At 46.9% G+C, this 140,809-nt stretch overlaps 5 protein-coding genes, 1 long non-coding RNA gene and 1 pseudogene across 17 annotated transcripts; 3 read left to right on the plus strand and 4 right to left on the minus strand.

Annotated features, from left to right (window-relative positions):
• Positions 1-7,768: 7,768 nt before the first annotated feature.
• Positions 7,769-11,731, plus strand: CDC20 (cell division cycle 20). Its single transcript, XM_081088290.1, has 11 exons — positions 7,769-7,912; positions 8,010-8,230; positions 8,343-8,494; positions 8,588-8,684; positions 8,834-8,962; positions 9,058-9,254; positions 9,347-9,441; positions 9,590-9,818; positions 9,961-10,086; positions 10,973-11,090; positions 11,478-11,731. Exons 2-11 carry the CDS (start codon positions 8,050-8,052, stop codon positions 11,654-11,656), a joined length of 1,503 nt encoding a protein of 500 aa, XP_080944416.1. The 5' UTR covers positions 7,769-7,912; positions 8,010-8,049; the 3' UTR covers positions 11,657-11,731.
• ELOVL1 (ELOVL fatty acid elongase 1) lies at positions 11,129-16,775 on the minus strand. Of its 6 annotated transcripts, none has more exons than XM_081088295.1 (8): positions 16,652-16,772; positions 14,020-14,079; positions 13,604-13,836; positions 13,388-13,468; positions 13,171-13,227; positions 12,978-13,083; positions 12,751-12,887; positions 11,129-12,578 (listed from the first exon to the last, which is right to left on the minus strand). In XM_081088295.1, exons 4-8 carry the CDS (start codon positions 13,460-13,462, stop codon positions 12,357-12,359), a joined length of 597 nt encoding a protein of 198 aa, XP_080944421.1. In that variant the 5' UTR covers positions 13,463-13,468; positions 13,604-13,836; positions 14,020-14,079; positions 16,652-16,772; the 3' UTR covers positions 11,129-12,356. The 6 variants fall into 6 exon arrangements, with proteins under 6 accessions (XP_080944421.1, XP_080944420.1, XP_080944422.1 ...); XM_081088291.1 differs by having other exon boundaries at positions 11,703-12,578; positions 13,646-13,836; positions 16,652-16,775; XM_081088292.1 differs by lacking the exon at positions 16,652-16,772 and adding an exon at positions 14,786-15,599 and having other exon boundaries at positions 11,703-12,578; positions 13,646-13,836.
• A 715-nt stretch (positions 16,776-17,490) lies between these two features.
• MED8 (mediator complex subunit 8) lies at positions 17,491-33,952 on the minus strand. 6 transcript variants are annotated; one of them, XM_081088299.1, is made up of 10 exons: positions 33,888-33,952; positions 31,938-32,056; positions 31,125-31,269; positions 30,484-30,624; positions 30,211-30,292; positions 29,200-29,448; positions 28,315-28,375; positions 19,771-19,895; positions 17,782-17,934; positions 17,491-17,691 (listed from the first exon to the last, which is right to left on the minus strand). In XM_081088299.1, the coding sequence occupies exons 1-8, from the start codon at positions 33,891-33,893 to the stop codon at positions 19,889-19,891; spliced, it is 810 nt and encodes a 269-aa protein (XP_080944425.1). In that variant the 5' UTR covers positions 33,894-33,952; the 3' UTR covers positions 17,491-17,691; positions 17,782-17,934; positions 19,771-19,888. The 6 variants fall into 6 exon arrangements, with proteins under 6 accessions (XP_080944425.1, XP_080944424.1, XP_080944423.1 ...); XM_081088300.1 differs by having other exon boundaries at positions 17,493-17,691; positions 17,786-17,934; XM_081088298.1 differs by lacking the exon at positions 19,771-19,895.
• Positions 33,953-34,098: 146 nt separating this feature from the next.
• SZT2 (SZT2 subunit of KICSTOR complex) lies at positions 34,099-91,208 on the plus strand (the record flags this gene model as incomplete). Its single annotated transcript, XM_081087261.1, has 72 exons — positions 34,099-34,125; positions 47,168-47,293; positions 47,592-47,765; positions 48,059-48,229; positions 52,537-52,668; positions 53,433-53,574; positions 53,984-54,090; positions 57,710-57,920; positions 58,138-58,308; positions 58,751-58,985; positions 59,170-59,299; positions 60,035-60,177; positions 60,408-60,560; positions 60,703-60,817; positions 60,997-61,214; positions 61,315-61,530; positions 61,921-61,999; positions 62,215-62,309; positions 62,583-62,751; positions 62,949-63,063; positions 63,167-63,280; positions 63,493-63,663; positions 63,829-63,923; positions 64,152-64,275; positions 64,380-64,544; positions 64,634-64,838; positions 65,118-65,233; positions 65,347-65,593; positions 66,067-66,208; positions 66,350-66,442; positions 66,806-66,884; positions 66,988-67,281; positions 67,450-67,591; positions 67,747-67,854; positions 67,940-68,003; positions 68,233-68,418; positions 68,726-68,893; positions 68,980-69,067; positions 69,207-69,278; positions 69,458-69,659; positions 70,546-70,645; positions 72,080-72,209; positions 74,225-74,377; positions 74,461-74,563; positions 74,653-74,758; positions 74,844-74,955; positions 75,590-75,708; positions 75,817-75,981; positions 76,236-76,320; positions 76,472-76,636; positions 76,723-76,890; positions 77,249-77,382; positions 77,803-77,969; positions 78,088-78,185; positions 78,295-78,427; positions 78,547-78,677; positions 78,805-78,905; positions 78,979-79,155; positions 79,348-79,615; positions 79,718-79,797; positions 79,884-80,009; positions 80,137-80,336; positions 84,150-84,240; positions 84,481-84,561; positions 84,642-84,716; positions 87,415-87,628; positions 88,019-88,172; positions 88,322-88,444; positions 88,548-88,953; positions 89,073-89,189; positions 90,177-90,245; positions 90,379-91,208. The coding sequence occupies 72 exons, from the start codon at positions 34,099-34,101 to the stop codon at positions 90,520-90,522; spliced, it is 10,299 nt and encodes a 3,432-aa protein (XP_080943387.1). The 3' UTR covers positions 90,523-91,208.
• Positions 42,489-45,568, minus strand: LOC308516937 (DNA replication complex GINS protein PSF1-like; annotated as a pseudogene). Its single transcript has 2 exons — positions 45,563-45,568; positions 42,489-43,004 (listed from the first exon to the last, which is right to left on the minus strand). The product of its transcript is annotated as a DNA replication complex GINS protein PSF1-like (transcript).
• Positions 90,538-93,895, minus strand: HYI (hydroxypyruvate isomerase (putative)). The gene is made up of 8 exons (XM_081087260.1): positions 93,689-93,895; positions 93,495-93,606; positions 92,355-92,469; positions 92,075-92,153; positions 91,930-91,979; positions 91,762-91,831; positions 91,484-91,618; positions 90,538-91,361 (listed from the first exon to the last, which is right to left on the minus strand). The coding sequence occupies exons 1-8, from the start codon at positions 93,885-93,887 to the stop codon at positions 91,288-91,290; spliced, it is 834 nt and encodes a 277-aa protein (XP_080943386.1). The 5' UTR covers positions 93,888-93,895; the 3' UTR covers positions 90,538-91,287.
• On the plus strand, positions 92,999-96,145 carry LOC308516329. The gene is made up of 3 exons (XR_013995738.1): positions 92,999-93,153; positions 93,253-94,053; positions 95,077-96,145. It is a non-coding gene; the product is annotated as an uncharacterized lncRNA (long non-coding RNA).
• The last annotated feature ends 44,664 nt before the right edge of the window (positions 96,146-140,809 follow it).

Raw genomic sequence — 140,809 nt, forward strand, 5'->3', positions numbered from 1 at the left:
ACGGTCTCCCCTGGTTTTGTTCCTCTAGTTAAGAGCACAGACTCTGGAGTCAGCACTGAGTTCAATTCCTGTCATTCCATTTACTAGCTGTGGCCAAATAAAGTCTTTGAGCCTTAGTTTCTCATCTATAAAACAGGGGTAATGGAACTCTACAGAGTTGTGAAGAGGATTAAGTGAGATAATCTAAGCACAGTGCCTAGGATATAGTGTTTAATATATCTGAATGGTCATAATTATTCTTTCTTGTTCTCTTAGCCTGGCATCTCTTCCACTCCTTAATTATAGCAGTCTCTCAAGAGTCCATTCTTTTTATTTATTTTTTGTTTGTTTGTTTTTTGTTTTAGTTAATCCTCACCCAAGGATATTTTTCCATTGACCTTTTAGAGAGAGTGGATGAGAGAGGGAAAGACAGAGAGAAACACATTGATTGGTTGCCTCCTGCAAGTGCCCCAACCAGGGCCTGAGCCAGGGAGGAGTCTGCAACCAAGGTACGTGCCCTTGACCAGAATCGAACCCAGTCCGCAGGCTGACACTCTATCCACTGGGCCAAACTGGCTAGGGCTCAAGAGTCCATTCTTAACAGTCTCCAATTCCATCCATTTTCATCGCCTTTACTCTATGCTAACACAAGTTCTTGTTTCCAGCCAGATTTCTACTACAGCACCTGTGATGACTAGGCAACAACTATTTACTCGTCTGTCTCCTGCTACTAGATTGTGAGCTCCTTGAGGGCAAAGGCTCTGATTTGTCTTCCTCCCCCCTCACCCCCCCCACCCCCATCCCCCGCCGCAGAGTAGTGCTTGGTGCATGGGAGTAAGCCTTCAATAAATGTTTTCTAAATGAATTAAATCTTTCTGGACACCATCACCTTAACCCCATGCCAACCTCCCTCATCCTCTAAGCCAGCGGTTCTCAACCTGTGGGTCGCAACCCCTTTGGGGATCGAACGACCCTTTCACGGAGGTCACCTAAGACCATCGGAAAACACATATATAATTACATATTGTTTTTGTGATTAATCACTATGCTTTAATTATGTTCAATTTATAACAATGAAAATACATTCTGCATATCAGATATTTACATGACGATTCATAACAGTAGCAAAATTACAGTTATGAAGTAGCAACGAAAATAATTTTATGGTTGGGGGTCACCACAACATGAGGAACTGTATTAAAGGGTCACGGCATTAGGAAGGTTGAGAACCACTGCTCTAAGCCATTCATATACAGCAGTAAAATGTGCTTCAGCCATTCTGGCTATGGATTCTCCTGATCCATTCAAATTCTCAAACAAGGGTGTTCTTGATTTAGTTTTGTTTGTTTGTTTGTTTGTTTGTTTGTTTTTTCTGGCTCCAAACATACCCATTGTATCAGTCAGAGTCTTGGCAGAAATATATGGCACACTCAAACTGGGTATCTTGATGAGAGTTTAATAAAGGGAATATTTATAAAGATGAGGCAGGATTTATGAAAACCATCAAGGAACAGTGCAATAATCCAGGACTAACAGCAATTGGGAGCTGATTCCACCCCTAGGCATCAAAGGATAAGGGAAGAGAGTAGTTACTAGACCTGGGGAGAGTAGCTGTGAAAGAGGGCTGCTTGGCTCTCCATTTAGGTAGAGATATACAGCCAACCCATGGAGACATGGCAGGGAGGGAGCCAGGGGAATAAATAGCTCAAGGTCACTCTTCTCCCACCCTCTGATTTCTGTATTGGTTTGCTAGGGTTGCTGTAACAAAGTACCACAAACTTGGTGGCTTAAATAACAAAAATTTATTGTCTCACAGTTCTGGAGGCTAGGAGTTCAAGCTGTCAGCAGGGTTGGTTCCTTCTGAGGCTATGAGAAACAATCTGTCCCATGCCTCTCCCCTAGCTTCTGGTGGTTTCCTGGCAGTCTTTGGCGGACCTTGACTTGGGAGAAACATCACCCTTATCTCTGTCTTCATTTTCACATGGCATTCTCCTTGTGTGTGTCTGTGCCTAAATTTCCCCATTTCATAAGGACACCAGACATACTGGATTAGGGCCCTCCCAAATGACCTCATCTTAACTAATTACATCTGCAATGACCCTATTTCCAAATAAGGTCACACTCTGAAGTACTGGGACTTAGGAATTCAACATATGAATTTGGGGGACATGATTCAACCCATAATATCCCCCCATTGGTGGAACCCAAACAAAAACTAGAGCCCAAGGAAATCCATTGACACAGGCCATATGAATCATCTTCATAGGGCACGGGCAGGGTGAAGGATGAATAGTGGGTCTGCATGGGACAAATGGATGACATCCAGTACACTCATTTTCCATCATTCCTTCCCCTAGTCATCTTCAAGGCTCCGACTTTATTCCTAGGGACTCAAGACAGGGATGAGGCCCAAACAGTGAACCTCTCACCTTTACACCCACTCAGCCATCATGTCCTGATCACTTTTACTTCTATATATATTTTTTATTGATTTTTTACAGAGAGGAAGGGAGAGGAATAGAGAGTCAGAAACATCGATGAGAGAGAAACATCGATCAGCTGCCTCCTGCACACCCCCCACTGGGTATATGCCCACAATCAAGGTACATGCCCTTGACCAGAATTGAACCCGGGACCCTCAGTCCGCAGGCCGATGCTCTATCCACTGAGCCAAACCGGTTAGGGTCACTTTTACTTCTTAAATTCCATTTCCTCTATCTCCACTGAACTACATACAGCCTTTTAACTAATATCTTTGCCTCTTTTAAAATATATATTTTTATTGATTTCAGAGAGGAAGGGAGAGGGAGAGAGAGAAACATCAATGATGAAAGAGAATCATTGATTAGCTGCCTCCTGCACTCCCCCCACTGGGAATCGAGCCCACAGCCTGGGCAAGTGCCCTGATCTGGAATTGACTTGTGACCTCCTGATTCATAGGTCGATGCTCAACCAGTGAGCCACACGGTAGTCTCTCTTTATATCTCTCCAGTTTCAACCTGTATGTTGCCTCCAGATTGATCTTCCTACTAATCTCACTCCTTACCTTTGACTCTTCAGAACCTGATTTCTTTCTCTTCCACTATTTGCTAATGTAAGGATTAAAAATGTTAACACAATGCCATGCATATAGTTAATACTCAGTGTTTATTGAGCTATTTTTAATATCCCAACTAAGTTGTTCCACCCCCTGAATATCACCTATATTTTATTCCTTCCATATCCTCTGCTTCCCTAGATTCAAGTCCTTCAGGTGTGAGTTCCTCCCCATCTAACCAGCTCCTCAGCCTCTAATTATCCATCTCAAAAGCCTTGTTCTCCTTGCCTCTAGCCCAAGAGGAAGTGATGTTTCTTTCCTAGACTGGAAAAGCTCCCTGAGTTTTCTACCCCATTTCTTCCTAGGGAAGGTACCCAGTTTCCTTTGTTCTGTCAGCTGGCCCTTGCCTGGCCCCTTTCACCTCCCCTGACTCTTGCCTTCACCTTCCAAAAGACATAGGCCTCGCCCTAGCCAGTTTGGCTCAGTGAATAACGCACCAGCCTGTGGACTGAAGGGTCTCGGGTTCAATTCAGGTCAAGGGCATTTACCTCTGTTGCTGGCTTGATCCTCAGCCCTAGTTGGGGCATGTGTGGGAGGCAATCAATCAATGTGTCTCTCTCTCATCTATGGTTTTTTCTTTCTCTGTCCCTCTCCTCTCTTCTATTCTCTCTAAAAATCCATGGAAAAATATCCTTGGGTGAGGATTAACAACAACAAAAAAAGACATAGGACTCTTGGTGCTATTATTCCCTCAAACTCCCATTGCACTGCCCCTTTTCCACGCCCAGATTTCTCACACAAGTAGGCCGTGCTGCTGCCTTCGTATTCTCCCCACCCTTCTTTCTTCGACCTTTCCAATTGGAACCGGAGCACCCACTCTCCTGATCCCTTTCTCTCCAAGGTCACCGATGATTTGTGTCTCAATAGCTCTATCTGACCTCTTCTGTCATCATTCTGCTTAACTGTTTTGCATCATATTAGAATTCTTCCCATTTCAAGGTCCATGTCAGTATAATCTGGCTTCTTTCATTCCTTTATTTTAAAATTATGAATTCCTTGAGGTTGTACCCTTATTTACCCTATCCTTATTCTCTGCAGTTAACTCTACTCCAGAAGCTGCAAACTGCTGGCCATGTCCCACCCTCAGATATGTTTTGTTTGGCCCTTCCCTACACAGAAAACTCTCACTGATAAAACAGATCAAGTCCAAACTCCTTAGCTTAACATTTAAGGCCCTGACCAGCCTGATTCTAGACTACATTTCCTATATATATGGGACTCCCCATTTAAAACCCCAGGACATGCAACTCCTTGTTTTCCAAGGTAATTGGAAATAGAGAACATAAACACTTCAAAATCAAAGGTAACAATATTAAATTTGGGCTAAGAGCACCAGATTTTTCTCTGTCAGCATCACAGTTCACTCCACTACTTATTTTTGTTTGTTTGTTCGTTGGATGCTACCCATTGTCTTCACTATCAGAGACATGTAAACAAGGATCCTGGAACGCTGGTGAACCTTGAGCCCTGGCAAGGGCCAGAGCTATGCACCAATTGTTTAGTCGAGACAATAGTGGCTCAAGTAATTTCCTGACAAAATAGTCTCAGAGTAAATCTTTACTGACCTTTAAGATAGTCTGTCTGTTACCGGAATTGCCTGCCTAAGGGCTATATGTGTATCCAAAATTGAATAAAAGGTTGGCAAGGCGTGGGCACCAGTGGAAGTCCTTCCCCTTGCGCTGGGCTTCCCGCCTGGCCCCGAATATTGCCAAATTATTATTTCTTGTCTCGTCTCTGTCATTTGTGTGTGGTCCTTCTCCAGATCCTGAACCTTGAACCATGCAGGATGTGGCTCGCACATTTGTTTTGTTAATTCTCACCAGAGGATTTTTTTTTCATTGATTTTTAGTGCGTGAAAGGAAGGGAGGGAACGGAAATAAGAGAGAGAGAGAGAGAGAGAGAGAGAGAGAGAGAGAGAGAGAAACATCCACATGAGACACATTGGTTGGATGCCTCCCACATGCACCCCAATCACCCATGGTCAGGATCGAACCTGAACCTGCAACCCAGGTGTGCCCTTGTCCAAGACCCTTCAGTGCTCAGGCAGATGATCTAACCACTGAGTAACACTGGCCAGGGCACTCCACTACTTATTATTATTGGCTGTGTGCCTTTGGGCAAGTTTCTAACCTTTTTCTGACCCAGTTTCTTTTTCTATAAAAGGGGCAAGATTATGTCTTATAGGAATAAGGATTAAAGTCAATAATGTATGCAAGCCCTTTAAACACAATAGTTAGCAGATGGCCAATAAATGGTACCTATAATTATTTTTATTATTGCTGTTTCACCTCTAAGCACATTCACACAATTCATCCAAGTCATTATTAGAGCATTATTAGAACACTGGATTAAATGGGTTTTGAACCTGGATTTCCACCAATTTGTGTGAACTCTGGCACATCCCTTCCCTGGGCCTCTGTTTCTTCACCTATAAAATATGGGTGTTTCCAAGATGGGGAGGGTGCACCTCCGCAGTGGATCTCTAAAATTCCTGACACCTCTAAAGCCCCATAAGAGTAAGCCACAATGTCTTCCTCACGGCAAGTCCAACCTTACCTTCCAGTGCCGGAAGCCGGTCCATCCTTGCTGCTTAACACAGTTGCTGCAGGGAAGAAATATCTGCACAGCATATGTTTCAAGGGATCTGGTGTATATGGCATACTGTTCTTAATATGCTTGCTCCCCTACTTAGCACTATATGTTTTAACCAAGGTCACCTCTCCGAGAAAGGTTGTTTCCCCAGGTGAGGATTTTTCCCTGGAGTTAGGGATTAAGAGGACTAAGGAAGGGAATAAATCAGTAAAACCCCTAACTAAGTGCCAGACAGGTAGTTAATCACTTTAACTACGAACAATCACACTTATACTACATAATCTTTACTTAGGATAATCTCCTTCAGTTACTTCCTTGTAGCATAACAGAACAATAGAGTAGCGACCTTGGAATGGAGATAACAAATGCCCGAACCTTTGGAATAGAATGGATAGGATTAAAATCAACTGGTATAAATACAGATGTAACAGGAGAATAAAACAGAACCTGGCTGGAGAACCTGACTAGAGAACCTGGCTATGCAGACCATCTGAACGCTGTCTCCGTGTCATTCCTTTAATCTTCGCCAATTCTGTTCACACCTTTGGGAATCCCTGGACCTGTTGGGGTTGGACCCCAACATTCCAGACAGGTAGGTCTGAATCCTGATTCTTTTTCTTGACTATAAGGAATTCACCCCTTTCTGCTTCATTTCCCCTGATTGTAAAACAGCAAACAAAACAATTTTAAAAACAAACACATGTACTACTTCTTTCCTAGCAGTGTTCCTGTTGTAGGCGGCAGGAATAGTACCAGGTGTATGACCAGTGGGGTCAGACCACATCTGGGTTCAGCAACCTCAGTACTTGGGTTCTGGCTAGGAAAGAATTAACTCCAGGCCCAAACTGCAAGCGAACATTTATTGGGTCAATTACAGAAGTAGAAAAGTAATTCCTAGAAGAAATGGGCTTCAGAAACAAGTTATAGATGTAAAGGAAGGGCTCTTGGAGCTTGGGAGTGAGGAAGCTAATGGTAAGGTGCCAGGGGCAGGGAGATGGCAGGGAAGGAGAAGGGAGAGGGAAGAGCATGAGTGTGCTCCTAAGAAGGAGAACATACTGGGGTCCTCCATCCTGAGGGTTTTAAGGGCGGAGAGTGTAGGTGACATCCCAGGGGAAGATCTCAATAGAATATTCAGCAGTTTTACAGGTGTGTCCTCTCAGAGTCGTGGTCTCCACTGATTGGCCGGCACCAGGGCAGAGGGTCATTATTCAATGCAGCCAGCTCTGAGGTCAGCCTTGGCTTTGCTTATCTGGTGTTGTTGCTTTTCTGGGCCTGGAGTTGAAATACAACTGAGGCCTAGATGCTATCTCTAGGGAGGAAAGGTCGGGGGCTCCATCCATATGCTAGGGGAGGAAAGGTCACCCCGGGGGCGGCTTCCCACCCAACAACTGTCTAGCCCAGTGATGGCGAACCTATGACATGTGTGTCAGAGGTGACACGCGAACTCATTTTTTTGGTTGATTTTTCTTTGATAAATGGCATTTAAATATATAAAATAAATATCAAAAATATGTCTTTGTTTTACTATGGTTGCAAATATCAAAAAATTTCTATATGTGACAAGGCACCAGAGTTAAGTTAGGGTTTTTCAAAGTGCTGACACGCCGAGCTCAAAAGGTTGGCCATCACTGGCTATTGTTAGGCACCTGGCTATTGTTACACCCCATGACTTCCTGAACCTGGCCCAACGTGCTTGCTCTGCTCACGTCTGCCTACAGCATCCCTACTGTCACCGGGCCAACAGGGGGCGAACCCTAACTCCTCCGGCCTCCCTCCGTGAAGCCTCTCAGCCCTTTCAGACCCCATCCCGCCCTCTCCCTCCACCCTCCCCCTTCCGTTCTCTAAAGGGGTCAGTGCTTCAGGTCCTCCCACAGCGCTCGGAACTCGGGAATCATAAATAAACCCCGCAGGGAGGGTTTAAATGTGCAGGGCGGGTGAGGGGAACCCGAGGAATGAATGGAAGCGAACCTGCCAGACGGAGGCAGCGCGAGCCCCGCCCCCGGACGCTCCCCGCCCCTTCCCTCTCGCTTTCCGACACAAATCACGTGCCCCGGCTGAACTCTCGTGAGATCTGCGACTTGCCCCGGAAGACCCGCCCCCAGGGCCGTGGAGGCCAATGGGAAAAAGTGACGGTTACGACCGTTGGGTTTCGAAGAAGCCAATGACTGCCGGGAGCGGAGAGTTTAAGACGCTCAGGTCTGCGCTTCTCGGTCGGTCGGGGATCGCACCGGCTTGGAGCTGACGGTGAGTGGCGGCGGGGCCCTGCCGTGGGGGGCCCGCGGCCAGGCGGCCCTGGCGGTGGGGCCGGCCTTTCCGAGCACGGACGCCTGTCTTCTTCCAGGGCTCGGCGGGCACCTTTCCCCTGCGGACGCTTCGCCCCCATGGCGCAGTTCGTGTTCGACAGCGACCTGCATTCTCTGCTGCAGCTGGACACCCCCATCCCCAATGCGCCCCCCGCGCGCTGGCAGCGCAAAGCTAAGGAAGCCTCGGGGCCCGCGCCCTCACCCATGCGGGCGGCCAATCGGTCCCACACCGCCGGCCGGACCCCGGGCCGCACTCCGGGTCAGTGGGTGCGGCGGGGCGCGGGGAGGGAGGGCGCCCGGCTGACCGCGGCCTGCGGGTCCCCGCCCTCGGGAGCCGAGTGGGACTGTCTGCGTCCCTCTCTCCACCCCAGGCAAATCCGGCTCCAAGATTCAGACCACCCCCAGCAAGCCTGGTGGGGACCGCTATATCCCCCATCGCAGTGCGACCCAGATGGAGGTGGCCAGCTTCCTCCTGAGTAAGGAGAACAACCATTCGGAAAACAGCCAGACGCCCACCAAGAAGGTATGCGCCCCCGAGGGACTTGGGGCCAGGGGCCCGTCTGTGCACTTCGCCCCACGCCATCCCGCCTCACCCACCGCCACCCTTCTGTGCCAGGAACATCAGAAAGCCTGGGCTTTGAACCTGAACGGTTTTGACGTGGAGGAAGCCAAGATCCTTCGGCTAAGCGGGAAACCACAGAAAGTTCCAGAGGGTAAGACCTGAGGTTCACGGTGTTTGGAGGGAGATGTCTGCCCTTCCCACCTAAGACGGGGTGGGGGTCGGGGGGAGTGCTTATCGGCCTGCCAGGGGATGGCCAGGGGAGGTTTCGGGTCTCCAGGTCGAGCCTCCCTCCGCGGACAGGTTACGAGAACAGACTGAAAGTCCTCTACAGCCAGAAGGCCACGCCGGGCTCCAGCAAGAGGTCCTGCCGTTACATCCCCTCCCTGCCGGACCGGATCCTGGATGCCCCTGAAATCCGCAACGACTATTGTAAGCGCCCCTGCGCCTGGCTGGGTGGGTGGGAAAAGGGCCTGGGCACCAGGCACACAGGGCAGCGGACGTCCTTGCCTCTGCCCCTCTGGCAGACCTGAACCTGGTGGACTGGAGCGCGGGGAACGTGCTGGCCGTGGCTTTGGACAACAGTGTGTACTTGTGGAGCGCCAGCACCGGCGACATCCTGCAGCTGCTGCAGATGGAGCAGCCTGGAGACTACGTTTCCTCTGTGTCCTGGATCAAGGAGGGCAACTACCTGGCTGTGGGCACCAGCAGCGCGGAGGTCCAGGTGCGACTTGTCCCCGGACCCCGGGAGCTTGCCCAGGAGGAGGATGCTGTGCCAGGGCCCAGCCTCTGATGGTCGTGGTCCCCTCTCTCTAGCTATGGGATGTGCAGCAGCAGAAGCGGCTTCGGAACATGACCAGTCATTCTGCCCGAGTGGGCGCCCTGTGTTGGAATAGCTACATACTGTCCAGGTCAGTGGTGTTTGCTAGTCTGTTGCAAGGTCAGGCTGTGATTTTTTTTTGCCCTCCCCCCACTGTACACCCCTGAAGGGAAGCAGCTCTGCCCTACGGTGGCATTTGGCACTGCCACAGGACCTGATTCCCATCTTCCTTCTTGCAGTGGCTCACGCTCTGGTCACATCCATCACCATGATGTTCGGGTAGCAGAACACCATGTGGCCACACTGAGTGGTCACAGCCAGGAAGTGTGTGGGCTGCGCTGGTCCCCAGATGGACGACATTTGGCCAGTGGTGGCAATGATAACTTGGTCAATGTGTGGCCTAGTGCTGCTTTAGAGGCGGGCTGGGTTCCCCTGCAGACATTCACCCAGCATCAAGGGGCGGTCAAGGTAAGAGGGGCTCAGCTGGGGCCTCTGCAGACCCTCACCCAGAACCTGGGGAATATTACAGGGAGATGGGATGCTGGGATTGGACTAGGTTAGTCTAGGACCCTCTGTAACTCCCTGCTGACTCCACTTTTGTCCCATCTAGGCTGTAGCTTGGTGTCCCTGGCAGTCCAATATACTGGCAACTGGAGGGGGCACCAGTGATCGGCACATTCGCATCTGGAACGTCTGCTCTGGGGCCTGTCTGAATGCCGTGGATGCCCACTCCCAGGTAGTCTTTTACCTATTCTAGTCCCTCACTCCTAGATACATTCTTACTCTTTACTTCTCCCTGGGCAACCATGTCCCCTTCAATGGCTCCACTAAGTCTGTACCCTGATGATTTCCAAACTTCTAAATCAGCTCTCACTCAGGCTCCAGATCCATATTTCCAACACCCTATGGCCCATCTTGTCCCAAGTCCCATAGGTGGCACCAGCCTAATAGGTTCCTAATTAAACTTGTTGCTTCCCTTTGCCTCCCTAAAATGTGTCCCTATGCCTCCTCCTCTTATATTCTTCAAGAGGACAGAACCTACTTAGAAATCTGAAAAAACCTAGAATCTTTCATCCTCCTCACCTAGTCACCAAGATAGCAGTTTTACCTCAGAATGTCATTCACAAGTGTTTCCTCCCCTCAGTGCACTGGTCTCAGTATTCTTAGCTCCTCTAGTCTGTCCTCTACTGTGGTCTGGGTGGTATGTTGCTGTCCTTAAATCCTGCAATGGTCCCCCATCACCTACAGCATATAACCCAAATCCATTAGAATTTGATGACTTGCTGGCGAGTCTCCCTGCAATGACTCCAGCTTCTCCTTCCATTCAATACCCATTCTGCCCACCTTCATTCTAGATTTGGGCTTTTGAGCCGGAGTTCAAATTCTGGCTCTGTCACCTACTAACTTAACTTGCTTGTAATCTTGGGCAACTTGCTGAACTTCCTTCTGCTCGATTCCTCATCTGTAAATGGATAACAGTTATAATTCTCAAAAGGCTTTTTTGTTAGGATCATCGCCACTCAAGTCTCAATGACCTGGCAGTGTTCCTAACTCTAGAATGGACTTACTTCTGATTTGAGTAGTCGGCTCTATGCTGTATCTACACCATCCCCTCTCCACAGGTGTGCTCCATCCTCTGGTCTTCCCACTACAAGGAACTTATCTCAGGTCATGGCTTTGCCCAGAACCAGCTGGTTATTTGGAAGTACCCAACCATGGTCAAGGTGGCTGAGCTCAAAGGTATGTGCTAAATGACAGAAGCCAGACACAAAAGACTACATATTGTATGATTATTTATATGGACTATCCAGAAGAGGCAAATGCAGAAAGATAAAACAGACTAATGGTTACCAGGGGCTGGAGGGAAAGGGTAATGTATGCTTTTCTTTATGGAGTGATGAAAATGGTCTGGAATTATAGTTGTGATGATTACACAACTTTGTGACTATACTAAAAAGCAATGAATTGTACAATTTAAAAGAATAAATTTTATGGCATGTAAATTATTATCTCAAAGCTGTTACAAAACACAAAACCCCAAAAAAGGTAGGTTTGCTCTTAAAATTGGAGAGTTGTAGTATGTCTCCATTCATGTGCTGCTCTTACTTTTTCCTTTCTCATGCCCAGGTCACACAGCCCGGGTCCTAAGTTTGGCCATGAGTCCAGATGGAGCCACGGTGGCATCAGCAGCAGCAGATGAGACCCTACGCATGTGGCGCTGCTTTGAGTTGGACCCTGCACGGCGGCGGGAGCGGGAAAAGGCTAGTGCAACCAAGAGCAGCCTTATCCATCAAGGCATCCGTTGAGGACCAACTCATCACTTCAGTTTTTATGTTTGCTTTTTTTATTTTTCTAATAAAGTCATGTCTCTCTTCTCCTTGCATGACCTCTGTCTCTGGCTTTCTCAAGGGGCTCCTCTCCTGTGTTTGAGAGCTAGAAATGTCCGTCCTGTGGGAGCCTTGACAGGGATAGCAGGCTTTGTCCCCCACCTCCTCCACCTACATAGACGTACACACACAACCTCAGTAGTTTCCTCTGTCACTTTTAATGAAGACATGAGTGAGCAGCCTCCACAGGCTGCATTCCCAGGCCGCCCACCCACTCGGACGTATGGGTGGGAAGGAGGGAGCCTGGGTCCGTAGTGACAGATTATTGCTGACCTCTTCAGTGTGAGGAAAAAGGCCACAAGACCCTGGTGGGGGCCAGTCCTGAGTGCTTCTCCCACGTTTAAGGCAGGGAGGGGGAGTAAGCGTCCAGCCCTTTCAGCCCCCAGCTCGCGCGGCAGAGGGCCACGAGGCCACGTCCCTGGGGCTGGCTGGGACAAGTGGGTGAGGAACGGAAGCTGTGGTCCCTGTGTACCAGCTGCGGGGAGGGGAAGGCCTGTCCCCTGCTCAGTCCTGGCCACATAATCCCTGGTCACAGGTGTAGTTGGGGAGGACAATGGTGGATGCTGCCCAAGGTGCAGTCCTGAGGCACTTAGGTGGGCGCCTAGCAAGAGCATGGTTCTCAGTTGGCCTTGACTTTGGCAGTACCTGGAGCTCCATTTTGCTGAACTACACGGGGCAGCCGTTTGCCTTTGGTGTAAGAATGATACCAGAAATTGGAGAAGAGCACGAAGAAGATGGTGCCGTACATCCAGATGAGGTGGATGATGACTGGGTACTGGTAGTTGCAGCTGGGCATGAAGTAGTACTGGGAGATGTGCAGCGAGACCAGGACAAACTGGATCTAGGATAGAGAAAGGCAAGGGTCAGAGGGAATACTGAGAGGGCTGGAGGGAAGGGGTAGAGAAAGACTGACACTGAGTGGGGGGATAGTGTCAAAGGTGAGACAGGTTGGATAAAGGAAGGATCCAGACTAGTAGTATTGGGATGGTATAGACCAGGCCCAGGCCCCTCACCAGCTGGATGGCTGTCATGTGCTTTTTCCACCAAAGGTAGGGCTGAGCCACAGGGCCGAGGGCAGATAGTCCATAGTACAGGTACATGATGACATGCACAGAGGAGTTTATCATGGCATGGAAAGAGCCCATTCCTCCTGTGGACGGACAATGCACAGGGTCAGGAGAGTCGAGCCTCTAATCCCCAGTGCCTGCCCCTTTCCCCCCCAACGGCGTCCACCACTCACCTGGGGCAATTTTCACTCCCCACCACCAGCTCCAGGGAAGCACTGAGTGATGGAAGACATGTAGGAAGGTCACCTGTCCATCTTTTTTCCGGAGAATAAAGATCACCTGAGCAGAGTAGGGAAAGGAGTTTCAGAGTCAGGGCCTCTCACTCCTTTCTCCCCCACCTCAAGTTCTCATTTCATATACTCTCACCGTGTCCATGAGTTCAATGAACTTGGAGAAGAGGAAGAGCCAGGCCACTCGAACCATCTGCAAGAAGTCAGGGCAGCCTTAGGACCCCGCCCCTCACTACTAACTAGAGCCTCCCTAAACTGGCCCATGAACACAGGTCACACCCAAATTGCTATCCCCAGGTTGTTTACGATGTAGGCACCCCCCCACCCCCACCCCCCAACTCCCTCCTACTTACCCTCAGTGCCTCCGGGTTGTTGGAAAAGTCCACAGGGTCACAGCGCCAGGTGTAGCTACTCAGCCAGCCAGACATCAGGAACTAGAAATGGGATGTGGATTAGACCACCAGAATGCCCTCCCTCCCCCGATTCCCTCCCGTTTTCTAGTTGAAGAGATGGATCTGAGCCTTTCTGGAAAGGAGATGCATGCTCTGGCTCTAAGGCCTGCCCCTTACCCTGCCAGCAGAAATTAAGGCCTAGGCATCCCAGGGTCCCACCTCATAGACAATGTAGAGGGAGAGTGCCACCAGTGAGAAGTTGTAGACAACCATGAAACCACGCAGTTGGAAGGGCTTCCGATTGGCCATGATTCGAGGCCCAAGTGAGAGAACGAAGTACACATAAGTCAGGAGAATGGAGGTCATTAGCAAGGGGGACCCCATCAAAGGGTAGCCCTGTATCCGGGGATCTGCAAATAAGGATCAAAGGAGTCAGGAAGTGCCACAGGGTTCAAAGGGTCCCAATCAGGTGTACAGATATGAGGTCAGGTCACAAGGGTCAAAGGGGTTGGGAGGGCTTTCCATTAGGTGACAGCCCTAGACCCAGAGATCTCAGGACAGGAGGGAGGTAGGGCAGGTGGACAGCATCTTACCCCCATGCTTCATCATGCTCTGGTACACGTTCACAAGAGCTTCCATCCTAGTTAACGACTCTGGGGAGGTATGGAAGGCGGGTGTCAGCCAGCGCTGTGTTCTCCCATCTTACCCCTGACCCACAGACAGGACAGAGACCAGACAACCCCCGATACTCATTGCAAAAGGATATAACAGAGAGAGGAAGGAATTGCTGGGGACTAGGGGTAGGAGGAGACAGTCTGGCGGGGGCATCTGCTTCCCACACATCCTGCCTGCCTGGGAAGGGCTGTTCCACCCTTCCTCTCCACACCTTCCTCTCTTCCCTTCACTCTCTGCTCTTCTCTGGTGGTTTTTACTTCATGACCTCCCCTCCCCTCTTCCTCCACAAGAAAACTCTCAATTTTGATCTCTTTCTAGAAAGTCTTACCTCTCACAGAAAATTCATCTCCCGAATGAACTGCCTCTCCCTTCCTCACCAAAGTCTCTGGCCTTTCCAGCTCTGGGTCGTTCTTCTCTCCAGGGATCCTCCCCTTCAACCTCTCCTGGCCCATTTCGGGATGCCCTTCTCCTGGGATTGTCCTTTCCAGGACTCTCCTCTCCCGAGGGTCCCTCCTTTGCCCTGCCGGGACTCTCACTTCCCAGCCCTTCCTGCCCATCCTGTCCCTTCTTGGTTGGTCCCTCCTGTCCCTTCCGGGACTCTCACCTCCCAATCCCCGCCTGCCCCTTCCTCCTCTCCCCTGCTGAGACATTCCCAGGCTCTTCTGGGCCCTCCACAGCTCTCACCTCCAGCCTCTCGGCTCCTCTCCGGTGCTCTCCTCTTGCCCTTCCTCTCTGGGAGCCTGGCTCTTTGAGACTCCTGCCCTGGCAGCTCCACCTGTCTGACTAGATCTGGCGGCAGCCCCGCCCTCCACCCACCCCCGCTGCACTGCACATGGGGTGGAGGGTGGGTCCAGGCCACAGGTCAGTGCCTGGAGGAGCAGGACCCACGAGGATTGAGAAAGCCAAGTAAAGCTGGGACTCACCGTCTACCCACCCTCTCTAGATCAGCCAGATGGTCTAAGGTTTTAGGTTTTGAATCACAAACCTGCTGAGGCTCCAGTCCCAGCCCAAACCTTGGAGCAAAGAGAACTGCAGAAAACCCACACCCAGCATCTGCTAAACTAGCCATAAATTCTCAGTTTGTCCTACTTTAAATGGGTACTATCACCCTTCTCTCCCAGGGAGGGGCAGGGAAGCCAGTGGCATGTGAGGAGGTGGGGACGTGGGGGAGGTCTCAGGAATCTTCCCCTCCCTCAGGGAGGAGTCTAATGATCTAGGCCCTCTCCCCCTCAGGACCTCAAGGAATGACGGAGGAGGGCTCACTGGGACACAAAAGTCAGACCCAGGGGAGCCTGGGGCTCTGAAGAAATCCCAGAGGGATAATGCAGTCCCTGAACAGCCCGGGCAGCAGATGCTCTGAGAGCAACCTGCGCAGGTACTGAGTAAAGAACACACCTGACACATCCACCGAGGCTGCACATGCACCCCTCACACACACATACTGGGCCCCCATCCCACAGACGCTCCCCCAACCTCCATGTCAACCCCCAACTGCCCCACCATCGTCAGGCCCAAGTCCTTCCATACACACATGGTCTCACACACACCTGCCTCTCACACAGCTCTCCCCTCACCCACCCAATGACCATATCACCAAGGGCTAGCACACATATGCACACATGGAGCCTACACAACGCCTGCCGGCAACAACTGCCCTCCTCTGACACACCACCCAAACAAGCCCCCGTGGACGCTGACATGCATAGTTTCTAATACTCAGACCTGCTCCAAAAATACATTCACTCTAGTGAACACACCCTAAACACTCACACATCCTCCTAGGTCCTGCATTACCATGTGCAAATGCTTATGCTCACACATACATGAGTCACAGATAAATGTGGTCACATACATAAGCTCATACAGCCCACTTAGCAGGGAATGCATATAAAATCCCCCATACCACATGCTGACACACACCTGTCCTCGGTCAAGCATACAGATCTCTTTTCACAGATGACCATCATTCATTCATTCATTCATTCACAATCATATTTTTGCTGTTTGCCTATTCTGTGGGAGGGCCGACCAGGAGAGGGTAACATGTGCTCTAACACACAGTTCCTTCCTGACCCATGAGTTTGCCAGCTTGTTATCTCTCTCAACCACCACACTCGCATGCACCCTGGAGGTCAGGAGTGGCTCAAGGTTCTGGAAAGGACCTCTCTCCAAGCTAGAGAGGAATCTGGGTGTGTCCCCGCAGGGGAACTCGGTCCTTCCTTTTAAGATGGATGGAAGGGAAAAGGAAACAGGCAGAGGAAGGGGGAGGGGAAAAGAGGAGGGAAGAGAAGGGAGGAGGGAGGGAGGGGACAAGAGGGAAGAGGGATCAGACCTAGAGGTGGTGGAGGAAGGCCTAGGTTTGAGTAAATGGGGTCCACGCACGGGAGGGCGGTTGCTGGAGAGGCCCAGCCCCAGAGAGCTGGGACCTCCCACTCACTCTCCCCAGGAACAGCCTCGCCCACAGCCAGGGCAGGGCAGGGCTGGGCCGGGCGAGCCAGGCAGGGGGCCCCGGGCACGTGGAGCGCCCGCCCAGGAAAGGTCCAGACTCACCCGTGGGGGGCCAGGCAGGCAGCAGTGGAGGGCTCGGAGGGAGCAGGGCCAGAGAGAAGTCCCCAGGGCCAGCCTGCCTGCCACTTCCTCATCTGCTGGGCCGACTTTCTGTCACCAGAGGGGGAGGGGGCGGGCCGGGTGGGGGGCGCTTGCTGATTGGGTCTTCGGCTGAGGCAGGAGGGGCAGTCCAGCCTCAACTGGGCTCGGCCCGCAGGGCGGGAGCAGGGGCGGGCCGCCCGGTCCCGGGCAGGAAGCACGCCCAGCCCCGACTCCCCACCCCTTCCCTCGGCATCACTCAGCCCGCCGCTGTCAGCTCGCGCGGCCTGGGTAGGGCCGCCAGAGTCGTAACCTGCTGCTTCCTGACATTCAGCCCATGAATGGCCTTATTCTGGGCCTTCGGGTGATTAATCCGCCAACATGACCAACACATCTGCGTGGGCAGGCAGGCCCACCCAGCTTAGGACCCTGGGAAAAGTTCCAGGGCTCAGCCCTTCCTCAAAGCGCCCCCTCTAGAAAGGGGGAGACCTGGGCGGCCATGAGCCACAGTAGCAGGGAGGTCTCTGTAGGAGGGAGCAGCTGGGCATGCAAGCCTTCCCTCCGAGCCCATACGTCTGGATGAGCCCTAGCATTAGGAGTCGCTGAGGATGTCGTGTCATGGAGGTGGGAAAATACAAGTGGCTGGGGTACAGCCCCTCTGCCCTGTACAGGCCCGGCGGCAGGTGGTGTGGTCTGAAATGCATCGAGTGCAACCCTTGTTACATGCTATGCACATGTGTGTTTTGTGTCTCACTGTGTTTGATATTATATGATATTTATTTAAGAAAGCACTAAACTGTAATAAAGCATTTAATTTGCTTTTTATTTAAACACACACACACACATACACACACACAAGTGGCCTGGGGCAGGAACAGGGAGTGAGTCACTGGCTGGCTACACTGGCCTTCCAGGCAGTGAAAGGGAAGGGAAAGTGAAGCTGGCTGTGGCTGTGGCTGAATGTAGTAGATCTTGAAGGTCGAACCGGGCACTTTGACTTTATTCTGGAAGCAGTGGAGAAACAGTGAAGATTTTTGAGGAGGCTATAATCAGGCTTGTATTATCAACTAATTCATCAAATATTTATAGACAACCTGCCATCTGCAAGGTGCTGGTGATACATCCGAGAATAAGGCAGAGCTGTCCCTGCAGGGGTTTACCATCCAGTTGAATCACTTCACTCTGGCAGCCAGTATGAAGAGGGCATTGGAGAGACCAGTGAGAGATACAGCCTGACCTAAGAAGATCTGGAAATTGATGGGAATGGAGAGGCAGACACTGTGAGATTTCCCCGAGTCAACTGTCTATCCAGCTTTCCCTCTTCCACACTCAACTGGACTGAATTCTTGGGGGTGACTAGGTTTTAGTGAAATGAAATCTTTATTTTCAGTAGCTCCTGGAATAGTGCTTTGCATATAATGATCTAATAACTGCTTACAGGACTGGATGGTGCAAATGCAGATAGAATAAGGAATTCAGAGGAGACAGTGGTTTGGAAGAAATAATATGTTCCTAAATGGTTGGATGTAGCTATACAGTGGGGCCTTGACTTACGAGTTTAATTCGTTCCGAGACCGAGCTCGTTAAGGAGCTCATTAACTCAAATTACTATATCAATTCAATGCAAAAAATCAGCCGAGAGACAGCTGGTATCTCAAAAAACTCGTTAGTCGGGACACTCGTAAGTCAAGGCCCCACTGTATAGAAGTTCAGTCTTAGAGGGAAGAGGTCAGAACCAAAGTATACCTATGACCCAGCCCATTAGTACCTGCCCTTAACAGGAAATGGCTGAAGAATTCAACTATTCAAAAGGCTCAAACTTCAAATTGTACACTAAGGCATACCTGATCTGGCTCTCAGTCTCCCGTTCCACCTATGCCATTCTCCTGGGCCACATCCTATGCTTTAACCATTCCCCAGAGATGTCAGCATCTTTCATACTCCCCACTTCTCCAAGCCTTGTTGCCTGGCTCAACACAAGATACAAGGAGTCTCCTAGGCAATAAATCGTCCCTCTCCCCTTTCTCATAACCTTACTACAATGTAATTATTTGTATCACCCTTCCCCCACCCCAAGTTCTTCTCAGCAGGGGCTGTTTTAGTTGTCTCTGTCTCCAGCATCCAGTCTAGCACGTGGCTCATTTGACCCTCCATGTTTGTTGAGTGAATATTAGAGTGAATGAAACAATGTGAGAAAGGGAAGGAGGTCGAGGGACCAAGAGTCAAGGAGGGGAGGATAGTAAGAATTCGAAAGCCTTTCTACTTCCTTGGAGTAGCGGTATTCATTGAGTCAATAAATGTTTATTGAAAGCCTAATGTGTTCCAGGCATACTTCAGTGGCTTCAGGATCAGAACTGTCTCCAAAGGCTTGAGTTAAAATCTTCCAGTTAGTACCTGTGTGACTTTCTGTAAGCTGCTGACCTTCTAGAAAATGGGAACAACAGTACCTATCTCATTGGATTGTTATGAAGATTAAAGAGCCCAGCCAGTGTGGCTCAGTGGTTGAGCATCGACCTATGAACCAGAAGATTATGGTTTGATTCCCAGTCCGGGCATATGCTCGAGTTGCAGGCTCAATCCCTAGCTGGGGGCATGCAGGAGGCAGCTGGTCAATGATTATCTCTAATCATTGATGTTTCTCTCTCTCCTTCTCCCTCTCTGAAATAAAAAATATAAATTAAAAAAAATAAGATTAAAGGAGATAACCCACGTGAAGTGCTTAGCATTGTTTCTATCTCAACATTTAGTAGACAAGGTGGGGGGTAACCAGTATATCAAGAAGGTATACATGTGTATGTAGATTCATGAGCATTCATTTAACAAATATTTCCTAAATGCTTACTGTACAAAGCACTTTTCTGAGAGTGCTATTGAGAGGTTTTGGATTCAGTGTCCATCTAGAGATGAACTAGAGAAGAATAAAGCAGACCATTATTGACAACGAAACTATCCCAGAGGCCAATCATAGTAATAGGGAACTTCAACTACCCATGTATTCACCTGGACCACATTGGCAAAAAGACCATGGTAAGCCCTCAGTAAATGCTGATTTATTACATGAATGAACATGCTGAAAGACTCACTTCATTTGATTTTTGTCCTCGTCCTGGGAGAAAGTATCTTCAAATATCTGATATGGACCACTTAACCCCAAGTTCTACCAAATGGCATCCCCATGGCTGTGGGGTTCCTGTAAAATACTCACAGTCTAGTGGGGAAGAAAGACACATAAATGAATAATTTGAGTAGCAAGTGTTACGTATTCCCACAGAGATAAATCCAGAGATTATGAAAGCACACAGGTAGGGGTGGGGGACACTGTACTCTAAGGTGGGAGTTAGTTCTTGAAGGTTTCACAGAAATGACACCTTTGCTGAGCATTAAAGGACACTTTATAGAAGGCAGGGAAAGATATTACAGGCAGAGGGAAGCATGTGTTTAAAGGCAGAGAAGCTAGACATGTGGCAGGTCTGGGGAGCTCGAGGTAGTTTGGTGTGGCTCTAGCTCAGAGGGCATATGGGTAAGGGCAGGAAATCTAGGCTGGAGTCAGTTTATGAAGAGCCCTGTATTCCATGGTTTGAATTTTATTGTTTATCTTTTTCAGTCCTAGAATCACCTAGGGAGCTTTTAAAATATCAATGCCTGGCTCTCGCCTCCAGATTGATTCTGATGATTTTTTCATGGCAAGAGGCTTGAGTGTGTTTATGTACTGCGTGGAAGGAAACAATGGGCTCCAGCATACACCTCACAGACTGAGATGTGTGAAAAAGAAGAGTAAGTCTGTCAATGGACCGGGAGGAAATGGAAGAGTTTGGGACCTGTGGGGAGGCTAGGTGGAAGGCCTTGGAGGTCAGAGGGTTCAGTGAAGGTTCCCACACCAGGGTAGGCTGATAAACTGGAGGGGTCTAGGAACTCACAGTTTTGTTTTGCTTTTTTTAATTAAAAAAATTTATTTATTGATTTGAGAGAGAGAGGGAGAAAAAGAAAGGCAGAAACATCAATCTATTGTTCCACTTATTTATGCATCCATTGACTGATTCTTGTATATGCCCTAACCAAAGATAGAACCTGCCACCTTGGCATATCAGGACAACACTAACCAACTGAGTGACCCAGCCAAGGCCAGGAACTCACAATATTGATAAGGATGACAGGAAATCAGGTGACAATTTCCCCTGGGTCCCATCCTGTCTGACTGCCTCCTCACTCACTGCTCTCTAAGGGGCCCTTCTCCATCCTCTTTCCCCAGAAGGCATGGATTTACTTTCTCCATGGGTTTAGTCTGAAAACTGTCACCTGTATAAACTCTAACAACTCTATCATTATTTTAGGCTTTATATTTCAGCAGAAAAATTAAAGGAAAGTGGAATCAAACAAACAGGAATGGCAATAAGTAAAAAATAAGGTATATCTATATGGGAGTGAGTGAGTGAGCAGGTGGAGCAGTGGAATAGAGTTTGGGAGAGGCGGGAGGGGGGGGGCGGGGGGCGGGGTAGTGGTGGTGGTGGCGATGGGGCTGTTGTCATCTAAGAACAATAGAAACTAAGGGTCACTCTAGGCTGAGGGACAACAGGAGTGTCAGGTAGCCTCCTAGGGGCTATGTCAAGCTTCCCCATGCCCATCTTGTAAAGGACAAAGGGCACTTTCTACACAGCAGTCACACGGGGGAGTTGAGGGGAGTGCTGAGTCTGTGAGGACAAGGGAGCCAAGATGAGGGTGAAGGGTTTGTCAGTTAATCATTCTACATGTCCCTGGGCCTTAGCCAGATAGAAGGTATACACTGCCTAAGGCTGGGACCTTGGCTGAGGAAAATGGAAAGACATCTGGCTGGCAGAAGGGAGAGTCTGTTTACAAACACTCATATCATCTGGAATTTGGGGGTTTGCCTGGACTCTTGAGAGGTCAGGGACAAGAGTAGGTAGCCAATGCCATGGGTATCAAAGAGTGTTCCCTGAACTGATCATTGAAAAAGAAACTCAGAAGGAAGAGGGCTGTGATAAAACCTGCAGGATGAGCTCTGGAGAGAGAAAAGGGGAAGCTTTGGGGTAGAAGACAAACTCGAGAAGATTCTTAAAATGGAAGAGTTAGCAAGATCTGGAAGATGTGTGAGAAGAGCCAAGAGGGTAAAAGAGAAAATGTAGCTTACTATTCAGTACTTTCTCTGGCAAGCATGGGGCCAGTTGCTTTCCAGGTGTTCTTATGGTTCAGTCTTGTAAGGTACTGTTATCACTGCTTACCAGATGAAAAGAATGGGATCAGAAAGGGTGAAGGATCTTTTCAAGGTCACATAGCAAGGTGGAAGCAAATAGGTATTCTAGGCTGAGGAAAAGTGTGGATGAAGGGATGGGTGGAGGAAAGCACAGTGAGTCTGTTTGGTTAAAGAATAAGGTGAATGAAAGGCCTACTTATGATAGAAGGTTAAAAAGTCAGGTGGCCCCCTATCATGAAGTGTTTTGAATGAAAGAATGAGGACTTTTTCCTGGCCAGTGTGGCTCAGTGGTTGAGTATCGACCTATGAAACAGGAAGTCACGGTTCAATTACTGGTTGGAGGAGGCAGCCAATCGATGATTCTCTCTCATCATTGATGTTTCTATCTCTCTCTCCCTCTTCCTTTTTCTCTGAAATCAATAACAATAAAAAAAAAATTTTTTTTAAAGAATGGGGAGTTTCATTTGTATTGGGTGTGTCCCTGATTTTTAAGAAAGGGGGTTGGCCCTAACCGGTGTGGCTCAGTGGATAGAGCATCGGCCTGCGGACTGAGGGGTCCCAGGTTCGACTCCGGCCAAGGGCATGTACCTTGGTTGCGGGCACATCCCCAGTGGGGGGTGTGCAGGAGGCAGCTGATCGGTGTTTCTCTCTCATCGATGTTTCTCTCTATCCCTCTCCCTTCCTCTCTGTAAAAAGTCAATAAAATATATTAAAAAAAAAGAAAGGGGGTTGGTATGATCCCCACTGCTCTTTACGAAGATAAACCTGATAACAGTAAGCTATATTATCAAGAGAAAAATGAGGAATGGAGACCATCTGAGAGAACAGCTGAGAGGCACAGATGTGACACAATGAAGGCCTGAACCAGAGCAATCAGAGTGAGAAGGAAGAAGAGAGAGGAACCAGAGCTGACAGCAATGCTAAGCTGATAACCCAGGTGAAGCAGGACGGAGGCCAGGGCAAATAAGTAAGGACAATCAAGGAGAGAACTGATCATAGCTGCAGAGAGATCGCTGAGTGACGCAGGCCCTGTTTAAAAACAGAATGTAGGCAGACAATGGAACTAAGTCTTTACCTGGTTTGGACAGGGAAGAGACATAGTGTAGGAGGGATGAAACAGAACATTTCAGGTGAAGGAGTTTGTCATTTGGTCTCAAATAAAAATGATGCAATTTAAGAGACCAAACTGGGCTCATTAGGAAGAGTATAGATGACAACTAAGAAGGAGAAAAAAAATTCACAAAACTAGATTTGAAAATGTCTTATCACATCAGATAAGTCAGTGATTTGTCTGCATGAGATGCTAAAGAGACACCATGGGAAATGAAATGAGCATAAAGGGTGTCTCTGAGGCCAAACTCCTGAGATGTGAGCACAGACAAGCTGCAGTGGAAAGAAAAGGTTACTTCCTCAGAAATATTGGTCAATCATTGATTTAAGCAACAATTACTGAGAGCAGAGTTCTAGACACTACCTTGAGGATAGGTAATATTTATTGAACTTCTACTATTGTCAGGCACTATTCTAAGCACTCTCTCTATATTAACCTATTTAAACTTCATAGCAAACCAATAAAATAGCCACTATTATTATCATCCCCATGAATTTAAAAAAAACTGAGGCAGAGAAGTAAATTAACTTGCCCAAAACCACACAGTCAGTGTCACAGCTAGGATTCAAACCCAAGCAGACTGGCACTAGAACCCGCTCTTAACCCAAATGCTACATTACAGATGCTGTAATACAAGACACATTGTCTTGCCAAAGATCACACAATTCCTAGGTGGAAAAACTGGGATTCAAACCCTGAAAGTTTAATGTGCTTGAACATGTGGGACAGTAAAGGGCAGCAAGAGCTAGACTTAGTATGTACAAGGTACAAATGTGGAGCATAAAAGAGGAGGTAATTGACCTTACCAGTGGGAGTGGCAAGGAATTGAGGACAGATTGGGTTGTTGGAAAGGTTCACAGAGGAATGACTCATGAGCTGAATTTTGAAGGATCATTGGGTATTCATCAGACAGAATGATGGGGCAAAGTGTTCCATGCAGAGGGACCAGTGGGAATAAAGAAATGAAGGCTGGACCGGCTGGTGTCACTCAGTGGTTGAGCATTGACCCGTGAACCAGGAGGTCAAAATACGATTGACAGTCAGGGCACGTGCTAGGGTTGCAGGCTTGATCCTCAGTAGGGGGTGTGCAGGAAGCAGCTGATGGATGATTCTCTCTCATTACTGATGTTTCTTCTCTCTCCCTTCCTCTCTCTGATATCAATAAAGACATTTTAATTTTAAAGAAATGGAGGCTGAAAAAAGTCTGTATACCTGGGGAATAGAGTGAGTGATAGGATAATATAGAAAATAAGTCAGGGGCTAGATCACACAGAATCTTATTTGCCTTTCCAAGAAATTTGAGCTGTTTTCCAAACTTTTCCAGTGAAGTAAATGTAATGGCAAAAAAATAAAATAAAGATCCCTAGGGGATCCGGTGGCTTACTCCGAAGCCCTTCAGATTACAGTCATGCGCCACACATTTAGGTAAACAGACTGCATATACGACGATGGTCCCATAAGATTAATAGCGCTGAAAACCTCCCTTTGCCTAGTGATGTCACAGCCATCATGTCGTGGTGCAATGCATTACTCGTGTGCTTGTGGTGATGCTGGTGTCCACTGTTGGTAAAGTCTACAGTAGTGCAGTCATGTCCTAGGCCTTCACATTCACTCGCCACTCACTCACTGACTCACTCAGCAAATCCAAGCTCCATTCATGGTAAGTGCCCTATACAATTTTATACTATTTTTACTGTGCCTTTTCTATGTTTAGATACAAGTGCCTACCATATTTAGTATAGTAACATGCTGTACAGGCTTGTAGCCATACAGGGTGGCAAATCCCTTCCAAATGTTAGCCCCTATGTGTTCAAGGCTGTAAGGCCATAGTCATATCAAGCCTCCCCAGTTAGGCACAATGAACTGTCAGGACTGATTAAAAAAAAGGGGGGAGGGGGACCAAAGCCCCTGGCCCTACTTTTGGCCTGTTGCTAAAATTCAGTAAGTTATCCCCCCCAAATCTGAAGCAGATGAAAGAAAATGTACATCCCTCAGTAGTTTCTCTGGACAATAATCAGGAGTTGACCCAGGGTGGGCGCTGGAAGGATTCAGCCTCCGTCCTGCCTGGTGCTGGGATCAGCTCATACGGCTCCTGTGTCCACAGGGCACAGAGAACACATTGTCCATAGGATTATTCCGGACAAGAAGCTCAGACAAAGGGAGAAGTTGTTCCCAGCTGCCTGGGGGAGGTGAGATGGGGGTGGGAAAAGGGACCAGCCTTGCACTAGGGCATTCCTACAGAGTTCAGCTTCTTTCCCCAGCAGCAGGATGGGAGGTGGGCACTACACAACCTCTCCATCTCAGTTCCAATGCCAGGACCCCTTATGGAGTTGGAAGGAGCACCTAGCTACAACCTACCTATCTTGGCTGTTTCCCAAGAAAGTACAAGGTTAACTAAAGTAAGCTAGCTAGGTAAGACAACAATAAACATCAGAAGGGGAAGAAAATGGGGTGACTGGGGCAAAGATCAAAAGGGAGGCTCAACAATGACCCAATCCCAACCTTAGGACAGAGCTGCAGAAGGAGAGGTCCTAGGCAATGGGTGTCAGACAGTGATTCAGTGAGCTCCCACCTTCAGGATGAACTCAGTGCTGAGTAAGATCTTGAGATTTCACAGCTGCTGTTTTCTCCATGCTAGATATAAACCTGGAAGACAATCTCATTCGCCAGGGGCCCCAAAGAGGAGAAAGCAGAGCAGTCAGAACCTGAGGAATATTACCAGAGTAGGGCAAGAGAGCCATCTTTTGCAAATCCCAAATTTGAGCACATCATGTGCAGATGTTTCTTTCCTGCAGCGACTGTGTCAAGCAGCAAGGATGGACCGGCTTCCGGCATTTTTTTTTTTTTAAATATATATTTTATTTATTTCAGAGAGGAAGGGAGAGGGAGAGATAGAATGATCAATGATGAGAATCATTGATTGGCTACCTCTGCCCCCCCCCCCGCCCCACACACACACACACTGGGTATTGAGCCCACAACCTAGGCATGTGCCCTTGACTAGAATCAAACCTGGAACCCTTCAGTTCACAGGCAGTTGCTCTACTCACTGACCAAACCAGCTAGGATCATCATGGCCTCTTCTTCAAAGGAAGCTCCATATATATTATCCCCTGAGGGAATGAGTATGTTAGGAGTGGGAGATACATACTCTCCACTGAGGTGGTTACTGGGTTATATGGGCCCCATAGTTGGCGATGCTACATAGGTTGTTTACTCCAGAGGATTTGGAGGTGGGAGCGAGCTTGGAAATGAGAGCATGTGCTTTCAAAGTTTAGAAGTTGGAGATGTGAATGCCTCCAGAATAAGGAGTATTTGTTTATGGGCACAAGATACATGTCAGGTTACTGCATATGTTCCTGTTGGGGTAGAATATTTCCATTCTTGGAGGACAAGGAATCCATTTCAAATAGGTAGAGTGGGAATAAAGTCAGTATTAACCATAGACAATGAAGAAACATGGCTTTGGTGCCTTTCAGCAGGAAGGAATCTTTTGGTGGAATGAAGAATAGCAGTTACGAAAAGTTTGCTTCAGGGATTTTACAGAAGCACAGCATAAACCCTAGGCCAGTGATGGCGAACCTTTTGAGCTCGGCGTGTAGGCATTTTGAAAAACCCTAACTTAACTCTGGTGCCGTGTCACATATAGAAAATTTTTGATATTTGCAACCATAGTAAAACAAAGACTTATATTTTTGATATTTATTTTATATATTTAAATGCCATTTAACAAAGAAAAATCAACCAAAAAATGAGTTTGCGTGTCAGCTCTGACACGCGTGTCATAGGTTTGCCATCACTGCCCTAGGCAATATGAGAGTTAGCTTTGACAACACCAGTAGGAAGGGAAGGGATAAGAAGATAAAGAACACCTGAGTGAGCTGACAGAGTAGTAAGCGGGAGAAAGGTCTGGCTTTGCCTCAGAGCCAATGACATGACTCCCTGTGCTGCTGTGTGATATGGTCAGTGTACTTTGTGGATACCATTTCTTGTCTTGATGGAACAGAAATGAATGTGACATCTGGGACCACTTTTCCAGTCCTCTGCTGCCACAGCCTGGCAGAATCCTGCCTGGCACCGAACAAATGCCAAAGTACTAGACGTGACGAAAGAGAACAGAAAAAAGGCAGCTAGAAGGCTGTCCTCATAACTCAGGACTTTTAGATCAAAGCTAATCAAAGATAAAACTTTTTAGGGAGAACAAATTACAATTACCTTGAAGCAACCTTGAAAGTCTCATAAATTGCTGTCAGATATGCCTGACATATGACCATCAAAATTTAAGTAACTTTATTCAGAGAAACCCTTTGGTCCACTTCTACTGACCCAACCCTTGCCCTTGCCCAAAAGGAGTGAGAAAGGCAACTTAGGACTAGAGACTCAAAATCACTCTGCTCTCCAACTTAAAAACGCAGGCAAAGGTACTGGTGGCTACCCATTCCCATGATTGATCCGGCTCTTTCTTGAAGCACAGGCTCATGGAGAGCAGAGCAGGCCCAAGCTTTACCAAAGCTTTAGGTAGATCGTTCACCCCAGCCCAGAAGCCTCATCGCCTAGCTTGAAGACATGGCCAGGATGGAGCCGGGCAGAGACAGTGTGCCTCTAAGAACATAGAGGCTGCCACAGTTTCTAGCAGCACAAAATAAGCAGACTTTCCAACAGAACAGAGTGGTCCATGATCCTGTGTTCACCAGCTCACCACTGACATGAAGCAGTATCAGATCAGGGTCAGTTCTGGATCAAGGACTGAGGAGCGCAGTAGGGAGAAGTGGCTGTAGAAACTACCATTTATTAAATACCAATTATTTCATACTAGAGGCCCGGTGCACAAAATTCAGGCATAGATAGGGTCCCTAGGCCTGGCTGGCAATCAGGGCCAATCGGGGCCTTCTGGCTGCCAGCGGGGGGGCCTTCCTTCGTTCCCTGCCACCCCCTGGTGGTCAGCGCATTTCATAGCGAGTGACTGAACTCCCAGTCTCTCGGTCGAACTCCCAAGGGGACATTTTATATATTACCTTTTATATATACAGACACTGTGCTAAGTGTTTTACATTCATTTTCTCATTTAATCCTCACAACAGTCTTATGATGTAGAGAGATTACTATCATTTACAAATAAGAAAACAGGCTCAGAAAAATTAGGTCACTTGCCCAAGGTCACACAGTTAGTGGCAAAGCTGGGATTTGTCTGTTGCTGAAAGCCATGTCCTTTTATTGTACCCATCTAGGTCAGTTTGGGAAAAAGGCAATTTCACTGCCTAGCTCTACAAAGAGCATCTGGGAGTCGAGGTCGCTGGCCACACTCACCGCTGGTAGGGATGCATTGAAGCTGACTTGATGTTGGTTTTTATTCCACTTGGCATTTTCCCTAAAAGGAACATAAAGAAAGACACTTGATGCATGGTAAGACTTTTATGATAATTCAGAAATGTGGCCTCTTAGGTTTTCTCTGCCACCCTCTCTATCAACTCAAAACCTCTGTAGCATCTGAACCTGGACACCAAAGCTCAGAGGCGTGGTTGCACACCAGCTCTCTCCCTAACGGTATCAAGGAGGAAAGGGCTGTTTGTGGGGAGATGACGTGGTGGGAGGGATCAGACTCCTGCTCACCTATTCCTAGAAAAGATAGCTAAATCCGTGTGATCCCCATTCACAGGTAAAAGAATATACTTTTATTTTAATTGTCCCTTTTCTCAGACAGTGTAGAAGAAAATATCTCTTCTAGTTACTTGCATTTGAACTCCTCCAGACTGTCTTCATCATCACTAAAAGTGAGCAGGAGATAGAATATGGAGAAAAGAATACATGTAGCACTGGGAAACTTACTGCTTATCAATTCTCAACCCACCTACCAAATGGTCTTAATTAAGGTCTGACCATCGGTTTCTCTAAGAAAAAACCCCTAACATATCTGATATCCAGAGTAAATGGAACAGAAGGGTAGCTGAGAGACAGATTTGAGATAGGGGTTGGAGGTGAGAGCAGTTTCTGCTATTCAAAGTTATTCTTCATTCTCTGGAGTTTGTTAGCGTCTCAAATGAGATTTTTACTCTCAAAAATTGTTTTCTGGATCACAATCCAGGAGAATGGGAGAAAATCTCCAGCTCTGGGGAGGCTGAAGGCTCAGACAATTCAGCTTATTCCCATTTCCTTGCTCAAGGTCTGTCACCATGTCAATCCCTGCCACCTTACCTGGTTGACCTGCCTGGGCCATTTGTACCCCACTGAGAATTGACTGCTGCTGGCTTGGAGCACCTGTCATCTGCACCTGCTGCAATCCTGAGGCTCCTGCAAGGATTGTTCCAGTTCCTGGCTGGCCTGGCTGGCCAGATCCACTGGTGCCTGAAGGTCTCCAATTGGACAGCCCTTTTCCAAAGGCAACAGCTGCCACCAAGGCATTGGTGTCTGTAGGGTTAAAGGTCTGCTTGTTTGGCCGGAGACCTGAAGAAAAAGGTGAGTGAGGACCCTGAAGTATTCCTCTGACCCTGGATGGAACCTAGCAGTAGGACGACCAGTATGAGTACCAGGGTTTAGCGTTCTGACTTTAGCAGCATCTAGACTCCCTGGTAGCCCAGAGGAAGAGTCAAAGAACCTCCACAACTATCTCAGAATTCTCCCTTTTCACTTTGCCCATTTCCTCCATCTGTTCTAGGGCTGTACTTAAACACAAAAAGCTAACAAAATGGATGTATACCCTTTCCTAAGCAGCTCATTCTTATGTGTCCTCACTTTGCTACTAACCACCATTCCTATAAAAGTGGTCTTATCCCTCTTTCCTTCTCCATTTTTAAAAAATTTATTTTTATTTTAAATCCTCACCTGAGGATATTTTTTCCATTGATTTTTAGAGAGAGTGGAAGGGAAGGAGGGGGAGAAAAGAGGAAAAAGTGAGAAAACCGTCGATGTGAAAGAGACATCAATTGGTTGCCTCCCACATGTGCCCCGGTAGGGGCTGGTGATGAACCTGAAACCCAGGCACATGCCCTTGACTGGGAGTCGAACCTTTGACCCTTCAGTGATAGGGACTGATGTGCTAACCACTTAGCAACACCAGCTAGGGCACTCCACTACTTATTACTATGGCTGGTGCCTTTGGGCAAGTTTCTAACCGTTTTCTATAAAAGAGGAAAGAGATCTGACTTATGGAAGTAAGGATTAAACTCAGGGCTTTCCTTCTCCATTTTGTCACCGATCCCTCCATACCTCCACTCTCTGATTCTCGTTCCTCTTTGCTGATTTTCTCCAAAAGGTTTGAGCACATTTTATTTAAACTCTGGATCTGCTTCTGTAACACACAAATTGGTAGAGAGATTAGGGCAAGCAAGAAATGATTGTGGGGAAGCTGCTTTCTTGTGCTCTTCCAGGGGATATTTATATGCAATCAACTGTGCATCCTATGAGACAGCAAAAGTAAAGCCTAGCTTCTCACGTGGGACTTGGGGGATGGGGGGCAGCAGGGCAGTGAATCAGTCCAACCTGAGCTACATCAGCACCGATGCGGGCAGCATCTGTTGTCAGTTGCTTCTCTTGCTCTTCAACCTCAGGGTCAGGCTTGGTTCTCAGATGGTCAGGGACTACCTCATGGCTGAAAACAGGTACTCGTCCTTCCGTCTGCCGCTGTTAAACACAGCTTTTATTAATCATCCTAGGCATTCCAAGAAGATTCAATCTGGACCGATATATAGGTCCTGTCACAGGCAAACAGTGCATTTTCAGGAAAAATACAGCCTAAGATGTATGATACTTTGCTTCCTAGGACATCATACCCCTCACTCTATCATTCATCTCTGTTTCCTCACACTCCTATCTGTACTAGACACAGGGGCAAATCTCTCTGCTACAGTTTAATCAAAGACTAAAATATACAAAGTTACAATAGAAAATGCATTTTGCTCGAGACAGGTGTTGGATGAGAAAGGCCTTTGCCTTGGTGGCAAGTCCTCAGGTTTATTTGGGAGCAGCTCCCCAACTCCAGGACAAAAAGCAAGGCCTCCAAAATGCAGCCTCGTTTTTATTGCTCCACATTCAGAACCTCTACAATAACCAGCCAACGACTGTGCTCTAGGTCCTTACCAAAGAACTTAATTTCCCAAGTTGTACCCTTCTCCTCCTCTTACCATAAGATCTTCATCACGGTCTGGGGACAACACCAGAGGGATGATGACCTGGTTACGGAACAGTGGTGTCTTTTCATGCTTCAAGACCTTGTTCAGAGTGTTCAACTGTCCAGAGAGCAAGGCAAAGCTGTCCAGGACAGAGGGCCTGGTGGTAGTAAGAAGGTGTCAGAATATTCCCAGTAAAGTAGCCTCAAAGGGGTCCTTCAGATTAGGAATACTCAGACTCACCCCCAAAAGACTCCTAGCCCTAGAGCTGGACTAGGTAGGAACCAGCGTGTCTTATAGGGATTGTGGGGTTAGAAAAGAGGGACACACCTTCAGTTTCTGACACAGATGGAGAAAAAAGTTCATTTCTTGAATGGGGTGAGGAACAGTGGCAAAATAGGAACCATGCCTACGCTGTTATCACCAAAAGCCCAGAAACGGAGTAAAAGCCTCTTTCCTGGCCTGGAAATAAGATCTCTATTTCCAGAGTAGGCTGGATTTAAAAGGCTCACCGATACCTGTGGCAAGAGATCCAGTATGACCTCTGTGTTCCTACTGTAGTGGGAGGATTTCTTTTCAAAGAAGTCAAAGGGTGAGAATCAAAAGCTAGAAAGAGCCTAGATTGGGAAACTGGGCATTCCTCTACTTCCTTGTCATGGAGGCCCTATAGTATACTTCATTCGTTAAATGTTGGGAAACCTAGCTCTTACCAAATCATAAGATGTTTGCAAACTGATAAATGGTTCTATCACTGGAGGTGCCCTATTCATCAGGAGGCTTGGCCCCCCACCCATGCAGCCCTCCCCAGACTACCCTGGCCATCCTTACCAGGTCAACCGGTCATACTCGTTCTCTAGTTTGTAAATGAAACTCCCCAGTGAGTTCTTCAGATCAGCCACTTGACTCAGCAGTGCATCTAATGACGCTTCAAGCTGCTTCTCCTCCCTCTGCACCAATAGGAACAGGTTGGTTACCCAGATGAGGGTGAGTATGACACATACAAAGGAAGGCTGAAAAGCCAGGATGACAGTATGCAACACTATTAAGTAACACAGGATCTCACTGGCATAGGAGAGCCAGGCTGTTTTCTATCTTTGGTATTTGGGTTACAGACAGCATCAACTCTTAGACCTTTCAACTCATGCACCTGACCTCGATTCTTTCTACCAACTGATTCCTTTCTCCATCATTTCCTAATTCATGCCTGGTTTTTCTCTGTACTAAGTATACTCTATTCCAGTGATGGCGAACCTTTTGAGCTCGGCGTGTCAGCATTTTGAAAAACCCTAACTTAACTCTGGTGCCGTGTCACATATAGAAATTTTTTGATATTTGCAACCATGGTAAAACAAAGATTTATATTTATTTTATATATTTAAATGCCATTTAACAAAGAAAAATCAACCCAAAAAATGAGTTCGCGTGTCAGAGGTTCGCCATCACTGCTCTATTCTCTCACTGAGAACTTTTCTCGAGACCTAATGTCTGGGTTTATTCACTTTTGTGTACCTCTGCAGCATCGGTACGACTCTGTTCTAGAGCTTGCCTTGTGAGCCAGGCTGTTCTTGCCAATGGCACACAATCTCTGAGAAATTTACCTATACAGGAAGGTTTCTCTGACCACTGGCTGGCCTTGGACCGCCACCACAGCCCCTGCCCCAACTCTTCATTTGCCCTCAGCATTTGATGTTTCAACCTTCTCCTTGCTGAATTAATCTGCACTCATTTTATCTCTGTGCCAACATTCCTGTGCCCCTTTCACAGGCTTATAAACATTTACTGACAGACGTCCAGGTGCAAGAAACTATGACAAATGAACAACAAAACAACATAATGAATGGGGAAGGCTTGGGGTGGGGGTTGGGCAAAAAGGGAGAAAATGGGAGACATCTGTACTACTGTCAGCAATAAAATAAAAATACATTTTAAAAATGCAAATGTCGCCCCAGCTGGTTTGGTTCAGTGGACAGAACATCGGCCTTCGGACTGAAGGGTCTCCGGATGATTCCAGTCAAGGGCACATGCCTGGGTTGCAAGCTTGATCCTCAGTAGGGGGCGTGCAGGAGGCAGCAGATCAATGATTCTCTCATCACTGATGTTTCTATCTCTCTCCCTCTCCCTTCCTCTCTGAAATCAATAAAAATATTTTTTTAAAAAATGCACACGTCCTAAGCACCAGACAAAAAACTGTAAATGCTGGGGGGTGGGAGGGAGTCCTGCAAAATAATTTTTTTCTATCTATAGCCTCCGGTTTTACCTTGGGCACAGGTTGGGAAATCGTCTTGCAAACTCGCCAATGTGCAGGGCAGGAGCCACCCACGGCCTCAGATTATAATTAGTTTAGCTTTTGGCCACAGGGGTTCCACAATTTCTTCATCCCTCCGGCTTCTCTCCGATTGCAAATTCCCTGTTATTTCGGCATTCAACAGCCGGCCACTCCGGCACTTTCTTGAGTCGTCTTCCTTAGAATGCAGCTCAACCTTCCCAAATTACAACCTGGTCCTTTCCCATAACCTAGCAAATCAGTGCTGCTTCCTCCCTCCCGATTTAGCTGTGGTTTCTCTCTGGTCAGCCGGGCTCCCAACCCATGTCATCTCCGCCTCTCTCCCCCGTAGGCCTCCACCCTCCACCCTCCACCCCACGTTCCCTTAAGTGTCAGCCTCGGGCTCTGCCCCCTACTCTCAGCTTCAACTCCTCATTCTCTCCTCGGTCAGCCTACTCTCGGGCCGGTTAACCGAAACTAAGCGGCTATACCGATAGCCCCAACCAACCACTCACCTGCATAGCGGGGGCAGTGTCTGCGGCAACCACCTCCTCTTCCGGTTTTCAAGTCAACGAGTCACGCGGAAAGGGTTGCTTCCACCAATCAGAGAGCTCATAAGTTGTCCCGCCTACTCACTTCCTGTTCCTGCCAGGTGCGCGGCAGCCGGGTCAGGGGTCACAAGCGGAACATCTTCCCTGGCCCGGGCCGGCGCGGGAGCGCTGTGTGATGGCTTCGGAACGCCCGGAGCCGGAGGTGAGGGGCGGGCGGGCGCAGCTCTGGTCCCCGAGATCCGAGGGCCCGGCGGCCTGGTCCGGCCGTGGCCTCCTCCGGGTCTTGGGGCGACCGGGCTAGCCCCGAAAGCCTGTCAGTTGAGCCTCCTCCCCGAGGTCCGCAATTTCCTCGAGGGGAAACTCGCTGCTTTGTGTTGTTTACTGAAATTTCATCCACGTCGCCGACTCTAAGGCTCTTGGGTGCTTTGACCTAATAATAGTATTAAACCCTTTATTTTGATTTTCTGTTGCAGTTTCAGGGGGCAACAGGGCGATGGACTTACTTTTCCGATTTCTGCATTTCTTCAAACATTGGAATCCCATAAACAGCATGAAATAATTTATTTCTAGCGTTCATGCTTAGGGAAAGCAGTTTTGGTTTCGTGAAAATATTTTTGACTCGGAGTGAAACCTCGTTCCACTATTGAGCTAACTTGGGGCAAGTTTTGACATCCTAGATGTTGTCTCCTTCATAAAATACCTCTCTCACGGTGTGTTGTGAGGATCACAAGTATTGAACCAGAAAAATGCATTTGAGGTGTCAATTAGGTGGTAAGGACCTCGAAAGGAACGTCATATACCTTGTGTTAATCAAACTCCTGCAAGGAAGGTGGCAACACCCATTCTCGTTTACAGATAAAGAAAATTGGGACGTGAGGGAGGTTAAGTACCTTACTCAAGTGCCACTCAGCTGGCAGGTAGCAGAATTCTGCAGTTAGAAGCTCCGAGCATAAAATTGCTCAGATTTGGAAGGAACAACATCACTAGGGGAGGTGTCCAATATTACAAGAGAATATGAGTAGGTGGGAAGGGTGAGGGGTGTGTATGATGACACAAATAGTAGTCATTACTAAATGATTACTGCGTACCAGGGATCATCCTAAGCACTTTACCAATACCAATGAATGCTCTCAACCCTGTGAAGTCGGCACTATTACCATCCCCATTTTTCAGTTGTGGAAACAGGCACAGAGAAATTCAGAGAAACAAAGTTGCACAGCTAGTAAGTAGTAGAGCCAGGACTCCAAAAACGGGGGGCCTGGCTCCAGATCTTACGTTCTTAACCATAATGTTTAATAATAATAAATATTTATAAATAATAAAGTAGCCATGGGATGGTAAATCTCCAGTTCACTGGGATTTGATGTGATGAGACTCAGGATTAAGTAGGAAATTATGCCTTATTTAAAATAATCAGACATATTCACAGGAAGAGCCATGCATCAGAAATACCAGTATTGAGAAAAACCATGAAATAATTTATAGTCTATTTGTTGTGGATTAAAACAAGGAAATAAAATGGGGAAATACAACATACTTTCTAGGCAGATAGTCTTAAACAGCATTGTCCAGTAGAAACCTAATGCAAACCATCTATGTAAATTTCCTAGTAGCCACATTTAAAAAGGTAAAAAGAAATGGAGAAAAATTAGTCATATTTATTTAATCCTATATTTCCAAAATATTACTTTAACTTATAATAAATATTTTTAAATTATGAGATATTAACATTCTTTTTTTTGTACCAAATCTTATATATATGTATATATATATATATATATATATATATATATATATATATTTTATTTATTTTTTACAGAGAGGAAGGGAGAGGGATAGAGAGTTAGAAACATCGATGAGAGAGAAACATCTATCAGCTGCCTCCTGCACACCCTCCCACTGGGGATGTGCCTGCAACCAAGGTACATGCCCTTGACTGGAATCGAACTGAGACCCTTCAGTCCGAAGGCCGATGCTCTATCCACTGAGCCAAACCAGTTAGGGCTGTACCAAATCTTTAAAGTCTAGCATGTATTTTACACTTCAGCACATATCATTTTATACTAGCAATAATACTTCAAGTGCTTAGTAGCCCCATGCAGTAGCAGCTACCATATTGAACAGTGCAGATCTAAAGTAACAGAGTCAAAACACACTCCTGGGAATCTCATTCAGTCAAAGATTAAGCATTTGTTAAGTTCTCGATTTGCATTTCTGAAAATGTTATCTCAGGAAGTAAAGGGGTAAAGAATTCTTCCACCCCTGGGCAGAAAAGTGACTGACCTTTAGGGTTGCTACCACCCCTAGAGAGAGCGTTTGGGCATAGTCAGATTTAAGAAATCATTCGTTCATCAAATACTTAAAATATTTTGAGTGCTGTTATGGATCCAGAATTGTACTAATTATCAGGGTGGATATGGGGCAGTGTAAGACATGTTCCTTATTTTAATGGCGTAAGCAAACATTGAATTATGATAATAAGTGCTGCAAAGGAAAAATACAGAGCGAATGAGTATTTAACAGCAGTTTTTTGTTGTTGTTGTTTTTGGAGGGACTGGTTCTTTATTTTAAAAAGATACTTGTTCAATTTTCAGTATCAAAACGTTGCACTATTGGTTTCTCTTTCTCCCAATTGGCCCCCAAAGGGACCACACCAAAGGAGAGTACATTTAAGCCAATAAGCTTTAACAACAGTTCTTAACCTACTTTGTTAAGAAATGGTGGGAGCTGAGGTGGATCAGGAAGTTGCTTCAGAGGAATAACATTTAAGCCTTAAGAATGAGAAGACTAAAGGAATAGTGAGAATTCTGAAGTGAGAAGGTTGAGCCTTTGGAGAACTGAGAGGAAGCAGCTGCTAGTGGCTACAGTGTGACAATGAGAATAGCTAACACAGGTGCTTGCTAAAGTCATATAATACTTCTCACCCCCCCACCCCCACCCCAGAAATAGGTACTTTTATTAGTCCCCTTTCACAGATAAGGAAACTAAGGCACAGAGAGTTTACATACCTTCACCAAGACCTTCCACCGATAAGCAGCAGAACAAGCATTTGATCCTAGGGACTCTAACTCGGGGAGACGGGTGAGAGATGAGGCTGGAGAAGATTCAGGTTGAGGCCATACTAGAGTTTCAGGACTATGTCATATGTATAGTGGTAAGGAGGCTTCAGACAGTTCAAGGCTGGGATGTGGGGGGAAAGTCTACATTTTTCATGGGACTCTTAAGAGAAAACAGCACAAAGCTTGAATTATATCTCAACTACAAAGAGCCAGGTGCAAAAAACAAGTTAATGAGATGGGAATGTTTCCTTTATCCTGATATACATGATATGCAGTGCAGTATCTGATGATTTATTCATCTTGTTATAAATGGTATGTAGGCCTCAATAATTGTTCCAAAGAATGATAGGCTTCCTCTATCATTGTTCTGACTCTCCTGTTTAATTACAACAATATCTTTATGAAATAGATATTCTTATCCACGTTATCAGTGAAGAAACTGAGGCCTGGAAAAATTATGTAATTTGTCCAAGCTCACCTAGATAGTAAGTAGTAGAACCAGATTTAATTTCAGATCAATCTCTTGACTCCAAAACCCTGCTTTCTCTTTGCCAGACTCCTCTAAGTATAATGCACTTCAGACTCAGGAGGAGTAAATATTAGGGACTTGAAGCTCTGTGTGAGTGTAGGCACTGTGAGAACATCACAGATTCAGGGATTCTCAAACATTAAAGTGGAAGAGTCACTTGGGGAGCTTGTTAAGTGTAGATTCCTGAACCCTATCCACTCTAATTCAGTTGGTTTGGGGTGGTGCCCAGGAGTCTGCATTCTGATAAGAACCTCAGGTAATCCTGATGCAGCTGGCCCTTGGATCACACTTTGAAAAATACCATTGGAGCTGCTTAAATCTTTTTTTAAAATAAATATGCTTTTAGAGGGAGAGAAACATCATGGATAGGCTGCCTCCTGCACGCCCCCTATGGGGGATCGAGCCTGAAACCCAGGCATTTGCCCTGACTGTGAATCTAACCCAGGGGTGGGCAAACTTTTTGACTCGAGGGCCACAATGGGTTCTTAAACTGGACCGGAGGGCCGGAACAAAAGCATGGATGGAATGTTTGTGTGAACTAATATAAATTCAAAGTAAACATCATTACATAAAAGGGTACGGTCTTTTTTTTTTTTTAGTTTTATTCATTTCAAACAGGCCGGATCCGACTCGCGGGCCGTAGTTTGCCCACGGCTGACACCGGTAACCTCTTGGTTCATGGGTTGATACCCAACCACTGAGTCACATGGCCGGACTGCCTAAATCTTTTTAAGTCCGCCGGTTCTGATAAATTACACCTTGAAAGTGAAGAAAACATAAGGATGTTTTGAAAACATGGTTGTTGACTTTGAAGGATCACATATAAGGGGGAATGTGAGAAAAATTGTTCCTGGTTTCAAGATAGTGGATTCTGTAAGAACTGATTGATGAACTAGACTCCAGCTTGGCCTTGGACAGTCAGTCCATCATTCTAAATGACTTTAGAGACAAGGTGGAAAAATGGAAGCTGTATAGTAGTGTAATTAAGCAGCCTACTAACTAATAATCTAAAGAAAGTTTTCTAATAGCACAGTGGTCAGACCCTCCATCTGGTTTATCCCCCTCTCCCTCCTCCAAACCCTGTTTAACCTTCAGTGTCTCTTTCTCCTAAGATCCTAGCCTGGGACAGATTACTTAGTTACATGTTATCATAGAACCCCATTCTTATCCTTTGGTGAATATACTCAGTTTATATAATAAAATAATTAGAGTAGTGACTTGATTTTTTTTTCCACTGGGTAAATTTTGTGAGAATAGAGAATGCCAGTTTTTGCTTTCCATTGTATACTTAGGACCTAGTGCTGGTATGTGGCAGGCTTTTCATAAATTTGTTGGCTGATAAATGAATGCATGCTCACCTTGCCTTTGTCCTCTTTGGACTTGGATGAGGACGATGGCATCCTGATCAAATTAGCAGGGAAATTAAGCTGTAAAGCAGTGGTTCTCAACCTTCCTAATGCCGCAACCCTTTAATACAGTTCCTCATGTTGTGGTGACCCCCAACCATAAAATTATTTTCGTTGCTACTTCATAACTGTAATTTTGCAACTATTATGAATCATAATGTAAATATCTGATATGCAGGATGTGTTTTCATTGTTACAAATTGAACATAATTAAAGCATAGTGATTAATCACAAAAACAATATGTAATTATATATGTGTTTTCCGATGGTCTTAGGAGACCCCTGTGAAAAGGTCATTCGACCCCAAAGGGGTTGCGACCCACAGGTTGAGAACCGCTGCTGTAAAGAGACTTATTAGAAGAAAAAGGAGCCCTCTCCTAGCTTCACAATAGAATAATAGACTGAATTTATCGAATATAATAGGACTAATTGAATAATTGTATGTGTCCCAAAAAGCCAGCTACATGAGGACAGATCTGAACAGCAGCACAAGAGAGAAAGTCATGGAGGTTCCTGAGTATGGGATGATAAAGCTTTTAAATATGTAAATAGAACCTTGAGGGCTCTGAATGTGTGACCTCACCTGGGTATTGTGTTCCATATCGGCCCCCACATTTTAGGTTGAGAAGTAGATCAACCAGAGTTCATTCACAGGCATATAATATAAAATAAAATAATGAGGAAATTTGAAGTCATGCTGTTGGAGATGCACTTAGAGAACCTGGAGATACTTATTACGGAAAAGCAAAGACTCCAGGCTGTCATCAGATGTTTGATAGACTCAGAAGCAACTGATTGTTGACTGACTTGTTATTATACTGATGTGTACGTTTATATTTTCATATTTATATTTTCATATTTATATTTTCATATTTAAGGTAGCTGGTGGTATTCTATAGAGGAGGACTAAAGCTCAAGCCCATAGTCTCGGCTATCAAATCACACTTTCTTTCAAAACAAATCTATTAGAATGCACACCAGAACCTTCTCCCCAGATTCCAAGAATAGCAAAAAAGAAGATAATACTGAAAAAGAACAGACTAGTAAAAAACTGGCTTAAAACAAACAAACAAAAAAATACCACAGCTCTCATGAAAGCAAAGGAAAACCCCAAACAATAGATTTGCTAGTTTTTCCATAAAGTGGGTGATGAGGAAGGATGGAAACTCTTGAACAACAAAGAGCAGGTGTTGATAAAAGTGGAAAAACTAAGAATCACTGGTAAATCGATTGTGAGAGCAATTTCTCTTTCATGCTTTTATTCAACAAGCATTTCAATACTTAGTGTGCTTTGGCACTGTGCTAGTTTCTTAGGATACAGCAAAGAACAATATATAGACAAAGCCCTACTTCCCTGGAGCTTCTAGACCTGTAGGAGAAACAAACATTAAAAAGTACATAAAGCCCTGGCCAGTTTGGCTCAGTTGGTTGAATATCCTCCCATGTACTCAGAGGTTGTCTGTTCTACTCTTGGTCAGGACACATGCCCAGGTTGCTAGGTTGATCTCCAGTAGGGGGTATGTAGGAGGCAGCCAAAGGATGTTTTCTCCTCTCTCCCTCTCCCTTCCTCTCTCTAAAAAAAATCAAAAAATATTTTTAAAAGTGCATAAATAGCTTGCTCAGCACCTTTCCCTTCCCCCACTACCCCCAGGCATGTTACCTTTGCCCTTCTCTCTGCGAGGCTCCAAGGGCCCTTCTTTTGCTTCTGCAACTTGTTTCCTGAGCCTACGCAGCCCACCTGGCTCACCTCTACTACCTCTGTGACTCTCTAAATAAACTTTCTCGTATAACTTGAATAAATAAATAAATAAAATAAAAAGTACATACATTCTTTTATTGTAAACTGTGGTGGGTGCTATGAAGAATTATAGACTGCTTTGTGAATACCCAACAGAGATACCTAACAGTGCAGGAAATCATTGCCAAGATTTTATTTTATTTTATTTTTTATATATTTTATTGATTTTTTACAGAGAGGAAGGGAGAGAGACAGAGAGCCAGAAACATCGATGAGAGAGAAACATCGATCAGCCGCCTCCTGCACATCTCCTACTGGGGATATGCCCGCAATCCAGGCACATGCCCCCGACCGGAATCGAACCTGGGACCCTTCAGTCCGCAGGCCGACGCTCCATCCACTGAGCCAAACCGGCTTCGGCAAGATTTTAGTTCTAGAAGATAGAGTGACCAAATGTCCCGACTGTCCTTATAGTCTTGGCCCTTGGACATGTGCTCTGACTACCAAAGAAGAATAAAAGGAAAATAGTATGGAGGCTAGTGTTAAGATTTTCTCACCCTGAGAACAATTGTACTGATTATGGTTAGTTTTAAATGTTAAGTTTACTTTGCTGAGAACATAGCGTGAATTCACTTACTTAGCAAAATTGTTTTGAGCATCTTATATGCCAGGCACTGCACTAGGCCCTGGGGATAGGGTGATAAACATGTAGGACTGCTAAATTGGGATATTCTTCCTATTGTGTGTGTGTTTTTAATTTATTTCTTTATTTAATGGGGAGAGAGACACATCTAGGTTTGTTGCTCCACCCATCCATGCGTTTATTTGTTGATTCTTGTATGTGCCCCTACCAGGGATCAAACCTGCAACCTTGGTGCTTCAAGACAATGCTCCAACCAACTAAGCTACTCAGCCAGGGTGGGATATTCTTCCTGTTCTGATAATACCCTGAGCCCCAGCCTATCCTTTTTCAGATAAGAAGCTTGGCAGGGATCCAGCATAGTCAACTCAAACACAAGCATGGTTACTAATATCACACCCACACCAGCTCAGTCAATCCTGAGGGAAAGGTTGCCCTTTCATGAGAGTATCCCACTCTGAGACCGTGGATCAGAGAAAGAGAGGGCAAGTGATTGCTGCAGGTTCTTTCGTTGCCAGTAGACTCCTTTTCTGACTTTAGGGGCTTGGCAATAAGACTAATATGATGGGACTTTTTTAGGAGGTTGTGGTTAGAAAGTGATGGTAAATATATTAATTTTTCCTAGCTAACTTGGAAATCTTTCTGCCACTTACTGGTTTCTGATGCTACCTTAGTCAACCCTGACACCTTCCTTTTTATCACTTTCTTTCTCACTTCCAATTAATCGCCAGTTCTTGTCTGTCTTATTCTAAAAATATCTTAAAGTACAACTAAGCTCACTTGTCTCAAAGGTTAGTTGAAGCTGACTTTTGTTTGTTTTTTCATAGCAAGACTTTCTCAATGAAAGGCAGTGGTGATTTCTCGTGGTACACAACTCCTTGTCTCCCCTGGAACATAGAATGGCTACTTTGAGTAGCTCTGGTTTAGATGACTGTCATTTCCCATGGTCATTAAGGAAACTTTCTGAATCACATGGTATCCAGAGGGAATTTTTTTTTTTGTAATTGTAGGAATGTTATAATTATAAATACAGATTACAAAAAAGAGAAGGAATCTTGTACAATAGGAGAACAAACCATCCTCAGCCAAGTATTGCTGGTTATATTAAAGAATGTCTGTAACTTTTAAAACCAAAGAGGGGTGGGGGGCAAGGGAGGGTGGAGAAGGAAGTATAGAAGTTTGTGTAGACGGGTTCACCCTCGTGCCACAGGGAAGCTTGGCAGTGCCTCAGTATGAGGTTGCCACAGGACGTGCTCCAGAATGCCTTGTCTAATCAGCTGCTTGCACTTCCACCCAGGTAGAAAGTGCTGTAGTTTTTTAAATAGGACTGAAGTGCCATCATCAACTGCAAATTCTTCAGTCTTTTAGACATCGTACTTCAGTATATAGGCATTGGGGGGGTTCATATCCCATGTAATATCCAAACCTTCATCTCTTCCCAGTGACCTCACATAAGTAGCAAAGAACTTTTTATAATGATTGAGCCATGCTATTTCTTTAGCAGACATGTGAAATCGTAAAACATTTGGCAAAACACTGCTATATTCCCACCTGAGTGGGTCATACAGGTATGCTGTCAATTTCCTAGCAAAGTACAGTGTTGAAATTTGGTGGTTGGTATCAAATTACTTCATCCACCTAACTTCACGTCATTGGTTTTGTTCATATAAAGCTTTCATCTCCTCCAGAACTTGCCTGAGTTCATCCTCCTTTTTTTCTTATAAACTTTTTTAAGGACATTTCCAGGGAGTGATCCAGATTGGATTTCAAGCCTTAGAGGAAGGTCAGAAAGCCTAGGGTGGGAGTGGAGGGAACTTTCTGCTGCAGTTCTGGCTTGGTGGGTGTTCCCTTTCTGGCCAGTGTCCTCTCCCCTCTCTAGTTGAGGCCCCTGACCTGTGGGAAGGTGCCAGGAGAAGCCCCACTCCTGGGACCAAGCCCAGACCCCAGCGCAGTAAGCGTCAGCCACTCAGCCTCGCTCTGACCATGACACAGTGCGGTGCTTCTTTCTCCAAGACCCAGAGGAATTTGTTTTATTAATCTTCACCCAAGGATATTTTTCCCATTGATTTTTTAGAGAGAGTGCAAAGGAGGGAAGGAGGGAGAGAGGGAGGGAAGGTAATAGGTAGGGAGGGAAAGACAGAGAGAAACATCATTATGGAAGAGATACCTTGATTAGTTGCCTCCTGCACTCGCCCTGGGGATCAAACCTGCAACCCAGGTATGTGACCTGGAATCGAACCCATGACCCTTCAGTGCTCAGGCCAATGTTCAGTCCTCAGGCCAAGGTTAAATCCTCTGGCCAGGGCAGAAGGAACTTTTAAAATGTAGATATGTTTCTGTCCTGTTGGAAGAAAAGAGTTGGATAGCTTGGCCTAATTCAGGACAAAAGCCAGAGTCCTAGCCAGGGTCTACCTCAGCCCAGAGTAGAGAAGCAGAATAATAGAGAGTAGAATTTCCCAGATCTGTGATCCTAGATGGTGTAGAGACAATACAAAATAATGCTGAATCACATAAAATCACTGTGTAAATTAGCATTTGTCTTGCTGATTATGTTAGAGTATCCTTTCTGCTTGTAAACTCCCATTTCCTTCATATAACCACTTTAAATCTTTTCTGCTCATAAGTCGCTACTTTAATCCATTTATCACTCTCAATAGAAGGGCTTTGCAGCTCATCAGGCCTGGGTTTGACTTCTGACCCTGTACCTAAGCCACTTAACTTTTTTTGATCTCTGTTTTCTTCTGTTAGATGTTTTGTGTGAAGACTGAATGAGATTATCTATGTAAAGATCCTAGTGTGCATCTAGTAATAACTGCAATAGTTAAATTTTTAAAAAATATATTTTTATTGATTTCAGAGAGAAAGGAGAGGGAGAGAAAGAGAGAAACATCAATGATGAGAGAATCATTGACCGGCTGCCTCCTGCATGCCCCACACTGGGGATCTCAAGCCCAAAACTTGGACATGTGCCCTGACCAGGGAAATTGAATTGTGACCTCCTGGTTTATAGTTCGACGCTCAACCACTGAGCCACATGGGCCGGGCGCAATAGTTAAATTTTATTCTTGCTAAGTGCTAGGCACTGTGGTGAGTATTTCATATGCATGATGTCACTTAATCTGCATAACAGAATTATTAGATTAGTATTAGGATTACCTCCATTTTACAAATGAGGCCACTGAAGTTTAAAGAGGTTAACTAATAAGTGGAAAATTGGGATTCAGTCCTAAGCTGTCTAAATCTGAAATTCTTGCACTTACCCTCTATAGTTTTATTACTGAATATATTTTAGGTCCGCAATATGAGTTTCTCTCTTCTTTTTGCCTTCTGCTTTCATCCCTGCCATTTCCCAGTATCTGTTTCTGTAGCTTTTGATGCTTGCCCTCTGTCTTAGAGAAGACTTTCTTCATCTTTAGTCATTGCACCTCTACTCTCCATAATCTTCTCTGACTTTAGGCACCCTCTATTATTGCTTCTCCAGAACTATTTTGATCTATACTCCATTCATATTTCCCAATTTTAGAGGGACAAAAATCACTTCCTTTCAACACCACAGTTCTCAACAGGCAGTCATTGGCTTCTTTCTGTCCATTTCTCTACCACCTTCAATCCTCACAGCCTGGCATTTTCCCCTTCACTAGTCAGGGACACAGGAAGAGAAATTTGCAATTTGTCTAGAACAGGAGAGTAATTTTTTCATCTGAGGCAAGAGTAAGGGAGTAAAGCAAGCATGTCAAACTCAAAGGCTAACACGGGCCAAATAAACAAGGTTTAAGTTTAGGTGGGCTGCAAAAAAACAAAAGCTTCAATTTTCATAGAAATGGAGGTTTATTTCGATAGAATCATGCTGAATACAAAGGCCTGAAATAAATGAGTAATCGTTAACATAAAATAATAGAACATTTTAATAAAAATTAATTTTTTTTCTTGAACATTAACTTACCAGACACTGAATAACTACACAAACTAATAAGTGTAACGCAAATAAACCTATTTTTCTTATTCTCCGAAAGCGAAGTATTTCCTGTTGCGCACACCGAACAAGTCAGTCCAAGACTAATGACGTGGCAATTGGCTGCTAAAATATTCGCTGCTAATATTAGTGGAGAGAAATGGTGCGCCTGCGCATAAGGCGAGTAAGGGAAATGAATGCAACACTATTATAGTAATCCATCGTTAGCGTTGTAGTTCATTATTAATAATTATGTATAACAGGATATTGTAAAACTTAAGTTACGAAATTTTTATTAACACATTTCTTACATACCGTCATATTGGCTGGACTGCATGCAGCCTGTGGGCTGAGAGTTTGACATGCTTGGAGTAAAAGGAATGTTACATACCTATAAGGATTAGTCAGGGAGAAATGTTTGGGGATTGACCCTATTTTCTCTGTGACACCGTAGGCACATTTATCTGTCAGGACTATGGGGGTGAGGGATTGGAAAACCCTCTAAGTGCTGACCAGGGAGAAGGAAAAGGATTGGTAAAGGCCTGCCAGAGGTGGCAACCTTCTTTCTGTCAAAGGGCAGGTGGTGTGGTACATGTATGGATGAGGGAGAATGTCAACTACAGCCTGAGTCAGCATTTGGCAGGGCTTATGTAGTAAGGACAAGGACATGGGCAAGGGAACTGATGCTTGTCAGGACATTGAACCAACTGTCCATAAGGCAATGGAGGGAAGGAACTAGAGTGTTAATATCTGCCAGGTGTGGGGGTAAGAGATCGTGACCCACAGAGGTTTGATTTTGAGGTATTCAACAGACTTACCATTTATCCAGTGATGATTTCATTAGTTCAGGGCTGGGAAACCTTTTTTTCTGCCAAGGGCCATTTGGATATTTATAACATCATTCACAGGCCATACAAAATTATCAACTTAAAAATTAGCCTGCTTGCCCTAGCCGGTTTGGCTCAGTGGATAGAGCGTCGGCCTGCGAACTGAAAGGTCCGAGGTTCGATTCCGGCCAAGGGCACATCCCTGGGTTGTGGGCTCGACCCCAGTGGGGGACTTGCAGGAGGCAGCCGATCAATGATCTCTCCCATCATGGATGTTTCTGTCTTTCTCTCCCTCTTCCTTCCTCTCTGAAATCAATTAAAATATATATATTTTAAAATTAACCTGCTATATTTGGTCAAACATTTAATTAACTCATCCCTAATGCATTGGCAGGGCCAGACCAAATGATTTTTAGGGCCTTATACGGCCTGAGGGCTAGACGTTCCCCATCCCTATTTTAGTTTCTGCTGTCATTGGGGTTATTAGGCGGAACTATCTGGCATTATTGAGCATCTGTTCTGTTTTATGCAATTTGCCAAGCACAGGGACACCAAGCTCGAACAAGATACAATCCCTGCTTTCAAGGAGCTTATAGTTTATAGGAGAAACTCACATGAACATTTGATAATGTGAAAAGGTCACTTCATCTATATAGAGATCTGCAGGGGGAATGGGAGCAGAGAGCTGAGAATTGAATCCTTGGGTACACCTTGCATGGAGGTGAGAGTAAACTTTTCACCTCTGCTGCCCTGCCTCTCACTTATGCATTGTGAGATCCTCAGACAAATTACTTGCACAGTGCCCTAGCCGGTTTGGCTCAGTGGTTAGAGTGTCGGCCTGTGGACTCAAGGGTCCCAGGTTCGATTCCGGTCAAGGGCATGTACCTTGGTTGTGGGCACATCCCCAGTAGGGAGCGTGCAGGAGGCAGCTGATCGATGTTTCTCTCTCATCGATGTTTCTAAATATCCCTCTCCTTTCCTCTCTGTAAAAATTCAATAAAATATATTTTTTAAAAATTACTTGCACAGTGACCTGTATATAGGAGGAATACAGTGAATTTTAATAAATTTATTAATGTCTCTTTGTCCCTAGGTGGAAGAAGCTGGGCAGGTGTTTCTGTTGATGAAAAAAGATTATCGAATCTCCCGAAATGTTCGCCTGGCTTGGTTCCTCAATCACCTGCATCAAACTGTGCAGGCGACACCCCAGGAAATGTTGGTGAGGCCCAGAGACATACAGGATTTGAGGGGCCGGCTCAGAAAATCTGTTTTTTTTAAGAGGGTACTGGAAAGAGGCAGGAGGGGAGACTAACTCTGGGAGGGGCAAGTGACTTTGCCCACAAGATGATTCTTCAGGGAAAATTTTGTTTCATAATTTTCCAGATAGGAAAAGTATGTGTTGGGTTGTGGGAGGTGGAGCCAATGTTGTGTCATTTTGGCTCTGGAAGTTCAGGCCCTGGGACAAAAGGTGTGCCTCTTTCCTGATACTTTTCTTTCCTCTTCATCCTAATGGTCAGCTTCAATCTGAGCAGGAGTTGGAAGTCCTCAGTGTCTTGCCCCCTGGGTGGCAGCCAGATGAACCAGTGGTCCCAAGGCCATTCCTCCTCGTACCTTCCACTCAGGTCACCTTCTTGGCTTGGCAGTATCGATTTGTCATTGAGCTGGACCTTAGCCCATCTACTGGCATTGTGGTAAGGAGCTGGGGGAGATAGTGGAAGAAAGCGTGGGGTGGGGGTGAGGAGGAGAGGGACAGGCTTGGGAGAAATGAACAGTGGTCTCAGCCTACCATTGTGGAAGGAGACCGGCTAGGCCGTAAGGGAACGGTGGGGAAAGACAGATCCCCTTCCAGTGGTGGCACTGTGTGTGGGGGTGCGATCAACCTGAAGGTAAGAGGCCCACTGACCCATGGAAGCTCCTTGTCTCTGCCCTCTGCCCAGGGCTGCCTCTGCCCCCCTTGAGAGGTCTTTGTGTGCATTGCCCTCAGGATGATTCCACGGGGGAGATCTTGTTTGATGAAGTTTTCCACGCCCTCTCCCGCTGCCTCCGAGGGCTGCTTCGGCCCTTCCGAGTGCCTGGATCTTGCATCGACTTCCAGCCTGAGATCTACGTAACTATCCAGGCCTACTCCTCAATTATTGGCCTGCAGTCCCACCAGGTATTGCGTCCTTTCTCCAAGTTTGTACCCTCAGACCTCATTTCTGGTCGTCCTGTGACCAAGTCCTTATCCTGAGTCTACTACCTGTGCCCAAGTCCCCAGCTCTGCTAGCTTCTTAAACCTGTTTCTTAGTCATCTCTATGACTCTCCTCTTGGAAAGAATCCGTTTCCCTGGTCTTAAAGAGCCTTATCATGCCCAGCCGGGTGTAGCTCAGCGGTAGAACATCGACCTAGGAGCCAGGAGGTCACCGGTTCGATTCCCGGTTAAGGCATATGCCCAGGTTGCGGGCTCGATCCCCAGTGTGGGGGGTGTGGGTAGCAGCCGATCAGTGATTCTCTCTCATCATTGGTGTTTCTATCTCTTTCTCCCTATCCCTTCCTCTCTGAAATCAATAAAAATATATATTAAAAAAAAAAAAAGAGCCATCCCATAAGCTTTAGGTCAGTTGGCATTGATTGGACAAATTTCTCTCTCACTCCTGTAAGTCTCTGGTCTGGCCACTGGAGTCTGTTTTTTCTGTGTGTCCTGACTCCTGGCACTAACTTTTGAAGATGGTCTTCAGGAATAGTTTTACGATTTTGAAATATAACCAATACTCAGAAACATAATTTCTTCCAAGGACAGAAGCGAGTCATTTTCTCAGAGCCCTGTAAAGGGTTGGGTGTAATGCTGACCAGATAATTACAGGGCTTATCCAACACCCAAGCAGGCTATCACAAGACACTCCTTTTGGAGAATGGTCAAGTCGGTTACTGGAATATCTGTTTTTGGCTTAGATAAGCATGGCCCAGTTTCCCCTCATCTGCTCTTAACTACCCTCTCAACTCACTGGTAGGGGCTTACCCTGAAACTGTGCCTGATGGCTACATCGTCACCTTAGCTGGTTTTGAAAGACAGGGATGCAAGGAACAGCATCTGAGGGTCTTGAAATACGCAAAGCTTGCCTTAGCTGGTTTGCTCAGTGTCAGCCTAGGACTGAAGGGTCCCGGGTTCAATTCTGGTCAGGGTACATGCCCAGGTTGCAGGCTCAGTCCCCAGTTGGAGGTGTGCAGGAGGCAGCCAATCAATGATTCTCTCTCATTATTGATGTTTCTCTCTCTCTCCCTCTCCCTTCCTCTCTGAAATCAATAAAAATATATTTTTTTAAAAAAAGAAATATGCAAGGCCATTGGTACACACCTGAATCCCAGCTCTCTGCCCTGGATTAAAGTGCTCTCCTAGTGCAGCTGTTAGGACTGTTGGTTGTGGGCTCCATCCCCAGAGGCCAGACTTGGTAGGTGTTGAAAGCCAAGGCAGGAAAAGCATAGGTATTAGGTAATCACCCAACACTTGGTTGGGTTTGGCAAACACTTACTGAAGCCTGTTCTGTTCCAGGTCTGGATTGGGTCTTGAATACATAGCTGAATCAGACACTGTCCTTATCCTGATGGGAGGAGATAGAGTTAGGGTTTAATAGAGCATACCTGATATTGAAGGAGATAATTTCAATTGAATGTGATAAGGGCACTAATAAGTTATGATTCGGGGGCAATGAGAGCAAGGTAGGGGAGCATCCAACAAAGCCTGGATGTCTCTGCAGGAGTTAGAAGTCCTCATCTTGGGACAAAGAGGCATTTGAACTGTGTCATGAAGGAAGGATTGAAATTAACCATTCAAGAACAGGGAAACAGGCTTTCCAGGCAGAGTGACCTGTGGAGCAAAGATATAGCTAGGAAACTGCTCTCATTACATGTTACTTAGTTTGACACAGTAAAGTTTGAATGTGGAGGTGAGGAGTTAAGGAGGAGACTGGTGAGATAAGGGCAGGATTATGAAAACCTTTGAATGTCATAGCTAAGAACTAGTACTTATTGGGGACTTGAGTGTGGTGGGTGGTGGTGAAGGGTTCTGGGTCTTGAATCGCATTGCCTGTATTTGCTTCCTGACTGTACCACGTATTGGCTGTGTGCCCTTAGGCAAGTTACTTAACCTCTTTATGAATCTGGATCTTTTCTCCAAAATGGGGAGAAAAGAGCCTGGAAGGAAGCACAAGAACACAGATAAAAACATCTAGCAAAATTTGAGGTGTATTAATATTATGTGGTGATTAAATTAATACATGTCAAGCAGTGCCTGCCACATAGAAAACATGCAAATGAAAACTATTAGCCATAGGTAATAGGGAACCTGAGAAGGTTTTAAATGGATGGTAACAAAATCAGATTTGTACTCTAGGAAGATCACACTTGTTTGTGGCCAATGAGGAAGATGGATTAGGGGACAAATTCTGGATTGGGGAGAACAGAAGATTATTATAGCATGGGAGAGGAGATGAGGCCTGAACAAGGACAACAACTGTGGAGAGGAGAGGACATATTTGAGCCCCAAGGGTCCCTTGGCCCTGAGCCAGCTTCCTCACCATCTCTACAGCTCTCTCAAGATGTATCCTGATATTCTTAAAAAAAAAAAAAATTAACTCACTTTACAATACATGTCCATTGAAGGAGAATTGAAAAATAATAGAATTAAAAGAAAAACAAAACTCACCCATAATATACCACTCAAAAATAACTACTATTAGCATTTTATGGAGTTTCCTTCTTGTCTTTGAGTATGTGTTTACCCTTCCTCACCACCAACCCTCATCCAAATAGAGGAGAAACATCAGGCTCATTCCAGACACACAATTTTACGTCCTGTTTTTTTTAAGTGTAATATCGGTGTTTTTCTTCCTTTTTTTAAAAAGATTTTTTATTGATTTCAGAGAAGAAGGGAAAGACAGAAATAGAAACATCAATGATGAGGGAGTATCATTGATCAGCTGCCTCCTGCACACCCCCTACTGGGGATCGCGCCCGCAACCCAGTCATGTGCCCTTGACCAGAATTGAACCTGAGACCCTTCAGTCCTCAGGCCTGTGCTCTATCCACTGAGCCAAACCAGCAAGGGCGGGTGTTTTTCCACATTACTAAATATTCTTTAGAAACATGACTTTTAATGGCTGCTTGACTTTATCATATTTTATCATTATGTATTTAGCCAAACCTTTATTGTTGGACCCTTAGGTTGACCCAATTTTCACTCTTCTAAACAATACAGCTGTGAGCATCTTTCTCATCTTTTTATATCCCCTGATTCTATTTTGCTTCTCACAGTCTGGCATGTAGAGTGGTATAGAGTGCCCCTCTCCCCTCTTTGGGCTGTGCTCACACACTTCCCAGTTCTGAATAGGGAACGAAGAGGGAGTTGTTGCACAGGAGAGCAGGGTTGGAGTATGTGAGACAGGTTGAAGGAGTCTGATAGGGAGAGAAAAAGGAGAGATCCCAGGGCCACCAGGGGTCAACAGCCCGATGTAACATTTTTAGGATGGGGGCTTTTTTTTCTTTTTCTTTTTTCAAATGATAAGAGAAAGTTTATTTAGAAAGTTACAGAGGTAGTAGAAATGACCCAGTTGGGCTGTGTAGGCTCAGGAAACAAGTTACAGAAGCAAAAGAAGGGCCCTTTGGAGCTTAGGAGAGAGAAGGGGGGGAATAAAAGAGGTATGGGAAAAGCAGGGAGAGCCCTGGATTGGAGCACTTATTTATGTTGGAAGTAGAAGAAAAGAAACCCCATGGAGAGAAAATGAAGGTATTAGAAGGAGGACCCAAGATTAGACGGAGAGATTAGCTTTAGGGAAAAAGAGGAGGAGATGAAATCTTTCCTTCAGAGCCTGGAAGGAAGCACAAGAACACAGATATAAACATCTAGCAAAATTTGAGGTGTTTTCTGTGGGTTGGAGAGTAGTATACCTTCATGGTTAGGGTAAGCTGGGAATTCCTATTGAGGGGGGAAGTTATTGAGAGTAAAGGGAAGGAAGGAGCATTCATTGGGGGAATAAGAAGATTTTTAACTTAAAAAAAGAGAAAATTTCCAGACAGCCTCTGTGTGCAGTGCTTAGGAATCAACAAGAATAAAAAATATATGAGGTAGAATGAAAAAGGCGTTGCTAAGCTGAGGTGGGGCAGTTTATGGACAAAGATGGAAGGAGTTGGAAGATCTTTTGTCGCCCCCTTGCGGGGATATGGGGAAACCCAGTGTGGAGGACCTAAAGTGGAGGAAGGTTGTGAACCCAGATTAAGGTGACATGACCTGGGGGCAGTGAGCAGGAATACCTGGGCTGAGGAGTGATGGAGTAGATGATCCCGTGAGGGAAGAACTGGCTGTGGAATTAGCTTGCTTGGGTGGGAAGTCAGGGTTGTCTAGAGGGAGAGTAAATAGGGAGGTCAGGAGGGGTACTGCCCAGTATCCCCTGACCTTCATGTCTTGGTCTTTCCCTCATGCTTCTCAGGTACTGATCCAGGGCTGCCTTTTGGACCCTTCCCAGCGGGAAGTGTTCCTGCAGCAGGTATATGCACAGCTCTGTCTCTTTGAGGATAAGGTGGCCACCATGCTGCAGCAGCAGTATGACCCCCAGAGCCAGGTATGTGGGAGACAAAGTATGTGGGAGACAAAGCAGTTGCCATTTAGAAAGAGCAGCTGTTAAGGAACCGGGGGGGGGGGGGTAAGCCTAATACAGAGGGGACAGAGAGTAGAAAAAAAGAGCCAGAGGCAGAGTGAGCCAGGATTAGAAGTGCTAGTGAGTACCCATGACAGGTTCCCTATTGGGAGGAGGGCTCAATACTCTTTCCAGGACACGAATTCTTGCTGGGAGAAAATGTGAAGGCTCTTTGCTATGTTTTTTTTAGTCCTGGATCTTCTCCCTTGATGGATCTGAGAAGGTGATCATGGATAGCTCTTTGACTTGTAGTTAGTACTTTATACAGTCAAGGACAAAGCTCTTTGGGCTCACTAGAATGCATTTTCATTCCATCCAATGTCCTAGAAGTAGTCAGACAGTTGGCAGTTCTGTATGTCTGAAACATCGTGTCAATTGATGTATAAAATATTTCATAATGACAGTAGAAAAATATGGAAAGAGGGCCGTATTGGCAAAAGGTGGGGAAGCCCTGCTCCAGTACAATCTAGTGCTACATTTGGTGCTGGACTCCCTGTCCATCTGAGGGTTAGTATCTGAACACAACTCGGGGAGGAAGCACTGTCAGGGTTTGGCTGCATAGTTGGAGGTTTGGGGTCTTCATACTATTGGGCCTATATTGGCTTGGGCAGTGCTGCTGTAAATTCGGGCTTTGCTATGGATGTGGCAATGCTGTCTGCCCCATTCTGTCTTTTCTGTTACTTGGCCAGGCAGAGGACCAGTCCCCAGACTCAGGGGAGCTCCCTGGCCGGAAGATGGGAGTCTCCATGGTGACAGCTGATCTTGGACTGGTCAGTATGATTCGTCAGGGCATCTTGGCGCTGCAGTTGCTCCCCTCAAACTCTAGTGCAGGTCAGTAGAAGGAATGTTGGTGGGATTGGGGAAATAGAATTGAGGAAGGATTTGGGAGGAGCATTATCAGCAAAGCTAGTTTCCAGGGAATCAGTGGGCCCCAGAGGAGAGGGTCTGTTTCTTATTTGTAAGAGTTAAGTGTGTGTTAGTGGATATCTGAGTACCCACAGCTCTGACAACCATCAGGGATCCTGTGGGAAGGAGTAGCACTCCAAGGACATCATTCAGGAAGAGACTGGGATCCAGCACTCACGAGAAAAAAGCAGGAGTGGAGGGGAAAAGAAAGGTGTTTGAATCTTATAAAACACATTTGTTGGCAGACACCAAGGTCTTCAGGGCTTCATCAGTTGAGTGCCTGGTTTTGACGGGTCAGTGTCCCTGGGCCTGAGTCTGATGTTTCCTGCTCCAGGTATCATTGTGATCACAGATGGGGTGACCAGCGTGCCTGATGTTGCTGTCTGTGAGACCTTGCTGAACCAGCTTCGCAGTGGCACTGTGGCGTGTTCCTTTGTACAGGTGAGGACTTTCTAGGATGAAGGAGGGGGAAGTATGGCATCTCACAAAGTGGGATGTGATTAGTTATTTCTTTGCAGGCGATGATTTCCCCAGGTAAAGCCAATAGCATAATTCCATGTGTGTGGTGGGAAGAGGTGCCATGTCTAGAGAGAGGTAGGTGGCAGTGGTGGGAGAGGACTCTTGTCTTTGTCCTCTTTCCTTAGGATGTGGGAAACAGCATGTTATAGTAAAAAGAACGCAGAATTTGAACTCTGGCAGTCAGCACCAGCCTCATTACATTAGTTACTACTGTTTTGTTTGTCAGGGTCAGAAAGCCCAGCTCTAACTAGCTTAGGAGGAAAGTGGTATATTCAGGGAACTGCAGTCGATTTGGATTGATGAACTGTGGGGCAGGGGCAAAGAGCTATGGGAAACAAGGCTGGAGGCCAGAGCATGAAAAGCTGGTTCTGCTGTATTGAGTGTCAGCAAAATTCTGTGAGTGACACAGATAAATAGAAGAAAAGTCACTAGTTGGGTTTGTGTTTTATTAAGGTCACTCTTGATGCTGGGTAAAGGGCAGGGATGGAGGAAAGACCACTATTAATTGCAATGGTCAGGTGAGAGGATTAGGGCTTAAGTTAGGGGAATTAGGGTAAGAGAGAAAAGAATAGGATTGAGAAAACGAAAAGGTAGAATCAACATGACATGATTAACAAGTGGTAAGGGGTGAGGGAGAAAGAAGTTAAGGATATCTTCAATGTACTGACTTCAGTGATGAATGGGTAGCTGGCAGAGCAAACAAAGAGAAGCAGTTGGGGTGTAGTGAGGACAAGATGATGAATCCAGGTTTGAGCATGCTGCATTTGATGGGTCAGCAGGATGGCCTTTGGAGTTAGGCATGCCTGGCCTGAATCCTGGCTCCACTTACTAGCCTTGTGACCCTGGGCACATGACTTCTTGGTTGGATTTATTTGTAAATAGAGATTATAATAGTACCTTCCTCATTGGATGAGAGGATGCATTTAAAGTGCTTAATGTTGCCGAAACCGGTTTGGCTCAGTGGATAGAGCGTCGGCCTGTGGACTGAAAGGTCCCAGGTTCGAGTCCGGTCAAGGGCATGTACCTGGGTTGTGGGCACATCCCCAGTAGATGTGCAGGAGGCAGCTCATCGATGTTTCTAATTCTCTATTCCTCTCCCTTCCTCTCTGTAAAAAATCAATAATAAAATATATTTAAAAAATAAATAAATAAGTAAAGTACTTAATGTAAAAAAAAAATAATAATAAAGTACTTAATGTAGAACATAACCTATGTATATCAAAGCCAAGTGACTGTCCGACTGGTAGCTATGAAGCACAGTGACCACCAGGGGGCAGGCGCTCTGGCTGGTAGCTATGATGTACACTGACCATCAGAGAGCAGACATTCAATGCAGGAGCTGCCAAGCTGTGGTGACTTGGCAGCTGTGGTTCTCGGGTGACACACCGGGAACCAGAGAGGAGAAAGTCTGATTCCAGGGTGCGTTGCCCTCTCGCAATCCGGGACTCCTCGGGGGCTGTTGGAGAGCCAGTTTTGCCCAATCCCCACAGGCCAGGCCGAGGGACCCCACCAGTGCATGAATCCGTGCACCAGGCTTCTAGTTACTTAAATAATGGCTGCTATTCATAGCAGTTAGCAGTTGGATATGTATATCTGATACTCAGGAGACTGCACTAGTTGAGAGATAGAGAGTGAAGAACCTGGGGAAACACTAATGTTTAAAGGTCCTTCATTGGTAGAGGGCTGAGCATACAATGAAGGGAAATAATCAGGTGAGAACCAGGAGATTCTGATGTCAGAGAATTTAGAGTTTGGGGAAGAAGAGACTAGTTAACAGTCTTTCTGTAAAATGAGGAATGAAAAGTGCCTTTTGGATTTGGTGATTAGGAGGTCATGGGGATCTTTTTCAGGCCATTTCAGTGAAGAGATGTTGAGGGAAATGATTGCAGTGGGTTGAAGAGTGGATAGACTAGAACAGCCTTGGGCAAACTACGGCCAAGGGCCGAATCCAGTTTGAAATGAATAAAACTATTGAAAAAAAAGACCGTACCCTTTTATGTAATGATGTTTACTTTGAATTTATATTAGTTCACACAAACACTCCATCCATGCTTTTGTTCCGGCCCTCTAGTCCAGTTTAAGAACCCATTGTGGCCCTCAAGTCAAAAAGTTTGCCCACCCCTGGACTAGAAGGAAGTAGAGACAAGTGTTGACACAAAGAATTTGGCTATTCGGATCAAGTGGAGAGTGAGACAAGAATAGCCAGAGGGAAGTACAGGGTGGAAGAAGAGGGGTGTTTTACTATTCTGTTTTGTTTGCTTTTTAAGCTAGAGGCTTAAGCATGTTCTAAGGATCAATGGTGAAACAACTTGAAACTAAAGGAAAGAAAAGGAAGCCTGATAGAGTAAAGACCCTAAACTGACAGGAGGGCAATTGACTTAAGAAACATTTGAGGAGCAGAAGGTCAAGTCTTTCTTTGAAAGCGAGAGGATAGAAGTGAAGCCGTAGATAAATTCTACCAAGGGCCTGTGATTGATTTCTCTCTGAAATAGAAGGTGAGGATGAATACTGTAAGGGAAAGGAGGCCAGGGTGGGAGGAAGGAGCAGTATTGAGGACAGCATTGAAGGACCAGCTGGGTTGGGTGTCATATGTTTTGAGGTGGTATCAACCAACACAACTATGTTTTTCTCCATTTGGGATCCATTGGCATCCAACTTGGGTTTTTGAGGTAGAAGCAGAAAAAAAGTACAGAGGGCCAAGGAATTGAAAATTATGTTGATGAAGTTGCTTGAACATAGGGACCTGACTGGGTTGAGAAAGGAGGATGAGGAGGCTGGTGAACACTTGGAGAGAGCAGAGGTTCAAGGCCTGGCAGTCTTAATAAAGTCAAAGAGCAGCAGGAGAAGGAGGATGGAAGACAAAGGGATAAGGTTGTGCCCTGCTGGCTCAGTGGATGAGGGTCGACCTATGAACCAGAAGGTCACGATTCGAATCCCAGTTAGGTCACATGCCGGGGTTGCAGGCTCGATCCCCAGTGTGGGGCGTGCAGGAGGCAGCCAGTCAGTGATTCTCTTTCATCATTGATGTTTCTGTCTCCCTCTCCCTTCCTCTCTGAAATCAATAAAAATATTTTTTAAAACAAAGTATGGCCTAGCAGCATTGGCTAGCCAGTAGCATTGGCATCACCAGGGAGCTTGTTAGAAATGCAGAATCTCAGGCCCCACCCAGACCTACTGCATTTCAAGAAAATCCTCGGGTATTTTGTAGCGTCCTAAAGTTTGAGGAGCACTTTGTTAGAGAGAGATTGAAGTTTCTCAGGATGGTGACAGAAGCCAGTGAGCCAGTTGCCAAAATCTTTAATGAATGAGGGCAGGCTGGTATTTGATTGAGGAAGAAGGGTATGACCTGATGGCACAGGCTTCAGGCAGAAGGGCTCAGGGAAGGAAAGTCACAGCCGTCTGTCCTGGGAGAACACTGGCCCACTCTCCACACCGTGGTCCAGGGGATGGGAGCAGCCACCAACCCATTCTCTTCCGCTCTTATACTTCATTCTCTGGTGCCTCTTTTTGAGTGAGGTCTCCAATTGTTTACTTTCTCCAGGTGGGAGGAGTTTATTCCTATGACTGCAGTTTTGGCCACGTGCCCAATGTGGAATTGATGAAGTTCATTGCAATGGCAACATTTGGCTCTTACCTGTCCACTTGTCCGGAGCCTGAGCCAGGCAACCTGGGTCTGACTGTCTACCACCGGGCATTTCTCCTCTACTCCTTCCTGCGCAGTGGGGAAGCCCTGAACCCTGAATATTATTGCGGTGAGTGGCCGACTGGGGCAGGTGCGGGAATGGGGAAGTGTAAGATGGGCTGAGATGATACGGGAATCTATCTAGGGTGTGGGTTTCTGGGGGACTGAAAATATACCTGGGGCTAACTACTCTGGTACTGTTCTCTCCCCATGATTTCAGCATAGCCCCTCTCCCATATCTCTCTCCACTAACCGGTAACCACTGTACCCTTCTCCATCCTCACTAGGCTCTCAGCACCGACTGTTTAATGAGCACCTGGTCTCTGCCAGCAGCAACCCTGCCTTGGCCCTTCGGCGGAAGAAGCACACTGAGAAGGAGGTGCCAGCCGACCTGGTCAGCACCGTGTCTGTACGGCTTCGAGAGGGCTACAGTGTTCGAGAGGTCACACTGGCCAAAGGTAAGTGTTACTAGGCCCTGCTGTACCCACAGGTCTCTCAGACTTTGAGTGTGAGAAGACCTGCCAAACAAAGCAGAGGACACACGTATCACACACGGAAGTGTCATATGAAAGGTTCTGCTTGTCGTTTGAGACAAGTGGGTTCAGAACTGCCTTCAGGGCTTGGTTCTCTTAACATTTATCTGCCCAGCTCCATCTCCTTTAGCCCCAGGCGAGTCACCTGAGAGTGGTGTGATATCCTGAGCTTGGCTTTGTTTCAGATTACTGCAAAATTTTGTTTGTCAGTTGGCAGGCTGTGGGGCCTGAAATTAGGGAACCATGCTTGGAACCTTTGGCCAGGCTAGAGTTCCATGAGGTAGGTGGGAGTTTCAGATAGGAATCGGTCCCAGGCCCGGAGTCCTGTGCCTGCTTCTCCTAAGTAGCCCTCCTGCTTCCCCTGCAGGAGGGTCCCAGCTGGAGGTGAAGCTGGTGCTCCTGTGGAAGCACAACATGCGCATTGAGTATGTGGCTGTGGCGCCCTGGCCCCTGGAGCCTGAGGGCCCTCGAGGCACACGGGTGGAAGTCACAATGGAAGGTGGCTATGACATTTTACATGATGTGTCCTGTGCGCTGAGGCAACCCATTCGCTCACTGTATCGCACCCACGTTATTCGGCGGTTCTGGAACACGCTGCAGAGGTGAGTGAGGTCATTGCACCCTAAGTGATGCAATTTGTTGTGTGGAGGGGCAGATGTGTGAACTTGAGGGGTGAAGAGAGATACCCTGAGCACCAGGCTTGTGTCCAGGATCCCCTGTCCCTAGGGGCTCCCCTCTGTACCCACCAGAGTCAGTTGTGGCTCAGAATTGGCCCTTGACCTGCAGCATTAACCAGACGGACCAGATGCTGGCCCACCTCCAGTCCTTCTCTTCAGTCCCAGAACACTTCACGCTTCCGGACAGCACCAAGAGCGGAGTGCCACTTTTCTACATCCCTCCTGGCTCCACCACCCCGGTGAGTGCCTCTGATCTCATTACCTTCATTTTGTGCCCACCCTCTCAAGTCCGAGGCACCCAAACCAGAACCTCTTAAGCTTGAGAGCAATTCTCCTTCCTCCTTCCAAGCCCCTGGGGAAGGAGGAGGATCTGTAGAGAGTGACTGGCTGTCTAGGTGGTGGTATCCCAGGACTGCGAGCCCTCTTGCCCCACCTCCATCTGGCATACTCTGGCCTCCCCCTCCCCCTTCCCCCACCCCCATCTGGCTCCATCTGGCATACTCTGGCCTCCCCCTGCCACCCATTTTTCACCATTAACAACTACTGTGAACTGTGCACTTCGTGAAGACCGTAGCCTCTTTGTCCTGTGCTTTCCTCACACTCGGCCCCCGGGTGTCAGCCTGACATGGCTAGGCCAGGGGCCTTATGCTAGTGAGCAATTGCTTCATCTCAGGTCCTGCCAACACTCAGTGGCTTTGCTCCAGTCAGTGAGAGAAGCGTGGCAGGACTCATCTTTTGCCTGGAATTAGCTTTAAAAGGCTACATAGTCTGAACCTGGGCTCATTCATCCTAATCTAGCCTTCACATTGGAGGCAGTTTTTACATCCAGCCCAGGCTGGGTTATGTATGAGTCCCTTTAGCCTTAAACCACTGCTATCTCTGACCCGCTGAACTCCATGGTTCTGTGCACTGTGTGGAGGCTGTACCCTGGTTTTCTATGAATGCTCACATAGGGCTTTCCTTCCCACCCCGAGGTGCTCTCCCTTCAACACAGTGGGTCCGACTCATCCCATGCCCAGTTTGCTGCCTACTGGAAGCCAGTGCTGTCCATGGATGCAAATTCATGGCAGCGTTGGCTGCACATGCATCGCCTAGTGCTAATCCTGGAGCATGACACGTGAGTAACCTCTTAGGACCGTAGTTGGGATGGAGGAGCAGGGGTGAGGGAATAGGGGAGATGGGGAAGGGGAGCAGCAGCCGAGCCCTTACCAACCGTGGCCAAGAAAAACTATGGCCTTTCTTCCTGCTCATTAGCCCCATATACTCAAATAGGTCCTAGAAGAGAGAGGTAGTAATCTGTTCAGATTGGAGCTGGGGGGTCTGACCTCAGCTAACCCCTCTTCCCAGACCGATCCCCAAGCACTTGCACACCCCGGGCAGCAACGGCCGCTACAGCACTGTCCAGTGCAGGATCTCACACTCGTCGCTGACCTCTCTGCTTCGGGACTGGAGCAGCTTCGTGCTAGTTGAGGGCTATTCCTATGTGAAGCTGCTCTCCAGGTGGGCAGAGTGATGTCCCTTCACTCCTCCCCCACCATCTCAACTCATGTCTCTTCCGCTAACGCCAGACTGTACCCCTACTTCCTCCTAAACTCAATTACAGCCAACCTAGGGCTGCCCACTGACTCCCATTTCTCCTCAGTGCCCCAGACCAGCCCCCCTCCTCCTTCTACATGGTCCGCATCATTTCCAAGGCCCCATGTATGGTTCTTCGCCTGGGCTTTCCCATCGGCACACCAGCACAGGCCCGGCACAAGGTAAGCTGGCCCCAAGGAGTCTGGAGTTTAGACTGGCTCCTCCTCCCCAAACCCACAGGGCCAGGGCATAGCGAGAGGAGCCCCCAGATTAAGTAAGGTCCTCTCACCTTGTCTGTGGGCCCCTTCCACCAGATTTGTAGGATTTGGGAGTAGGAGAATCTAATTGCATTTTTCCTCAGATTGTGTCAGGCTTGCGGGAAGAGATCCTACGACTGCGTTTCCCCCACCGCGTGCAAAGTAAGGAACCAACACCCAAGGTGAAACGAAAAGGGCTGGGGGGCATCGGTGGGGGCAACTCTCCCTCCAAGTCTCCCCCCTTGCTGGGGCCACAGCAGGCCCTCTCTGACCGGCCCTGCCTTGTGGTCCTGCATAAGCCACTGGACAAACTACTTATCAGGTTGGTACCGAGGGTGGGCTTGGGGCCTGGAGTACTTGGGAAGGCTGTGGCTTAGCCGGGTATATGCAGCAATCGACTGAGAGTTGCCCCTTCTTCCCAGGTATGAGAAGCTGCCCCTGGACTACCGGGCACCCTTCTTGCTGACACTGGAGCCACCAGGCCCACTGCCCTTGGTGTCAGGCCGCTCAGCCTCTTCTAGCCTAGCTTCGCTGTCCCGCTACCTCTACCATCAGCGCTGGCTCTGGAGCGTCCCGTCAGGACTGGCCCCCGCACTGCCGCTCAGCGCCATTGCCCAGCTCCTCTCCATCCTCACTGAGTATGTCACCTGAACCTGCCAAACAACTGGGGGCAAGGGAGAGAGCCAGTGTAGACTCTGGGTCAGGACACTGGCAGAAAGTCTATGCCAGACACTGCCCATCTCTAAGCCTCAATCTCTTTGCTGCTGCTGTTATGCAGAGCGTCCAGCACAGAGCAGGGCTTGCCACTGCCCTCCGTCCGCCTCCTTCCACTCTTCTTATTTAGGCCTCTGGTCCTAATTGGACTTGTTACATTAGAAGGACAACTAGTGTTAGCAAGGCCACCAGCACTGACGTCTACCTAGATGGCTGCTAGAAAGTGGGTGTACAAATGGCATGGGGTTGGGATGTATACTCTGACTGTGTCTCCCATCTCATCCTGTCCTGCCCCCACCTTTATGGGGCTTCAGAGTCCGACTCTCCGAAGGGTTCCACTTCGCCTGCAGTGGGGAAGGAATCATCAACATGGTGCTGGAGCTTCCCATTCAGGTAGGTGCTGTCCCTCATCATCCCTCCCACCTAGGCTTGTCACCATCCCAGGGGCCCTGACCTCTGATCTGGGTTGGGACCGCTGGACCAGACCCGAGGCCAGTCCCAGGACAGTGTGGCAAGGGGACTAAAGTTCTGAGGGCCAGAGCTGGGTGGGGCCAGATCTCTCTCTGGGCTGGGGTTTGCCCAGGATCTCCCATCCTATCTACCCTCAGAACGAGCCTCCGGGGCAGGCTGCAGTGGAAGAGAGGCACACATGTGTGGTCCAGTACATCCTCTTCCCCCCACACTCCACCTCCACCAAGGACAGGTGAGACCTGGCCCCTCAGAGGGTTGCCTCTCTCCACATTCCTCCTCCTCCCTGCTGTCCCCTGAAGTTCTGCCTCCCATACCTGAGGGAGTTGGGGCAGAGGGTGGTGTTTTTAGATGCTTCATCAGGCAGGCGCAGGTCTGGTAAGGCCACATGTGACTTGTGGCTGCCCTGTGTTTGCACCACCTTCCTGGCCTCCGTGGACTGACTCCAACCATGGGGTTGTGGATTGGACTCTCCTCAATCACAGGCTCAGGCCGCTTCCTCCTTTAGTTTCTCAACAGATGATGACAACGATGTGGAGGTGGAGGCCCTGGAGGGAGACTCGGAGCTCAATCTGGTCACCGAGGTGTGGGTGGAGCCTCAGTGTGGGCGAGTGGGACCCGGCCCTGATTGCTGGAAGCATCTCCAGGACTTGACATACTCTGAGATCCCAAGAGCTGTGAGTGACCTTAGCAATACCCCCACCCCTTATAGGTGGGGTGTCCTCCCTTTGGGAGCACCACAGCCATTGGGCTTTCTGATCCCTCTGAACCTGTGTGTTCTGAGTGTCTGACCGTGTGGGCTTCCTTGGGAGCTGGAGGCCCAGGTCTCTGAGACCAGAGGAGCTACCCCTGACCTCTGCTGTTCCTCCCCTAGCTCCACCCTCGGGATGCTGCCTGCATAGGCTCAATGCTGAGCTTTGAATACCTGATACAGCTGTGCCAGAGCAAGGAATGGAGTCCCCTGCCCCCAGAGCCAAGGGTCTCTGATGGTCAGTAGGGAAGGGGCTCCTGAGGGGAGTGGGTAGGGCGAAGGCAGCACAGACAGAAAATCTGGTCTCAACGTGGCTCTTGTCTTCCTTCCCTCCCTCTTAGGATTGGACCAGCGAGGAGATGCCTGTATCCATGAAATACCTTTCCATTTTGACCTAATGGGACTGTTGCCTCGGTGCCAGCAGCTCCAGATGTTCTTCCTTTTGCTTTCTAGAGGTGGGTGAACTTTGTACCACTCACCCACACCTAGAGGGCTAGCAAGCCTGGGTGAATTAGAGCATAGAGAGCAGATAAGTCTGCGAACCAGCAGATGAGTAATAGGGCCAGAGGAGGCTTGGGAACTGCAGGAGGGGTGTGCTGGTCGGGGCTGAGCTGGGGCACTGGGCAGCAGGAGGCTCTTGGTGCTGAGTGGAGTGTGTGTCGGGCAGAGCCAGAGGGCGTCCCTCTCGCCGAGGGGCCTTGTCCCGCCAACGACATGGTGCTGTGCCTGCTGCACAGCTGCCTGGGGCAGGAGCTGAGTGACCGGGAGATCCCTCTGAGCTCCGCTGACCAGGCTACCTTCCTGAGTGAGGTGCTGCGGCGGACCCGCTCCAGTCCCGGTAAGCTCCCCACCTCTTTCCAAATATGACTCTGGCCCTGCCCCTTTACCCCCATCCCACAAGGTGGTTTCTGTCTTTGGGTTTTGGTCTCCCTCTCTCCTCACCTCAGAGCCTTGCCTCTCCGCTGGCACTGCCTTCTTCCACTCATCTCTGTCCTCGTTGCAGGTCCAGAGGGGCCACCAGTGGGGGGCCGTGGGATCCTGAAGGAACAGTCAGCCAGCAGCACTCAGACAACTGGAGACTTGGTGCTTCCTGCCATGGTCAGCACTGGCTCATGTCCTTGAGCCGTTTTCATACTGACCTCCTTCCATCACCACATATCCATCCCCCACTTTCTGTCACTGGGGACAGGAGACCTCCTGCCGAGGACAGGATGCCGTCATTCAGCTTTGTTCTGGATCTTGCAAGCTATACCCTCCAGGGTGGAGGAAGGAAGAGGGGTTGTTTGCTCCCTTACAGGTTGCTCTAATTTTGTTTCTGTCTTACAGAATGTGGGCCCTCCTGAAACTCTCAAGCCTCTCATCTCGGCCCAGCCCCCTCAGTGGCGCTGCTATGCAAGGCTTGTGACCCCCCAACATGTATTTCTGACATTCCTCCCAGCTACCTTCTCAGGTACCAACCACTGACCTTTCTCACTAGCCCCTCAGATACAAACCCTGAGCTCCCTCACTGGGCCACCAGGCAGCTCTGATTGATGCCTCTCTTTTACTTCTCAGATGTCCAGCATCTGGCCACCTATGGCCTAGAGGGACCCTCTCAGGAAGAGACAAAGCCCAAGTTCGGGGATTGGAGTGGGGTCTCCAGTCTGAAAGTTCTGGGAGGGACTGGGGTCAGGGCTCCAAAGGCCCAGGTCCCTGTCCTCAGTGTCACCCCGGTCTATGGTAAGGTGCTGCCTCTTAAGTCAGTTAAGCTGGAGTGGAAGTGGGAACAAATAGAGGGCTTGAAGATCATGTGACACCTCTTCCCATAGACAGTACCTCGAATCCAGGAGAGCTGAGCCCGCCCTTCCATCGGGACTTCCAGGCTTACGCTGGGCGCCAGGCTCCACAGACGGAGGGTGCAGATGGGCCTCGGGCGCGATGTCCTGTCTTCATCTATAGCTGTGCCCTGGAAGCGCTGAGGGAGCAAATGGTTGGCATGCAGCCCCCTCAGGCGCCCCGAGACCTCATCTTTCAGTGAGTGCCCTAAACGTTGACCTAGGTTATCCCCAGTCAGGGCTCAGCTACACACTCAGGTCTGGACAGGCAGGTGGTGGTCAGTGGCAGGAGCTCAGCTGCTTAGCCATGTCCTGCCAGCTCCTTGCTGGGCTTCCTTCAGCAAATCAGTTGAACTTGCGGGGCCATGAGTACATTTGGCGGGGACCGGTGGATGATCCACCGGAATGTGGGTGGACGGTGAGTCTGAAGTGCCTCTTAGGGAAGTTGGCCAAACTCCCACTTCCCTCTCATTCTTAGGACTCAGTTTCTCGACCAGACCTCCCCCTCCTCAGCCTGGATGGAGCCCAGATACAAGGAGGCAGCCAACCATTGTGCCTTATTGCAGGAGCATGCTCAGCGATGCTACGTCCGTGGTGAGCAGGAGGCCACTGGAGGGAGCATCAGGGAGGAGACATGAGGATTACAGGGCTTGGGATTGGGAGGTGGTTCCAGAGCTTGACCCTCAAGGGCCCTTCCACTCTGTCAGGGCTGTTCCGGAGCTTGCAGCAAGCACAGAGTGTGACCTCCCAGGACTTGCTGATGGCAGTGGATGCCTGTGAGGAGCTGCTGCAGGAAGTAGACATCACCCCTTTTCTGCTTGCTCTCTGTGGACACACTCAGGGTTTGCCTCACGCACCCCCAAGTCCTGGTCCTCTCAGTCCTGGTCCCTTCAGCAGCAGCATCGAGGAGGCCCCTGAGCCTCGGGAACGAGCTATCCTGGCTTCTGAGTCCAGGTTAGGATTGTCCTGGAATAACGTGGAAGGGGGCACACAAAGTCCCAATAAACTGGGACCTTCGATCCCAGGGAATGGCCGAGCACCTGAGAGGCAGTAGTGCTTTGTTGCTGGCGTCCTGCCTCCTGCCCAGTCTTTCTCCCATTTGGCTTGGGGAGCATCCTCCCTTTTGGCTCTCCTGTCTCCTGTTCTGGTGTGGAGTGTTGAGCTGGGTTGGGGTAGGGAGTTGACAGTTGCTATCAGTGAAAGTAGAAGCTGTTCCGAGAACATTCATATAATAGCAGTGATCCCCGTGAACTACTTTGAGTTTCATAGGGGCAAAAACTTTATTGTGCCCACTGCTGAGTCCCCAGCTCACCCTTCCTAGAGACAGGCCGACACGTGTGTGCTGCTCCCAGTTGGGAAGGAGGCTCCTCCTCCAGGAGATGGTTCTTAAAACTTTAATGCCCCCACCCCCCACCCCACCCACTCAGCATAGAGACCGAGGACCTAAGTGAGCCTGAGTTTCAGAGCACCCGTGTGCCTGGCAATCCAGACCCTGGCCTGGAGATCTCTCTGACAGACGTCTGCCAGCTCAGAGGAGAGGCACATGATGTCCTTCATGGCCTCATCCAGGTAAGGGTAGAGGAGCAGGGTCCTGCCTGTGCAGCGGGTTCATACTCTCTCCTGGGTTGAGGGTGTAGGTGTCTGTTGTAGGGTAGGGGCTGTGTTCTGAGGGATGGCTGACATTCTAGCCTCCTTCTAACCCCCAAACAGGAGAAGTTCCTGGAGATTAGTGGTCTCCACTTCCGCACAGTGCCCTCCAATCCCCACTACTTCTTCTACTGCCCTCCGTCCAGCAGGCGAGAGGTGAGTAGCTTTCTCCTTTACCTTTCTCCTACCCCTGACCTGTAACACCAGAGGTTCTACTTGGCCCACTCAGATTCTCTCTTTTTTTAAAAATATGCTCTTATTGATTTTTTAGAGAGAGAGGAAGTGAGGAGAGAGGGATAGAAACATCAATGATGAGAATCGTTGATTGGCTGCCTCCTGCACGTGCGCTGACCAGGAATCGAACCACTGACCTCTTGGTTCTTGGGTCTATGCTCAACACTGAGCCACACAAGCCGGGTCCATTCGGATCCTCTTGACTCTGGGTTCCCTGAGTCCTGGATGTGGCACTTGCTCTGCCTTGGATCAAGCTGTCTCTTCCTTTTCTTTTTTTTTGCCCAGGATGAGGGCCCCCGGGACACAATAGACAGAAAAGTCAGTGACCTGGAGTTTTCAGAGGCTGAACTCATGGGAGAAGAAGGTGTGTGGGGAAGTGGATCAAGGTGGGGAAGGCTGCTTCAAGCCAGGATTCAGGGGCCTCCACGGCCAGCCTTTCCTATTGACCATGAGACCTGCATCTCTAGGAGACACATCTGCCTGCTGTGTGGTCACCGAGAGTGACCCAGAGCTGGAGGTGGAATACTGCGAGAGCCGGGAGCCGGACCTGGGGCCTGCTGGGCTAGACTCCACCTCGCTGTCAGATGCAGACACCGTGAACCCTGATGAAGACTCCTTCAGCATCCTTGGGGGCGACTCGCCCACTGGGCCTGAGAGCCTTGTGCATGACCTGCCACCGCTCTTCCTGCACCTCACGTGCTCTGTGCGGCTGCGTGGGCAGCACAGCTCAGTACCCGTGTGCAGCCTGCCCACCTGCCTGGGTGAGATGGGGGTGCCCTGGAGGGGGGGCCACAGGTCCCAGGACAGCCTGCCTGCCTGCCTGCCTGCTTGGGGAGAGTCTTTGGCTATAACTCTTTAGCACTGAGAATTTGGAATCTATGCTTGTCCTAGGATTCTCAGTAACCCCTACCTTTCCCCCCCTCTCCCAGGCCAGGTGCTTTCCAGTCTGGAGGGCCCCCCAATTGGGGGCCGAGTACCCCTGAGGGACCTCAGTGTCACTTTGGATGTCTTTGTGCTGACCTTGCCGCTGGAAGTAGAGCTCCCCCCGACCTCGGACCCTCAGCACCACCGGTGTGGCAGCGTGTTTGGTGGGGGGACCTGGGCCTTGGGGGTGGGGGACCATTACGGAATCTAGGGACACTTGAAATATTTCAAGAAAGGAGTGCTGAGGAGGTCTTGGGAGGATATTAGTTACTGACCTTTGACCTTTGCTCCTACCTGTTCAGGTCAACATCTGAGAGCAGTGTTTCATTCCCACGATCCCCAGGGCAACCATCATCTTTAAGATCGGATGATGGCCTGGGGCCCCCACTGCCACCCCCAGAAGAAGATAGGTATTTCTTTTTCTCCTTTAAGAGTTTCTTGCTCCCTTCAGTTTTATTTTCTGGAAACCAGTGTCTAACCCTTCCTTCCAATTAGGCACCCAGGACTATCCAATTTGGCCACACCCCACAGATTGGCTATTGAGACCACTATGAGTGAGGTGAGGGCCTTCCCTCCCCCAACCTAAGGGACAGCCCCTCAACACTATGACTGATACCCTCTCCATCATATCAGTGGGGTAAGGCACCCCCTTATCCTGGGATTGAAGTGAGATCTTCCTCAGTCTGTGAGGCAGTGTTTTCTAGTGTCTTCTAGTCTGGGAATGAGGTGATTTCCAGTCAGCAAGGGAGGTGCCCTTTGCCACTTCCTGGATTGTCCTCTTACTCTAGATCCGCTGGTTGCTGGAGGATGAGATGGTGGGGGCACTCCGAAGAGGGGGCATCCCCCAGAGCCCTGCCCTGCACCGAGCGGCTGCCCACATCCATAACTCTCCTGGACGCTCCACTTGCCTTCGCCAGACTCTGCCGCTGAGTTTTGTGTTTGGACCAGAGCGCTCCCTCTCACAGTTCAAGGAGGTATGTTATCCTCAGAATAGTCCCTGGACTCCAGATACAGAACTGGAAAGCCCTCTCTTCCTTTGAGTCCATTGAATTACCCTTCTGCCCACCTCCTCACCACATTGTCTGTCCTTTACCCCATGCCTGGCAGCCCCAGTGGGGCGAGACCTAGCTCCCAACCTTGCCACTGGCCCACTGGACTTTAAGCGAGTCATTGAACCTTTCATATAGAGGTAGTTGTGAGGGTCTGGTAAGGAAGCGTGGGGTGCCATGAAGAAGCAGGGCTGCTCCTGTCTAAATTGTAACTGTGGCTCCTGCTCCTCAGGAGTTCCGCCGCCTCCACCTTCCTGGTCATGTTCTTCTCGAGGACCCTGGCAGTGGCTTCTTCTTCGTGGCAGCTGGCCAACAGCCAGGTGGACCCCATGGGGTGCCCCCTTCTGTGGCCTGGTCTTGGCACAGCCATGAGGATAAGGCTGACAACAACGAAGGGGAGGTGAGTCTTTCCTGGGCTGACCTGGGAATGGCAGGGGTGGTGGTGATGTGTGGGGCCTGGACTCAGTCCTGACTTCCTCCCCTCAGGCCCTGACAGCTAACCCCCAAGCCCCTGGCTCCCCAGAGGATTCTGAGGGACCCTCCCTCATCAGTCTGCCCAGCCTGCCACAGGGAGGTAAGAAAAGACTTGGGCAGCTCAGCCTGAGGCCAGGACACAGGACTTGTACATCCCTGGACCTGTTTGCATTTTTGGAAGGTGGTCCTAGGTGGGATTGAGGAGGTGCTCCAGGCCTTTCTTTTCCTTCTCTTCCCAGGGAGCCAGCCTGGGCCCAGCCAGGGGCTAAGCCTCATGTCCAGTCAGGGCAGTGTGGACTCAGACCACCTAGGTGAGCGGGGGCAGGGGGAAGGACTCTAGGCTGATGGGAAGTGGACGTAGGGCTGCACAGTGGAAAGTCGGGAATGGAGCATCAGGGGGAACTAACCTGGAGGAGCCATCGAGCCCAATGTACTTTGGAGGCTCAGATGAGCCTAAGGACGGGGTTGAACTTCAGCACATTTGACACAGGTTATGATGGTGGCAGCAGTGGCTCTGACAGTGAGGGTCCCAATGAGACCCTGGGTGAGAAGGCCCCCTTCACATTGCGGACCGCACCTGAGTCAACACCTGCACAGCCTTCGCTCTCAAGCCTCCCTGGGCCCTGCCTGCCTGACTTCTGGCTCATCGTCCGGATACTGCAGGACCGTGTGGAAGTGTATGCACATGCACGGTAAGGAGGAGCCAGGGCCGCACCCTGACTCTGATGGTAGCCTCTTCTGCCTGGTCCCACTTCACCCTTCCTGAATGTTATTAAAGGGTAAGACATGGGACTGAGAGTTTGGGTAGGGATCTGACTTTTATTCTAAGAATGGCTGCTCCTGACCACTTCCCACAGCTAATAGCAAAGCATGTCACTCTGCTTTCCTAAAGGAGTTGAAAAGCTGATGGAGATTTTGGCTCCTCGCTGAGCATTAAAAGCATCTACAGTTCAGAGCAGCTTCAGAAGTTGATCTATAAAAATAAGGAATAATAGACAATATTTAACAAGTGCTTACTAAGTGGCATGCACTGTTTAAGCTTATCTAATCTATATAACATCTCTACAAAGTATTATTATTATAAGTGAAGAAACTCAAGCACAGATAAGTTAAGTACTTCCCTAAGGTCACAGTAAGTGGCAGAGCCAGGATTCATACCTACGCCTCTGGTTAAATAAGTACTGCTCTAATCACAGAGGTGGAGTTGAGAGAAAAGAAGGCCATCATTCGGATAAAGCGTTTCTAACTTCCCAAGGGACAAGTGTTCCTAACTGGGGTCCATGCTCAGAACCCTGAGCCCAGTGACTTAGATACCATCTCTGACCTGCCAGTGATAAAAGGAGAGCTGTATGGTAGAAGCCTCAGTGTGGTACCCATATGGAGGCTGGTGAGGCAGGCATGGAACCTAGGCTTCCAGAATTGCCACTGAGAATTCCATCTTTCCCTTTTCCCATCATGTTTACTTTCCTTTGTTCAACCTACTTCCTTTTCATGGTTCCTCTTGGCCCAGCTCCCATGACCCTTCCCCAAATTTTCTCCCCACTGCAATTCTGTGTCTGATCTACCCCTCCTTCCTAGGAGCCTGATTCGGGAAGATGGGGGGCCAGGCACTGAGTGCCGCCACCTGCAGCAGCTCTTGGTGAGGCGAGTTGGGGAGATCTGCAGGGAGGTCAACCAGGTAAGGGCAACCAGGGACAGGGCTCTCCAGGCATGGTCACAGCCCCAGGGAGAAAGGAATTTCCAAGACCTTGACTTTCAGAGGCTGCTGATCCATCTTGGATGTTTTCTTTGATACCTACTCATTTATTAGGATGCCCCCCTCCCCAGACTCCCCACAAACTAGGGAACTCTCCCTAACCCATCCCCAGTACTGTGGGCTCCTCTCATCCCTCCAGGGACTATGAGATGTTCCTACTCATTGCACTGTGCTAGCATCTATACCAGTGGTTTTCAACCTTCCTAATACCGCGACCCTTTAATACAGTTCCTCATGTTGTGGTGACCCCCAATTTCATTGTTACAAATTGAACATAATTAAAGCAGTGATTGATCACAAAAACAATATGTAATTATATATGTGTTTTCCGATGGTCTTAGGCGACCTGTGTGAAAGGGTCATTCGACCCCCAAAGGGGTCGCGACCCACAGGTTGAGAACCGCTGATCTATACTAATAAAAGGGTAATATGCTAATTAGACCTGGAGACCTTCCGGACAAAGCCATGGTGGTGGTGCTGAGGCAGAGGCTGTTAGGGTGATCAGGCCGGCAGGGGAGGGCAGTTGAGGATGAGCAGGCCAGCGGGGGTGGCATTTCGGGGTGATCAGGCCGACAGGCAGAGGGGTTAGGGGTGATCAGGCAGGCAGGCAGGCAGGCAGGTAAGCGGTTAGGAGCCAGGGGTCCCAGATTGCAAGAGGGATGTCCGACTGCCAGTTTAGTCGGACATTCCCTGAGGGGGTCCCAGATTGGAGAGGGTGCAGACCAGGCTGAGGGACACTGCCTCCCCCTCCCCCCGTGCACATACCTGGTGCACCGGGCCACTAGTTAGGGATATAATGGTGAACAAGAGGGAAGGCGTGACTCTCTTGGGCTTGTGTTGAGTGGGGGAGATAAACATTGAACAACTAAATCACACAAATTATTTTCATTACAATTGTGAAGACTTCTACAGAGGAAAAGTAGAGACTGTTATGAGAGCATATAACTGGATCTGACCCTCTAAAGCAGCGGTTCTCAACCTTGACTGCACATTAGAATCACCTGGGATGAGGCCCAGAAATCAGGATTTTAAAAAGATTCCCAGGTGATTCTAAGTGTCAAGGAAAGCTTCTTAGAAGAACTGATTTTTAAGCTGAGACCTGAAGGATGGTGAACAGACTCTGGCAATGAAGAAGGACAAGTATTCCTAACTGGGGACCAATGCTCAGAGCCCTAAGCCCAGTGACTTAGATACCATCTCTGACCTGCCAGTGATCACTGATGCTCTTTTTGACCTCTGACCCTCCCACCCCAGAGATAATGGGCATTCTCTCTGGCCTTTGATTACCTCTCAGTACCACCACCAGTTTATGAGGGAATCCATTCCAGTTCCTTGATACCTTGCTCCTTCTCCTAGCGGCTGCTGCTTCAGGACCTTCATGACAGTCACGTGTGTAACTCTCTCCTGGTGGCTGAGAGTGAAGAAGATCTGTGGCGCAGCGAGACCCCCTTCCACTCCCGTCAGCGGGCACCCCTGCCCAGCGATGGTAAGGTTCCACCCAGGAGCCTTCCTTTCCTTTATCAAAGACTGGGAGAAGCCGAGGGCCGTCACCATTGCTTACTCATTGGTGGCAAGTAATACAGTGAGAGCGAGGAGAGGACACAAAGGATCATTAGACTTGGGTATTTCAAGTTCATCAGAGACTTCAGTGGAAGTACTTTCAGTGGAGAGACGGGAATACAAACTAGAGGAAATTGAAAAGTGAAAGGATGTTAGGTCGAGCAGAGAATAACTAATCTTTCAAGTGGCTTGGTAGTGAAGGGAGAGAGGAAATAGATATGGCAGGAACTAACGGAAATGGAGGTCAAGGCAGCAATTTTAAACTATGGCAGAGACTGGAGCACATTTATGTTCCACAGCGAAAGAGCCAGGAGAGGGGGAAAGGTTGAAGAATACTGGAGAGAGGGGTCAGTGAAAGGGCACTGGCTGTCACCTGTCTTCCTAAGGGCCTGCTCCTGTCTTGTTTTCCAAAATGATCGTCTTTCTCCTACAGGGTAATAGACTGGGCAAGCGGTGGGTGTGGGGGACAAGTAGGCCAGTTGACAGGTGAGAGAAGGCCAGCGGAGTGGAGCCTGAGACCCGGTAGGAGGTCTTTCTGATCGGCTGTCCCTCCAAACAGGCAGGCACAGGACCCCTTGGGGATTTCTGGTCATGGTTAAGGAACATGGTAATCTACTCGAGGTGGTAATTGAGGTCTCCACACTTCTGCTCCCTTCTTTTATTCCTGATGACCTCTCACCCCAACTCAGAGCAGTGATTTTTTCAACCAGTGTGCCACAAGAATTTTTAAAACATGCAATATCTAAAAAGAGATTAGGACCACTAACCTCTTCTCCCTTAAATTGTCAAATTAATAAATGACAACAGCGAACACAACAATAGCTGTCCAGTGTGAATGAGTCAAAACTATACCTTTTTTTTTTTTTTTTTGGTCAGGTCGGCAAAAAATATATTTTTTGGTGTGCTGCAGAATTTTAGCATTTAGTTTGTGTGTCATGAGATGAAATGCCATTCCTTTGTAGTTCTCCCTTCTGGTTTAAAAGTAAAATCAGACCACTCCTTATTTTTAACATTCTCAGCAAGTCTGTAGACGAACCTTCCTGGCAGCTTCAGAGAGTGCATCTCTCAGCACATCCTGGGATGTATTCCATATCAAAGCAGAATTCCTGTAATTAGTGGGCTTCCCGGGGTTTTGATGGCATCTTCTGCAAATTGAGCATGAGCGAGGACAGCCCAGCACTTTCACTTCACAATGACTCCCAGCAGTCTGAGGTGTAAGACCAGGCAGAAGCCAGACAGAGCCCTTTCTCATTTTAGTCTCTCCATGTGGTTTTGCTGAAACCCTTAGCAACCAGCATTCCATTCCAGACTCTGCAGCCTCCTGGGTTTTCTCTAACTGCTCACATCTGACAGCAGCTTCTCTGGGAAACCAAATTGCCACCTTTGGGCTACTGTAAGGTTCCATGTCAACCAGGAAAGGGTCAGACAAGGCATTGGACTGTGGCTGTGGACTCTCGCATATGTCACGCCACCCTCTGGGTTCTTTGGGATCGCTATCCTCCAAAGCACAGGACACAGCTCTCCCCACTGCAGTGGGTGTGTACAAGTAGTCTATCTTTTGTTTAAATGGGGTTATTGTTGTAACTCCCAGTGAGTACACAGATGGGGTGCATATTGCATCATGAGGTATATCGGGACAGGGTCAGGGTGCTGTGGCATTAACTTCAGGATTTTCTCGTGCTTTGCCTCCCCTGACACCTCTTCTTGGCTCCTTTCCCACATCTCCCTAAGATAGTTCTGAAAACCTTTGTGCTATGACCTGTCTTCCTAGGAGCATGGTCCTGCCTTATTTCCCAAAGTGACCCTCTTTGCCCTGCAGAGTAATAGACAGGGCTGAGGAGCCTGGGAAGGGGGGATGGGTCGACCAGTTCACAGGTGAGAAGTCTGTGAGGGCAGAGGGCTGTGTGCCATTTCTGATCCCCGTCTCCGTTCCCCCGTCAGATTATGCTGCTGATGAGAGCTGTGCACCCCGAGGATACCTAGCAGCCACAATGCAGTTTGTCCCTGGCCATTTCTCCTGTGACGTTGTGTGGGGAACCGTGATTCGAGTCCATTCACGCCTCAAAATGGGGCCCAGCATGGGGGTCTCTCGTGGTACATGATGGCATGAGAGGGCAGGTGGAGTGTGTAGGGGGGTCTGGAGAAGGGAGTTCCCTGAGCCCCCGTCACTCCTACAGCCATCCAGGCCCTGCGCTCGGTGCTCAATGCCTTCTCCGTGGTGAACCGGAAGAATATGTTTGTTTATCAGGAGCGAGCAACGAAGGCTGTGTATTACCTTCGGTACGTGAGTCCTGCAAAGATGGGGTAAAGCGTGGTCCCTGGATGGTGCAGGAGGCGGTATGTCCAAAGACCTTGCCACTCTTTCCCAGGCTCCTGGAGACGTCCTGCAGCGAGCGGCCGCCAGAAGGCGATGCTATGCCCCCCTCCCTCGCTCTGTCCCGAAGCCAGGAGCCCATCTACTCCGAGGAAGCCTCGGCATGTATCACCTTCACTCCCTGCGGCCCTGCTCTCCCTCAGACTTCGCCCTCTGGCGCCGGGCCCTGACGGGGTTTTCTTACAGGGTCCTCGTTCTCCCCTCGACTTGGCTTCCAGCCGCAGCGCAGATGCTGCTCGTCCTGTGGGCCAGGTGGACAGACATATCCAGTTGCTGGTGCATGGTGTAGGGCAGGCTGGTAAGGACTGCAGGGAGAGGGTAGGGAGCGGCCACATGAGGTTCCAGAATTCTCTGGGACTTCTCTTGGAGCCTTCCACTCCAGCTCATGCTGTGCTCTGGGCTTCCTTCGAGTAGGAGCTGGGTGGAAAAGGACAGACTGCTGTGATATTTAGGGGCCAGGACTTAGAGCTGATTGAAATGCAGCTTGGGGAAGGGGTCATTAAAGTTGATATCAGGTATCTGTCCCGGGTAACTATGGGTCGATAGTGGCCCCACTGGCTGGATACCAGGGGTGAGTTGGGGGTGAAGGTGATTGGTTCAGTTTGAGATATGTTGAGCCTGAGGTGTCTATTAGGCAAATGGATTTTCCAGCTAAAGTTTATGGCCCAATTACTGTGTGTGCTAGGTCTCCAGCTAAGATTGTTACATATGAGGTAGATACTGTTGCTATCCCCATTTTATGGCTAAGGGCACTGAGGCTTTGAGAGGTAAAACTCACTTGTCCACAGTCACACAGTGAGTAGCTTGGCAGAACTAAAACCTAGTGCTGGCTGCCTCTGGTGTGTGGGAGGATGTGAGTCTGGGGTTAAGGGCTGGTTGGGGTAGCTGGGTCCTCCGCAGGGTCTCCACCTTCCCACCACGGCTGTATCAAGGTCCCGAGATCACAGATGAGCTAGTGCGGGTTCTGCGGCGGCGCCTGGATGAGGCCACTCTGGACGTCATCACAGTCATGCTTGTTCGGAACTGCAAGCTGACGCCAGCTGATGTAGAGGTCAGCTCCCTCCCAGACTCCAACATCCTCCATGGCAGCCGCAGATCCAGGACAGTCTCGGCCAGAACCTCTTCATCCAGCTCTGACTCCCCTTCCCACTCTCTGCAGTTCATCCAGCCCCCTGGAAGTCTCCCCTCAGAGGTGTTGCATCTGGCCTTACCCCCCTCCTGCAGGCCCTGGCTTCCGGCCTTGGCCTGGTACCTACGGCAAAACCTGCTTATCTTTCTGCACTCTCCCAAGTACACAGACAGCAATGGCCGGAACCACTTCCAGGTGAGGTTTCACCCACCTCATTCAACACCCACATGCACCCAAATATCTCCCTCCCCCCACACACACACCCTTCCTGTATAATTTTTATACAGATGCCCCATGTATACCTTGTCCCATGGACCTGTGTACACTCCCTACCCCCACATATACCTTTATGATCCACCTGTGTCTTCCTGTGCTTCCCATTCCACACTGTGGACACCCATTCCTTGTCCATTTGCCTAGTCTTAGTTCTCTGGCTCTTCTCTCTCCAGCATCCACTCCCACCACAGGGCAGCCTCCCCGACTTGGACATTTACTTGTATAACAAGCCTGGTGGACAGGGCACCGGTGGCAAAGGTACAGGATAGGGCACTGCCAGGTGTGGGAAAGCCTTTTCTGTGGTGGCTGCGAGGGCCTTTCCCAGCCTTGCAGCTAAGGGGGGTTTGGGGAGGTGAGGAAAGGGGATCTGGAAGTCCCAGACCTGAGTTTTCCTGTGGATTCTATCTAGGAGTTGCCTGCATCACTCTATCCTTTGTGGATGAGGGAGGGGCCCCCATCTCACTGGCATCATGGCCCCCTTCTTCTCCGGGGCCCCCAGATCTACTGCGAGAGGAGGAATTTGAGCAGCTGACCACGGTCACTCGCTGCCCAGTCCTGCCGGACAGTTCTTCAGGTGGGGCAGCTTGGTGAGAGGAGGGGTGTTCAGTTATGCTGTAGGAATTAGGGACACCCTTAAGTGACCTTCATTCTTTCCTCCAGCTCAGAGTGGCGCCCCACGGCTTCGACTAGATGTGTGGGAAAAAGGGAATATCAGTATCGTGCAACTGGAAGAGAAGCTCCGAGGAGCAGCTCGTCAGGCCTTGGCTGATGCTGTCATGGAGCTGCAGCTACTGCCAGCCTCCCTATGCACAGAGGACATGTCCCCAGGTATGTGGGGGCCAGAGAGCCTCATGGGTCCAGGCAAGATGGTGTTTCAGGTGAGGGTGCAAAGGTGGGATTCTGGAAGACATCACAGAGGCCCCATCTGAAATACACATTCTTAATTGTCCCTTACCTTCCTTGCGTCGGCAAGTCCCTGGCAGAAATGTGCCCAGGCGTAGGGTCACCCGCCTAGAGTGGGAAATACAGCAACTCCACACAAAATCTGCAGCCACACTCAATTGCATATGCTGTCATTCACTAACCCACAGAGAAAGTGTGAAGTCACTGTCATACCCTGGGGCTAGGGTTTCTGGAATGGGGATTGATGGCCAGTGACAAAATTTGTATTGTCTGGTGTCCACAGGAAGTCTCAGGAGTGGGTCCTTGGAAACCAAGAGCCCTGCAGGCCGAGCTAGCACCTTTCCCCCTGGACCTGCCCCTGGGGAGCCTGTGACTCCCCCCAGCAAAGCTGGCCGGCGTAGCTTCTGGGATATGCTGGTAAGGGGGGAATGGGAGGAGTTGATGAAGTTGGCATCTACTTTCCTTCCTGCCTCCTAGTTCTACCTGCACTCCCCTGCAGGCCTTGCCTTGCATCTCCTGTTATATAAAACTACCCTGTCCCTTGGGTAGGAGCTTGCAGAATGTAGCAAGTTCTCACTGACAGAGCTTCAGCTTATTAAGTGCCCTCCCTTCCACTTTTCTTACCCTATCCTCACAACCTGCAGGATAAGCAGGGCTTTGACCAGTGAGACAGCTGGGCTGGAAAGTTGAGTAGCTTGTCCGAGGCTGCTTAGTCAGCCTGCAGTGAAACCAGGGCCTGAACCTGAGCCTCCAAATCCTCCAGGCTCTTGTTACCATTCCATCCTCTACCCTGTTCCCCTTCCCTATAGCCCTCCTCATTCACTGCATTGCCTCCAGAATAAAACAGAATCTGGGGACTTGGGTTCCCCCAAAACAACTGATGACATTGTCCTGGATCGGCCGGAAGACACTCGGGGCCGGAGACGTCACAAAACTGAAAATGTTCGAACTCCAGGTGGAACCGAGCGGGCGTCGGGCCTGGATTCTGGAGCCCAGAGACACAGGTGTGTATGTGTGACGTGTCCGGAGGGTGTGGTGTGAAATCATAGTTGATAACGGATTTATGTAAACACATACATATCGAGTATCAGTGTGCGGTTCTTACTCCTGCTGTGTCTTCAGACGCCGGACCACGCAGCTGGAGGAGGGCGAGGTGGGGACCCTGCAGCCTGTGTTCGCTCGGGTTACTCAGCGCTGGATGGAATTCATGGTTCAGACTGGTGAGACCCCAGCCCCCCCCCTCAGCCTACCTCCCCCCCCCCCCCACCTTTATACACACACACACACACACACACACACACCGACCAGGACTTCTTTGCCCCGATCCAGGTTGCACCTCAGTGTCCAGGAGCTCCACCCACATGGTGTCCCGGTTCCTCCTTTCGTCCATCTTGTCTGAGTTCACCACTCTGGTCACCTCAATGGCTGGAGACACCAGTGTCCGCATCTTTGAGCAGCATTTGTGAGTTTGGGGTCTCACAGAGGCTGAGCTAGGAGAGCTGGGGGCCTAGGCTCAGGAGGTGATGGCCGGAGATGAGGCCATGGATGGTCTGCCTTCTGAGCGTCCCTCCCTCCCAATAGGAGTTCAGAGCCAGACATCTTCAGTCCTTGTTCCCTGGGACAGCTGGGCCCAACGCCCCGCCCTGCAGCTGAGCGGCATCTGCTGCTTCTGGGAAGGAACTTCTCGCAGTGGAGGAGACCCACCCAGCAGGGTGAGGCATGGCCTAGGGGAGCTGGGTTTGCAGTGACTGAAGGTAGTCTCTGATCTTGCGGGGGACAGGATGGGATTGAGGGGGACCTGCCTCCAGGCCCCCATTATGACCCTCCCCCACCCTGTAGCTCCCAAAGCCTTGCAGCGCTTCGAGCCTGGAAGCGACGGGAGCTCTGGACGAAATGCTCCCCGGCAGAGGTTCTTGCTACTGGAGGTCGTGGATAAGAAGGTAGATGTGGGGTCAGGGGCTGGGTCGGGGAGGAGGTTCTGTGATCTTACTAACCCTGACCCCTGACTTCCAGCTGCAGCTGCTGACTTACAACTGGGCTCCAGACCTAGGGGCAGCATTGGGCCGAGCGCTGGTTCGCCTCGTGCAGTGGCAGAACGCTCGTGCCCACCTCATCTTCTGCCTCCTCAGCCAGAAGCTTGGCCTCTTCCATCATTATGGCCAGTTGGACTTCCCAGTGCGGGATGAAAAGGTGCCTGCTGCTCCGCTCCCTCCTCCAGTTCTGGCTCCCAGGGTTTTAAGGAAGTACTGGCTCAGAAGCAGGGGAAGGGGACAGACTAAAAGCAGAGGTAGTGGGGAAGGAGAGACAGAGAGGAGGCCAGGGCAGGAGAGAAGGTCTGAGGACAAAAGCCAGGCACTCACTGTGAGGCTCCATCTTTCTCAGGAGCCAAACCCATTCCTAGTGCCGACCGTGGAAGCAGAGACCCTCATCCGGAGTGCAAGCCCCCCACTGAGCCGTGAGCAAGGCCGGCTGAGTGGGTCCTCTCGGGGCGGGGGCCCCCTGCCCCTGGACACATTCCCCTTTGATGAGGCCCTGAGGGATATCTCAGCTGCCCGCCCCAGCTCCTCGCTTGGCCCTGTGCCCAGACCCCCTGATCCCGTCACCTACCATGGACAACAGTTCCTGGAGATCAAGATGACAGAGCGCAGAGGTGAGGGCACTGGGCGTTCAGTGGGCAGGGGCAGACTGTGGAGTCTGGGAGGGACAGGGGCAGCAGGTCCTGGTGGCCACTACTGATGCTTCCCATCCCCAGAGCTGGAGCGGCAGATGAAGATGGAGAACCTGTTTGTAACCTGGCAGCAGCGCTCCACCCCCGCCAGCATGCCCATCAGTGTGAGTGGCCCGACCCCCATCCTCCAGGAGCATCCTCTGACCCTTCCCTGGCCACCACTCCAGTGTTCACTGCCCCGTTTCCTCAGGCCGGGGAGCTGGAGACCCTGAAGCAGTCATCCCGCCTGGTGCATTACTGTGCAACAGCCCTGCTCTTCGACCCAGCTGCCTGGCTGCATGGGCCGCCGGAGACCTGTGGGCCCCCCGAGGGGCAGGTGAGGCTCAAGAATCCTGGATTTCTCCCCTGGGATCTCCCTTTACAGTGACATCCATTCCTCCACCCCTGGTGGTTGACAGTGTATAGAGCCTTCCTTAATATCCACTCCTGCTCCACTCCTGCAGCGGCGCCATCGCCCTGAGGCAGGGCCTGGGAGCCGAGAGGCCCCCATAAGCTGTGAGGCCTTGGATGTGCCCCCGCCGGGTGCGCGTGAGGAGCCTTGGCTGAAGGAGCTGAGCCTGGCCTTCCTGCAGCAGTACGTGCAGTATCTGCAGAGCATGGGCTTTGTGCTGGTGCCACTGCGGCCCCCCTCGCCTGCCCGAAGGTGAGCCCATCTCTTCCTTTTCCTCCTCCTTTTCTTCCCCTCCCCTCCTCCACTGCAGGTGAGGCTCCACCTGGCCTTCCTGTCTTCACATAGGTCCCGTGAGGACAGTTCGGGCCTTATGCATGTTCACCCCTCTAGGCCAGCACACACACACACGAGGATCTTGGACACTTCCGTGCAGCCCTCATTCACATCCTTAAACCTCTCTCTCTCAGGGAACTCACAGAACTGTGTACATTCTCACAGAGCTTATGGCCAGGTACATTACATCTCATGTGCTTACATGCTGGTGTACAGCCATGCACATGGGTCTGGTACCACTCCTAAGCCCCTGGACCTGGGCCTTAATGATGGCTGTCCTGATCACCCACTGTCCTCTCCTGAGATTTTACATGGTTCATGACCTAGGAAGTCCCTTACTCACCGGGGTAGTGTCTTTCTCACCTAGGACCCCTGCACTGGACCTGCTTGCATCACTGCACTCTGGCCTGTCCTTGGTCATGTTCATTCACTGGCTACTACAGTCTTGGAAAGTCGGCAGCTCCTCTGTCACCACCGTCCTTCTCCCCGAGCTCAGTGACAAGTTCACAACCACCTTTTCCTCTGTATTGAATCTCAAATCCCCGTTTCTGTGGCCCTGCCCTGTGTTCTTCTCAACATCTGAGCCTCCAGATTCTGTGTTCCCACCTCTTCCCAGTGGCTGATGGGAAAGTGTCTGTTACAGTTACTTTTGTGTCTCTGGATTTGTGAGTTTATTTTCTCCCTTCTCTTACTTCAAGTATGATGCACTTTCAAGTTAATAAATATAATTGTGTCCTTAATCAAGATCCCACCTTGGACCAGAAAGCCAGTTCCAGCCCCTTAGTGTTTGTGACCAGCTCTCCACCTCCCAGGCCGCCCCTCTTTTCCAGGCCTCAGGAAGAGAAGACAGGCCTGGGCTTTGTGCTGGTGCCACTGCCCCCATTGCTCAGTGACAGCCGGAGGAGTAGCTGCTCAGCGTGCTGCCCTCGGCCAGGTCCCAGCTGTAGGAGCTTCTCTGAGAGACTTGTTTGCTTACTTTCTGTTTATCAAAAATCTAAATTCCTTTTTAAACAAAAGATACACTAGCTTAAAAAACATGTTTCTAGAGCAAAATGTAAAGTCAGGCCTTCTTTGTCACCAGTCTTTTTTTTTTCTTTTCTTTTTTCAATTAAATCTTTATTGTTCAGATTATTACATTTGTTCCTCTTTTTTTCCCCCCCATAACTCCCCTCCTCCCAGTTCCCGCCCCACCCTCCGCCCTCACTCCCCACCCACTGTCCTCATCCATAGGTGCACGATTTTTGTCCAGTCTCTTCCCGAATCTCCCACACCCCTTTCCCCCCCAAGAATAGTCAGTCCATTCCCTTTCTATGGCCCTGATTCTATTATAATCACCAGTTCATTCTGTTCATCGGATTATTTATTCACTTGATTCTTAGATTCACTTGTTGATAGATGCATATTTGTTGTTCATAATTTGTATCTTTACCTTTTTCTTCCTCTTCCTCTTCTTAAAGGATACCTTTCAGCATTTCATATAATCCTGGTTTGGTGGTGATGAACTCCTTTAGCTTTTCCTTATCTGTGAAGCTCTTTATCTGACCTTCAATTCTGAATGATAGCTTTGCTGGATAAAGTAATCTTGGTTGTAGGTTCTTGGTATTCATCACTTTGAATATTTCTTGCCACTCCCTTCTGGCCTGCAAAGTTTCTGTTGAGAAATCCGCTGACAGTTGTATGGGTATTCCCTTGTAGGTAACTGAGTTTCCTTCTCTTGCTGCTTTTAAGATTCTCTATCTTTTGCTCTTGGCATTTTAATTATGATGTGTCTTGGTGTGGTCCTCTTTGGATTCCTTTTGTTTGGGGTTCTCCACGCTTCTTGGACCTGTAAGTCCATTTCTTTCACCAGGTGAGGGAAGTTTTCTGTCATTATTTCTTCAAATAGGTTTTCAATATCTTGCTCTCTCTCATCTTCTGGCACCCCTATAATTCTGATGTTGGTACGCTTGAAGCTGTCCCAGAGGCTCCTTACACTATCCTCGCATTTTTGGATTCTTTTTTCATTTTGCTTTTCCGGTTGGGTGTTTTTTGCTTCCTCGCATTTCAAATCATTGACTTGATTCTTGCGCTCCTCTGGTCTGCTGTCGGGAGTCTGTATAATATTCGTTATTTCAGTCCGTGTATGCTTAATTTCTAGTTGGTTCCCCAATATAACATCGAGGGTCTCATTAGTTTTCTTGTAGATCTCATTAAGTTTATCAGCGGCTTCTAAACAGTTCTTGAGAGACCTTAAAAGTGTGATTCTGAACTCTATATCTTCCATTGACAATTTTGTCCTGTTTCTTTGTCTCCACATTTTGTTATGCTTCCTTGGTGCACCCCCTAGTGGTCTTTGTTCGCAGTCTTATAGTTAAATCTTGATTGTTGTAGCTAATTCCAGGGAGGGTTTGACCTCCAGGCCAAGTGGCTATGAGAATCAGCTGTGCCTGCAGTGAGAGAACGTCTGTCCTCTAGGGAGCTGCTAATCTAGCCTTTGCCTGAGGCTATCCGGCAAATGCCTCTGTGCAGGGCTTGGGCGGGGCGGGTCGCACAGGATCAGCAGGGTGGGCCGGAGAGAGCAGTTATGGCGGCTCTCAGTCCTGTCCCCAGGGGCTCTGCCTCTCTGAGTCCCAGCACCCGCTGCAAAGCTCGGAGAGAAAGCTGCACTCGCTCTGACCGAAGCCAGACAGTCCCACTTCTCCCGTTTGAGTCTGGGTCCCTAAAGACTCGCCCGTATGTGGAGCTCAGAGTCTGCGACTCCCTCCCGATTGAAAACGCCAACCGCGCCCTCCACCGCCAGCCCGCTCCGCGCACTCCGCCGCCAGCCCGCTCCGCGCACTCCGCACCTCAGAATTTGACTTCAGCACTGCGCCTCCTCTGAGTGTCCGTATGCGTTTCTCTTTCCTCCTAGTTGTAGGACTTCCACTCAGCCAGCGTTCCTGTGGTTCTGGATGATGTCCCTTCCGTCTTTTAGTTTCACTTTTGAAGTAGTTGTTCAAAGCAGCAAACTCCGGCGTTAACCTATGCTGCCATCTTGGTTCTCAACCTGTCACCAGTCTTTAAGTATCACCAGTCACTAGCTGGTCTTGTCCCTGTCTTCTTAAGGATGAAATGGCACATTTCACCAGAGGCTTAGGCACCCCCTCCCCACCCCTAGCAAGAGTTCTGGTGGTTTGTACCTCGTAAGTATAATAATTGGGTCCCCTTGGCCCTTTCTGTTTTGTCCTTGTTCACAGTCCTGTCCCTGCTTCTCTTCTCCCCTGGCCTCTGAGTCGAGAACTGAAGAACAGTGGGCCTGTGGAATGCTGGGAGTACCATTCCCCAGTCGAGAGAGAACTGCTTTTCCCTCTCAGAGGAAAGTTCCTAAGCAGGGCTTCAAGCATCTCCTTGAATTTTCCTAATGAAATCTTAGACATACAGTCCCCTGGCCCCTCCTGCCTCCCCTGCTGCCCCCAGTAAACAGATCTCCCTGCCCTCATGGGTGTCTCAGCAGCCTCTCTGGCCCTACCCTCATCCTCTCACTGGTAGAGAAAGGCCTGGCATCCATCTCTGCACTGAGCACTGCTCACTGCCCCTTAAAGCAGCAGTTACTAGAGAGCCTTGCCACTTCCTCACCGTGGTGTCCCGAGCAGGCCCTCTCTGGGCTGTCTCCTCTCCTACAGACAAGTCCACATAAAATGGACTGAGTCAGATAGCTGTAATCCTTGACCCACTGGCTGGCTGCATCTTCTTGTCCCTCTTCCTTTCCTACAGCACCAGCCGGCCGCGGGCCATGGCCATCCTTGGAACAGACGGTCGGAGCTCCTTCTCCTGCCCCAAAAGCAAGACTGATGGGAGCCCCAAGGTAACATGTCATTACATACCTTCCCCGATAGTGAAATCAGTGATGTCCCAGATACCGGTGTCACTAAGCCTGAATTATTTTCCCAAGGCCAGAGGTCAGTGACCCTGGGTGATGACTAAGGTTGTTGATCCCAGCCTGACATCATGAAAGTCACCCGCCCCAGAGACTTCTTCCCTGCTGATCTGCAGCCGGTGAACCTCCAACTCTTGCCCCTGAAGCCGTCTTTTTTTCTTTCTTCAGAGCACTAGCTCTCCGGTCACCACCTACCACCTACAGCGGGCACTGCCCGGAGGCATCATCCTCATGGAGCTGGCTTTCCAGGTGAGCAGGGGGAGCACTGAGTGAGGAGAGCCAGACCCACCTGTCTTACCCTCCTGACCTCACCTTCACCCTCTCTCCAGGGCTGTTACTTCTGTGTCAAACAGTTTGCCCTAGAGTGTTCCCGAATCCCCATGGGGCAAGCCGTCAATTCTCAGGTATGTGGCGGGGGCAGGAATATGGGGTCTCAGGTGTGGTCCGTGCATCCCTGGTATGCTGTGGCCAATAAGAATAATGCCTGGGCAGTCTGGCTGATCTGGTGCTGTGGGCTGGCTAGGTCAGTGGTCCTTCTGGTGACTGGACCATCGACCACTGTCACTCTGCAGGTAGTCCAGAGTTGTCTTCAGCTGTAACAAGAGGGCAGAAGGCAGTCCAGCACAGTGGCTGAGCTAGCCGTGGTCATTGGGCACTGACAGCCTGGCACTGTGTCAATCCATAACCATAGACCAGCCGTGGGCAAACTACGGCCCACGGGCCGGATTCGGCCCGTTTGAAATGAATAAAACTAAAAAAAAAAAAGACCGTACCCTTTTATGTAATGATGTTTACTTTGAATTTATATTAGTTCACACAAACACTCCGTCCATGCTTTTGTTCCGGCCCTCCGGTCCAGTTTAAGAACCCATTGTGGCCCTCGAGTCAAAAAGTTTACCCACCCCTGCCATAGATGGTTAGTGCAGACATTTGAGCATAGGGGCTAATCTGACACATGGGTAGGTCGGTGCCATGGGCAGTCCTGGCCTGATCTAGAGCTGGCAATAGCCTTTGCATCGCGTAGAGTCACTAACACTTAGAATGTGGGCTGGAGTTCCCACCCACACAGCATCCCCGCCAGTTACTATTCAGGCCTGTCTGTCTGCCTCAAGGCAGGGCCTCTGCACCCCATGAGGGCCGAGCCTGAGGAGCGCTCAGTGAGTGAGCGGTTCAGTGAGGTCAGGGCCCTGGAGCCCTCAGTACTTCCATGATTCAGCTTCGTCAGGGTGCCCATGTCATGCAAAGGCCCAGGCCTTCCTCGTGCCTCCCATTTAGTTTCCAAGAGATCAGGATCTGCCTGGGTCCAGTCTGTTGCCTTCCAGCACAGACAACACAGATTCCTCTCCTGTCTGGATAGCTCCTATCAGCCCATAGATGGTTGCCTTTGACTTGCTGTGGATACCAATCCAGTCATCACAAGATAATGTGATCCAGGAAAGCTTGGCGACTGTGCAGGAACCTCCTGGAGCCTGTGTGCTCAGAAGGGAGCTGTGGGCCGCAGGGATTTTCACATTGGGCTGTTGTATTAATGGGAAGCACCCCCCCCCCACCCCCACCCATTACTCTCAAGCTTTCTGAAGTCCTGACTTCCCTGCTCCCTGGTCTCTATCCAGCTTGGCTCTCTGCCTCTACATATCTAATCGCTAACCCTACTTGGGTTTCTAAATTGCTGTATTATTGTTACTGTTTAAGTGCTTAGTATATATACTGAAGTGGAGTTTTATTTCTCTGGTACAGATCAGGAAACTGAGGCTCATGGATGCTCATTAATTTGCCCCAGGTACAGAGCTAGTTGGGGGCAGTACTGACTCTGAGGCTCCTCCCTGGCTGTGGAAGTTGTTCACACTGCCTCTAGCTTTAGGGAGACCTTTACTTCATCTCCATGGTAGATAGGAAACTGAAGCAGATAATGTGACTTCCCCAGCATCGTGCAGCTACTCTGACTCCTAGGCTATTGCTTCTTCTACAGTCATTTCTCCTTTCCTATTAACTCCTATGCCCAGGGCCCCCAAGGAAGTGCTCATGTAGATCCTGCCATTCCGGCACCATTGATCCAATTGTTAACACTTCCACTAATGGTGATTTCCACCAAGAGAAGCTCAGCTCAGTCTCTCTACCACCCTTCATTCACTCATTCACAGGTCAGTTAGAGGAGGCCCACCCTGGCCGAGTCATGGCAGGATGTCCTAGACCAGTGATGGCGAACCTTTTGAGCTCGGCGTGTCAGCGTTTTGAAAAACCCTAACTTCACTCTGGTGCCGTGTCACATATAGAAATTTTTTGATATTTGCAACCATAGTAAAACAAAGATGTATATTTTTGATATTTATTTTATATATTTAAATGCCATTTAACAAAGAAACATCAACCAAAAAAATGAGTTTGCGTGTCACCTCTGACACGCGTGTCATAGGTTCGCCATCACTGTCCTAGACAAAGCTTTATCCAAGAGAAGTTAGCCAGGTTTGAGGACCAGGGAGGGCAGCATCCAGGCAGAGAACAGCAGCAGGTACAAAAGTGTAGAGAGAATGTGATGTACTTGGGAAGAATGAGTATTTTGATGGGAAAATAAAGCTGGAGAAATGGGAAGGTGACAGCAACAACTTCCGAATAATAAATAATTACACACCTGGCCTACCCTGACCACCTTGTTTAAAATGGCAACTGCTTTACTTCTTGATTTTCCATAACACCATCTTCTAACCTACTGTGTACTCATTTTCTCTGTCTAGTGTTTATTGTATTATCTCCCCACCACTCAAATGTAAGCTTCCTGAGGGCTTGGGTTTGTTGGCCAATGTATCCCCAGCACCTAGAATGGTACCAGGTAGGCACTCAGCAAGTATTTGTTGCATCAGTGAATCTGTGCCAAACTTTAGCAGACTCTGGGCTTCAGAATAAAAAGTCATCTCTGAAAAGGGTCAGTTTCATGTCCACAGGGTTACAATACGGTATAAAAGAGAATATAATGAGGAGGGCGTCTCTGAGCTGTTTGGGCAATAGGGTGAGTCCTGAGCTGTCCTCTCCCATGGAAGAGGAGGAAATGGGAATGTGCTGGGCAGCCTGTGCTACCATTTCCTAACCCAGCCCGTGCCTCCCCAGCTGTCCATGCTGTTCACCGAGGAGTGCGACAAGGTGCGGGACCTGATGCACGTGCACTCATTCAGCTATGACTTCCACCTGCGCCTCGTGCACCAGCACGTGCTGGGCGCCCACCTGGTGCTGCGGCACGGCTACCACCTCACCACCTTCCTGAGGCACTTCCTGGCCCACCACCCTGATGGGCCCCACTTTGGTCGCAATCACATTTACCAAGGTGGGTTGGTGCCCAAGGGCAAGCCAGTGAAGCTGAAAAAGAACAGGCCACAAAGGTGTGGGCCGATGGGATCACTTCCTAGGGCCAGACTTTGACTTTCTATCCCATGTTGTTAGTTGCCTCATATCGCTTGGACCCTGCCCCCACGTCTCTGTCTTAACTTCGTCACAGTCTGTTTCATATCAAAGTTTATATCCTATGTTGTATACCCTGCCCTGCTTGTCCTGAGCCACTTTGTCCCATCTTGATGTTCTACAGGACCTTAGGAGCTCCCCAGAAAAGCAGGGCCAGTCTGCTTGTCAATCAGAGCCTTAGGACCTCCTAATCCCCCAGCCCATCCGATCAGTGTGTCTATCCCAGGCTCACTGTCTCCTGTAACTTGCCCCTTAGGGACCCTGGAGCTTCCCACACAGCTCATTGCTGCCCACCAGCTGTACAACTATGTGGCTGACCATGCTAGCTCCTACCACATGAAGCCATTGCGGATGGCTCGGCCAGGGGGCCCAGAACACAATGAATACGCCCTGGTGTCAGCATGGCACAGGTATGGAGGAGAGGGGACACCAGCATGTTCTCTGGTGTAGCTGCGGTCAGAACCATCCTCACAATTGGGAGACCTGTGTTTTCTTGGGCAGAAGGGGTGAGGTTGACTTCATTAGGACCTCAGGCTGACATCTCATCCCCACCGCACAGCTCCGGCTCCTACCTGGACTCTGAGGGGCTTCGTCATCAGGATGACTTTGATGTGTCTCTGCTTGTCTGTCACTGTGCCGCACCCTTTGAGGAGCAAGGAGAGGCTGAGCGGCATGTTCTGCGGTCAGCAGATCCCCTACCTTGAATGTGCCCATTGTCCAGCCTGCCCCCTGCCCTTTCCCTGTTTCCTGCTGTAACCGCCACTCTGGCCCCCTCCCCATTCCAGGCTGAAGTTCTTCGTGGTGCTCACCAGCCAACGAGAGCTCTTTCCCAGACTAACTGCTGACATGCGCAGGTTCCGGAAGCCACCCAGACTTCCCCCTGAGCCAGAGGCTTCTGGGAGCTCCGCTGGTAGCCCTAGGGAGGCCTCAGGGGTTGGTCCGGTGCCTGGCCCAGCTCCTCTGTTCCCTCCGCTGGCTACAGAGGTGGGCGTGGCACGGGCACGACTGGCTCAGCTGGTACGGTTAGCTGGAGGGCACTGCCGCAGGGACACCCTCTGGAAGCGCCTCTTCTTGCTGGAGCCACCAGGGCCTGATCGGCTGCGGCTAGGGGGGCGCTTGGCCCTGGCTGAGCTGGAGGAGCTCCTAGAGGCGGTCCATGCCAAATCCATTGCAGACATTGACCCCCAGCTGGTAAGGAACTGCCGGTTCCAGAGGGGCTGGGCTGGACGTTAGGAATTCCATGGGCAGCCAGGGTGGAGGGTGCAGGGTGGCTCTGGGACAGCAGGTCCAGGCCTGTGGACCTCCCCCAGGACTGCTTCCTGTCCATGACGGTCTCCTGGTACCAGAGCCTGATCAAGGTTCTCCTGAGCCGCTTTCCCCAGAGCTGCCGCCACTTCCAGAGCCCAGACTTGGGAACGCAGTACCTGGTAAGTCTCCTTGACCCGCCTCAAAAACAAACCTTCCTTGGCTAGAGATCCTCAGGGCCAACTTCTGGAACCTCATCGGTTGGTTGGTCTTAGAGGCTGCAATCCCAGAAAGGACCTCTTGGGCTTTAAGCCGTCTTATTCTCCCCAAAATGTGGCCCTGGCACCAGCAACACCTGGGAGCTTGCCAAAATGCACTCACCCCCGACTGAGAATCCGCCTCTCAGCCAGATCCCCAGGGAACTGTGTGCACTGAAGCTGAAAGCACTGCCAGGGAGGCCAGGGAGAGAAGAGCTGTGGTGATAGGCGCACACACGGGGGGAGGAAAAGGTTAGAGATGAGCCAGTGAGAGCAGTGGTCCAGGAAAGGACACTTAAGAGAAGACTTCACAAGAAAAAGTAGGAGTTGGTTCGTGGTGATGGGTCCTGCAGCCTGGTACCTGTGGGGAAGATTAGTTTCAAGGTGTTCTGAAGGGACATCGGGGATTGGCACTCAGGAGAGAGATCTGGGCAGCATCTGTATGGACAGGGCATCCCTGCAGCCCTAGGAGTGGAAGAGATTGCCCAGGGACAGACAGACAGGAGGGGACAGTCCAGGGCAGTCAGAGAGATATAAAACCTGGGATAGCACAGGAGGCAAGGAGGGGCCTGTCAAGGGTAGAGAACTCCCCGTGGTGGTTGGGCTGCGGTGCCAGCTCTGCGCAGCGCCTCCAGATAGATGACTTCAGGAACCTCCCAGTCAAGCCCCCCTCCCCTTCACTCTGATGAAGCTGGACAGGCTGACCAGGGGCCAGTGAGGATGAGGACTGAGGTTGCGTTTGAAGGTGAGGTTCTAGGTGACGGTGGAGTGAGTGCAGGTGGGTTCGGGTGTGGTGATGGAAGCAGCCCTTCTTCAGACTGGTCCCCCCACGTCCAGGAGGCCCTCGGAGGGTCTGTGCTTCCTCAGGTGAGACAAACCTCCCTCCTCATCTCATTTTGTCTTCTGCTGCAGGTTGTGTTAAATCAGAAGTTCACTGACTGTTTTGTGCTAGTGTTTCTGGATTCCCACTTGGGAAAGACGGTGAGAACAGGGGGTGTGGGACTCTGTGTCAGCCTGGTGGGAAGCTGTACCCCAAATGCTGCACCCGAGCCTGCTGAGGTTGGGATGCCTACCTGCCATTCTCTCACCAGTGGACCCCCACTGTGTTCCCCAGTCTCTGACAGTGGTTTTCCGAGAGCCCTTCCCAGTACAGCCCCAGGACAGCGAGAGCCCCCCTGCCCAGCTGGTCTCCACCTACCATCACCTTGAGTCTGTCATCAACACAGCCTGTTTCACCCTCTGGACCCGTCTCCTCTGAGGAATGGACCGCTGAATGTCACTGTTCCTCGAATCATGATCTATAAGATTACCCACTTGAAGCAGGACTGACCAGCCCTGTGTACCCCAGCACAAGCCTGGACACTGAGGGATACCAACATCTTTGTGCATCTCTCTGCGGGGTCTGTAGCCTCAGCCTGGTGCAGGGACTACCCTCCCTAAAGACTCACAGGGCTCTAGCAGGTCAGGTCACCTCCCTGAGGTTCCCATCTCTCAGGCCCCTGGGCCCTTCCAGGGGGGACTCCTTCCTGCTTACCTGGTGGAGTCCAGGACTTCTTCACACCAGGTGGCAAGCGCTCACCCGAGGGCTCCTCTGCCTGAATCCCGCCTCCAAGTCCCCCACCTCCCACCTTGAGCTCTGCGGTCCTCACTACCCACTGAGACATCACTGATGGACATTGCCATTGAGATAAGACACGGGCTCCAATCCCAGCTCTGTCTTTGGAGCACCTGAGCCTGAGCAAGTCCCTTTGCTTCCGACCCCTGGGGTCTCAAATGTACGTGAGGAGGTGGACTCAAAGCTCTCCCTTCTCCACAGCAACACTGCAGACCGGAGGACTCAGACGTGAGCTGTGTGTCCCTTCCCAACAGGAGGGAAGCAATCAGGGAAAGCGAAGGGTTAGACACTGTGTGTCCCAATAACATACATGTATGAAAATGTTCAGCAAGTTGTCTTTAATTCCAGAGGATACTCAGGATGCTCAATTCACTGTCCCAGAGAGGCAGGTTGGTGGACTGCAGGACCTCACTGGCCAGCCTGTGAGTGGCCCCGCCTATCCCAGTAGGAACGTAGCCAACTCAAGCCCTCCACTGTGTCTCCTGAGGGGAGAGTGGGGCAGCAGCATCTCAACCCATGAGGAGGAAAACAGCTCCTGTCCAATACCTGTCCCCCAGTTCTCCCGTTCCCAGGGCCAAGCCTGGAGCCTCAGCCCGCCCCTCACCTTGAGGCTGGTACTCGCAGCCTACAAAGCCGTTGTAGCCTTCGTCTTCCAGCAGTTGGAATAGATAGGAGAAGTTCAGCTCTCCAGGGCTGCCAGGGTCCCCCCGGCCCGGGACCTGTGCCACCTGCACATGCCCTGGGGACAGATACAGGCAGATGTGAGGCTCAGGCCTGAAGGACAGGTGTGTGTGTGGGGGGGGGGGGGCGGATTGGAAGAGTGGGAGAACAAAGGAAGCAGCACAGCAGATGAGGAAGGAGCAAAGAGAGTGACCCTCTCACCAACGATGGGCAGGAACTCGCGGATGTTTCCTGTCAGATTCCCGTCCATGATCTGCCAGTGGAATATGTCCTGGGCAGAGATTACTACAGTCAGAACTGCCTCAGGCCCCACCATGCTGCCCAGTTGGAGAGCATGGGCCCTAAGAAGCACTCCTTTTCTTCACGTACCATTTGTAACTGGAGGTTGGGCCTTCCGACCTTCTGTAAGATGGCTGCCGCTGGAGAGAAACCGGGAGGGGGAGGTGGGGGGGGGACACTCAAGGAGGGCACAAGAATCAAAGGGACAGGAGGCAGCACAGGGCGGGGGTCCTACCCTGCTGGGGCGAATCCAGGAAGTACTGGGGGTCAGTGATGCGGGTGTTAATGGGCTCCAGCAGTCCCACGAGGTTCTCCTAGCACCGTGTTGGATCTGTGAATACAGCTCTTCCCCCCAGGTTTGGCCTCTATCTTTGTCACTGACCAAGCCCCTCACCAGTCCCTCTGACCTCGGCCAGTGCCCAGCCTTATGCCGGCTGCTCTCCGCACTGTGCACCCTTCCCTGCACTCGGACACATTCGTGTGAGTATGTGTGTCAGTCTTCACTGTCATCTCACCTGAGCCAAAACCCCGGCTGCGTGCCTCAGGTTCTCCAGAAAAACTGTCTCCATTTCACCCCTGACTGCTGCTCGGTCGGCACCCCGGGGTACTCGGCCGGCCATCAGGTGAATCCTGTGGGGAAAAGGGGACCGGAAGGGGCTGTGGAGTCCATCCCAGAGCAGGCCTTTGCTCCCTCAGCTCCTCTTCCAGCTGCCCTCCTCCCATCCCCCAAAGGTCTCTGGTCCATACCACTTGGCCCTGATGCTCAGGCCTCAGACACACCTGTGTCAGCTTTTGGGCAAGCCTTTTCCCACAGTCCTGAGGGTCAATCCTCCTGCCTCAGAGTCCAGTTCCTCACTTAGCCCCTCCTGTACTTTCAGCCTCCTTTCCAGTGGCCCTTCTCAGCCTTGAAACATGCTGAAGTCTCATTTTTAGACATTTTGACCCAAAATGGAATTCTTGAGAATTCCATGCTGCTTTGTCTCTATTTCCTGAATGTTTTTTAGCTGCTTCTCGTCTGATTTCTGACCCCACCCCACCCCTACCAATAGCGACCCCTTACTGCCAGTTCCTTCTCAGCCTATTTAGACCCGCAGGATTTGACATTTGATCAGCCCTACTTAGAGCCTTGCACCTCCCATCACCACCTGATCTTTCTCAGCCACATCCAGCCTCTTGAACTTTGCTGAACACACCAGGCCGCCTCTTGCCTCTGGCCACAGCATCCCTGCCTGGAATGCTCCTACATCAAGCAAATGCCCACTCCTTAAGACCCAGTTCAACATCACACCTGTAGGAAGCTTCCTCTAATCCCAGGCAGGTGCCTACTCTGCTCCCACTGCCTCCGCCTCCGTGCATTGACCTGTTATCAAATGTATCCCCCCTCCGTTTTCCGTTTACTTTGCTATCTCCCAGGTCGGACTGAGCTCCCAGCATGGGATCCCAGCAGGGGAGAAGCATGAAAGAGTTGCCAGCTGAGAATGACACACAACAAATATGAAAGGCAATTTACAAAGCACCAGGACTGCAGGGGTGTAGAAGCGCCAGCGCCCTCAGACTTCTGAGCCTCTCAAAACCTGGCGTCCTCATCCGCCACCCCCCAAACACGTGCGGTAGGGTCTTGGGTCTTAGAAGGGGAAGAGGAAAGGGCAGGATACCTGGGACAGCCCAGAGCCTTAGCGTACAGCACCGCCTGCTCCAGCCCCTCGCGGAAGGCCGCCTGCCTCCCGGGAACGGCCCCCAGCCCCATTTCCCCCTTCTCTCGGTCTCCTGCAGAGAGAACGGACCTCAGCGCCCGGCTCAGGCGCCTGGCCCCCACCTCCCGGGCCCGGGCCCGGGCCCCACGGCGCACCCGGAGGCGTGTTGATCAGCACCAGCTGCAGCCCCGCTTCTTGCGCCGCGCGCGCCAGCGCCTCCGGCGGCTCCGCGTACGGCCAGGCGACCTCGGCGGCCTCGAAGCCCGAGCTGCCCGCTGCCCGCAAACGTGCGGGGAGGCCGGGGAGCTCGGGGAACAGCCAGGACACATTGGCCGAGAAGCGCAGCGGAGCCATGACCGACTGGGAGCGCGGGGCAGAGTCCGCGGCGCCCGAAGGCGGAAGCGGGTGGGGCGCTGGCGAGGGCGCGTCCGGAGCTCGCGGAGGTGCACTGCCCCGGCCGACCGACAGGGGGCGCGCTGGAGCCGCGAGTCAGGGTCGTGAGCGCTGTGGGCAGTTTTTGGTAAGAAAAGCAATGTGTTGTAAAAACCGTGGACAGTGCAGAAAAGTGAAATATTTCAAAATAGGAGAAAGGGAAGCGCAGGGAGTGGAGAGAGGGCAGAGCGAGGGAAGCGTGGCCAGGAGGCAGGCAGAGAGAAGGTGGGGTGCCCAGTGGCCCTTTGAGGTTGCAGTGGCAAGTAAGAAGCCAGCCTGCCTCCAAGGCCATTAAAATGAAGGAATGAGACTTTAGCAAACACTTACTAGTAAGTATTTTTCCTCATTGTAAAAATGGCACCTGTTCATTACAGAACATTTGAAAGCTTATAACCAAGTAAGAACATTTAAACCACCAGTTATCACACCAATCACCCATTAACTTTCCCTTACAGATTAAAAAAATTAAAGTGCAGTTTTTTTCTTAGAAAATTTTGATCATATTTTATATGTGGTTTTATAGTCTGCTTTTCATTTATTATTATTAATTATTATTATTTTAAATCTTCGCCGGAGAAGTAAGGATATTTTTTTCCATTGAATTTCAGAGAGATTGGAAGTGAGAAGGGGAGTGGGAGACAGGGAGACAGGAGAGAACATCAATGTGAGGGAGACACATCAATTGGTTGCCTCCCACACGTGCCCCAACTGGGAGCAGGCGTCAAACCTGCAACCCAGTTATGTGCCCTTAACTGGGAATCAAACTAGGACCCTTCCAGGTGCAGGCCGAGGCTCTAACCACTGAGCATGCTGGCTAGAGTGTCATTTAATATTATTTTGTGAGCATTTGTCATGCCATAAAATAAAAATCATCTTAGTAAATTTGAAGAACTAATTGGCTTTATTAAACAATTCATGGATCGGGCAACATCTCATCTAGCAAGGAGAGAGACCCACAGGAGTGACACAAGATGAAAGACATTTTTAGAAAGGAGGGTGGGGCAAGAAAGTGTTAACCCTGAGAAAAATATACTTGCCAAAAAGGATTCATCGTAATTGGGCTCAAATTCATAACCAGAGTCTAGTAGTCACTGTTTCTACTGCATTTCAGGGAAAACCACGCACCTCACTGCCAAGCATTGGTTGACTCTCAGCTGAGTCAACCCCTATAAAAGAGCTTCTAGGATCAAACTCAACCAATAGAACTGAGATTTCCCCCATCCAATCTTCACTAACCAATTAGAGGGGCTCCATTCCATCCAATCAAGACAGTGCTCTTGGGACAAATCAAACTGTGATGATTTGGAGTCCTCATTTTCATGAGAAGAACCAATCCCAGACTGAGGTGGGAACTCTTCTCTTTATAAGCCAGCTTCCCCCATCTCCATTGAGCACACTACCAGTTTCCACTGAAGACTACGCCTTCCCCTGCTGAAATGCAACCCAGGATTGTAACACCAAGTCATGCTGTTTCATGACTGAGCTGTCACTGAGTTCTTTCACAATTGAGCTGTTTTCATTGAATAAAGCCTCTCCCTTCACCACACCCCAAATTGGAAACTCCTTTTGGCGTTGATGACAACCTTCTGTTGACAAAAGTCACTAGCAGAAGAAAAATGAAAGTTTATTGGAGGAAAGTACAAGTTCAGGGTAACCATGAATTATTGGCTGAGTTGTAGTGTTTTCCATTGGTTGGGTTTGTTGCTGGGTGAGAAGAAAATCTTCCTCCTTCATGGGTGGTAGATACAGCTTCCTCTTGGAGACACAGGTATGTCTTTTCCTGTTTGGGATAATTGATGAGGAGTGGTAGCGGGTGAGATATTCCTCTCCACACAAGTTTTAGCTGAGGTGTCCTTCATTTTCATGCCTGAGTTCTTCAATGGTCTTCAAAAGCATTGCATTAGCTGCTCACTGTTCCACGCCCAGACAGCCCGGAATTTATCATACTACTCTGTTGATGGACATTAGGGTTTTTCGATGTGTGTGTGCACACTGTAAAAGCACTTTAATGCATCTCTCAATCCCATCTCTGAATTGTTTTCTTGGGTTCCTTGTGTGCAGATGCTCATTACAGTGCTTGCCTGCCCAAAGTACTTTACAGTCCTGTGCACATAAAGTTGTTTAGGTCAACAAGGAACCACATATATGACAGTGGTCCCATCCTATATAATAAAAGGCTACTATGCAAATTGACCGAATGGCTGAACAACCGGTCACTATGACATGCGCTGACCACCAGGGGTCGCGTGCGGAACATGGTGGGCATTGGCAGTGGGCGGCAGAGCTTGGAACATGCAGGTGGCCATCGTGGTGGGATGGTGGAGCAGGTGAGCAGGGGCGCCAGACCAAGGGGCACAGGTCACTGTCATCTGTGAGCCTCTGGTGGTTACTGAAAATTCTTTGCTCCTGTGTGCCACAGCCCTGCCCAGTGCTCACACCTGCTGCTGGTGCTGGCCCCAGTTGCTCTGTGCAGTCAGTGGGTAAGATCAGGGCCAGCTCCGTCAGCACTTGGGACCAGGGCCGGCAGTGGGAGCAGGGCTGCCAGCAGACAGGGGACAGGGTGCTGCCATGTGAGGGGCCTGGCAGAGGCCCTTGTGCCCATGCAGCCTCACGGCCCACAGTTCCTTTCAAGGTGCACGAATTTGTGCACTGGGCCCCTAGTAAGATTATAATGGACTATAGGCAAAAAGTTAGTTTGTGATGTTGAAAGAAAGTGCTGGACCCAGCTATAATGTTGAAGTTACTACTAGCTCTCTGTGATATGAGGAGGCTCAGCATGCTGTCCACCCACCATGTGCCTTCCTGAAGCTGGGGCAGGCAGTTGGCAAGGGAGTAAGTAGGGAGGGCTAAGGAGGAGGGGGAACTGGGAGCCTGCTGTCCATCCACACTTGTTCACACCATCATTGCACTCACACACACAAATTCTTGTGTGCACAAACTCCCCACCCTCCATTTCTCCTTCTCTCTCTTTCCTCCCAGTATGAGTCCTTTTTGCCCTGCCTCTACTCTCCCTCTCTGATTGGGCAGATTCTAAGGTTGGAATTACATGGTCAAAAAATAGTAATATTCTTCATGGCTGAGCTAAATTGCATTTCAAAAACGCTGTACATTTATTCCCCAACAATACATGAGTAGAAATCATCTTGTCTATTTTCTGTGCTAGCTTTGACAGACGGAAGCTCAAAGTGCAACATTAGGAACACCCAACACCCAGCCTCCAAACCAAGGCAGGCCCAGGCTGATCTCAAAGTGGTTGGCAGTTTCCATTTCAGTTCTGCCTGTAAGAACAGGCTGCCACCAGCTATTACAGATCACCTGACTTCTTGCCCATTTGCAGCTGGCATTATACTTGGCACTTTGACTTGTCCTGGAACATGTTTCTTGGGTGTGGTCCAATCAGGATGTGACCTCACCGAGCCTAACAATTTAATCAATCCGAACTTCAGCACGTTTACGATCCAATGTTGACCAAACAGAGGAACGTCTAAAGGAAGTAATTTCTTTATTAATCCTTCACTGTAAATCTCTGAGCATGAAAATCCTAAGACTTTAGAAAAGCACCATCATCTGCTGGGGTTTGTAACAGGAACAAAATCTGTCCCATTCTTAGTGGTCCACTCCTTCTTTACTGCATACCCTTTAGGGCAGCAGAGATGGTGTCTGAATTAGATGGGCATGACTCACTTTCCCCCTTAATTCCCTTAAAAACATCTTCACTTAATATACCAAAATAAATACAAAAGGAGAACAATGCACATGAAAATTATTTTCTTTATTCATCGTTTGACTATTTATACCTTATACCACTTTGTAACGTAGGCATTACACTAAATTATTATTACAAATCTTCTTTTAAAAATAGATACTTTATTGATTTTTTTTACAGAGAGGAAGGGAGAAAGATAGAGAGTTAGAAACATCAATGAGAGAGAAACATCAATCAGCCGCCTCCTGCACACCCCCGACTGGGGATGTGCCCGCAACCAAGGTACATGCCCTTGACCAGAATCAAACCTGAGACCCTTCAGTCCACAGGCCGATGCTCTGTCCACTGAGCCAAACCAGTCAGGGCTATTATTACAAATCTTGATTCTTTGAAGTTAACTTCTAACCAAAGAATTTGTACCGGTATGACAATTAGTTAAGGTAGCAATAATTTGTAAATAGTTACATGGATAATGGCTAAACCTTGAGTGTACAACTGAGTCTCATTTGATCATTGGATTGCACCTGCCAATGTGGTAAAAAAAAATATAACCCAAGTGAAAAGGAAATAAAAATCTCAATGAAATTCCATTTTATACCTTCCAGATTGGCAAACATTTAAAAGACAGACAATATCAAATACTGGGTAGGATTGGAAACAACTAGAACATTTATTTATTGGAGATAGGAGTATAAATCACTTCAACCACTTTGGAAAACAATGTACATTGTCTCTTAGAGCTGGACATTCATATGCCCTTGTTCAGCAGTTCCTCTCCTCGGTGCATTCCCTGGATACACTTTCGCACAAGTATATCAGGAAATAAGTTCAGTGATGTTCATTGCAGCACTATTTGTGTAGCAAAAATATGGAACTAACCCAAACCATATATAGATGACTTGTGGTATAGCCATACATTGTTGTTTATAAAAGTGAAGAGACAGCTGGTGGCTCACAGGATAAAATTGAGTTTGCTTTGTATTAAAGTAATATACGAAGAGCTTAGTGAAGCTTTGGCCAAATTGAAAATATCTGTGTGAACACATCAAATGGATAAATCTCAGAAGCATAATCTTGAATGAAAGAAGCAAATCACAGAGAAATATATACAGTATGATTCCATTCCTATTCAGTCAAGCAAAGAAAACCAAACAATATTTTGTGTAAGACACATCTGTAAAACTATGAAAAAGAGCAGGTGAATAATGGTCACATAATTCAGGATGATGGTGACCTCTGCAGGGGGAGGGAAGGGGGTGAACATTGGAAACTTCAAAGGTACTGATCATCCCCTTTCTCTTCCACTGGATGGTGTGGTCCTGTATCTTCATTTTATCACTATTTTTTATATCTTCTATTTTATAAATATCATTTTATATCTGTTTCATATTTTATAAAAACAAAATGTAAAACGTCTATATCCATTACTACCACCTGTTAGCACATTTTATCGTAACATCTTTTTTGTAATGCTTTTCATCTTGAAATATTTATTGATTTCTTTTCAAAAAATATGTTTTTACTGATTTTTAGAGAGAGAGGAAGGGACAGGGATAGAGAGATAGAAACATCATCAATTGACTGCCTCCTGCACGCCTTCTTCTGAGGATCAAACCCACAACCCAGGCATGTGCCCTGACCGGAAACTGAACCTCGATCTCTTGGTTCCTGGGTCGATGCTCAACCACTGAGCCACACCAGCCGGGCTTAACATCTTTCTTGTTGTAGTATCATCGTAATCTCAAGGTGTTTCTACAGACTCAGCTTATTTGTATTCAACTATAATTACCACTTTTTAGATTCAACGTGTCACTGCTCAATTTAGTGGTCTTTTATTGCATTACCTGCTCAGAACCTATGGCTGGCAGCCTGTAAAATGTACCAATGATCTCTACCTCCTGCAAATCCCCTCCTCTTGAACCTAGCAACTCATTTCTAATAAATAGAATACAGCAAAAGTGGTACAGTGTCACCTCAGAGATTAGTTACAAAAAGGCTGTAGCTTTGGCCTTGGGCGCCCTCTCTCACTCCGATCATTTGCTCTGAGAAAAACCAGCTGCCATGTTGTGAGCTACCGACCCTATTGTCAGACCTGCTTGTCAAGGGACTGATGTCTCTGGCCAACAGCCAGCAAGGACCTGAGGCTGCCAACAGCCCTGTGAGTGAGCTTGGAAGCAAGTCTGCTCCTATTGAGCCTCAAGATGATTGTACCCTGGCCAGCACCTTGATTGCAGCCTGTGACAGACTAGGTTTGAGTCAGAGACAGCTGAGCCACACCCAATTCCTGACCTATGGAAACTCTTGGATAATAAATGTTTGTTGTTTCAAGCCACTGAGTTTTGGGGTAATTTTTAGCAGCAATAGCTAACTAATAGAGGATCTCTTTCTTCTTCTGGGTACAGTTCCCTTGTTTGGGGGAACTATGTCACTTTCGTTACTTGTTCACCTTAAGGTGTAAATGAGTGGTGCCGTCTCCTTACATGATTCTCTCTTCGAAGACACAATGATTGGTCAATGAGTGGACACCTGACCCATGATGGACCAACCACGGCACCTGTTGTAGACATTGTAGGTTGCCTACCCAACACCTGTTCCCTCCTCTCTCCTTCCTAATAGAACCATATCTCATGGGAACAGTCAGCCAGAGAGAATAAGGCTCATGTACAAGCGAAGTGGCAAAGAAAACTCAAGGGAGGCATTTTGTTCAGCACTTGGAACCTCTGCAAGGGAACCAACAAGGCTGGCCTTCATTGCTTCATTTTTTAAAAAAATAATCCTTTCTATTCTCTTGTTTTGTTTTTATATTTTTATTGATTTCAGAGAGGAAGGAAGAGGGACAGAGAGATAGAAACATCAATGATGAGAGAGCATCATGCCTCCTACAAGTCCTCCACTGGGGCTCGAGCCCACAACCCGGGCATGTGCCCTTGACTGGAATCAAACCTGGGATCTTTCAGTTTGCAGGTCGACGCTCTATCCATTGAGCCGAACCAGCTAGGGCTGCTTCATCTTAACTCTTTCCAAAAACAAGATGGGCCAAAACTAACTTGCTATTCCCATCCCAAGATCCAGCATTGTGAACATTCAAGAAACACTTGGTTCTCTTAGTTAAAACACACACACACACACACACACACACACACACACACACAAACGAACAATTTAAAATCTGAACCCTGGACACTGAGACTATGTATTTATATCATTTCATTAATTTATATAATTTCTTATAGCTTGTAGGAATAGGCTAGATGACCCCACAACATCTTAGGGATTTCAGTGTCTAAGAGGGAGTCTTTTTAAAATATATGTATTTTTATTGACTTCAGAGAGGAAGGAAAGGAAGAGAGAGAAACATCAATGGTGAGAGAGAATCATTGATTGGCTGCCTCCTGCACACCTCCTACTAGGGATTGAGCCCGCAACCCTGGCATGTGCCCTGATCAGGAATCTAACCATGACCTCCTGGTTCATAGGTCAATGCTCAAACACTGAGCAACACCAGCCAGGATAAAGGGGTCTTTATCTTTCAAAGTCATGAGTTTCTGATGATGTTTTTTTATTTCATCCACTCTTCATTAAGTGCTTTTCTATCTTGCTCTAATACAAGAGCATTTTCCTTTCTATTTCACTTTCTTTTTTGAGCTACCAGTCTTTTTATCATTTCTCTATAGCTTGCTCAAATCAGATTTTATATATCATGTTATATATTTTCACATCCAACCATGTGTTCAGTTGCAGTTGCCTAGATTTAAGAATATCAACATTCAAGTGTCACTCTATTATGTATTTTTTTGAGCCATTGAGCCTGCATTTCTAAGGCTTTGGATTTTAACTCTCCTACTTTCCTCAGTTTTACCAGTAATAGTCCATATCGCATGGATTCATGAGAGCTTGTAACTGTGTCAAGAAGGAAACTAAATCTTTGGTTAAATTTTTCTTTCATAGGTTTCTATTGTATTCAAGCATGTCAGAGGAATATCTGCGGTACATCTACATTAGGACTCTATAACTAAAATTTCAGCAATTCAAATAGAATCATCTAACACACGGTGTATTGAATAACGTCATTATACAAAACGGCATTGAATCACTCTACGAAATTTGTGCTTGCGTGAGCGATCATCTATATTCTTGGAAGAATATTATAATATTTTCCCTTCTATGTTATACACCCTTATCTTTAAAAGGAAGTGGAACTTTATCTTTAGTTTCTATTCTATTACTGGGTGCTTGGATCATATCCAGAGACTCTTCTTGCGTCCCTCCCTTCTATATGCATGCTGTTAGTAACACAAGATGCTCTTGCAGCCTTAACTAATGGAGTGTTAACTAATTACATACCCATCCACATGCAAACTTTAAACTTAGTTAAGTACAACCAGTGTGGACTCAAAGGGTACAAGTGTGAATATTCAAAAAGTTAGATTTTTTTCTTTTATATTTGGAATTTTGAATAATCTCAGTAACCCTGACTATGGAATCTTCTTATTTAATTATTACACTTATGAATTCTTTTGATGATGTTACATATACACTTTTTGCAACTTACTTTTTCCATATAGCTATATATTTATATAGGAAGTCTTTCCTGGGGGGGAAAATATATGTAAACTCAATCTACCTTACTGTGTTTCTCCCTTTCTTTGGCCATTCTTTTAACTGCATTTTATTCAAGATTATGCAGATTTTGTCGTTCCCTATTGATAGACAGCAAGATGGTTTTCAATTTATCACTATTACAAACAGTAAGCACCCTTATATATGCCATTTTGTGTGTGTACAGATATGGGTATTTCTCCAATACAGATCCTTAGAAGTGGACTTGCCAGGCCAAAGAATCTGTACAAAGTTCTAACTCACTGTCATATTGCCCTTCAAAAGGCTTTGTCAATTTATATTTCTACTAACAGTCTATGAGTGCCTGCTTCCCTACATCTTTTTTTTTTTTTAAGGTATCTTTATTGATTTCATAGAGAAAGGGAGAAGGAGAGAGAGATAGAAACAGCATTGATGAGAGAGAATCATCGATCACCTGCCTCCTGCACGCCCCCCCATGGGGGATGGAGCCTGCACCTGGGGCATGGGCCCTGATGGGGAATGGAGCCATGGCCGCCTGGCTCATAGGTCAGCGCTCAATCACTGAGCCACACCACCTGGGCTGCTCCCCCACATCTTCATCAACACTGGATAACATCAGCCTTTAAGATTTTTGCCAATCCGAAGGGGTAAAAACATTTCAAAAAGCAAATTCTTGATCATTACTGAGGTTGAACGTTTTTCCAGATGTTTATTTGCCATTAATATTCCCTCTTTTGTAACTTATCTGTAGCAAATGTCCTCAACTGGACTGTTTGTGTTTTAATTAATAAGTTTGTAGGTGTTCTGGAGAGAAATTCTGGAGATTAAGTCTTTGGCTGTTTTACTTATCTTCGACTTTATTTCAAGTATTACTTGCTGTTCAAGTATTGGAATGCCGCCTTCCTGTCAAGCTTACTATGTTCCTGCGCAGAAGGAGCGTGCCCTTCCGTGTGGAGGGCTCCTGGCCTCCTGCTCCACCTTTTCCGTCTTCCCCGAGGGAAGGAGAACGCCCCAACTTGTTGGCAACTTTGGCAAAAAGAAGGAACCAAGCCCTGACCAGTTTGGCTCAGTGGATAGAGCGTCAGCCTGCGGACTGGGGGGTCCCGGGTTCGATTCAAGTCAAGGGCATGTACCTGGGTTTCGGGCACATTCCCAGTGTGGGGTGTGCAGGAGGCAGCTGATCGATGTCTCTCTCTCATTGATGTTTCTAGTTCTCTGTCCCTCTCCCTTCCTCTCTGTAAAAAAAAAATCAATAAAATATATTTTAATAAATAAATAAACAAACAAAGAGAAGGAGCCAAAATGCTCAGCTCTGCCCCATGGTCCGTCCCCTGTGAAAAAGCACACATCCTCTCCGTTCCTCGGGACCAGGAGTGTCACAGGGGGAAAGCCTCGCCCGGCTGACCTGGGGGTGAAATATCAGCAAGCCTGCTTGCCTAGCAGACCGCAGCCATGAGGTCCAGTCTCCGTTGTGGTGGTAATAAGAGTAATATTTCTATCTCCATCTGCCACACTCCTGCGTCTATCTCTTAGTAGGTTCTTGTGTCAGTTAGAGTCCAAACAGAAAACAGAAGGCACATTCAAATTAGAATAATTCAGGAGATTTAATAAAGGGACTATTTACGAAGGTGTGGGCAGGGTGTAGGAGAGATAAGCTGGATAGTGCCGCAACCGAGGGCTAAGAACAGCAAGCAGAGCTTTTGCCACTCCTAGGCCTAAAAGAGTGCGGGGGAAGGGCTTGTGGAGAAGAGGGTCCCGTAGAGCTAGCTGCCCTCAGCTGGAGGACACAGGCAGCCCGAGGCAGCCTGCAGGGCGGAAGCCTGAGAAATAAATACCCTGACGGTTCTCTCCTTCCCCTCTCTAATCTCCTCCTCCCCACTAGACAAACCAATCAGAGCCAGAGGACAAGGGAGGCCATTGCTGTAATCAGCACAGATCTTTCTACAGAGAGCAGGGAGGAAACGAGTTCTGGAGGTACAAACAGACTATCCCTGGCACAGTTCACCTCTCTCCTCCCTCAGGGTACACTGTCATCCTGCATCTGGGTGAAAACGGATGTTTCCATCAACAGGATGCACAGAGCCCCCTTGGCTACCATTTTATCACTAGGTGATCTGGCGTCATCCCTCCTGAAACCTAAAGGGTTACTCCCACTGGTGTTCTTCCAGCAAAGAATTGAGCAAAAGTGAGGAGAGGTGTGGTAGGCAGAATTCAGAGATGGCTTCCCAAAATTCCCGCCCACCAGGTGTACACACACCCTCTCTCAGTTATTCGATCCAACACCACTCTAGGTACTGAAGGAATTTTGCAGATGTAACTAAAGTCCCAGCTTTGAAAGGGAGATTACCCTGGGTGAGCCTGACCTAATCAGGTGAGCCCTTAAAAGGGCCAGGCCTCTTCCTGATGAAAGAGATTTGAATGTGATGCATGAGAAATTCTCCATTGGTGGCTCTGAAGATGAGGAGGGAATGTGACCGACAACCAGCAGGAATATGGAGGCCTCAATCCTATGGCCACAGAGAACTGAATTCTGCCACAACCATGTGAGCTGAGAAAGGACCCTGAGCTCCAGATGAGAAGGCAGCCCTTGATTTCAGCCTTTTGAAACTTTTGAGTAGAGAACCCAGCCATGTGCCCCGTGCCTGGACTTCTGACCTGCAGAACTGTGAGCTAGTACATGGATGTGGTTTTAAGCTGCTAGATTTGTGATATTTTGTCAATACCTGGGACGAGAAGTAGCACAGCTGTTAAGGCCCCGTTTTGTAGCTGGGAATAGGGCCTAAGTTGGTAATCAGAGCTGTCTCCTTTCATCACTCAATGCAGGTTCTCGTCCTCATGCAGCACCTCAGCTGGATAAGTTTCTTGACCTGGTGGACTGACTCAGACCTTCATTCCTATAGGAACTGAGTCTTTGGTGGTCTTGACATTGAGTTGTCAAATTTCCATTGACCAGAACTTTAGAGCAAGAGAGGACTCAGAGGTGCCCTGAACAAAGTCCTCCCCATTCTCATTGTGTAGCAGCCACACAATTTCCCAGGGGTGATCAGGGTCCGTTACCAGCCACCCTAGAGAACCTCTTCTCTGTTAGTTTGTGTTTAGTGGCATGAGAAGCCTATAATGAACGGGGTGAATCTCAGCTTCTAGTTTATTTTTGAACCATGACCATGTTTCCTGGTGCAGAATTACTACCGTGGACACTAGAAACTCCAGCTCCAGCGAGCCTGAAATTTCAAGGATGGAAACAAAAAAGTCTTCTAGGGAATGACTCGGTGTGACAGGGAGAGGGGCCACTCCTAGCGCTAGCCGTTGTTCTGGGACACATGCATCCTGGCCTTCGGGGAGATGCCCCATGTATTGACCTCGGGTTTAAAGCTTGAACTGTTTGGAGGGTGTTGTCTTCCCACTGGCACTGTAACCGAGCCTTTAGTAATCCACTTCACCATCCTCTCAAGCTAATTAATTCTGGGCAATAAGCCACATGGTCACACCAGCGAATTTAACGGGGATGAACCCTCTGCCACATTTCTTATGCTGTAGAATATGTCCCGTTGTCAGAGGTGATGTTGAGTTTAATACCATGATGAAGGATAAGGCATTCTGTAAATTTAAAAATGATGCTGAAAGAAGCACTTCAAGCAGAAAAGACAAATAATTGATTATGTATTTACCCTATGAGAACAAAGCTTGGCTCCCTCCAAGATGGAGGGGTTCAAGATGCTTTCCCTCCAACCCCAGTTTGTTTGTGTGTTTGTTTCTTCATGGTGGGAAACTCAAAAGGCAGAAACGTGTCTCTCACTTCAGAAGGATGCCCCAGCCCTGGCTGGTGTGGCTCAGTTAGTTCATTGGGCAACAGCCTATGCACCAAAGGTTGCCAGTTCGATTCCCAGTCAGGGCACATGGCCAGTAGGGAGCATGCAGGAGGCAGCCAGTCAGCAGACTGATGTTTTGCTCTCACATTGATATCTCTCTCCCTCTCCCTTTCCCTTCCTGTCTTTCTAAAAATAAAATAAAATAAAATAAAATGAAGGATGCCTCAGACCCCTAGAAATTTTATCTACATGGTAGGCTCCTCAGCCTCAGGCACATATATCTTACAAAGGCATCTAGTGGTCTTAACATTGAGTTGTCAAATTTCCATTGACCAGAACTTTAGAGCAAGAGAGGACTCAGAGGTGCCCTGAACAAAGTCCTCCCTATTCCCATTGTGTAGCAGCCACACAATTTCCACTCACCAGGTTGAGTTATTGTAACACCACCCATGTAGTGAACTAGGATGTTCTATAGGATATCAAACTGACCGAGTTTCCCTCACATCATATTATGACAGTGAGGAGGAGACTTGATATTATCCTGTTGCAAGATGGTAAAGACATTCTATTTGCCCTGCTGTGTAAATGCAAACTGCCTCATGTTTTCATGCAAAGAAAATGGTTTCCAGGTCAAAAGCTGGATGCCAGGGGCCACGGGCTGTGTTGAATGGCCACAGTAAAAATTCCACAGCTTGGTGCTTTAGTGGTGATTGGCATCACTACCTGACTAAGCTTGCAAAGATTTACTATCTTTCTCCATGCCCCATCCAGCTTCTGCACTAGCCAGATAAGCGAGTTAAAGGTGGATATGTTGGGAATCACCACCCTTGCATATCTCAAGTTTTCGATGGTAGCACTAATCTCTGTAATTTTCCCCATGATTGAAGTATTACTGCTCTTGACTTACTTGCTTGGTGTGGTGGGGCTGGGAGTGAGGGAGGTTGTTTCAGGAGCTTTCCCTTTGCCCTTCTCATCATGATAGCCTTCATTTCATGGGTGAGCAAATCAATATAAGAATTCTGCCAGTTATCAAGTATCTTTCTTTTCACTGTATATTCTGGGAACGGAGGAAAACTACAGGGTAGGTACATGAGCTCAGGAGACTGTATTAGACAGACTTTGGCTAGGTTTACTTATGTGACCTGACTTTCATAAGTGCCCAGTCTCACTGGCAGATCACGGTGTCACCTTAGGGCCCTGGGGACAGAGCGAATTCAGAGCCAACATCTGTTAACCTCAGGAAGATCTCGCCCTTCCCTTTCACCAGTGCATGGCTACCCTGTAAATGGCTGCAGGTCGTTTAGGGAAGACGCACAGTACCTGTGGGCCCATGGCAGGACACGTGCTCAGCTGAGGACCTCTGGGTCTGCGAACTGACAACTGGGTCTGGGAATTGGGTAAGAGGCCACGAATACCCCCTCCAGTTTCTACCCAGAAACTCTGAATTTTTTATTTGTGCTTGGCAAGCAGCACCTTCGTAGGCTGCCCAACTATTTCATTTCTAGAAATCTTTGCCACAGTTTCCTACAGATCAGAGCACCCAACTGTCCTTCTGTTTCTGTGGCTTATTGTTGGCCTGCCTCATCTCTGACTTTTCTACTCTGGCATCCCGTATTCCCACTGAGATCAAGGAACCCAGTTCCTTTGCATCATCCCCAACTGTCGTCTCCAGTCGATAGATGACAGTCACCACAAGCTTTTCAAGCACTTCTTAATGCCTCGTGGGGCCGGGGGGCGGGGGAACGGGGTCCTCTAGGCCTTCCTGAGGGCTTTGGTTAGGGAGAAGTGAGCAGGACTACACAGTACAGTCATTCTCAAAGAGTGGTGATTCTGTGTAGAGCAGGGCTTCTCAAACCTTTAAGAGGATTTTTTTCTATTCTTTTTTCTCACCCAAGGCTATGCTTTTTATTGATTTTGGAAAGAAGAAGGGGGTGGGGGGAGAGAGAGAGAGAGAGAGAGAGAGAGAGAGAGAGAGAGAGAGAAACATTAATTGGGTGCCTCCCACATGCACCCTGACTGGGGTCATACCAGCAACCTGGACATGTGCCCTCACCTGAAATTGAACCCACCACATTTCAGTGCATGGGACACGCTCCAACCACTGACTAGGGCTGCCTTCTCAAACTTTAATGTGCATACAAATCACATGGGGATTTGTTTTGTTTGTTAATCCTCACCCGAAGATATTTTTCCATTGATTTCCAAGGAGAGTGGAAGAGAGGGGGAAAGACAGGGAGAAACATCGATGTAGGGAAACACATTGATTGGTTGTCTCCTGCATGAGCCCCAACCAGGGCCCGGGGCTGAGGAGGAGCCTGCACCCAAGGTACAAGCCCTTGATCGGAATTGAATCCAGGACCCTTTGGTCTGCAGGCCAACGCCCTATCCACTGAGCCAAACCAACTAGGATCATGGGGATTTTTTTAAAACATAAAATCTGATTTAGTTCAGTTTGGGGAAGGGCCCAAGATTCTGCATTTTCTAACAAGCTCTTAGGTGATGCCAGTGCTTCTGATCGGAGACCACAAGCTTGAGCAATAATGCTGAAGAGGTGGACGTAGACTCAGGACATGGAATATAATGAATCTATTATATCAGTGGTTCTCAACTTCAGGGTGTGTCAGAATCACCCGGAGAGCTTGTTACACATAGATTTCTGAGTCTTCTTCCCAGAGTTTATGATTCCATAGATCTGAGGTGAGGCCCAAGAATTTGAATTCCCAACATGTTTACAGGTGATGCTGATGTTATGGGTCCAAGGACCACAACTTGAGAACCTCTCATCTATCATCCTTATAGTCCACTCCACACATTTCCCTTCGATTCTTGACTCTGCACCGTGCAAGGTTCTGCGATTCTTTAAATGCACAGGCCATGCTTTTCTGCAGCAGACCTTTTAGTGATAGGAGGCAAGGAGATGGGGCCTAAGGAGGCTTGGCCTCAGCTCATGAGGCAACGGCCCTGAGTGAAATTATTGTTAGGCTTTTATGCAAAGGAGAGCACACTCCGTCAGCCAGCAGAAGAGGTCTGGAGGAATATGAAGGGTCAAAATTCTCAGCCCATCTCCTGGCATTTAGGCATCATGTATCCCCTTCCCATGTCTCAGAGCTCCCTGTTCCCACCAGGAACGTTGCCTGGGTGTTAGAGGCTTGGCAGAGTTCAGCATTTCACTGGCGCTACAACCCTTACAATCAGACTCTAGGCTTGGTTCTTAGCCACATTTGCACCACAATTACTGAAAACTAGACTCCTTCAGTGCCACCGTGGAGGTATCCTGGTTTTTCGTGTATCTTTTATATTGTATCTCCATAGCTTTATTTTCTCTTTTTCCCTTTGTATACGTTCCCTCTGTGGTAAAAAGAATCCAGTTGGTTCGACTATTTTATAACCACTGTTGTTGCCATAGCAATTAAGTGTCAGAGCCACTGATTTCTTACTGCCTTACCCTCCACCTGCATTTCATCACACGCTGCCGCCATTGATAATTTGGGCAATGATGAAGCCACCACACATGCCACGGATTACCCATTTCCACATTCTCCCCAGCAAGGTTATCGCTGTGCTCCTCGAACATATGCGCAACTGAATTCTAGGATCCCACGTTGAGAGAGTATTTTCTGATCCTACAATTACTGCATTAGTCCGAGTCCAAATAGGAAACAGATGGCACACTGAAATTAGGAGAACTCTAGGAGGGTGTCATGAAGAGATTATTTATTACGGCTTGGGCAGTGTATAGGGGACGCACAAGAGATAATGCATTAATCCAGAACTAATGAAAGCAAAACTATTAGTACCCCTAGGTCTGAAGAGATGAAGAGAGGGAGTGGTTTCTGGAATCCAAAAGGAAATTCCTATAGTGTGGGCCCATTGGAGAGAAAGTAATGGTTTTTGGTCGAGTGACATGGCCAACCCAAGTGGACTTCTAAGGGAGATGTCTCGCTGGGAATCTTCATTGGCTGAGCCCAAGAAGAAGCCAGGAAGGGAGGCATCCACTGACATAGTCCATGCCGGTCAGCCCTGAGGCAGAGAGCAGGGTGGGAAAGGGCAGACGGTGGCTCTGGAGAGGCGAATGTCCTGTTTTTGTTCTGACTCTCTCACAGTTTATTTTTCTTTATATATAAATCTACCATTTTGTTCTTTGTTTTCTACTCGGCTCATCAAGTTTTTGTTCCTTTGTGTCTCCTTTCTTGCCTTCTTTGGGAGGAATTATTTTTTATTTTTTCTATTCCTTTTTTAGTTTCACATTCTGTTCTATTTCTTTCAGTGGTTATTATAAAGATTGAATACATCTCCTTACATCAGTATAAACTCATGTTTAGCTTGATATAGATATAGATGGTTACATATACAAATATATATTTATAAATATATAGACACATACATATGTGTGTCCGCACAGGCTAGTATACACACGTATATATATTTTTTTGCTCCGTCAGCTGAGAGGAGTGACACCCCATTAGCAAGAAGCACACCTAGCACCAGACTCTGGTTTCTAATACCATTCTAAAATCAAAGAGACTGGGACTCCTTGGAGAGATGGCTGACTAAAATTGGTAAAGAAAATATACAAGATGAGCCTATATCACCTTTTTTAAAAAGATATATATTTTATTGATTTTTTTTTTACAGAGGGGAAGGGAGAAAGAGTTAGAAACATTGATGAGAGAGAAACATTGGGATGCGCCCGCAACCAAGGTACATGCCCTTGACTGGAATCGAACCTGGGACTCCTCAGTCCACAGGCCGACGCTCTATCCACTGAGCCAAACCAGTGAAGGCAAGCCTATATCATCTTATACTGCCAGAAAGTGAAGAGGTGTTTTCTAAAAAAAGATGAGCGGATGTCAGAAGGACACAGGGATCAAATGAAGAGCTTTCAGCGGCCAACGGTGGAACAATTTGAGCAAAATAATAACTACATTATAACCGAAAGTATAAAATAATGACCCATGAGTCCATACTGTTGTAAATAAACGAATACATAAATTGGCGAGAAGAAAGAAATCTCCTTGCACAAAAATTCCAAGTAATTTATATAAATATTTCACCTTCAAGGAGATAGAAGATAATTCCCACTCCTTAAATACATACAGAGTTATCTCCTTCCAAAAAACACAGTGTAGAAAGGAGGAAAAGAATACTTTTACAGCAAAGCAATCTGATAAACACTCTCTTAGCCAAGTGATCCTAATTAACATCAACAGTGATGTCATGTTGATAGTGGGTGCCCTTTGGTATGTGAAAAAAATGAGACTTTACCATTGGGTTTTTCCACTCTGAAACAGACAATCCGATCTAATCATGAGAAAAAAAATCAACAAATCTCCATTGAGGGTCATTTTATAAAATACTGACCAAGTGCTCCTCAGAACTGTCAAGGTCATAAAAAACAAGGAAAGGCAGAAACTGTGACAGGCAAGGGTTGCCTAAAGACACATAAAGGCAATGTGGTATCATAGGTTGAATCCTGGACAGAAGAAGGATATTAGGTCAAAACTAAAAAAAATGTAAATAAAATGTGAACTCTAGTTAATAATAATATGTCCATGTTGGTTCATTAATTGTGACAAATGTACCAGAATAACATAAGATGTTGATAATAGCCCTAACTGGTTTGGCTCAGTGGATAAGAGCATCAGCCTGCAGGCTGAAAGGTCCCAGGTTCGATTCTGGTCAAAGGCATGTACCTTTGTTGCGGGCACATCCCCAGTAGGAGGTGTGCAGGAGGCAGCTGATCGATGTTTCTCTCTCATCAGTGTTTCTAGCTCTCTATCCCTCTCCCTTCCTCTCTGTAAAAAATCAATAAAATGTATTTTTTTAAAAAGATGTCGATAATAGAGGAGACTGGGTGAAGGGTATATGGGAACTCTCTGTACTATCTTCTCAACTTTTCTGTAAACATAAAAGTATTTTAAATTAAGAAGTGTATTTTAAAAATATGATTCCATCACTAAGTGTTTTTCATTGTTAGAACATTTATTATTCATCTTTTCCTTGTGTGTACTTTTATAATTCTCAAGTATGCATTCATTTGCTTTTCTATCAGAAAAACAATAAATTCTGCTTTAAAAAATAAAACAAAATAAAATAAAAATATGGCTCCTTGGCTGAGTAAAGTCTACCTTAAATTAGTACTTTTGTTACTTACCAAAACTCCTCCTCCCCACTTTTGGTGCAATTTTTTGTCACTTGTTTTATTTCTGATAGAAATAAAGAGGGATGGAGGAGCAATTTAAATAAACAATCACTGTTTATTTAAACATGCACACACACACATATATGTTTTTGTGTGTTTTTTTCGCCCTTTCTAGTGTTTTACATTCCTTCCTGCAATGCTATGCTTCCACTCTGGATCATTTTCCTTCAGCCTGACACTCTCTTAATTGTTAGTGTGGATCAGATGGTCTTGATTGTGGTGATGGTGATATCAGAATGTATCAAATCATACACTTTATTTAAAGCCCGAAAAATGTTTCCTTATGTTCATTGATGATCACTTCCTCCAGCCCCTCCCTGCTCCTGCCCCATCCTTAGCAACCACTGGTCTGTTTTCCTGTCACTAAACATCTTTTTGCATAGTCTAGGATTTTCTATAAAAGGAATGATATTGTGTATCCTCTTAGGTCTGGTTTTTCCCCCAGAATCATGTTGTGTGCATCCGTCCTGTGTGTGGCAACAGCTCATCCTTTTTCATTGCTAAATAGTGTTCCATTATATGGCTATACATCGTTCATTTATTTGTTCACCTCTTTATGGACTTTGGATTGTTTGCAGTTTTTTGCTATTGCAAACAAAGCTTCTGTAAACAGTAGTACAAGTCTTTGTATGGACATATATTTGCCTTCCTCTTATGTAAATATCAAAGAGTGGAATGGCTGGATTATATGGTTGGTGTGTGTTTAACTTTTTACAAAACTGCCAAGCTGTTCTTTGAGGAGGTTGGGCATTTTCCATCAGCAGTGTATGAGAGCTTCATTTGGTCCACTTTCTCACTAACACTTGATGTGGTTGGTCAGTCTTTTCACATTTTAGCCCTTCCAGGGCGTGTGTAGTGCTGTCATTGTGGCTTTAATTTATGTCCCTAATGACTACTGAAAATGAGTATTTCATGTGCTTAACCTTTGGCAGCTTTTTTAGTCACTTGAAATTACTTTGTTTTTGTTTGTCCAGAAATGCCTTTATTTTGCCCTTACTTTTGAAAGAAAATTTTGCTAAGCATATAATTAAACAACAGTCACTTTCTCCCAGCACTTTGCAGATAATATTCTCCCATTTTTTAACTTCCATTGTGGCTGCTGAAAAGACAGCTTTTAGTCTAAATCTTGTCCCCTTGTCATGATTTCTTTTTAAATCTTTCATATACATAATAGAGGCCTGGTGCACGACATTCATGCACTGGGGTGGGGGGGAGGGGAGTGCCTCAGCCTGACCTGTGCCCTCTCGCAGTTTGGGACCCCTCAAGGGATGTCCACCTGCTGGCTTAGGCCCACTCCTTAGTGCTGCCTCAGAGATGGGAGAGGCTCCCACCGTCACCGCTGCACTCGCCAGCCATGAGCCCGGCTTCTGGCTGAGTGGTGCTCCCCCTGTGGGAGCGCACTGACCACCAGGGGGCAGCTCCTGCATTAAGCATCTGCCCCCTGGTGGTCAGTGTGCATCATAGGGACCAGTCGTTCAGCCATTTGGTTGATTTGCATATTAGGGTTTTATTATATAGGACTAGAGGCCTAGTGCACAAAATTTATGCACAGTGGGGGGGGGAGGGGTCCCTCAGCCCAGCCTGCACCCTCTCCAATCAGGGACATCCCTCTCGCAATCCAGGACCACTGGCTCCTAACTGCTCACCTGCCTGCAGGCCTGATCCCCCTAACTGCTCTCCCCTACAGGCCTGATCGCCCCTATCCACCTCTGTCTCAGCCCCACCAGCATGACTTTATCTGGAAGGACATCCAGAAGGTTGTCTGGAAGATGTCTGGTCTAATTAGCATATTACCCTTTTATTAGTATAGATATTATTTTTATTAATCCTGTTTGGGAATTATTTGTCTTTCTGAATCTCATACTGATCATTAGCTTCTCTGGTCTGTTTTAGAAATTCTCGCCACCATCTCTGAATATTGCAGCTCCCATTCCTTCTAGAACTCCTAATAAGGTTTATGTTGGATCTTCTCAATTGCTCCTCCGTCCCTCTTAATCTTTCACATTTTCACTATATTTGTCTCTTCTTAATGCAGTCTGGGTAATTTCCTAGATTTATCTTCTCCTTCCACCTGTGTACAATCTACCCATTAAGCCTTCTATTTTTCTACTTTATTTTTAATTCCCAGAAGTTCTGTTTGCTTCTTTTTCCACTCTGCCTAATTCCTCTTGAAGGTCTGTTACTCCCATGTCAAATTTTTGATGTCTTTTGTATTTATTTAAACACTAGGGGCCTGGTGCACGAAGATTCGTGCATGGGGGGTGGGACCCTCAGCCAGACTTGCACCCTCTCCAATCTGGGAGTTTCTGTCTGTCTTTGCAATCATGTGAGTGAATTGTCTGAGACCCCAACCCAGTTTGGATTTGTGCTCACACAATAGTAGAGGTGGTTTTTTTTCTTTGCTCCATTGGTGGAGATTTCCTAGAAGTTGCAGGATATCTTCCTTTTAATTTTTCCTCGACACTCTGACTTTACTTATGTCTCTCACCTTTGCTCTCCCTCCATCCCCCACCTGCAACCATAACTTGCTCCAGGCTCACTTTGCTCTAGTGTCTAGGCCCGTGGTTGGCAAACTGTGGCTCGCAAGCCACATGCGGCTCTTTGGCCGATTGAGTGTGGCTCTTCCAAGCCTTAGGAGTACCCTAATTAAATTAATAACAATGTACCTACCTATATAGTTTAAGTTTAAAAAATTTGGCTCTCAAAAGAAATTTCAATCATTGTACTGTTGATATTTTGCACTGTTGACTAATGAGTTTGCTGACCACTGGTCTAGGAGATCCCACAATGCGTCTGCCACCAGAACTACGATTCCCAGCATTCCTGGTGCTCCCTGCACTCTGGGCTTCCACTTCCAGTCCAGGGGCTGCCACCAGAACTACAATTCCCAGAATTCCTGGTGCTCCCCACACTCTTGTTTTTTTCACTGTCATGCCCTGCCCCCGGGCCACTCCACATGTGTGTGCTGTCCACAGGCCCACCACAGTGACACAGAGGGCATTCTTGCCCTGCCCCTGGCTGCTTAGTGCCTGTGTGCATAGGCCCGGAGTGGCCGGGGGTCTTTCTGGGACCCCGGCTGTTCCAGACCTATTCACGGGCCTACAGGCTCAGAGCGGCCTGGGTCCTGAGGACACCCATCCCCAGGACCCAGGCTGCTTGGCGCCCGCGTATACAAATTAACCTGCCATCTTTGTTGGGTTAATTTGCATACTCACTCCTGATTGGCCGGTGGGCGTCACAAAGGTATGGTCAATTTGCACCTTTCTCTTTTATTAGTGTAGATATTAAATGTATATTTTGTATCCTGTATCTGATATGGGCCTGATTCTGCTGTGTATCCTTTCTGCTGATTCACATACATCATGTTTTATTACCTCCTATGTTTAAGGAAGAAGAGAGAGAGAGAGAGAGAGAGAGAGAGAGAGAGAGAGAGAGAATACTCAAGTGCTTTGGACATATATCTGTGGGAATTGAGGCCTAGGGGAAAATGTGTTCATCCTTGAAAAACAATCCTTCATGTTTGCTCGGCAGTTGGGGGCACTACAAACCCAGAAGTACTTTAACCAAGTTTTAGGCTTAAGATTTTTTTTTCGAGAGGAGAACCAAGATGGCGGCATAGGTTAACACCGGAGTTTGCTGCCTTGAACAACTACTTCAAAAGAGAAACTAAAAGATGGAACGGACATCACCCAGAACCACAGGAACGCTGGCTGAGTGGAAGTCCTACAACTAGGAGGAAAGAGAAACGCATACGGACACTCAGAGGAGGCGCAGTGCTGAAGTCAAATTCTGAGGTGCGGAGTGCGCGGAGCGGGCTGGCGGCGGAGGGCGCAGTTGGCGTTTTCAATCGGGAGGGAGTCGCAGACTCTGAGCTCCAGATACGGGCGAGTCTTTAGGGACCCAGACTCAAACGGGAGAAGCGGGACTGTCTGGCTTCGGTCAGAGCGAGTGCAGCTTTCTCTCCGAGCTTTGCAGCGGGTGCTGGGACTCAGAGAGGCAGAGCCCCTGGGGACAGGACTGAGAGCCGCCATAACTGCTCTCTCCGGCCCACCCTGCTGATCCTGTGCGACCTGCCCTGCCCAAGCCCTGCACAGAGGCATTTGCCAGATAGCCTCAGGCAAAGGCTAGATTAGCACCTCCCTAGAGGACAGAAGTTCTCTCACTGCAGACACAGCTGATTCTCATAGCCACTTGGCCTGGAGGTCAAACCCTCCCTGGTATTAGCTACAACAATCAAGGCTTAACTACAAGACTGCGAACAAAGATCACTAGGGGGTGCACCAAGAAAGCATAACAAAATGCGCAGACAAAGAAACAGGACAAAATTGTCAATGGAAGATATAGAGTTCAGAATCACACTTTTAAGGTCTCTCAAGAACTGTTTAGAAGCCGCTGATAAACTTAATGAGATCTACAAGAAAACTAATGAGACCCTCGATGTTATATTGGGGAACCAACTAGAAATTAAGCATACACGGACTGAAATAACGAATATTATACAGACTCCTGACAGCAGACCAGAGGAGCGCAAGAATCAAGTCAATGATTTGAAATGCGAGGAACCAAAAAACACCCAACTGGAGGGGCGGAATGAAAAAAGAATCCAAAAATGCGAGGATAGTGTAAGGAGCCTCTGGGACAGCTTCAAGCGTACCAACATCAGAATTATAGGGGTGCCAGAAGATGAGAGAGAGCAAGATATTGAAAACCTATTTGAAGAAATAATGACAGAAAACTTCCCCCACCTGGTGAAAGAAATGGACTTACAGGTCCAAGAAGCGCGGAGAACCCCAAACAAAAGGAATCCAAAGAGGACCACACCAAGACACATCATAATTAAAATGCCAAGAGCAAAAGACAAAGAGAGAATCTTAAAAGCAGCAAGAGAAAGAAACTCAGTTACCTACAAGGGAATACCCATAGGACTGTCAGCTGATTTCTCAACAGAAACTTTGCAGGCCAGAAGGGAGTGGCAAGAAATATTCAAAGTGATGAATGCCAAGAACCTACAACCAAGATTACTTTATCCAGCAAAGCTATCATTCAGAATTGAAGGTCAGATAAAGAGCTTCACAGATAAGGAAAAGCTAAAGGAGTTCATCACCACCAAACCAGGATTATATGAAATGCTGAAAGGTATCCTTTAAGAAGAGGAAGAGGAAGAAAAAGGTAAAGATACAAATTATGAACAACAAATATGCATCTATCAACAAGTGAATCGAAGAATCAAGTGAATAAATAATCTGATGAACAGAATGAACTGGTGATTATAATAGAATCAGGGCCATAGAAAGGGAATGGACTGACTATTCTTGGGGGGGAAAGGGGTGTGGGAGATTCGGGAAGAGACTGGACAAAAATCGTGCACCTATGGATGAGGACAGTGGGTGGGGAGTGAGGGCGGAGGGTGGGGCGGGAACTGGGAGGAGGGGAGTTATGGGGGGAAAAAAGAGGAACAAATGTAATAATCTGAACAATAAAGATTTAATTTAAAAAAAAAGATTTTTTTTTTCTTGAGGATATGTTTTCATTGATTTTTAGAGAGGAAGGAAGAGAGGGAGAGGGAGAAACATCTATCAGTTGCCTTTTGTCCATGCCCCACCTGGGGATCAAACCCACAACCTAGGTATGTGCCTTGACTAGGAATGGAACCCACACCTTTCAGTGTACAGGATGATGCTCCAACTAACTGAGCCACCCAGCCAGGGTGAGAATTTTTTTTTTTTTTTTAACACGCAGTTATGTGTCATCACTTTCAAGGGACCACAGGCCCAGGTTTGGAGACAAGTATCCTCATTGTCTTTCTCTGTTGGTGGTATTTTTCCAGTTCAATTGCTTTTCTACTTCATCCACAGGGAATCCCAGCTTTCTCTGGAAGTTCCCAATGCAAACTCCTTGCCCTTAGGCCTCAAGCTTAAGCTACTGTTCTCTGAATTTGGCTAAGCCTACCAGAAATGGACTGATGTCCCCACGCACACAGCAGCTCCAGTTAGAATTTTTCTGGAGTGGAACTTTCTTCTTATTTTTGATAATTTCCCTTTCTTTTCTGACAGCATTGCCATGCCTTTAAAAAGAAAGATGCTTTTTGTATTTCATCCAGCATTTTAAATGCTCTGCACTAGGAAGTTTTCTCCAGACAGCTATTCTGGAAAGAAACTATTTACATTTTTACCCATCTGGAATTTATTTTTATATATGGTGTAAGGCAGAGGTCTAAAACCTCTGCCATTATTTTAACTTCCCCCTCAAAAGTAGTACCTTTTTATTTTATTTTACTTACTTTAGAGAGAAAGGGGAAAGGGATGGAGGGAGGCAGGGAGGGTGGGAGGGGAGAGAGAGAGAGAGAGAGAGAGAGAGAGAGAGAGAGAGATCAATTTGTTGTTCCACTTATTTATGCTTTCATTGGTTGATTCTTGTATGTGCCCTGACCAGAGATGGAACCCACAGCCTTGGCATATGGGTAGGACACTAACCAACTGAGCTACCTGGCCAGGGCAGAAGTGATATCTTTAAATCAACTTTTAAAACATTTCTCCCTATTTTCTGTTTCTCATTACCAGCTGGATATCTAAAAGAGTCATAGAAACCTACTTTTAAGGGAAATATCCCTAAAATAAAAATTATAATACTATTGCCTACTTTAGTGGCGCTGGGTTTCTTACTCCTGTGCATTGCTTTATGAATAAATAAAAAATCTCACCCTAGCCGGTTTGGCTCAGTGGATAAAGCGTGGCTCCTCATACTGAAAGGTCCCAGGTTTGATTCTGGTCAAGGGCATGTAGCTGGGTTGCAGGCTCTATCCCTGGCCTTGGTCCCAGAGCTTCTAGGAGGCAATCAATCGATGTGTCTCATATCAATGTTTCTCTTTCTCTATCTCTCCCCCTCCCTTCCACTCTCTCTAAAAATCAATGGTAAAATATCCTCAGGCCCTAGCTCAGCGGTTCTCAACCTGTGAATTGCGACCCCTTTGAGGGTCGAACGACCCTTTCACAGGGGTCGCCTAAGACCATTGGAAAACACATATAAAATTACATATTGTTTTTGTGATTAATCACTATGCTTTAATTATGTTCAATTTGTAACAATGAAAATACATCCTGCATATCAGATATTTACATTATGATTCATAACAGTAGCAAAATTACAGTTATGAAGTAGCAGTGAAAATAATTTTATGGTTGGGGGTCACCACAACATGAGGAACTGTATTAAAGGGTCGCGGCATTAGGAAGGTTGAGAGCCACTGCCCTAGCTGGTTTTGCCCAGTGGATAGAGCATTGGCCTGCAGACTGCAGGGTCCTAGGTTTGGTACCGGCCAAGGGCACATGCTCAGGTTGTAGGCTCTGTCCCCAGGGCGGGGTGTGCAGGAGGCGGCGGATTGATGATTCTCTCTCATCATTGATGTTTCTATATCTCTCTCCCTCTCCCTTCCTCTCTTAAATCAATAAAAATATATTTTTTTTTAAAAAAAGAAAAACATCCTCAGGTGAGGATTAACAAAAGAAACAAAAAAATCTCTCAGAATCCATATAATGAAGTCCTTTTCTAACAATCCAATTTTATCACCTGATCAGAGGCCAAAGGGAACTAGGTTTTCTAGCATATAGATGAAGCAAAAACAGGCCAACAGCATTTTGCATTAAACATCATAAATTTGAAAGAGGGAAGAATTCTTTTTCTTTTCTTTCTTTTTTTTTTGGTTAATCCTCACCCAAGGATACTTTCTCATTGATTCCTAGGGAGAGTGGAAGAGCGAGGGAAAGATGGAGAGAAACATTGATGTGAGAGAAACACATTGATTGGTTGCCTCCTGCACACAACCCAATCAGGGAGAAGTCTGCAACCAAGGCATGTACCCTTGACTGGAATTGAACCTGGGGCCCTTCAGTCCGAAGGCCAACACAGCTGAGCCAAACAGCTAGGACAGAAGGAAGTATTCTTAACTTTGGATTCTCAAAACTAAAAATCATACTGGGATATAATTTAAAATCAGTTTAAAGACCAAGTTAATTTACTATCAGCCAAATTCGCATCGGTGGATGGAAAACAGAACGTGATGCAAAATGCTCTACCTTATGTTTTTCATGAGTGTTCACGTAAGTGGAGATAATACGCTGCTCAGCCCTATTCACTTACAGACAGACAAACATTAGAGCATCTGTTGCAGTTTTCACAACATAAATTTATATTTTCAATCACGTTAAACTGTTACTTGGGAAGCACAATCCCAAGGAAACAATAATTTCTGAAGCTCAGTAAACACTGGTTTTTATTTGATTAGCTTTCAATCAAGCTAAAAATATCAAAGAAGACCTCTAGAACAAAGCTCCTTATTGAAAATATCAATTCTACTTAAAAGGAAAGCTATGGAGAGGGGAGTGAAACATATATTCTTAATGCTTTTTAAATCTTAATCAGTGAATACAACTCATGGAGGGGAAAAAGACCTCCTGGTTCTTCTATTAAGGTAAAATTTATGTACAATAAAATGTGTTTTTTTTTATTTTTTTATCCTCACTCAAAGATATGTTTATTAATTTTAGAGAGAGGGGGAGGGGGAGAGAGAGAGAGAGAGAGAGAGAGAGAGATCAATAGGTTGTCTCCCATCGTACCCCAACCTGGGATGGAACTTGCAACCTAGGTATGTGCACTTGACTGGGAATCGAACCTGCAACCTTTCGGTGTACAGGAGGATACTCCAACCAACTGAGCCAACCGGCCAGGGCATATTTTAATGTTTTGACAAGAATATATATCCAAGTAACCATCATGATCAAAATATTAAACATTTTCATTACACAGAGCATTCCTTGGTGTCCTGATCCAATTTCTTCCCACCCTTCCCCCCACCTTTCCTGCCAGAGGTAACCACTACTTTCATTTCTGTTCCCATAGCTTAGTTTGCGTTGATCACACATTGGAAAACTTTTCTGTAAAGGAACAATTAGTGAATATTTTAGGCTTTACAGGCTACGTATGATTTCTGTCACTACTACTTCTCCTCTTCTTTCTTCTTCTTGACAACCTTCTAAAAATGTAAAAAAAAACCCATTCTTACTAGTAACTCAAGGTCATTAAAAAAAACAGGCATTGGGCTAGATTTGACCAATGGGTCACAGTCTAGAATCCCAGATAAATGAAATCATATTCTTTTGCTCTGGCTTCTTTCACTTAACATGATTTTTAGATCAACCCATGGTATTTCATGTATCAATGGTTCTTTTTAATGATTTTAGTTTCATTGATTTTTTTCTGTAGTTGTTTGTTTTTCTTTCATTCATTTCTACTCTTATCTCTTTTCCTTTGTCCTCCTTACTTTGAGTTTAATTTGCTCTTCTTTTTCTAGTATCTTAAGGTGAAAGCTTAGATCATTGGTTTTACAAAACTTTCTTTTTTTTTGTTAATCCTCACCCAAGAATATTTTTCCATTGATTTTTAGAGAGAGTGGAAAGGAGGGGGAGAGACAGAGATTTGTTGTGAGATTTGTTGTCTCCCACATGCGCCCTGACCAGGGCCGGGTTCAAGCCACAACCGGTATGTGACTTTGACTGGAATCGAACCCAGGACCCTTCAGTCCGCAGGCTGACGCTCTATCCACCGAGCAAAACCAGCCAGGGAAAAACTTTCTCCTTTTTTTAAACAATAACACTTAAAGCTATAAATTTCTTTCTAGGCCCTGGCTCGGTAGCTCAGTTGGTTAGAGCATCGTCCAGATACTCCAAGGTTCCAGGTTCAATTCCCCAAACAGGAATCAACCAATAAATGCATAAGTAAGTGAAACAACAACTCGATGTTTCTTTCTCTTTCTCCTCTCTCTCTCTCTGAAATCAATAAATAAATATTTTTTAAAATAATTTTCTTTCTAAGTGTTATTTTAGCTGCATCCCTCAAATTTTCTTGTTATAATTTCATTATCATTCAGTTAAAAATATTTTAATATACCTTGTAATTTTTTTTATCTTTATTGTTGAGATTGTTATAAATGTCTCTCTTTCCCCCACCCCCACCCCCATTGCCTCCCTCCACCTGGTTCCTGCCTCGCCTCAGGCCTTCACTACCCTATTGTCCATAGGTAATGCATATATGCATATAAGATCTTTGTTTAATCTCTTCCACTCCCCCCACCTCTTCTCTCTGAAAATCGTCAGTCTGTTCTATTTCCATGCCTCTGATTCTATTTTATTCACCAGTTTATTCTGTTCATTAGATTTCTTATTCATTTATTTTGATTTTTAGATTCTAATTGTTGATAGGTATGTATTTGTTGCCATTTTGTTGTTCATATTTTTTATCTTCTTTTTCTTCTTCTTCCTCTTCTTAAAGAATAGGTGGTGAACTACTTTAGTTTTTCTTTTTGTCTGTGAAGCTCTTTATCTGACCTTCAATTCTAAATGATAGCTTTGCTGGGTAGAGTAATCTTGGTTGTAGGTCCTTGCTATTCATCACTTTGAATATTTCTTGCCACTCCCTTCTGGCCTGCATAATTTCTGTTGAGAAATCATCTGACAGTCGTATGGGCTGTAAGTAACTAACTGCTTTTCTCTTGTTGCTTTTAAGATTCTCTTTTTGTCTTTAGCCCTTGGCATTTTAATTATGATGTGTCTCGGTGTGGTCTTCTTTGGGTTCCTCTTGTTTGAGACTCTCTGTGCTCCTTGGACTTGTAAGTCTATTTGTTTCACTGGGTATGAAAAGTTTTCTGTCATTATTTCTTTAAATAGGTTTTCAATATCTTGCTCTCTCTCTTCTTCTGGCACCCCCATAATTCGGATGCTGGTATGCTCAAAGTTGTCCCAGGGGCTCCTTACATTATCTTCATCTTTTTGGATTCTTATTTCTTTCTGCTCTTCTGGTTGGGTGTTTTTTGCTTCCTCATATTTCAAATTGTTGATTTGAGTCTCAGAATCCTTACTCTACTGTTGAATCCCTGTATATTATTCTTTATTTCAATCAGTATATACTTAATTTCTGACTGGTCCTTTTTCATGTGTTTAGCATTCTCACTAAGATCCTTAAAAGTCTTACTAAATCCCTTGGAGGTTTCTATAAATTCTTGAGTACCCTTATAACTGTGGTTTTGAATTCTATATCCAGTAGTTTGCTTTCTTCCATTTCTTTCATTTGTGATATGTTTCTTTGTCTCCACATTTTGACTGCTTCCCTGTGTTTGTTTCTATGTGTTGGGTAGAGCTGCTATGTCACCTTGAGTTGGTAGAGTGGCCTTGTGTAATAGGTATCCTATAGGGCCCAGTGGCTCAGCCTCCCCAGTCACCTGAACTGGGAACCCTAGGTGCATCCCTTTGTGGGCTGTGAGCAGTCTTGTTGTAGTTGAGACTTGATTGCTATTGGTATCACTGGGAGGAATTGACTTCCAGGCCAATTTACTATGAGAACCAGCTGCGACTATAGTGGGAGAGCTGCTATGCAGGAGACACCCCTATGAAGCAGGAGTTGCTTCAGTGGTGCTTTGGTGCTCACTGAGTCTGCTCCTTGCATGTGTCGCTTATGGATGTATAGAGTTGTAATCTTGACACTGACCACTGGGTACACTGGCTCTTAGGTCTCCAGGGAAGTGCAAAGTCAGCCACTGCCTGGGTCCACCCAGCAGGCGCTACAGAGAGGTCTGCAGATTCCTCCTCTTTGTATTGGTTTGGAAGTGAGCAGATGAAGCCCAGCTGTGAAGCAAGGTAGGCTGGTGCTGGTGCCAGGTCTTGGCCTGTTATTGATAGGTTTGGGGCTCTCTGACCCAGCTGCAGCTTGTTTGAGATTTTCAAGGACAAGTCATTCATATGCAAAAGCCACTGCAGGCAGCTTGGGTGGGGTTGTAAATTGGAGGAGGCGGGGTCTTAGGGAATCATCAGGCAGATGGAGCAAACAGAAATGGCTGCCAGTCAGCCCTGCAACCGGGGAAGTCCCAGCATAGGAACAATGAACCCTGTGAGTAACTGTGTCTGGGAGAAAGCTGCCCCCAAGTTCCTGCTCCAATGCCAGACAAATGTGTCCCCCAGAGCCTTGCACTGATGCTGGAGCTCAGAGGAAGCAGGACCTTGTAAGTTCAGCTCATGATGCCGGCCTTTTAAGAGGAACAGCTGGCTCTCCAGCAGCCTCTGTGTCACTGAGATCCAATCCGCACTGGTTTTTATAGCCGTTAGTTATGGGGACTTCTTTTCCCAAATCTGGGTCCCTGGGCCGGGGGTCTGATGTGGGGCTGGGTCCCCTTGTTCCTCCGGGTGGCCTCCGCAGAGACAATCTCTCTCCTGATTAAAAAAGCGGTGCACATGGGTGCCGGACCAGCCATTCTGCACCTCTGCACCTCCCACCGGTCTCAGTGCGCTTTCTTCTTTACTTCTCCACTTGTAAGACTTCCATTCAACCAGCTTTCCGGCGGTTCTGGGTGACGGTTGTTCTGTATTTTAGTTGTAATTTAGATGTGGTTGTGGGAGGCGTTGAGTACAGGTGTTTACTTACACTGCCATTTTTCTCATACCTTGTAATTTCTTATTGCCTTCAGGTTAAAAATGTGTTTTTTAATATCCAAATATTTGGGGATTTTCTGATTTTTTAAATTTATGTTTGTTCCTAATTTAATACAATGGTATTCAGAGAACATACTCTGTATGGTTTCAGTCCTTTGAAATTTACTGAGGCTTGCCTTATTGCCCAGTATATGGTCTACCTTGGTAAATGCCCCTTGTGCACTTAAAAAAAAAAGTGTATTCTGAAGTTGTTGAATCAGTGTTCTATGAGTGTCAATTAGGTCAAATTGGTTGATAATGTTGTTCAAATTTATTGTGTCCTTACTATTTTAAGTGTGCTTGTTTTATCGATTGGTGAGAAGATAAAACAATTTAAAATATGTCCTAGTATATGCACCTGCATCAGTCAGCATGGGCTGCCATAACAAATAGCACAGATGGTGTGGTTTAAACAACAGATGTTTATTTCTCACAGTCTGCAGGCTGAGGAGTCTGATATCAAAGTGCCAGCAGATTCTGTTCATAGGAAGAGCCCTCTCCCTGGCTTGCAGACCGGCCGTCTTCTTGCTGTATCCTAACATGGTGGGGCGAGAAAGAGTTCTGGTCTCTTCCTCTTATACGGACACTAATCCCATCATGGGGCCCACCCTCGGGTTCTCATTTTAACCTAGTTACCTCCCCAAGGCCCTACCTCCAAATACCATCATTTGGGGGGTTGTCCTCAACATATACATTTGGGGGAGGGCACAAATACGCAGTCCATCATAGAACTTTATAACAGAGCTTCGAAATACATAAAGCAAAAATGGGCAGGTTATTGGGAGAACTAGTCAAATTCACAATCATTGGTGATTTCAGCACCCTCTCTTGAATAGTTGATCCTTGTATCACTAAGAAATGACATCTTTAGCTCTAATAATACACCTTATCTTTAAGTCTATTTTTTCTAATATTAATATTAATATTAATATTAATATCTTGGCTTTCTTACACTTCTAGCCAAGATAGAATAACAGGGACCAGATTTACCTAAAACAAACAAAAACAGACACAATACACGAAACAGAAGTTTTAAAGACACTGGACATCAGGGGAAGGAAGGAAGGAAGGAAGGAAGGAAGGAAGGAAGGAAGGAAGGAAGGAAAAAAACCAAACAGAGATTCCCTAAGAGATGGGAAACAAATGAGGTAAGCCCTATGATTGCCCAAACTTACTGTCTTCAGAGAGTTTCTAGGACATGGTATAAGTTGAGGAACTTTGACAGAACTCAGAGATGCCCTGAGTTGAGAAGATGGAACTGAGAGTCTGGAGATGAGGCATCTAGAGTTTATAGGAGAGAGTGAAAGAGAGTGGAGAGCTGCAGAGAGAGAGGATCCTGGGGGTTCACAGAGGATCCCACTCCAGTGTTCAGCAGAGTACTAGTCAACAGATGTGTGTGAAGAAACTTTCTGAGACTGGAAAAATAACCATCCAAAAGCATTAGAAGGAACAATGCCTGGCACTCACACAAGGCCAGACTGGAAAATTCTAAATTTACCAGGCATTGGACAGAGCATTCAGGCAATGCATAGAATGACTCAGAGTGGGGAATATTTAGCCTTAGTGTGAGCACTTCTGCAGACTTACATAGCACATCATAAAAGCAAGATCTGCAAGGATCACGCTATTTAAAAGTAACTTAGTTGCATCTCAGAATAAAGTTTAAGAAGAATTAAAGGCTCCTCCTTTTTTAAAAATAAAGTTTGTCTGTCTACACATTTTAATCAAGATATTTAGTCCATTTGCAGTTAATATAATTACAGATAGGGTTGGGTTTTAGTTGACTGTCCTGTTATTTGTTTGCCATTTATTCCCTATGTTCTTTTCCCCTTGTTCTTTTTCTGACTTCTTTTGGATTCATCAAGTATTTTTAGTATTTCATTTTCATCTTCTGCACTGGTATTTTAAAAATACAGTTTTATTGATATGTAATTCACATGCCATGCAATTCACCTATTTAAAGTATACAAGTCAATGGTTTTTTTGTATATTCAAAGAGTTGTGCAACCATCACCACAGTCAATTTTAGAACATTTTCATCACTCCTTCAAACCACCTCATACCCTTTAATTCCTTTTCCCTCTGCTACCAGCCCTCTCCCAACCCTAGTCAACCACTGATCTACCTTCTGTGTCTATAGAATTGCCTCTTCTGGACATCTATATACATAAAAGCATAATATGTAATTAGACCAGATGTCCTCCCGGACAACCTTCTGGACAACCTTCCTGACGAAGCTGGGGCTGCGAGGGAAGCCCGGGTCCCGCACGCCAGAGGGAACTGGTGCTGGCAGCCGGGGGAAGGAAGGCCTACCCTTGCACAAATTTCGTGCATTGGAACTCTAGTTTCATATAAATGGAGTCATAGAATATGTGGCCTTTTGTGTGCTGCTTCTTTCATTTAGCACAATATTCTCAAGGTTCATCCACATTGTAGCATGCATCAGTACTTCATTTTTTATTGTCAGGTAATATTCCATTGTATGAATATACCAAATTTTATTTGTTCATTTGTTGATTGACACCAATTTGTCTCAATCTTTTGGCTACAGTGAATGATATGCTATAGACTTTTGTGGGTAAGTTTTGTGTGAACATATGTTTTCATTTCTCTTGGGTATATATCTAGGAGTTTAAGTGTTAGGTCATATGGTAATTCTGTGTTTAAACTTTTGGTGAACTGCCAGATTGTTTTTCAAAGTGACCCATTTTACATTCCACCAGCAATGTATAAGGATTCTGATTTCCCTTATCCTTGCCAATATTTATTATCTGTCTTTTCCATGATAGCAATCCCAGGGAGTGTGAAATGATATCTCAATGTGGTTTTGATTTGCATTTCCCTGATGCTGAATGATGTTGAGATCACTCCATGTGCTTATTGGCCATTTATATATCTTCTTTGGATTCTATAGGCTTTTTACCTATACCTCTTTATATTTTTATTTAGTGGTTTCTCTAGGAATTAAAATATTCATCTATAACTTACCATAACCTTTGCTGAATGTATGTTATACCACATTATATATAAGACTAGAGGCCCGGTGCATGAATTCATGCACCAGTGGGAGTCCCTCGGCCTGGCCTGCAGGATCAGGCTGAAACCGGCTCTCCGACATCCCCCGAGGGGTCCCGGATTGTGAGAGGGTGCAGGCCAGGCCGAGGGACCCCACCAGTGCACAATCAGGGCTGGGGAAAGACGGGGGAGGTTGGCCAGCTGGGAAGGGACCGCAGGAGGGCTCCAGAGCATGTCTGGCCCGTCTCGCTCAGTCCTGATTAGCAGGACCCCAGCAGCAAGCTAACCTATGAGTCGGAGCGTCTGTCCCCTGGTGGTCAGTGCATGTCATAGCGAGCAGTTGAGTGGCCTTAGCATATGATTAGCATATTACACTTTGATTGGTTGAACGGACAACTGGACACTTAGCACATTAGGCTTTTATTATATAGGATAATATACAATGATTTAATTACATTTATACCCTATCCTATCTTTTATGCTATTGATGCCATATGTTTTACCTCTGCATATTATAAACACCACAATATATTATTACTGTTAACAATTGACTTTAAAATATTTTTTAAATAAAAATAGTCATTTTATATTTAAATGTATATACTGTATATCCTTTCCAGTACTCTTTATTCCTTCCATAGATCCATCTGATAACACTTCCCTTCCACCTGAAGAACTTCCTTTGGTAGTTCTTGTGTAGTTTGTGAACAATGAATACTTTCAGCTTTTGCTTACCTAAAAATGTCCTTATTTCCCTCAATATAGAATTTGAGGTTAACAATCTTCCCCCCCCCCGCGCCCCCCCCCCCGCCCCCCAACACTTACAGATGTCATTCCATTGTCTTCTGGGCTCTGCTTTTTCTGATGAGGAGTCAGTCGACATTTTCATCATTGTTCTCCTGTATATAATGTGTCTTTTTCTCTGATAGCTTTTAAGATTTTTCTTTGTTATATTTGATTTTCAAAAGTTTTACTATGATGTGCACAGGTGTGATTTTTTTTTGTATTTATCTGAGCTTCCTGGATCTGGATTTGCTATGTATTTCTAATCAAATCTGGAGTATATTCAGGCAAAACTTCTCCAAACATGTTTTCTGCTCCATTCTATTTCTCTTCTTCTTATGGGACACCAATTACATGGGTGCTACCCCTTGGTTCTATCTCACATGTTACTAATAAGTTGTTTTCTTTCTTTTCAAGCTTTTTAAATCTCTGTGCTTCAGTTTAGATTATGTGAATCAAGTTCCCTAATCTTTGATTCTGTTTTGCCCATTCTGCTCATTTTTAATTGAGATGGAATTTACATACCATAAAATTCACCATTTTAAAGTGTATAATTAGGGGGGTTTTAAGTATATTTGCAAAGCTGTGCAACTACTATCACTATCTAATTCCAGAATATTTTCATCACTTTAAAAAGAAATCCCAGTCATTAGCAGTCACTTCTTTTTCTTTTTTAATCCTCATCCAAGGATATGATTTTATTGATTTTGAGAGAGAGAGAGAGAGAGAGAGAGAGAGAGAGAGAGAGAGAGAGAGAGAGAGAAACATCGATGTGAGTGAGAAACATCGATCGGTTGCCTCCCGTACATGCCCCGACCGAGGATCGAACCTACAACCTAGGTAAGTGCTGGGATCAGGAATTGAACCCACAACATTTTGATGCCACGGGACGACACTCCAACCAACTGAGCCACCCAGCCAGGGCAGCAGTCACTTCTTATTCTCCCCTTCTCTCTGGGAAACTAATCTATTCTCAGTCTCTATGAATTTGCCAGTTTGGGACATTTCATATCAATGAAACCATAAAATATTTGACTTTGTGGCTGGCTCCTTTCACATAATTATTACTTTTCAAGGCTCATTCATGTTGTAACATGAATCAGCACTTCATTCCTTTTCATGCCCAAACACTATTTCATTGTGTGGATCTGCCACAGTCTGTTTATCTGTTCATTAGTTGATGAACATTTGGGTTGTTTCCATTTTGGGTTGTATTATGAATAATGCAGCTATTCATGTACACATTTTTATGGACATATGTTTTCATTTCTCTTGAATATATACTTAGGAGTGGAATTGCTGGGTCCTATTGTAACTCTATGTTTAACGTTTTAATGAACGGCCAAACTGTTTTCTACAGCAGCAGCGCCATTTTACCTTCCCACCAACATTGCAGGAGGGTTCCAGTTTCCCCACAGCTGCAGCATTTGTTATTGTCCTGTTAAAATCATTATTATAACCATCCTAGTGGGTGTACCATGGTACCTCATGGTGGTCTTGCTTTGCGTTTCCCTGATGACTATGATGTCAAACATTTTTTCATGTGCTTTTCGCCATTTATAGATCTTCTTCAGAGAAATATTTATTTAGGTCTTTTTGATTATTTTGGGTTAACAATAACCTAATTTTAAAACTGGGTTATTTGTCCTTTTTATCATTGAGTTGTCAGAGTTCTTTATATATTCTAGGTACAAGTCCTTGGTCAGATGTGATTCACAAAGATTTTCTCCCATTCTATTGTTTGTCTTTTCACTTTCTTGATAATGTCCTTTGATGCACAAAAGGTTTTAATTTTGATGAAGTCCAATTTACCTGTTTTTTTTTTTTTTCCTTTGGTTGCTTGTGCTTTGGGTGTAATATTTAAGAAACCATTGCCTAGCCCTGGCTGGTTTGGCTCACTGGATAGAGCGTCGGCCTGGGGACTGAAGGGTCCCAGGCTTGATTCCGGTCAAGGGCACGTACCTTGGTAGCGGGCACATCCCCAGTAGGGGGTGTGCAAGAGGCAGCTGATTGATGCTTCTCTCTCATTGATGTTTCTAACTCTCTATCCCTCTCCCTTCCGCTCTGTAAAAAATCAATAAAATATATATATATATATTTTAAAAGAAACCATTGCCTAATCCATGGTCATGAAAATTTACCTACTGCCGGGAACCGGTCCATGCTTGCTGTTTCAAGGGACCTGGCATATATGGCATAGTGTTCTTAATATGTTTGCTCACCTTCTTGGCACTGTGTGTTTTAACCAAGGTCTCTGAGAAAGGTTGTTTCCCCAGGTAGGGATTTTCCCCTGAAGTTAGGGAGGGAATAAAACCTCTTAACTAAGTGCCAGGTGGGAAATTAATCACTTTAACTACGAACAATCATGCTTAAGCTACATAATCTTTACTCCCTGGATTGGAGATAAGAAACGCCCTAACCTTTGGGATAGAGATTGATAGGATTGAATCAACTGGTATAAATACAGATGTAACAAGATAGCAAGAGACAGAGAGAGAGAGAGACAGAAATTGGCACAGAACCTACACAGAACGTTCTCTAGAGACAGAAGAACTTCGCTGGAGAGAACATGGCAAAAGATCCTGGACAGAAACTGGCCTCAGAACCTAGAGACAGAACCTAGCGAGAGAACATAGCAAAAGATCCTGGACTTAACCTGACTACAGAAATTGGCAAGAGAACCTGACTAGAACCTGGTGACAGAACCTGGCTGGAGAACCGGGACAGAACCTGGCTGGAGAACCTAGCAAGAGACCATGGACACAGAATCTGGCTGCAGATCCTAGCCGGAGCTTCGCTGGAGATCCTGACCGGAGCTTGGCTAGAGATCCTGGCTGGGCTGCTGATCAACTGAGCGCTATCTCCATGTCATTCCTTCTTCACCGACTCCATCCACACCCATGGGGACCCCTGGACCCGCTGGGGTTGGACCCCGGCAACCTACTATATTTTCTTTCAAGAGTTAGATCCATTTTGAGTTATTTTTTGTATAGGATGTGAGGAGGGGTCCAAATTCAATCTTTTGCATGTGGAGAATCAGTTGTCTGACCACCATTTGTTGAAAAGACTGTTTTTTTTCCCCCTATTGAATGATCTTGGCATCCTTGTCAAAAATCAATCTACCATAGACTTTCCAATTCTACTCCATTTGTCTATATGGCACTCCTTATATCAGAACAACACTGTCTTGATTACTGTAGCTTTGAAGTTTTGAAATTAGGAAGTGTAAGTTCTCTAACTTTGTTCTATTTTTTCAAGATTTTTCTTGGCTATTCTGGGTCCCTTGCAGTTCTATGTGAATTTTAGGATCATTTTATCTATTTATACAAAAGAGGTGGTTGAAATTTTGACAGGGGTTGTTTTGAATCTCTAGATCAATTGGAGAGTATTGCCATCTTAATATATTGTCTTCCAAACCATGAAAATGGGATTTTTAAATTGAGACCTTCTTTAATTTTCTTCAACAATGTTTTGCAGTCTTTGGTGTAGAAGCCTTGCAAATATTTTATTAAATTTATATCTAAGTACTATATTCATTTTGATGCTACTGTAGATAGAATTGTTTTTTCATTTTCAGAGTTCATTGCTAGTGTATAGAAATACAATTGATTTTTGTGTATGATTTGAATCCTGTACCCTTACTTAACCCATTTATTAGTTCTAACAGGTTTTTAGTGAATTCCTTAGAATTTTCTGCATACAACATCATGTTGTCTACTGACAGAGATGTTTACATCTTCCTTAGCAATTTTGATGCCTTTTATTTCTTTTCTTGTGCTCAACTGTCCTGACTAGAACCTCTAGTACAATGTTGGATAGAAGCAGCAAGAGTGAACATTGTCTTGTTTCTGATTTTAGGGGAAAACATCCAGTCTTTCACCATTAAGTTGGATGTCAGCTGTGGGTTTTTCAGAGTTGTTCCCATATAATACTGAGGAAGTTCTCTTCTATTCCTAGTGTGTTGAGTACTTTATCATGAAAAGAGGTTGGATTTTGTCACATGTGTTTTTTTGTGCCTGTTGAGATGCTCATGTAGTTTTAGGTTGTGTGTGTGTGTGTGTGTGTGTGTGTGTTTATATGGTATATCACATTAATTGGTTTGGAGGTATTAAATTAACATTTTAATTGCATTCCTGGAAAAAATTCCCACTTGGTCAAAGTGTATAATTCTTTTTATATGCTGTGGATTTAGATTGTTAATATTTTGTTGAGGATTCTTGCATCCATATTTATAATAGATATTAGTCTCTGCTAAGCTCTTTCATGTTCACAGCTGTTATTTTTCTCCTAATCTCTTTGGAGTCTCCCCATTCATGTAGTTTAGGGGTCAGCCAAAGATTCAAGCAATATTTATATATAGATTTGGTGCATCCCCCTTTGTAGCTCCCTCCTTTGGGGTTTTTCCTCCTTAATTTCCTGCTGCTCTGACAGCCCCAAACTCTGTCCTATGACTCCTTAGGGTGCAGCTTTTTCTTTCTTCGCTAGCCTCATGCTCTGCAAAGAGAAACCACATAAATATGGATCTCACCCAGCATGGCTCCCTTCTTTCAAGAATCGAATTCCCTCATGTTTCTGCCTGCTCTTTGTCATTCTCTAGTAGCTTCAAATCATTTCACAAAAATATTTTGGCCAGCCCTGGTCGGTATGGCTCAGCTGGTTGAGTGTCATCCCATGCACTAAGAGGTCACCAGTTCTATTCCCAGTCAGGGCACATGCCCGGGTTGTGGGCTTGATCCCTAGACCAGCATGTGCAGGAGACAGATGTTTCTCTCATCGACGTTTTTCTCTCTCCTTCTCCCTTCCTCTCTCTCTAAAAATCAATAAAAACATTTAAAAATATTTTTGCCAGATTTTATAACATTTATCTGTAAGAGGACTAATCTGATATCAACTACTCTCCAATACCAAAGATCAGGACCTTGTTCCAGAACTGTTACCCTTTAATATTAGTAATAAGAAGTATTCATTGATTATCTATTTTATTATGTAACTAATAAATATTCATATTTTAAATTGCCAAATGATACAGAAGCATACAAAGGGAAAATTAATTTTAACTAATTAAAAATAAAGCACTTAATTACTCCCATCCTACTCTCCTCTTCATAACAGTTTTCTATTTATCCTTTAAACACACGCACACACACACACACATTATTTTTACACAAATGGTGTGATACTACTTACATGTTATTTGGCAATCTGCTTTTTTTCACTTATTACATATTTTAGAATTTTCTATGCATACCTGTTTATTGTTTCATCAAATACTCATAAAGTATTTGCTATGTATCAAGCGCTGTTCTAGGTCCTGGGGATGGATCAGTGAACCAAACATAAAAAAATGTGACTCATGGAGCTTACATTCTTGGGAAGGTAGGAAGTGGTGGATCTGAAACAAACAAAATTAATAAGTAAAGTGTTAAGTACTTTGAAGAAAATTTAAGTAAGAAAGGTCAAATACAACTTAACAATAGGAAGATAAACGATCCAATCAAAAAATGGGCAAAGGACCTAAATAGACACTTTTTGAAAGAGGACATACAGAAGGCCAAGAGACATATGAAAACATGGTCAGAGTCACTAATCATCTGAGAGATGCAACTCAAAACAACAATGAGCCCTAACCGGTTTGGCTCAGTGGATAGAGCGTCGGCCTGTGGACTGAGGGGTCCTGGGTTTGATTCCGGTCAAGGGCATGTGCCTTGGCTGTGGGCACATCCCAAGTGCGGGGTGTGCAGGAGGCAGCTGATCGATGTTTCTGACTCTCTGTCCCTCTCCCTTCCTCTCTGTAAAAAAACAACAGCAACAATGAGATACCATCTCACACCTGTCAGAATGGCTATTATAACAAATCCACAAAGGACAAGTGCTGGCGAGGATATGTAGAAAACGGAACTCTCATGCATGCTGGTGGGAGTCCAAACTGGTGCAGACAATGTGGAGAACAGTATGGAGTTTCCTCAAAAAATTAAAAATGAAACTCCCATTTGACCTAGTGATCCCACTTCTAGGAATATATCCCAAGAAAACAGAAACACCAATCAGAAAGATATATGCACCCCTATGTTCATAGCAGCACAATTTACAATAGCGAAGATTTGGCAACAACCCAAGTGCCCATCAGCAGATGAGCAGCTTAAAAAACTGTGATACATCTACACAATGGAATACTACGCCACTATAAAAAAAGAAGGAACTTTTACCATTTGCAACAGCATGGATGGAACTGGAGAGCATTATGCTAAGCGAAATAAGCCAGTCGGAGAAAGATAAATATCACATGATTTCACTCATATGTGGGATATAATGATCAACATAATTTGATGAACAAAAATAGATCCAGAGATAAATGGCAGGGGAGGTGGGAGTGGGGGGTGGTTAGAGAGCAACTAAAGGACTTGTATGCATGCATATTAGCATAACCAATGGACACAGACCCTGGGGCGGTGGGGGCTTGCCTGGGGTGGGAATGGCTGGAGGGGTGAGGGTCAATGGGCTTGGGGGGGGGTGGAGAGGAGACATATGTAAAACTTTAGACAATAATAATAATAATAATAATAATAATAATAAAAAGGTCAAAGGGAGTACTAGCTATCTGGGAGAGAAAGGAGTTTGCAATGTTTCAAAGGGTGGAAATGGAAAACCTGACTCAAAAGGTGATGTTTAAGCAGACCTGTAGGAAGTGGGGTGATGAGAAAGAACTTTCCAGGCAGTGGCAAGAGCAAGAACAAAATGCAGCAGGAGTCTCCCCATTCATGTAGTTTAGGGGTCAGCCAAAGATTCAAGCAATATTTATATATAGATTTGGCTGGCATGTTTGGGGAACAATAAAGAGATGATGTGTCTGAAGCAGAGTGAGTGAGGGGACAGTAATTGGAGATAAGGTCATATTGCTATAGCGGGCCATGGAACAACGGGCCTTACAGGCCACCATAGCTATCTATCTTCACACGATATTTCATTTCTTCAGTTAATACCACATGGTGTTTCTATTGAATCTGGTCCCCACAATCAATGAATGCTTTTCTGCTGTGGTAATGACCTTGTTGGCCAGGTCTTTCTTAGTAGAGCTACCATGCAACTGTAGTTTCTCCAAAACAATATCATGCCAAGGTACTTGGCCTAAAGGCATAGCTTCCCCTAAAATCTCTTAGATACTTGTTTTGAGCCCAGATTCTTCCTTCCTTCATGGCAATTTCTTCATTGGGAACCCTGGTGTTATTCCTACCAGCAGACCTGCACCAAGACTTCAGCACTCCCCTGATCATCAGATATCAGAGAGGAGGGGCTACACTCACCATGCCTTCCTTCTCAAGCCGTGGCCTTCTGATGGAGATCAGGTTCCCTTCTCCCCAAGTCCAAGCCTCCACATGCTAAGGGCATATGTAAGAATCCCGCTAAGGGCATATGGAAGGGGAGCGTGTCTAACACACCCTGCCATAAACAATGGCTCCCACCAAGGCTATCCTTCCTGAAGAGAGAAGGTTTGTTTCAAGGTGAAGTATTAAGTCCACCTAAGCAGAAAAGAGGCAGCGGCTTGCTACTTTCTTACAGATGGGTATATTGTAGGTTAATTGATCATTCCTCCACTTTTAGGCATTTGTTTCCTTCCTTTATTATTATTATAAGTTATTTTCTGTAAAATAGGCTCTTGAAAGCAGAATTGCTGGGTCAAAAGACATTTAAATTTAAAACATTGCAAAATTGCCCTACAAAAATGATTTACTGCTTTTTATTCCTATGAGAATGTCTGCTTCCCCACTCCATCACCATCACTAAGCATTAAGTGAACCATTTTTCACTTTTGATATTAATATTGTTTCAATTTCCATATCTCTGATTACTAGTGAAATTGAACATGTTTTTATGTTTATTGACCATCTTTCTTTTCCTGTGAATTGACTGTGTATAGACTTTGCTTATATTTCTTTTGGGTAGTTTGCTATTTCCTTATCCTGAACACATTGTTTTAAGTTTATTCCTAGGTGTTTTGAAGTTGTTGTTTTTAATCGATTACTACAGACAAATAGAAAAGCTATTGATTTTGGTATTTTTGGCATCCTTCCTGAACATTTTTCTTGGTTTTAATAGTTTTTCAGTTGAATATCATTTCTTTCCTAGGGAGACCATCATATTATTTGCAAATAATGGTGTATTGTGATGTATTTGGACTTTTGCCTAATATTTTATTCTATATTTTCTAGCAATCATGCTTTCTGGCTTCCTGCTTTTCGAGGGCTTAATAGTATATCTTTGCTCCTTTTGTGGTCTGGAAGTTCTGCATTCTGTGTCTACACGTTGTTCTTGCATATTTTGTTGAATATTGAAACAAATTTTTCTATCAGTGTCAAAAATCCAATCAATTAATAACTCCCCCCCAAACAAGATAAGATCATTAGAACACCTGAAATCTACTCCTCACCTGTCATTTTCCCTGTTTTATTGAAGTCACTTGAAATCTTAGTACCAGATAATTTTTTAAATATTTTTTCAATTTTCATCTCTATTATTTAGGAATCCTTTATTTTCTGCGTTTTTCCTTATAGAATGTTGTTTTCTTTTTGTCATCTATCATCATTTAAAAGGTAGGAATCCTATTTTTTTTAATTTTACTAGTGATTGACTTTTACATTTACCACATATATTATTAAACCTCAATTTCTCTGATTAGGAAAGTTAAGAACAGCCAGTATCTCCTAACTCCTTTACTTTATGTCAAGGGAAGATTGTAGTAGATCTTTACTTGCCTTACTCCTCACTCATTTTCTAGTCTTTTAAAATGTACTGTGAGTTTATAAATGCAACTTGCATTCCATATTTTTAAGAATAGTTTTTTTGTTCAATTCTTATGATAGATGAGATTAGTGTTAAAACTTGCAACCAAATCTTTTATAATATCTCATTTTCAAGTGTTTAATTCTAATTCATCTCTTGAGCAACTGAAGTGTAGCTTCAAGTTGTTTACTTAAGGAGAACACATGAGTGGTACATTTTCTACATCCTGCTCTGTGAATCTGGAATACAGTTCTGCTGTTTTGCACACGAGTGACAATTTTCTGGGTACAGAATTCTTGTGTCACAATCTTTCTCACTCAAAACTATAACCATTGCTCCCTGTTTTCTAGCATTTAGAAATGCTGAGGCAAAGCCTAAGAAGACCAACCTAAACTTTCCCCTTTGCAGCCCATCCTAATTTACAGATCTGTGTAATGTTTTTCCTTCATCTTAGGAAAAAGGAGAAGTTTTTCATTGCCAGGATACATCCTAGTATGTAATTTTTTATTATTTTTTCCTGGAAGTCATTGATTTATTTGCCCAATCATTTTCAGCTCAGGAAATCAGTTCCTATCGACTATGTGAGTATCGCTTCCCTTCCTGTAATTGTAATGATTACAACTATCTCTTGGCTATGCCCTCCTCCCCTTCAAGCTTCAGACTAGTCTCTCTGCTCTCACTCAGCCTCCTATTCCTTTTTCATTCTCTACTTCCATTTATGAAACTTGAGGGTGAGGCCCCTGACTGCTTTGTTCGCTGCTGTGATCACCGGTTTCCCACTGCTCTGGAGATATGACCAAATCCTGAGTGTGGCCACTGCAGCCCCTGCTGAGTGCCCCACCCACTGCCTCACCTCCCACCGCATCCCGTCTGCTCCCTGCACTCCAGCCATGCTTGCCTCCTCTTCCTCCTTCATGGAGGCCTACTCCAGCTACCCCACCTCCACACTTTCCGCTCTTTCTGCCAACTCCTCTGTGTGTGTGTGTGTGTAGAGAGAGAGAGAAGGAGGGGGAGAGAGAGAGAGAGAGAGAGAAAGAAACATCAATGATGAAAGAGAATTATTGATTGGCTGTCTCCTGCATCCCCCACTCTGGGGATAGAGCCCACAACCCGGGCATGTGCCCTGATTGGGAATCAAACTGTGACCTCCTGGTTCATAGGTCAATGCTTAACCATTGAACCACACTGGCCAGGCTATTCTGTGTTCTTTAGATCTTGGCTTAAATGTTGCTTCCTGGGGAAACTCCCTGACTCTCACACCTCCTCACTGCTATGTCCAGAACTTTGTCTTCTGTTCATTTTTTCAATAAGTATTGATTGAGTGTCCACTATATGCCAGGCACTGTTCTAGACCCTAGAACACATCAGTGAGCAAAAGAGACAGAGGTTCCTGCCCTCGTGGAGCTTAATTCCATAGGTATTTCTTCATAGCACTTCTTAGAATTATTAATTAAAATAACGGATTATGGAATTGTTTTACTCTGACTCTCCCACAGAATGGTAAGCTCTCTGAGGGCAGGGATCAAATTCACTTGTTTACTCTTGGAGCTGTAGGATATAGAAGGCTAATGCCTGGTATGTGATGAATGAATTAATGCTATTTGTAGAAGCTAGGACTCTTCTAGTTACAATCCATCTCAAACTAGCTAGAGCAGAAAGAGAAGGGAGGAGATATGTAGGTATGGACCCATCAGCTTGTTTCACCGGGAAGGTTGTGGGCAGCTCTGGCATGCTGCACAACTGGATCCAGAGCCTCGCTCAATGCCAACAGGGCTCCCCCTACTTCCCTCTGTGTGTTGAACCGATCCGCTCCAGCTCTAGATGGATATCCTCCATGTTGCCACGGGAGAGGGGTGCTGACAGTTCCAAATTCACATATTCTCTGCTTAGCCACACCAGGGGAAAAGCATGTGTTTCTCTCAGCATCTGCATGTTTGCAAGGCCCAGACAACTGGTGATTGGTCCAGCTTAGGTCACATGATCACTGTGTCCCTGAAAACGGGCCCTTCTGATTGGCCAGACATGGATAGCACACCTCTTGCTGAGGATCTGGAGGAAGTCAGGTGGGCAGAACACCAGGTCCTTCACACCAAGATGTCTTCAGAGTCCAGGAGGTATAACCCAGAGGAATAACAGGTGCAACCAACAAGAAGACAGAAATGTGCCGCTCATTCAAATGCAGCATTTGCTCCATCATCGCATGATGGGTTTTCTTGCATTCTTTACTTTTGGCAGCCAGGGCTTTTGCATCTCTTTCCCTCTTAGCCTCTGCCTCTGCCTTCTCCTGAGTACCTGTGTCCTGGGGGGCTCCCTCTGCTGAAGATAGGTGATGAGGGAACCTTGAGCCTGCTATACCCACAACTACCTTCTGAGGACAATGCCTTCAAGCCCCTCTTTTGTGCACTGGGGAGCTCTGTCCCACATGCTATTCCACTGGGGACGTGGCTCAGTCCCAACCGAATCACTTGGCACCTCTGTAATCGGGACCTGATGGCCGGGTTAGGGGAACTTTGGGTCTGATTTCATGTGTTGAGGAGGTGGCTCTTCATCTCGAATGAGGCTGTCCAGATGGCCAGCTCCCCAGCTGTGTTCCAGGCCCAGGCCCTGGTCAGGCTCTCCTTTGTGCATGTGCTGAGCCCTCAGCGTCCGCTGCCCCCATGTAGAGGCAGCAACTCCCAGGGCCACACTTTTTCGAGGGCGCTGCACACTTTGTTTCCATGTAACACAGAGTGAGGGCCTAGGTTCGGGTCATTGTCACCCGGTTATTTACTTGCATGACAGTCCAGGGAGCTGTTCCCAAGTTGGCCAGGCTGTAGGGCAGCTCTTCACTGTGCAGGACTGTCCTGAATTTGCAGAGCATCCAGCACCCCTGGCCCCTGAGCACAAAACGCAAGAACACCCCTTCTTCATTAGGACAACCGAAAATGCCCCCACGAAGTTTCTAAAACCTCCTGAGGGTTGTTTACACACTGCCCCCCATCTTGTGAAGACTTTGAACTGGGGCTTACTGTTCCGCACCCCCACCCCCAGGTCCTGCCAGTATTCTGAGGGACTTGGCTGCCCTCAGGTTAGCCCCTGCAGGAATGCACCAACTACAGTGGAGACCCAGGGAAAGTGGACCTTTGTTTTGCTCAGAATCTTTCTAATAGCTGCTCTCATTTTGGAAAACTACTAAGAACAAAGCCCCTTGAGGTACTTCCATGCCAAACGCTGCATTTGCAGCCCTGCCGTTCACACTGACCTCACATTCACATACAAGCATCTGACCCTCATTATGTGTCAGTGCAGGCTGCCTGCACGCTTACATACTGAGGCACAGAGAGCCTCTCATTACGTATCACACGCCCTTTATTTCTCCTTCCTATTACTTGGGGGTAGGGGGCTTATTTGGACATTTTTTACTTTTGAACTATTTGAACACTTGGAACTAGGTATATACTGTAGAAGGTAATACTACC

This window comes from Myotis nattereri (assembly GCF_964212035.1).
Source record: "Myotis nattereri genome assembly, chromosome: 3".
NCBI lineage: Eukaryota > Metazoa > Chordata > Mammalia > Chiroptera > Vespertilionidae > Myotis > Myotis nattereri.

Coding starts and splice junctions, on each gene's coding strand:
- HYI (XM_081087260.1), bottom strand. CDS start 93,887: ATGGCTCCGCTGCGCTTCTCGGCCAATGTGTCCTGGCTGTTCCCCGAG. Junction 91,980..92,074: donor CCTGGATTCGCCCCAGCAGG/GTAGGACCCCCG, acceptor GTTTCTCTCCAG/CGGCAGCCATCTTACAGAAG. Junction 91,832..91,929: donor CCAACCTCCAGTTACAAATG/GTACGTGAAGAA, acceptor ATCTCTGCCCAG/GACATATTCCACTGGCAGAT.
- MED8 (XM_081088297.1), bottom strand. Junction 28,376..29,199: donor GGCCCAGGCAGGTCAACCAG/GTAAGGTGGCAG, acceptor TGTTCCTTTTAG/GGAAAATGCCAAGTGGAATA. Junction 17,692..28,314: donor TCAATGCATCCCTACCAGCG/GTGAGTGTGGCC, acceptor CACTGCTTCCAG/AATAAAGTCAAAGTGCCCGG.
- ELOVL1 (XM_081088291.1), bottom strand. CDS start 14,065: ATGGAAGCTCTTGTGAACGTGTACCAGAGCATGATGAAGCATGGGG. Junction 13,837..14,019: donor GAGCATGATGAAGCATGGGG/GTAAGATGCTGT, acceptor CCTTATTTGCAG/ATCCCCGGATACAGGGCTAC. Junction 12,888..12,977: donor GGGAGTGAAAATTGCCCCAG/GTGAGTGGTGGA, acceptor GTCCGTCCACAG/GAGGAATGGGCTCTTTCCAT.
- CDC20 (XM_081088290.1), top strand. CDS start 8,050: ATGGCGCAGTTCGTGTTCGACAGCGACCTGCATTCTCTGCTGCAGCTG. Junction 8,495..8,587: donor GCCAGACGCCCACCAAGAAG/GTATGCGCCCCC, acceptor CTTCTGTGCCAG/GAACATCAGAAAGCCTGGGC. Junction 11,091..11,477: donor CAAGGTGGCTGAGCTCAAAG/GTATGTGCTAAA, acceptor TCTCATGCCCAG/GTCACACAGCCCGGGTCCTA.